The sequence below is a fragment of the Scyliorhinus torazame genome, chromosome 3, assembly GCF_047496885.1.
Source record: "Scyliorhinus torazame isolate Kashiwa2021f chromosome 3, sScyTor2.1, whole genome shotgun sequence".
Lineage (NCBI taxonomy): Eukaryota > Metazoa > Chordata > Chondrichthyes > Carcharhiniformes > Scyliorhinidae > Scyliorhinus > Scyliorhinus torazame.
This window is the reverse complement of record NC_092709.1, coordinates 245905482-246049660: the sequence shown is the minus strand read 5'-3', so window position 1 is coordinate 246049660 and position 144179 is coordinate 245905482. Positions and strand designations below refer to the sequence as shown.

General features: G+C 48.4%; 1 protein-coding gene across 2 annotated transcripts; it reads right to left on the bottom strand.

Moving 5' to 3' along the window:
- Window positions 1–34640: 34640 nt before the first annotated feature.
- On the bottom strand, window positions 34641–142871 carry LOC140409038 (embigin-like). 2 transcript variants are annotated; one of them, XM_072497075.1, is made up of 9 exons: window positions 142565–142871; window positions 133910–133987; window positions 115166–115355; window positions 104390–104478; window positions 89173–89303; window positions 83508–83781; window positions 73962–73989; window positions 73815–73887; window positions 34641–43298 (listed from the first exon to the last, which is right to left on the bottom strand). In XM_072497075.1, exons 1-9 carry the CDS (start codon window positions 142638–142640, stop codon window positions 43284–43286), a joined length of 954 nt encoding a protein of 317 aa, XP_072353176.1. In that variant the 5' UTR covers window positions 142641–142871; the 3' UTR covers window positions 34641–43283. The 2 variants fall into 2 exon arrangements, with proteins under 2 accessions (XP_072353176.1, XP_072353177.1); XM_072497076.1 differs by having other exon boundaries at window positions 73962–73986.
- Between the last annotated feature and the right edge of the window lie 1308 nt (window positions 142872–144179).

Genomic DNA, 144179 nt, shown 5'->3' with positions numbered 1-144179 from the left:
AATGGCATCACCATCCCTGAATTCTCCACTATCAACATCTTGGGGGTTACCATTGATCAGAAGCTGAGCTGGACCACCCATATTAATACTATGGCTGCAAGAGTAGTTCAGAGGCCAGGAATTCAATGGCGAATAACTCACTTCTTGACTCCCGAAAACCTGAACAGCATTTGCAAGACAAAGGTCAGGAATGTGATGCAATACTCTCCACTTGCCTGGATGAGTACAACTCCAACAACACTGAACAAGCTCGACACCAACCAGGACAAAGGAGCCCGCTTGATTGGTACGCCTTCCAAAACATTCACTCCCTGTACAACTGACGATTAGTAACGGTTGTGCATACCATCTACAAGATACACTGCAGGAACTCACCAAGGTTCCTTAGACGGTACCCTCCAAATCCATGACCATGATCATCTAGAAGGACAAGGGCAGAAGATACTTAGGAACACTGCCACCTGGGCATTCCCTTCCAAGCCACTCACCATGAATTCGAAAGATTTCGCTGTTCAATCGAAAACTGAGATGGAGTTCAAAAAGAGGCACTTATTTCAAATTTACTTCAAATCTTAGTTTTTAGAGGACTTCTGGTGATGGGGATATCTTGAGCAGATGCACGAAAGGTGGCTCTCCTCCTGAGAATTTGGATTTAAGCACTTTTAATCGAAAATAACCCGGCAGAATCGGGCAAAGTCAACCCCTCATCCTCTTCTACAGCAGCAGAACTAACGATGCCCAGCAGTAGCAGCTCCAAGGTCCAAAAAGGGTCCTGCAAAGGAAAAGAAGCATGGGAGACCTGGACCTCCCAAACCTACAATTCTACCACTGGCTGCCACAGCAGAGAGAGTGAGGGGATGGGTGAAGGAGCCGTAAGCAGAGTGGGTAAAGATGGAGGAGTGCTCCTGCACGGGGACGTTCCTCCTAGTTACAACAGCAGTTCCACCACCAACAACTAAGCACTCAAAAAGCCCAATGGTGGTAGCCCCGCTCCGGTCATGGTGCCAATTGAGAAACATTTCTGGCTGAAATGTCCACAATGATCCGCATCTGCAACAACCACAGGTTCCCGCCAGCAACAATGGACACCACCTTTAAAAGGTGAAGGCAAGATGGAAGGACATTGATGATTAACAACCTATACACAAATGACACTGGATTAGCAACACTGGATGAACTTACAGCGAGGTTTTCAACTGCCCAAAGGAATTGAGTTAAAACATAGAGCAACTTAAAATGATGATGTGCCCACGGACGCTGAAACACTCACTGGTCGAGGAACTGTTGGATGCGGGCGACATGGGGAAGGAACTGCCGGGATCTATATGGGCGACTGCTGAAGGAGGCAGGATTTCCCCGGAGACGAGAGGAAAATGTGAGGAAGAACTAGGGCTAGAAGTAGGGGGGGTACTCTGGATCAAAGCACTGAACAGGGTGAACTTCACCTCCGCATGCACAGGGCTGTGCCTAACACACCTAAAGGTGGTGCACAGAGCACACCTAACCAGAGCCCGAATGAATAGGTTCTTCCCAGAGGTGGAGGACAAATGTGAACAGTGCCAGGCAAGCTCAACCAACCACACCAACATATTTTGGGCCACCTCAAATAAAGGCACTGTTTGTCCCAGAAAACTAGCTTGATCAAGCCAGAACCGATGCAGACTCTTTACCAGCCCTGGAAATTAATAATCTCCCGCCAAAGAAACTTGCTCAACTGGCGATCAGCAGCACCACCCAAAGCTGCAGACTGTCTGTCCGACCTGCCGGAATTCCTCCAAACGGAGAAAGTAAAGTTCACCATCCGTGGGTCAGAAGAGGGCTTCCACAAAATGTGGAGGCCATTCACCAACTTGTTCCAACACCCCTGTTCGAAGCCAGCAGCCAATAGAGCGGGGTGGGGGGAGGCACAGGTGTGCCACACAGACATAAAGGAAAGGGGGGGAAAGGGGGGAGGAAGTGGGATGGGATGGGGAGGAGGTGGAGTGGGAGCAAAAAACCTGCGGGGCAAATCATAGAACAGGCGGCTGAGCCACGGAGGAGGGGCCCAAAAACAAGAGAGAGGGAGCAGAGTTAATAACAGTACTCTGCATGGCACTCGCCATGGCCAATACAAAGTGTCCAAACAGGGTGGAATGGCCAGATAAGGGGGAAGGAAACAGGTAGATAGCCAGAAAGTTCCAGGTCGCAATACATGTATATATACACCCATCTCAGTCTGTTCGGGGGGGGGGGGGGGGGGGGGGGGTCTCGATCCCGCTCACCCCCAGACGGGACCTTAGCTTTGTCAGTGATGATAGAATGATGTACTATAAAATATTAAAATCAATAAAAACATGGAAAAAAATCTTAGTTTCAGGGTGGAACAGTCAATTACTAGGGAATATAGGTTTGAGGTGCAAGGGGCAAAATTTAGAGGAGATGTGCGAGGGATGTTTTTTACACAGTGGGTAGTGGGTGCCTGGAACTCGCTGCCGGAGGAGGTGGTGGAAGCAGTTGCGACCGTGACGTTTAAGTGACGGCTTGACAAATGCATGAATAGAATTTGAATAGAGGGATGTGGCCCCAGAAGTGGAGAAGGAGAAGGTTTTAGGTTAGACAGGCAACCCAGTCGGCGAGGCTTGGAGGCTGATGGGCCTGTTCCGGTACTGTACCTTTCTTTGTTCTTCGATCTTTATCTGCTAATGTTACAGATTTTTAAGATAATAAATAAAGGTTTGCATTGATATCGCACCATTCATGACCAATGAATGCTTCAAAACGCTTTACAGCCAATGAAGTAAAAGTGTGGCCATCTTTGTAATACAGTCAGTATTTGAAAATTATTGCAATGTTTAAGTATGCATGTTACGGTAAACACCATGTTGTTCAGTCTTCCAATGCTTTGGTGTGAAAATGTATTTAGAATGACAACAGCAGTGTACAGCATCAGCTGTTCTTTCTCTGATTTAACGTTGTGTCGAGGCCTAGTATTATCATGACAAAAACTGTAGGTGCATGTGGCCACTTTCAATAGGTTTTCCAAGGACATCACATGAAATTGGAGTTGACAATGCATTCTGAAATGTAATATTGTGATCCACCCAGTAACTTATTTAAATTACAGTATTAATTACATAATCTAGTTGCAAAATCCTGCTCAGTGATCTGTGCTCCGACATGAATGAACTAAGAGGCTAAAAGAACTAACAGCAAATGGGATGCCCATGTCACAGCTGATTGTAACAACCAAAACGGCTGGAACTTTCTCAAAACCTAGGATCGTCCTGCTACTGAGACCAAAAGCAGTCCCTACTACCCTGTGGTAGTATCAGGTATTGCAGTACCCGAGAGGTTGTAGACCACTGGGTAAGCCTAGCAGCTTACCATTGGCTGTTTGGTATGTGGCTCCGCCCTGACAGGCGGGGTATAAGAACAGGTGCCATCCCAGCAGCCCTCATTCTGTACCGAAGCTGCTGGGGAACAGATCTAGTCTATTCAAGCCTTCAGTTATGATACAACCTCGTCTTTGAGTGGAGGGACGCAGTGTGAGACCTTGATCGCAGTGACCCCTTACGTTCAACTGAGAATGGTGCTACACATCGCAGAGCTACCAGCCCCAATCAAAGGACCAGCAGCTCGGCAGCAGCACCACCACAATAGAGGTAACTGCTGCTGAGGTTGCAGGGAGAGAACCATCAAAGTGCAATAAGTTTTGCCCTCCCCCCCCCCCCAGCCCCTCCTCCTCCCCCCCCCCCCCTCATCGCCCACAGCCCCCCACAGCCCCCCCCGTCCCAGCTGTCACTTGTTAGGAGAGCAGCACAATTTATTGGAAGCCCGTTCCGTCGCTGATAAAAAGCTGGCATGGAAGGGAAGTGATCAACTTAATTGACCGATCATTTTCTGTAGGTGGACAGCTGCTCCGTTAATGGCCCTGCAGTTGAAAATATCCCACACCGACAGGAAGGCCTTGTACCACCATTTTAGGAGTCCTTCCTGCCCCCAACCTCCCAGCCCTCTTCCAGAAAAACTCAGCTGTGGGTATTTGAACTTCAATTGTAGAGGGCAAGATGATGACACTTTTATTCATCATTTCCTGATTATCCTTCAAAGTAATTGAAAGCTTTGAAATCTATTAAATTTCCAGAATTGAGTGAAATCTAAAACTTACACCTGAAACAAAAAAGCTTTTTCTCATTTAAAAGTGTCAGTAGATCAATCTCACCCTCCTGAGTAACTCTAATTTTTCAATTCCCTGTCCATTACTGTTGCTGCACTGTCTAAAAGTAACAAGCTGCCACATCACAAACGAGGGCACTTTTTTTTGGCATCCTCTAGCATGTTTAACTCTTCAACAGTTTTGATACCGGTATCTTTCATCAATACTTGTAGCTACGACTGTGATGTATGTGAGGTTAGTGATTTTTTTTTGTTATATGTGGTACTTCCACCATGCTCTTAGGAGTTCCATGATTACACTCAGTAACAATGAAGGCCGATATTAGCCGAATTGGTTCTTGCGGTCCCACTGAAGTCAATGTAATTTTGAACAGCTCGTCACATTTTCTGGCCCCATTCTTATCGTGACAAGGCTGTAATATTGCTTCCATAGTTCCAAATCAGGGTGACGTCTGGCTGGAGGGGAAATTACAGGTGGTGGCATTTCCTACTGATCTAGTTCTTTTGGATGGTAGAGGTCAGAGCTTGGAATGTGCTGTGGAAGGAGCCTTTGTGAGGTTTTGCAGTGCATCATGTGGATGGTACACATTGCTGCCACTGTTCATCAGTGGTGGAGGGAGTGAATGTTTAAGGTGGTGGATGGGATGGCAATCATGGGACTCCCTTCCTATTAGACTCTGGGTACACCTGCACCACGTGAACTGCAGAAATTCAAGAAGGTTGCTCACCGCATTTTCAAGAACAATTAGGGATTGGGCAACAAATGCGGCCTAGCTAGCGACATCCACATCTTGTGAAATAATAATGAAAACACAGAAGCAATTGCCATAAGAAAGTCACCATCAAAGGCCTCAAAGATCCCACCCTTCTCAGCCAGCAGCTCACTGCCCACCCTTCAGGGATGGTGCAGGAGGGAGGGTTTCAGATTTCTGGATAATTGGGGCTCATTCTGGGGCCAGTAGGACCTCTACAAACGGGATGGTCTACACCTGGTCCAGAGGGGTACCAATATCCTGGGGGGGGAAATTTGCTAATGCTCTTCGGGAGGGTTTAAATTAGTTGAGCAGGGGCTTGGGAACCTGAATTGTAGCTCCAGTGTACAGGAGGTTGAGAGTAGTGAGGTCATGAGTAAGGTTTCAAAGTTGCAGGAGTGTACCGGCAGGCAGGAAGGTGGTTTAAAGTGTGTCTTCTTCAATGCCAGGAGCATCCGGAATAAGGTGGATGAACTTGCGGCATGGGTTGGCACCTGGGACATCGATGTTGTGGCCATTTCGGAGACATGGATAGAGCAGGGACAGGAATGGTTGTTGCAGGTGCCGGGGTTTAGACATTTCAGTCAGCTCAGGGAAGGTGGTAAAAGAGGGGGAGGGGCGGCATTGTTAGTCAAGGACAGTATTACGGTGGCAGAAAGGACGTTTGATGAGGACTCGTCGATTGAGGTAGTATGGGCTGAGGTTAGAAACAGGAAAGGAGAGATCACCCTGTTAGGGGTTTTCTATAGGCCTCCGAAAAGTTCCAGAGATGTAGAGGAAAGGATTGCAAAGATGATTCTGGATAGGAGCGAAAGCAGCAGGGTAATTGTTATGGGGGACTTTAACTTTCCAAATATTGACTGGAAACGCGATAGTTCGAGTACTTTAGATGGGTCCGTTTTTGTCCAATGTGTGCAGGAGGGCTACCTGACACAGTATGTAGATAGGCCAACGAGAGGCGAGGCCATATTGGATTTGGTACTGGGTAATGAACCAAGACAGGTGTTAGATTTGGAGGTAGGTGAGCACTTTGGTGATAGTGACCACAATTCGATTACGTTTACGTTAGTGATGGAAAGGGGTAGGTATGTACCGGAGGGCAAGAGTTATATTTGGGGGAAAGGCAATTATGATGCGATGAGGCAAGACTTAGGATGCATCAGATGGAGAGGAAAACTGCAGGGGATGGGCACAATGGAAATGTGGAGCTTGTTCAAGGAACAGCTACTGCGTGCCTTTGATAAGTATGTACCTGTCAGGCAGGGAGGAAGTGGTCGAGCAAGGGAACCGTGGTTTACTAAGGCAGTCGAAACACTTGTCAAGAGGAAGAAGGAGGCTTATGTAAAGATGAGACGTGAAGGTTCAGTAAGGACGCTCGAGAGTTACAAGTTAGCTAGGAAGGACCTAAAGAGAGAGCTACGAAGAGCCAGGAGGGGACATGAGAAGTCTTTGGCAGGTAGGATCAAGGATAACCCTAAAGCTTTCTATAGATATGTCAGGAATAAAAGAATGACGAGGGTAAGAGTAGGGCCAGTCAAGGACAGTAGTGGGAAGTTGTGCTTGGAGTCCGAGGAGATAGGAGAGGTGCTGAATGAATATTTTTTGTCAGTATTCACACAGGAAAAAGACAATGTTGTCGAGGAGAATACTGAGATCCAGGCTACTAGACTAGAAGGGCTTGAGGTTCATAAGGAGGAGGTGTTAACAATTCTGGAAAGGGTGAAAATAGATAAGTCCCCTGGGCCGGATGGGATTTATCCTAGGATTCTCTGGGAAGCTAGGGAGGAGATTGCTGAGCCTATGGCTTTGATCTGAACACCTCTGAACACTATGGCTTTGATCAGTTGAGGCTCCTTCTTTAAACGTTTTTAAGAAAAAGATAGATACCTTTCTCAAGAATAAAGGGGTTCGGGGATATGGTGTACGGGCCGGAGAGTGGAGCTGAGTCCACAAAGATCAGCCATGATCTCATTAAATGGCGAAGCAGGCTCGAGGGGCAAGAATGCCTACTCCTGTTCCTAGTTCTTATGTTCTTATCTTTAAGTCATCTTTGTCAACAGGAATAGTGCCAGAAGACTGGAGGATAGCAAATATTGTCCCCTTGTTCAAGAAGGGGAGTAGAGACAACCCCGGTAACTATAACCGGTGAGCCTTACTTCTGTTGTGGGCAAAATCTTGGAAAGGTTTATAAGAGATAGGGTGTATAATCATCTGGAAAGGAATAATTTGATTAGACACAGTCAACACGGTTTCGTAAAGGGTAGGTCGTGCCTCACAAACCTTAGTGAGTTCTTTGAGAAGATGACCAAACAGTGGATGAGGGTAAAGCAGTTGATGTGGTGTGTATGGATTTCAGTAAAGCATTTGATAAGGTTCCCCACGGTAGGCAACTGCAGAAAATACGGAAGAATGGGATTCAGGGAGATTTAGCAGTTTGGATCAGAAATTGGCTAGCTGGAAGAAGACAAAGGGTGGTGGTTAATGGGAAGTGTTCAGACTGGAGTCCAGTTACTAGTGGTGTACCACAAGGATCTGTTTTGGGGCCACTGCTGTTTGTCATTTTTATAAATGACCTGGAGGAGGACGTAGAAGGATGGGTGAGTAAATTTGCAGACAACACTAAAGTCAGTGGAGTTGTGGACATTGTGGAAGGATGTTACAAGTTACAGAGGGACATCGATAAGCTGCAGCGCTGGGCTGAGAGGTGGCAAATGGAGTTTAATGCAGAAAAGTGTGAGGTGATTCATTTTGGACGGAATAACAGGAAAACAGAGTACTGGGCTAATGGTAAGATTCTTGGCAGTGTGGATGAGCAGAGGGATCTAGGTGTCCATGTACATAGATCCCTGAAAGTTGCCACTCAGGTTGAGAGGCTTGTTAAGAAGGCGTACGGTGTGTTAGCTTTTATTGGTAGAGGGATTGAGTTTCGGAGCCATGAGGTCATGTTGCAGCTGTACAAAACTCTGGTGCGGACGCATTTGGAGTATTGCGTGCAATTCTGGTCGCCGCATTATAGGAAGGATGTGGAAGCATTGGAAAGGGTGCAGAGGAGATTTACCAGAATGTTGCCTGGTATGGAGGGAAGATCTTATGAGGAAAGGCTGAGGGACTTGAGCCTGTTTCCGTTAGAGAGAAGAAGGTTAAGAGGCATACAAGATGATCAGAGAATTGGATAGGGTGGACAGTGAGAGCCTTTTTCCTTGGATGGTGATGTCTAGCACGAGGGGACATAGCTTTAAATTGAGGGGAGACAGATATAAGACAGATGTCAGAGGTAGGTTCTTTACTCAGAGAGTAGTAAGGGTGTGGAATGCCCTGCCTGCAACAGTAGTGGACTCGCCAACACTAAGGGTATTCAAATGGTCATTGGATAGACATATGGACGATAAGGGAATAGTGTAGACGGGCTTTAGAGTGGTTTCACAGGTCGACGCAACATCGAGGGCTGAAGGGCCTGTACTGCGCTGTAATGTTCTATGTTCTATGTTCTATGTTCAACCTCGAGCCACTAAGAGCTACTGTGTGCCCCTAGTGCCCGGTCTACCCTAAAGCTCACCATAACAGGCATTTGAAGCGATCTTTGGTTTCTCTACCACAAAACATTGTCGCTGGTTTGATTAAAATAACCAAAAGATACAGGATGAAATTGAATGTAAAATTAAAAGCAAAATACCCAAGAAGTATGCCAGTAATTATGCTGAATACCTTCATCTTATGAAGAGATTCTTTAATACTAGAAGAAGAATTTTCTGAAGCAGTTAAACTGGGTGAACTGGTTGCAGTTGGAGCTGTGAAACTCTAGGGCCAACGCTGCCACACGTGGCCCCATCTATTGATTCTTCTCCCAATAGCATTGAATGATGAGATCCAGTCTGAGGTGCCATGTTATTGTGAAAACAGCTGGATAATCTTATTTTGACAAACAAGGGCCCAAGCTGAACCCCTTCCTTTCTGCCATCAAATGTACGTTGCTGGATTATGTGTGTATATGGTAGGTAATGAAAGGATATTGGGGTAATTTAGAACATACAGTGCAGAAGGAGGCCATTTGGCTCATCGAGGCTGCACCAACCCACTTCCACCCTATCCCCGTAACCCAATAACCCCTCCGAACCTTTTTTGGTCACTAAGGGCAATATATCATGGCCAATCCATCTAACCTGCACATCTTTGGACTGTGGGAGGAAACCGGAGCACCCGGAGGAAACCCACACAGACGCGGGGAGAATGTGTAGACTCCACACAGAGAATGACCCAGCAGGGAATCGAACCTGGGACTCTGGCGCTGTGAAGCCACAGTGCTATCCACTTGTGCCACCGTGCTGCCCTGATGGAGGCTAGGAACAGACCAGCCATCAAAGTATAGCAACAACAGTGCCTTGCAGAGCCTTTAAGGTAGAAAATTATAAAGCGCCAAAGGCTGGGGTGACGCAAAGCTTGGTTAAAGAGGTGAGTTTTAAGGAGGACTGAAAAGGATGGGAGGTGAAGCTGTTTAATGAGGGAATTCCAGAGTCTGAAGGCTAAGTGGTTGAAGGCATGTCTCGCAGTGGTGAGGTAAAGCCAGGGAGGATGCATAAGATAAATATTGGAGGAGGGATAACTGCAGGAGCGGTTGCAGCACTGATGGAAATTACGGGAAGCACACGTGGTGAACAATTTTACAATTGGAAGCATTGGTGAAACTGGAGCCAATATTAGTTAGCATTGGGTTGATGAGTAAGGAAGGGAATACAGTCAGCAGAGATTTGACTGAGCAGAAGTTTAACAAGGATGGTTGTGATGGGAGGCCAGATATGAGAGCATTGCAACAGTGGGGTCTGGAGGCTAAGATAGGCACAAAACTATACTCACTGGTGAAAAGCAATAAACGCGTGTCACACTTTCCTTATTTTGGTCCACTCAACCAAGGACAGAAGTGCTAACTAAATGGATCTTGATGTGAGATAGGGTACAGGCAGTAAAATTTTGGATGAGAGGGCAGCAAGGTGGCGCAGTGATTAGCCAAGGTTCCAGGTTCGATCCCGGCTCTGGGTCACTGTCCGTGTGGAGTTTGCACATTCTCCCCGTGTTTGCATGGGTTTCACACCCACAACCCAAAGATGTGCAGGGTAGGTGGATTGGCCACACTAAATTGCACTTTAATTGGAAAAAATGAATTGGGTACTCTAAATTTTTAAAAAAACTTTGGTTAAGGGTTTGTAGGAGTAAATTTGTTTTGCACTTGATGTTTTTTTCGGGTCATGCTCAATTCTTCTGAACTGATTCAAGCTATGTATTTGTCCTGCAAAATCTGCATTAATCCTTTAAAAATGTTCCACTGCTCAACTACGATTGTGTTGTTGAATATCCTCAATCCATTTTGTTTTGCTGTTTCTTCGATTCTTGGGATTTTAGGCTTTGGATGTTACATATCTGATTCTGGTGGAATCCCAGTAGCTTTCTCTGCTGCACCATTGTAACATTGGTAGAAGTTCAATCGAGCTCTTTTTACACACCTAAATGGTGTTTCTTCCAGGTTACAACTGTGGAGCATCAGAAATCTCTGTAATTCCATGTGCTGATCATTTTATCAACTCTCTATGCTATCTGTGATCTCTGCTAGGTTTTCCATTTTCTGGACGTTTCCTGTGTTATTATCAAATTACAGGTCAAGTTGAGCATTCCTCATTGTGGCTTAGTTTGATGCATTGATTTACGAAGCAGTCATGTATTACAATTTTGATTCAAGCTTCTGTTTCCCAGTTATTAAATGATTGATTGGAGCTGCTCATTAAAATAGCTTCCCTGTTTTCACATAATCTTTTCATCACTTTAAGGAGTCAATCATTTTCCTGTTTATACCTGAAGTTTGTAACATTAACCTGTTGTTAAATTATATATCTGTGTATCAGGGTCTAACCAGAGTAGTTTGTTTTGTTGTTTTCCCCCACCCACTGAATCTAATTAATTTTGCTCCTAAACCTTCACATCCTGAGTTTCACCACCTCCTTTTCTTGGCAATGTGCCCTTTTCTGGCTGTCTGATGCCCTAGAATATTACATTAATTTCTATCCTCTGGGCTTAACCATGTTTAGAATGTTTCCACTGCATCACAGTTCTCTCAGTCTTCAGTTCTGACACCTTGGCCGCGAATCACCCGAAAACCCTTTATGTCCAGTTTCGGGTGCATTTAGCGGGATGTTTGTCAGTGGTTGCAGCGTCGTGAAACACCTCGCTATTCAACAGCACTTTGTTGTATCTTTTAGCTTTGGGGAGTTTCTTCTGCCAAGGCCTCACTCAGATGGATATCCCGCTGACGAACTTTCTTCTCACGGATCGGAGCGCCATTTTGTCTTGCTGCCCCAATCATTCCCCCCTTTCAGGCCCCCCAGTTTTTGACACCTTCCCCCCAACTTTGAGGAGGCCCCCGGGAATCTCCCCTCTACCTGGTAAGATTACCCAGGCCCAATCCCTGCCATTGCCAAACTGGTACCTGGGCACCCTGGCACTGGCAGCCCAGTGCCCTGGCAGTGCGCCTGCCAACTTGGCACTGCCACCTGGGTACCACTTCTAGGGTGCCTGGATGGCACTGTCAGGATGTGAGGTTGGAAGCACCAAGATGCCTGGGTGCCAGCAGGAGTTCCAGGGTGCCACCCTGCCTTGTCCCCAAACACCCGCGGATCTTTAATGGCATGGGAGACCCTCCAGGTGTCGTTATGCCTGGTCCATGCTTGAGTTGAGTGCTGTGAGAATCCGGCAAACATAAATTCAAATGAGCCAGTGAAGACGAAATCCAAATCGCGACATCTCACGAGATTCCATTGTATCTCGCGAGCCATTTCAAGCTCACAAAATTCGACGGCCTCGTCCCGACACCAAATTGGGCGCGATGAGGCCACTGAATTGCACCCCTTATTTCTGGCATTCATGGAAATATTTCCTGTCATGTTCTGGTCTCGAGTGCATGTGCGTTTTTCTGGGATACCGAGTCAATACTCCCCTGTTGACTTCTATTATGTGATCCAATTCCTCTGGGGATTCATCTTTTTCCCTGCCTGCCCACGCTCCCTCCGTAAATGTTCCTCAGAACCATCTTATTTGTTGCTATCTCAGTCTGCCTTTCCTGCACCTGAAGAAGTTCTGTATTATTTATGAAGGCAGCTTTGTTGTTTATGAACCAGACATTTATTTACATCTTCATTTAATTCTCTTGGTGGACCTATTCCCTTTCCCAATCATGAAAATATGCCAGATAACATTACTCTGTGTTCCCTCTCTTTGCGTTTCGATGCAATTCTCAGAAAAATCACGGAATGATATAGCACGGCAGGAGGCAATTTGGCCCATCACACCTGTGACAGCTCATTGAAAGGACAATCCAATTAGTTTCAACCCTCTGCTGTTTTCCCCATAGTCCTGAAAATGTTTCCACTTCAAACCTTTATCCAATTCCCATCTGAAAGTTGTTCTGAAATGTGCTTCCCCCATCCTATCAGGTAATGCATTCCAGATCACAACAACTTTTTGCATAAAAAATATTTCTGCATTTTGCATTGAGCACATCCCTCATATCTGGATCCACTGGTTACCAACCCATCTGCAACTGCAATTAATTTATTCTTAGTTATGCCATCAAATCCCTTCAAGGTTTTGAACATGCCTATCAAACCTCTCCTTAATTCTTGCTGCGCGTAGGTGAAAAATGCCAGTTTTCCCACATAACTGAAATCTCTCATGTCTGGTCTGGAAATTTGCTAATGCTCTTCGAGAGGGTTTAAACTAGTTCAGCAGGGGCTTGGGAACCTAAATTGTAGCTCCAGTAGACAGGAAGTTGAGAGTAGTGAGGTCATGAGTAAGGTTTCAAAGTTGCAGGAGTGTACCGGCAGGCAGGTAGGTGGTTTAAAGTGTGTCTTCTTCAATGCCAGGAGCATCCGGAATAAGGTGGTTGAACTTGCGGCATGGGTTGTTTCCTGGGACTTCGATGTTGTGGCCATTTCAGAGACATGGATAGAGCAGGGACAGGAATGGTTGTTGCAGGTGCCGGGGTTTAGATATTTCAGTAAGCTCAGGGAAGGTGGTAAAAGAGGGGGAGGGGTGGTATTATTAGTCAAGGACTGTATTACGGTGCAGAAAGGACGTTTGATGAGGACTCGTCTACTGAGGTAGTATGGGCTGAGGTTAGAAACAGGAAAGGCGAGGTCACCCTGTTAAGGGTTTTCTATAGGCCTCTGAAAAGATGCAGAGATGTAGAGGAAAGGATTGCAAAGATGATTCTGGATAGGAGCGAAAGCAACAGGGTAGTTGTTATGGGGGACTTTAACTTTCCAAATATTGACTGGAAACACTATAGTTCGAGTACTTTAGATGCGTCTGTTTTTGTCCAATGTGTGCAGGAGGGTTTCCTGACACAGTATGTAGATAGGCCAACGAGAGGCGAGGCCATATTGGATTTGGTACTGGGTAATGAACCAGGACAGGTGTTAGATTTGAATGCACTTTGGTGATAGTGACCACAGTTCGATTAAGTTTACTTTAGTGATGGAAAGGGATAGGTATATACCACAAGGCAATAGTTATATCTGGGGGAAAAGCAATTATGATGTGATCAGGCATGACTTAGGATGCATCGGATGGAGAGGAAAACTGCAGGGGATGGGCACAATGGAAATGTGGAGCTTGTTCAAGGAACAGCTACTGCGTGTCCTTGATAAGTATGTACCTGTCAGGCAGGGAGGAAGTGGTCGAGCAAGGGTACCGTGGTTTACTAAAGCAGTCGAAACACTTGTCAAGAGGAAGAAGGAGGCTTATGTAAAGATGAGACATGAAGCTTCAGTTAGGGCGCTCGAGAGTTACAAGTTAGCTAGGAAAGACCGAAAGAGAGAGCTAAGAAGAGCCAGGAGGGGACATGAGAAGTCTTTGGCAGGTAGGATCAAGGATAATCCTAAAGTTTTCTATTGATATGTCAAGAATAAATGAATGACTAGGGTAAGAGTAAGGCCAGTCAAGGACAGTAGTAGGAAGTTGTGCTTGGAGTCCGAGGAGATAGGAGAGGTGCTGAATGAATATCTTTCGTCAGTATTCACACAGGAAAAAGGACAATGTTGTTGAGGAGAATACTGAGATTCAGGCTACTAGACTAGAAGGGCTTGAGGTTCATAAGGAGGAGGTGTTAGCAATTCTGGAAAGTGTGAAAATAGATAAGTCCCCTGGGCCAAATGGGATTTTCCTAGGATTCTCTGGGAAGCTAGGGAGGAGATTGCTGAGCCTTTGGCTTTGATCTTTAAGTCATCTTTGTCTACAGGAATAGTGCCAGAAGACTGGAGGATAGCAAATGTTGCCCCCTTGTTCAAGAAGGGGAGTAGAGACAACCCCGGTAACTATAGACCAGTGAGCCTTACATCGGTTGTGGGCAAAATCTTGGAAAGGTTTCTAAGAGATAGGATGTATAACCATCAGGAAAGGAGTAATTTGATTAGAGATAGTCAACACGGGTAGGTCGTGCCTCACAAACCTTATTGAGTTCTTTGAGAAGGTGACCAAACAGGTGGTTGAGGGTAAAGCAGTTGATGTGGTGTGTATGGATTTCAGCAAATCGTTTGATAAGGTTCCCCACGGTGCGCTACTGCAGAAAATACGGAGGCATGGGATTCAGGGTGATTTAGCAGTTTGGATCAGAAATTGGTTAGCTGGAAGAAGACAAAGGGTGGTGGTTGATGGGAAATGTTCAGAATCGAGTCCAGTTCCTAGTAGTGTACCACAAGGATCTGTTTTGGGGCCACTGCTGTTTGTCATTTTTATAAATGACCTGGAGGAGGGCGTAGAAGGATGGGTGAGTAAATTTGCAGATGACACTAAAGTCGGTGGAGTTGTGGACAGTGCGGAAGGATGTTACAAGTTACAGAGGGACATAGATAAGCTGCAGCACTGGGCTGAGAGGTGGCAAATGGAGTTTAATGCAGAAAAGTGCGAGGTGATTCATTTTGGAAGGAATAACAGGAAGACAGAGTACTGGGCTAATTCTTGGCAGTGTGGATGAGCAGAGAGATCTCTGTGTCCATGTACATAGATCCCTGAAAGTTGCCACCCAGGTTGAGAAGGTTGTTAAGAAGGCGTACGGTGTGTTAGCTTTTATTTGTAGAGGGATTGAGTTTTGGAGCCATGAGGTCATGTTGCAGCTGTACAAAACTCTGGTGCGGCCACATTTGGAGTATTGCGTGCAATATTGGTCGGCGCATTATAGGAAGGGTGTAGAAGCATTGGAAAGGGTGCAGAGGAGATTTACCAGAATGTTGCCTGGTATGGAGGGAAGATCTTATGAGGAAAGGCTGAGGAACCTTAGAGAGAAGAAGGTTAAGAGGTGACTTAATTGAGGCATACAAGATGATCAGAGGATTGGGTAGGGTGGACAGTGAGAGCCTTTTTCCTCGGATGGTGATGTCTAGCACGAGGGATATAGTTTAAATTGAGGGGAAATAGATATAAGACAGATGTCAGAGGTAGGTTCTTTACTCAGAGAGTAGTAAGGGCGTGGAATGCCCTGCCTGCAACAGTAGTGGACTCGGCAACACTAACGGCATTCAAATGGTCATTGGAGAGACATATGGACGATAAGGGAATAGTGTAGATGGGCTTCAGAGTGGTTTCACAGGCCGGCGCAACATCGAGGGCCGAAGGGCCTGTACTGCGCTGTAATGTTCTGTGTTCTATGTTCTATGGTCTCATTCCATTAAATCTCCTCTGCATCCCCCTAAAGGTCTTTGTATCTTTCCTAAAGTGTAGCGCCCAGAATTGGCTACATGACTCCAGGTAGGGCTGAATCTATAGGATTAGCATAACTGCTTTGCTTTTGTACTCTGTGCTCCTATTTATAAAGCCAAGGACCCCAACAATGGGCGGTATTCTCCCCCCCTCGCCGGGTGGGGGAATTGGCGGGGCGCCGCGCGAGTCACGCCACGCCACCCTGACACATGCATGCGATTCTCCCACTGCCCCAAAACCAGCGCCGGAGGAATCGCGGCGGGCTGCTCGGAGAATCGCCGCAAGTACATGCCGACCGCTGATTCTCCGGCCCGGATTGGCCGTGCGGCCGGCGAGAAAAATGACAGTCTCGCCGGCGCCGTTCACCCCTGGTCGCTGCCGGCGGGAACGCTGAGGGGGGTTGCCTGTGAGGGGGGGGGAAGGGCTCCTTCACCGGGGGGGGGCCTCCGATGGGGTCTGGCCCGCGATCGGGGCCCAACGATCGGCGGGCCGGCCTCTCCCACCCCCCCCGGGCATACTTCCTGGCGCGGCCGGCCCCTGAACACCGACCACATGTTGGGTCGGGGCCGATGCGCGTAAGAAGTTCCCCGCGCATGCGCATGATGGCGCGGCCCAACTGCGCATGCGCAGGATTGAGCTGCCCCAACTGCGCATGCGCGAACACTTGGCCTCAATATCGGAGAATCTCGCCCAATGTATTCCAATTGTACTTCAAAAGCCAAGGCCATTGCTCATTATTTTTAAATCCTAAATCACATGGTCGCAGCAACACATCTGATGAGACTGATATGATTTGTCTAACCAAAGTGAGTAAAAACAAGTACACACTGAGTAATAGGGCAGCTATTTATAAACATTCTAGAAGTGGAATTGGACTTAGCTATGAGTGCAAATTTTTTTATTGCCATTTCAAGTGAGAGATGGGCCACGATGTGCCTGAATTATATGATTATTATTGGTTATTTTTTTGCAACATTTATTTACTTAATAGTTTTGAACTTAAAATGAGCTCTGTAGATGTGTTCTACTTATTCCTCAAGAGTAAAAGATTCTATGAAGTAATAGGATAAAGGACAGTAGCTAAAACTATGATTCAGGTTTCCTGTTTATTTCTTTTGGACATTTTACTTAAAGCTTCCTTAGATATCAAAGTGAGGATAGACATTCTTGAAGTTATGGAAGTTGGACTCAGCCATGAGTGTTACAAACCCCACATAGATCACGAGGTTTGGTCCTTCCGATTCCCCATTATCTTCACGGAATACGAACTTCCCCAGTAACAGGATGGGGCTTCCCCTTTAACAGGGAGAGCCCTCACAGTATAAAAACCCCGACCTGGGTGTGGGTCAAGGCGGGAGAACCTTCGGGGAGTGGAGAGTAATTGTGTATTGAGAATAAACCAGTATTTGCAGCATCCTACCTATCGTTCAATTTGTGTTCTACAGAGATACATGCAAAATAATCCAGAGTAAAAACAGTATAAAGGTCTGCAAATTGCAATATTTTAAAGGAAAGTCAGTTATTTTCTTTAGGAGGAAAGATGAGGAAGTCAGCTGTGAAAAGGGACAGTGCAGAGCTTCATAATCTGAATACATCCTTTAGCATAGCCACTGCTGATCTCCCATGTTCGTGTTGCTAAAGAGTTCAGAATCCGTTGGTACCAATCGTGCATCTGATCCACCAGCAGTAAAGCAAACATGAATGTTTATACATGCCACATTTGGAGGACAGCTGTGAGTTGAAAATATTGCCCTGTCTAATTATTAAAGAGAAAATGATGTCTGAAAATAAAATCAAAGTATTTTCACATTTCCCTGACATTAAAAGATAAGTTAAAACCAATTCAAACTTGCAATTATTCTGGCCATTTTGTCCATAACATGAGTATGAAATAATTGTTGCACTGTGGTGTGCTATATGGCATCATCATAGACTCCTGAAGCAAGATTTTTAAATAGTACTGAATGCAGCATGAACACATTGATTTGTGTCTATGCGGCATGCATTCATATCAACATTATTCATGTGTTCAATTGCGATTGACTTTAGTGAAAGTTCACAAACTAATCACTCTGAGTACGAAACGTTTTGCATTAATAATGACACTAAAATTTGCTTATAGACATTCCCTTTCCATAATGATCACGATCAGCTTCTCACAGGCACACATACTACTTCTAATAAAGTGATCTTGACAACTAACATCACTGTTAGATGTGCATGATTCATTTAGCAGTAGTATACTCCCAAACAATGAATAACTGCCACTGTCAGGGAAAAGTCAGGCCTGGTTGATAATAAAACAAAAATTGAGGTCAACTGCTGCTAACAGCCACCCAGACCCAATGCAAGGTTCGCTGTAAACTAATTCACACCCTCTGCACGGTTCTTCACAGCAATTCATCCAAAGCCCGATTCTGTGTTTGACTACTGCCCTCTTCTGGCATGGGCTCTCTACAACAACAACTTGTTTTAAAACTTCCCAAGATGCTTCACGACTGCATGGTGGCACATTGGTTAGCACTGCTGCATCACAGCACCAGGGACTCAGGTTTGATTCAGAGGTTGGGTGACTCTGTGGAGTTTGCGCGTTCTCCCCGTGTCTGAGTGGATTTCCTACGGGGGTTCCGGTTTCCTCCCACAGTCCAAAGCTGATCAAGTTAGGTGGATTGACCATGGTAAATTGTCCCATAGTGTCCAAAGGTTGGGTGAGGTTGTGGGAATGGGGCAGGGGTGTGGGCCTCGGTAGGATGCTCCTTCAGAGGGTCAGTGCAGACTTGATGGGCTGAATGGCCTCCTTCTGCACAGTAGGGATTCTACGAGTCACAACAGCACGATAAAACCAGATCAGTTCCTGAGATGAGAGGGCTGTCCTGTGATGAGAGGTTGAGTAAATTGGGTCTATATTTGCTGGAGTTAAGAAGAATGAAAAGTGATCTCATTGAAACATAGAAGATTTTGAAGGGGTTTGACAGGGTGAGTAAGGAGCGGTTGGTTCTCCTGTCTGGGGAGTCAGGAACATCAGATAAAGGGTGATAATTTAGCACCAAGATGATGAGAAATTCCTAAACTCAAAGGGTTCTGTATTTTTGGAATTGAGAGTCCATCCGAACACTATCTCCACATGCTGCGAGACGACTGAAAACTAACAGCATGTTACTGGCTGACCTCCAGTTCCGAGGCATGTGAATACATTGCACCTGTTTTACACAGGATTTACACCAATTACTACATTAATAGATATGCAAATTTATGGACCTGCAAAACCCTGAGGTAAATACCTCGAATGACCACCAGCTTTGTTCTGCTGGTGTCATAGAGATACATCTCATCCTGGGGTTGGGAAAATCACTGCCCAATAAAGCAGTGCTCCGGTTCTATTGAGGAATGCGATCGCAAATATTATCCCATCTTTCTCGGGGCGGCACGGAAGCACAGTGGTTAGCGCTGCTGCCTACAGCGCTGAGGACCCGGGTTTGATCCCGGCCCTGGATCACTGTCCGTGTGGAGATTGCACATTCTCCTTGTGTCTGCGTGGGTCTCACCCCCACAACCCAAATATGTGCAAGGTAGACAGATTGGCCACGCTAAATTGTCCTTAATTGGGAAAAAATAATTGGGGTGCTCTAAATTTATTTTTAAAATTATTCCACCTTCCCCTTTGAAATTTGTGTATTTCCAACACTTTAATTTATTTTGAACTTTCACACTGAGATGCCAGATTTGCATAATTCAATGCCTTGTGTTTGACTCATGCATGCATTCAGCAAAGCAAACATACACATAGTCAGAAGGAAAGGCCAGGGAAAAGGAAAAGGCAGATTTTATGTGTGTGGGTTGGATATGCAGGTGGATTGCACCTAGTTGTCCACTGTTACTTTAGTGGAAGATTGGTGGAAACCACAGAGAATGGGCGCAATTTTCCGGAAAGATTTCTAAGTATGGCAACGAGCGGGAAATTAAGCAAGCTTCCCGTCACTCAGTCAGCTGAGGCTGGCAATGCAATACAACATTAATTGGTTCACTTAGCGAGGCCCCATGGGCCTCACACCGCAAATGGAGGCTCACCAGTCGATTCACCGGGACGACGCTTGCCAGCCTCCTGCTAACAAGGTCGAGAAACACTTATACAGCACTTGCACAGCCAACTTCACTCAGCTCGTCGCCATGGTGCCGAGATGACCAACCTCAAGGTTTGGAGACACGGACCTGGGGAAGCTCCAAGAGGCAGTCGAGGCCAGGGGAGATCTCCTGTTCCCCCAAGGGTCCTGGAGGGTGAGACACATGGCAGCCAGTGCCACCTGGGAAGAAGTGGCAGCGGCCGTCAGCTCGGGAAGTGTGACCAGGAGGACAGGCCTCTAATGCCGCAAGAAGGTCAATGACATACACCGGGCCGCATGCGTGAGTTGATACCCGCTCTGAAACCTTCCCAACCCTACGCGACCAGCCCCCCAACCCTCCATTTGCCCGCCAACCCACCCTTCACCACCCCTCCCTTCACCCCAAACCTCCCTTCACCACCCCCTCTCCCTTCACACCACCCCTTCCAGACATTCCTTCACATCCTCCCCCCCCCCCCCCAATGTGAACCGCACATGTGGCTAACGATGTCCCCTCTGTCTCTGCAGAAGAAGCTGTTCCACAATCGTCAGGAGAGCACCCAGACTGGCAGAGGGGTGTCTGGCACAAAATCCTCATAACATTTGAGGAACAGGCCCTGGAGGTTATGGGGGTGGGCGAGGACAGAACGGTCACCAATGTGGAGGTCGGTGCACGCTGCAGAGTTGAGGATCCACCGTGCTCCTCGCAGAGGACCTGTCAAACGTGAGTTGTTATTGTCACACAGACTAACCCATCCCTCCCACTGACCATCTGTTCATTCTCCCACAGGTCCTCCAGCTAATGGCACCAGCCCATCTGGGATGGCCCCTCCCCTGCTCCCATGAGACCATCTCGGAGGAGAGCTCCGAGGATGCCACAATCGATACATCACAGCTGTCATCCCCACCCTCCACCAGTACAAAGACACATACCTCAGTGAGCAATGTTAGTGGACAAGCTTCTGGGGCAGAATCTGGTGAGCACCACACAGTCACTAATACACACCAGGTGGAGGCACTAATGCCCAGGCGAGACAGCAGTCGGAGGTCTGCTGGACCCCAGAACCCAGCTGCATCCCAGGCAGGTGCTGAGCCTATGGAACATGCTATCCTGGGCTCATGGAGACATTAGGGAATGACTGGGATATTCAGAGGGCAATGTCAGCGACACTCCAGCAGGTCCATAGTCGATTGGAGTCCCAGAGGCTACAGACGTGGCAGGTTTGCCAGCAGTGCGTGGCACCTACGCCAACACTGCTAGGATGGTGACTGGAGTGGGGGGCCTGGTGCATGACGTCAGCAGCATTAGTGAAGGTGAGCCAGGCATGGCGCGGTCGTTGACGGCCATGACTGAGGGCCTCAGCAGAATGTCTGACTCGCTGCGGGACGTGACCCAGTACCAGGCTGATTTTGATGAAGCACTGAGGGACATGTCCCTCTCTCAAATGGGAATGGCTAAGGCGTTGCTGAGTTTGTCACAGTCACAGGTGGGCATTGCCGAGGCACTGCAGAGAATGGTCCAGTCACTGGGAGCATCACCGAGAGTGTCGAACCAGGGTGCAGACAATGGGGAGCCGCCAGTGTTGGCAGAGCCACATGATGCAGGGGCAGCCGGGGCTCAAACCAGCTGCCCCTCCATCCCAAATTGAACCCCAGGGCCCCATGGGCACCGAGTGGGAGAAGAGGGTAGGGTGGCAACCTGGCCCCATCCTCTGGACCAGCAACAGTGGCCACAAGCTCCCCCATGTCCCACCCCGCTGATGAGGCCGCATCTCGCAACCAGCACCCGGAAAAGGGCGGAACAACTATGCATGTGCCGCCGGCCGGGGCCCTCCGGCACCAGAGCCTCCAGAGGACGCCCGCCAGGGGCATCAAAGGCCATGGGATGAGGTAAGCAGCTGGCTGACTCCATCTCTAATGTGCATCCTGGGGAGACTCCTAGATCTAGTTTTGGAGCTAGGAAGGCTAATCACATCGAAGATCACTGAGAGGACATTGGGGGGGGAAACGGGGGTAAGTAGGGGGTAAGGAGTGGAATATGCATTGGAGGGGAGGGGGTGGGTGTGGATAGTGGGGCAGCACTATCGGGCAGTAGTGTACAAATGTACGAGAAACATGAAAATACCGTCACCACAACCAGTATGATGACCTTGGCTCTTTGTTCCGTGATGCAGGCCGACCACCAATCCCATGCCCCATCCCCCCAGAAATGCCCCCAACCCGCCCCCCGCCCCCCCTGGCCCCCACCTGACACGCCCTGCCCACACACACCCAGCTGTGGACATGTGCCCGGGGCTGCGGCCCATCTCCTGGGTGATCCATCTGTGGCCCTGTCTCCCGCAGTGTGGCCATGCATCAAGGTATGATTGGAATGCCAGGCAATGAGTCCCATATGCTACATGGCATGCCCACCCACGGGGATCTACTTCGGATTGTGGTGGCACAGTAGCACAGTGGTTTACACTGTTGCTTCACAGCTCCAGGGACCTAGGTACGATTCCCAGCTTGGGTCACTGTCTGTGCGGAGTATGCACGTTCTCCCCATATCTGCGTGGGTTTCCTCCGGGTGTTCCGGTTTCCTCCCACAAGTCCCAAAAGACGTGCTTGTTCGGTGAATTGGACAATTATTTTCCCTCAGTGTACCCAAACACAGGCGCCGGAGTGTGGTAACTGGGGGATTTTTACAGTAACTTCATTGTAGTATTAATGTAAGCCTACTTGTGACATTAATAAAGGTTGTTATTATGAACTGCTACTTAACCAGGATTGCCATAGCCTTCAGCCACACAGCCAGAAGCCTCCGCGGTCAATGGGAGTTATGTATGAACGTTTGGCAAACAGGCATGGATGAGGGTTGACCTCAGAACGGGAACACACCATCCAGGGGTTGGCATGGCGGACCCGTGCACTGTCGACCCTCCCACCCCATCAGCAGAGCCCCCCCAGCCACAATATCCTGAGCCCCCATGGCAGCCCACCTGCAGCAGAGGCTAGACCCCCCCGATGCACCCCCAGCCACCGATCACAGGGGCAGCAGGTCCAGTGCCCCTGGGCACATTGCCTTTGAGCCAAAATTGCTACTCACCTCCTTGGCTCCCCGCAGCAGCCCATCCACCAGGTTCACGTTTGTCAAAAGGAGTCCTAATCGGCACCAGTGTGACCGCTTGCTGGGGAGAACCCTGGATTGCGGGAGGCCGTTGGATATGGGGTGGCACCCATTAATTGGATGGAAATAGGGCTTAAGTAGTGATAATTGGTGATCTCACCACCCTACGGTGGGAACGTGATTTCGCCTATGGGAGTGGGCATGTTGCATCGCAAACCAGCGCGGTTCTCGTTTTTGGCCTCTCCCGGTATTCACCGGCTTCGTTTCGCTCTCGCTCGAGTAAAACAAGGCCAGATATCTCTTTCTATAGAATTCCATCAATTTGAAGGTGATCATTCGGGAAAATCTCGACAGAAATTCCACTTTTCTGAAATTCTAATCATGCTCCAGGACCCTGAAATAACGGAAGTTGATCTGATGAAAATGTTGTGTTCAGATTTAGTTGCTGCCTCGGAGATTGAATAATAATAATAATCTCACATGTTGACTTCTGAGTTTGTAAATAAGAACCAAATTAGTTTCTTGAAGAGCGCATCATTTCGGATATCTTTCAGCTAGACATCCCTTTGCAGCTTTGTAATAGATTTTTCTCCTGAAAAAGAATTTCCTGCCGAGACACAGACAATAGCTCAGTCTGACACTTGATTAAAATCGTTTCCTTTACAATGTGACAAACTTCAGATAAAGTAAGACCTTTTTGTAATGGCACAAAGAAGACACAAAAATAGGGCCAGGTCTGGCTGGAGCCTTACATCTTTAAACATATTAGTTAGACTTCTTCCAAGACCCTTCAACTCAAAAAGCTTTTGCTGCATAATTTGAACTATGGAATGCTGGATGTTTGACTAATAATGACAAGCTGGTGGTGTAATGATGATATTACGAGACTTCTGGAGTAACCCAGAGCCCCAGGCTAAAGCTGTAGGGACCTGGGTGCAAATCCCAGGGTGGCGGCTAGTGGGATTTAAATTGAATTCATTGATAAAAAAGATTTGGGGCTGGATTCTCCACCGGTGGGATGCTCCGTTTTGCCGGCAGCCCGAGGGTTTCCCGACGGTGTGGGGCTGCCCCACAATGGGGAACCCCATTGACCAGCCGGCGTAATGGAGCAACCTGCCGGCGGGGTGAAACAGAAATGTGGCGTGGCGGGGCAGAGAATCCAGCTCCTGGAGTTGGTACTTGACAGGTGACCATGAAACTATCATTGATTGTTGGGAAAAACTATTTGGTTCATGAATACCCTTTAAGGAAGGAAATCTACTGTCTGGTCTGGTCTGGTCTACATGTGACTCCAGACCCATAGCAACATCATTGAGTCATAACTGTCCTCTGAATGGCCTAGCAAACCACTCAGTTGTAGCAATTAGCAATGGGGAGCAAATACTGCCTTTGCCAGTGACACCTACATACCACGAAAGAATTAAAGGATAAAGGACGACCAGGCTTCCGGGATCTTAGTGAGTGGTGAGACGAACAATTTACTTCTTTGACAAATGAGATTTAAGGATTGAGAAAGGAGGATGAATTATCTAGAGTAAAATTGGGTATAGATGGAAAGAAAGATTGGATTAAGGAAGGCAGGCAAGAATGACCAGAAATAGACTTGATACTTTAAAAATCTCTAACAACAATCTACTACTGACAGGGCATGTTAATATGATGAATGAAATGGTTGTCAAAGCATCCATGCTGAATTGAGAAATGATAGATGGGAGAAGAAAGCAGGGTGGACAATTTAAGGAGCACCGAAAATTCACACGTGATCATTGAGTCTTGCAAAACCCTGATCGCCAGCTGATTGCAATGACATGCTGAGGTAAGAAAAGGAGTGCAGGGCTTAAAGTATAATGCTAGTATGGAGGCGTGAAGAACTGGCAAGAACAGAGGGATCCCAGGAATACGGCGAAGTGAGGATTCTGATAGACAGGGGGCGCAATCTACCATCCACGTCGCGCCAGATGTGAAAACGAGCGGGGTGGTTAGATAGCAAGAGAGGCCAAAATTGGGAACCACATTGGGAACCGCTCATCGGTTTCCAATCTAACTGGCTCAATCCCGTTGGCGAAATCCGGATCCTGCCGTGGCAAAAAAGAATAATCACCAATTGAGACCAATCTCTATCCCATTAACGGGAAGGACCCCCTATCAAACGTCCTCTCATAATCTAACCACCTTCCCAGCGAGCGGTCATGCGGGCACCATTTAGTACACCTATTTAAAAACGTGAAGCTAGCGCAATGGCTGTTGTGGGATCCGAGGAGGTGAGTAGCCATCTTCAGAATTGGGCAGTCAGCCTGGGGACACCCGGGGCAGTTGCCCCAGTGCTCGGTCAGGGGGGAGTTGACCGCCATCGTTGGGGGGTTCACTCCTAGTTCGGGTGAACAAAATGGGACAAGGGGATGCAGCACCCGCGAGTCCACCATGCCACCCCCTGGATCATGTGTACCTATAATGGGGGCAGCTCCAGCTGCTGACCGCCTCACCGAACATGCCCGTGACAGAGCCCCGCCCGTGGTAAAATGGTGATTATCATTTAACTCCAACTGAACATAGCAGCTGCTGGCCACATAGCTGAAGGCAATTACAAATAGGGACTTGGCAATTTTCGCAATGCGAGCACTTCACAGCGCCCAAGTGGATTCCCGTGGGTGCACATGCCATGAAACAGATGGTTGCTACTTCCTAGCATCTCAATCAGGCCGTGAGGCCTGGACACTTGGCCAGAATGCCAGAGACATCAACATCACAGAGGCAGCAACCAACATTAGAACATCCGAGAGCTGTGCCTCAGCACTACAGTACATTCCTCGGAGAGTTGCTTTCTTTGTGGTGGTCTGCTGTGCCCTCCACAACCCGGCACAGCAGCGGAGCGACGTGTTGGAGATGAAGGAAGAAGAAGATGCAGCCAGCTCCGAGGAGGTGGAGGAGGATGAGGAGGAGCCGGACCAGGGGGGGCTGGAGAACGAGCCCGGGCAGAACTAGCAGGATCAGCTGGAGGGTGGAGGACAGGTGGTGGTGGTAAGGGTTCGGCTTGCCCAGAGAACCAGGGAGGCCCTCATCCTCGACTGCGTCTCATCCTTCCCCCTCCTCCCTTCCTACCATTCCCCCCCCCACCCCTGCACCTATGCCCCTCACCTTACAAATCCCCTCCCTCCCCCCGACCATCCACCCACCCATCCAACCATCCATTACACCCCCCCCCCAACCTTCCCCCGGCTTAATCACCATGTTCCACCCTCCCAGGGTCTTTGTTACATCACTCCAGGATGATGGGCCTGTGTCTGCACTGTCAGCAGATCAATAAATGAGGCAGAAGGGTAATGATAACCCACTGTGAGCTGAGTCCTCGTGCTCCTCAGTCTATGCCATAGTCTGACCCTATCTGTCTGCTGAGTGCGAGCTCAATCCATCACCTGCACATGGTATGTCGTTGGGGGAGGGGGGGGGGCGGAGAAATAGGTCAGGTCTGGTAGCTGAGACCCCGGGGGACTGGAGCCAGGGGAAGGTGAAGAGCTACTGGGGGAGGGGGATGCTGGCTGGCCTGTAGTGCGGAACAATGGGGCAGAAGTTTCACATGTCCTGGGTATAACGTTCTTTAATGGTGTACAATTGTGACCCCAACCATTTCTGGCTCACGATGGTGCCACCCCTTTCTCCTCAGTACCCTCTCAGTGATCCTCTATCTTCTTAGGCCTTCGTGCTCTACTGCTACATCTAGGTGTGTCCCTAGGATGCATATTAGGTGCTTACCATGTGCCGTGGCCTTTAATGTCCCTGGGGGGTCCACTGGAGGGTTAGGGGCTGAAGGGTCCTGTCTGACATGGCAGTGGCACATGCGTTGCGGTGCTAACCTGTTCCGAATGCTGATCATGAGACACACCGTTGTCATGGGAGGTGGACTCGGGAGAGCTGGTGACTGATGTGGGGAGGCTCCGGGTCAGCCTCCAGCACTCTCTCCTCCGAATTGGTGACCTTAGGCCCTGGGGGTCACCTCGGGATGGAGTAGCAACTGGAATGAGCTCCAGATGCCCCTGCATCATCTGGCTCTGTCAGCAATGGTGGCTCCCCAATATCTGCACCATGGTGTTGATGCCCTCCAAAATGCCCCTCTGTGAGCGGGCCATGCTCTCCAGCGCCTCACCAATGTCTACTGGCATCTGAGCTCCAGGAGAACCAAGGGGCAGAGGTGAGTGCAGTGACCATTACTAAGGAGAAGGTTCTGGGGAAACTGAAAGGTCTGAAGGTGGGTAAACCACCTGGACCGGATGGACTACACCCCAGGGTTCTAAAAGAGATAGCTCAGGAGATTGTGGAGGTATTGGTGATGATTTTCAGGAATCACTGGAGGCAGGAAGGGTCCCGGAGGACTGGAAAGTGGCTAATGTAACACCACTGTTTAAGAAGGGAGGGAGGCAGAAGACGGGAAATTATAGACCAGTTAGCCGGACTTCGGTCATTGGTAAGATATTAGAGTCCATTATTAAAGATGAGATCGCGGAGTACTTGGAAGTGCATGATAAAATAGGACTGAGTCAGCACGGCTTTGTCAAGGGAAGGTCATGTCTGACAAATCTGTTCGAGTTCTTTGAGGAAGTAACAAGGAAGTTAGACAAAGGAGAAACAGTGGACAAGATTTATTTAGATTTCCAGAAGGCCTTTGACAATGTGCCGCATAGGAGACTGTTAAATAAGTTAAGAGCCCATAGTTAAGTTAAGGGTAAGATCCTGGCATGGAGAGAGGATTGGCTGACTGGCAGAAGGCAGAGAGTGGGGATAAAGGGGTCTTTTTCAGGGTGGCAGCCAATGACTAGTTGTGTGCCTCAGGGGTCAGTGCTGGGACCACAACTTTTTACAATATACATTAATGATCTGGAAGAAGAAACTGAAGGCACTGTTGTTAAGTTTGCAGGTGATACACAGATCTGGAGAGGGACAGGTAGTATTGAGGAAGCAGGCAAGCTGCAAAAGGACTTGGACAGGCCAGGAGAGTGGGCAATGAAGTGGCAGATGAAATACAATGTGGAAAAGTGTGAGGTTATGCACATTGGAAGGAGAAATGGAGGCATAGACTATTTTCTAAATGTGAAATGCTTAGGAAATCAGAAGCACAAAGGGACTTGGGAGTCCTTGTTCACGATTCCCTTCAGATTAACAAATAGGCTCAGGCAGCAGTTAGGAAGGCAAATGCAATGTGAGCATTTATGTCGAGAGGGCTAGGATACAAGACCTGGGATGTACTTCTGAGGCTATATAAGGCTCTGGTCAGACTCCATGTGGAGTATTGTGAGCAGGTTTTGGCCCCATATCTAAGGAAGGATGCGCTGGCCTTGGAAAGGGTCCAGAGGAGTTTCACAAGACTGAACCCTGGAATAAAGAGCTTGTCATAGGAGGGACGGTCGAAGACTCTGGGTCTGTACTCATTGGAGTTTAGAAGGATGAGGGGGGATCTTATTGAATTGCGAGGCCTGGATAGAGTGGACGTGGAGAGGATGTTTCAATTTGGAGGAAAAACTAGAAGCAGAGGACACAATCTCAGATTAAATGGATGATACTTTAAAACAGAGATGAGGAGGAATTTCTTCAGCCAGAGGGTGGTGAATCTGTGGAACTCTTTGCCGCAGAAGGCTGTGGAGACCAAATCACTGAGTGTCTTTAAGATTGAGATAGATAGGTTTTTGATTAATAAGGGGATCAGGGGTTATGGGGAGAAAGCAGGAGAATGGGGATGGGAAAAATATCAGCCATGATTGAACGGCGGAGCAGACTCGATGGACCGAGTGGCCTAATTCTGCTCCTATGTCTTATGGTCTTATGGTCTAACTCCCTGTTGCCCTGCATGTTGTATATCTTCAGATAATTAACCAATTCCCCTGTGAAGGCCTTTGTTGAACCTGACTCCACCACACTCTGAGGCAATGCAGATCCTAGCCACTCATCGTGTAAAACATTTTTCCTCAGGTCATTGTTGCTTCTATAGCCAATCACCAAAAATTGTTGTCCTCAATCCTTCTGCCATTGGGAACTTTCTTCCGATCTACTATGTCCAGATCCCTCAGGATGTTGAAGATCTCTATCAAATCTTCTCTTAATCTTCTCTTCTCCAAGGTGAAAAATGTCAGCTTCTCCAATAAATCTATGGGCTGGATTCTCCACCTCGTGCCGCCATTAGCGGAGTTATCGATGAGGCGGAGAATCCAGCATCCGTTTCCAATGCTTCTGCTTCCCGCGGGTGTTGGGATCGAGATTCACGTGGGCATCAATTACCACTGGTCCTGACAAACATAACCCTAATGCAACGGGCCTTGTTGTGGGCCAAGAGGGCAACTTTTTAAGGGAGTTGCCCCCAAAATCCATCAGTGGGCCACCCTTACCCACATAATGCAAGACCTGCCGACCCCACCCCCACCAGACCCCCCCCCCCCACCAGAGATCCCCAAAATATATAGACCCCCGAAGAGATCCCCTAAATAAGGAGAGCTCCCACAGCGACCCCCTAAGTAAAGATACCCACCCCAGATTAAAGAGACCACCCCTCCCCCCCAGAAGAGACCCCTGTCAGGAAGCTGGAGAGCAGTCCAGACAGAGGCAGTGAAAACAATTACTGCTCTAACATCACCTGTCCAATAGACCTACTGACTCAAACACAGGAAGCAGCACCTGTCAATTCCTGGAAAGAGGGGCAACACAGTGGAGTTTGCATTTTCTCCTCGTGTTTGTGTGGGTTCTGCCCCTACAGCCCAAAGATGTGCACAGTAGGTGGATTGGCCATGTTAAATGGCTCCTTAATTGGAAATTTTTTTTAAAAGCGAAAGAATAATAATTCTTGGAAAGAGAACCTAGTCAACTGTGTTTAAACCCCCTCAGATCTTTGCTCTGTAAGACATTCACTCATTTCTCTTCATATTGATTTTACTAGGCTCTAATTGAAAGGTTACACTCACCTCCCTCCCCCAGCTGTTAGCATTGCTCCATTCATCTTCCTTTATGGTTGAGTAACTTTGAAGTGGTCAGCTGAGAAACTAACCATAATGTTTATAAACATCTAACTTTGACTGACAGTTCCTGGACCACTTCAAAGAGAATTAAGTGCTTTCCAATCATCTCCCTTCACGTGAGTGACTTTGAAGTGGTCACTAGGAACTGACAGCACTTAACTCTGTTAATAATAATAATAATCTTTATTGTCACAAAGTTTACATTAACACTGCAATGAAGTTGCTGTGAAAAGCCCCTAGTTGCATGTTCGGGGACACAGAGGGAGAATTTAGAATGTCCAAATTACCTAAAAGCACGTCTTTCAGGACTTTTGGCAGGAAACCGGAGCACCCGAAGGAAACCCATGCAGACACAGGGAGAACGTGCAGACTCCGCACAGACAGTGATCCAAGCCGGGGATCGAACTGGGACCCTGGAGCTGTGAAGCAACAGTGCTACCCACTGTGCTACCGTGCTGCCCACTGACTGGACTTAAGTTTGTCTGACTGGTTTGCTCTGCGGGGTGTTGGCATGGACTTGATGAGCCAAATGATCTCCTCTGTGCTGTAAGTAACTCTGACTCTCTGAATCAAAGGATCAATTTTTGGGGTGATTGGCAGCTTGCAACTAGTGAAGTATTGTAAGGATCAATACTTGACTCTCAGCCATTTAATATCTATAGCAATGAGATGCATACACGGGAACCCTCAAGTCAACCCTAACATCTGGGCTGCAACACATTGCAACCACCCCCTCCCCCATCTACAGATCCGTGGGAGGGTGGGTTTTGGAGGTTGGGCAGGGAGGTGCAAAGAGATTGCATGATTTTGGGGGTGGCCCCAATATGGACAGGAAACCCCCAAAAACAGGTACACCCTTCCTTCCTGTCCTTTCACTAACTTTGCACTCTCGCCCATCTTCCACTGCCCAGGATATTATACCAGTGCAGGCAGATTCAGGTCCTTAAATGGCCATTAATTGGGCATTGAGTGGGGATATAACACCCTGTCAGGATCAGGGTGGGCAGGAAGGAGGTGGGCTACCCACCTGTCATATTTTATGAAAACACACCTGGTGGAATAAGGAACAAAATCTTAATGAGATCTGAGTTAACTATACCAAATTCCTAAGGGACGATGTAGATGCTGAGAAAATGTTTCATCTGGCTGGGTAATCTAGAACATGAGGTCACAGTCTTAGAATAAGGAGACAGTCATTTACAATGATCTGAAGAGAAATGTCTTCACTTGAAGGTTTGTGAACCTTTGTAATTACACCCCAAAGACCTGTGGATTCTCAGATGTTGAGAAGATTCAAGTCAGGGGTTGTTAGACCTTTGGGCACAAAAGGAATTAAGGGAGATGGGATTGTTCAAGAAGGGGGACTTGAGGTGGACGATTAGCCATGATCACACTGCACAGTGGAGCAGGACTGAGGACCCAAATTGGCTACTTCTCCTATTTCTTATGCTCTTATATTCTTTTGCATACCCACATGCTGGATTATCAAACACTAATAGGTATACATTTACTGTCTATAAGTCACAAAGAGAACATTGGTTAGGCTCACTATTTGTTCCAATGACCTTGTAGTGTACCAATCCACTATAGTTACACGTTAATGTTGCTTTGAATAGAGGAGACATTCATCCTGTATGATAGAACTAAGAGCTATTCATTGTGACTGCCACTCATACTTCACTCATCCAATCATGAGGAGAAGCAATCACTGAAGTATAATTATTATTTAATGTTCCGTCACTTCTGTCAGGCAGTGCATAACAGCTCTTTGATTTCCCAAAAGGAACCATGTCAAGAAATCCCAAATTATTGTCAGCACCAGGCTTGGCAAAGCCTGCAGGCCTGTGCTTCCCGCTAACTGTACTTAATAACGCCAGATCCTTGATTTACATACATCTGTCTTCTCACTGAATTCAATTTTTTTCTGACTGAGGAGTTGTTTTTTGACATTGCAGCTAACAGAAGGTGGTAACTTGCATGTCTCTAAGGTATGTTTATCTCCATGGACACATTTTGGAATCTTCCTATGCCTCCTTCTATTCTCAGTATAGGACGGAGACTCGGAAATTAGAGCCTGGCTCCATCGTTATTAGAAGACTCCACTGTGGAATAGTTAAATGTTGTCTGCTCTCTCAGGATCAATTAAAAAAAATTCCTGGTGATCTTGTTTCACTGCGTGGACACTACAGTATGTTTTATAATGAGCTCTGTGACACTGGGCGAAACTGAAGTGGAATATTTTTCTCTCAGGAGATCTGAGCACAGCTAAAACAAACAAAAAGTTAACATTTGGGGAATTGAAATTACGCAAGTAGTGATGAAATTGGGTTGAGAAAAAACCTTGATTGGAACAAAACAATAAGTTCTAAATATTTTGGAAAATTAGTCAAAGGCTCGAGTTCATTTGGAAGTTGTAATACTTGAAGAACAGTAAAAGTCTGGAATTTAGACTTGTATTAAATAGGTTATTCTTTTCTTACAGGAATATTTAATCCCTTACCTTAGTTTTGTGAAGCTAAGTGCACTCTTTTCACTGCACTCAGGCACAATGAAAACTAATTTTGCAGACTTGTGTTCCAAGGACATCTGAAAGACATCTGCTGCAATATTGGGTTGGGCCCTTTCTCAGATGTTTACGGTAACCACTCAAAATGGACCATCGGTCATTTGCATATATTAATGCAGGGCCTAATACCTGCTTTAGGATTCTTCAAGGAAATGGGGATCTCCTAAGCGGAGTGGTGTCAGGCCTGCCCTGCTCCGATTTTTCTGACCCCCACCAAAATAACATTAATGAGACCACTGGCACAAGTTCAGGCCGATCCCAGGCCTACTGATTGGGGCTTGCAGTGCCCAATTTAGATCTCAAGACATGCCAGAGGAAATTTATACCCCATTGGGTGAAATCTAATGGCCCCGCCCAAACCGGGATGTGAAGCGGCCAGTGAATCTTGCGTGAGGCCTCTAATGGGGTCTCACCAGACGTCGCGATCCGGATCCCGCCCACAATGAGCAGGATACAAATCTGGCTAATCAGCACTTTGATATGCACTCTCCGGAGTTATCCAATGTGCGGGATCAAATCCCCGTCCCTTGGAGACCCCAAGGGACCGCCAATTAGTACTGGCCTCCACAAACGGGGACCAGACGTACTGGCACTTGAGGGAGGGGTCTTCCAGGTGATCAGGGTCCCTTGGGTGGCTGGGCCCTGGGTAGGGTGGTAACCTGGCACCCCTGATGCCACCCAGGAACCCTGGCACTGCTAGCCTTGCACTACCACATGGGCACTCTGGCAGTGCCACCTGGGTTGCACTCTGTCATTGCCAGAGTGCCCAACTGGCATTAAAAGGCTGGAAGGGGCACTGCCAAAGTGCCAGATTAGCAGTATCAAGGTGCCCAAGTGGCATTTTGCCCACACCTGGGATCAGACCCAGGAGTGCCCTACCTTTATTACGTGGGGTGGGGCGGGGGGGGGTGTTTGACAACACCTATATAGGAGAATTGGGGGGGTCCAGGGGTCACGAGATCCGGGCGCCTTATATAGTGGAGCTCCTCAGTGCAGGAAATGGGACTAAGTGCGAGACTCCAAAATGAAACAGAGCCTCGTTATATTGCGGAGTCTTTCTCGCTGTGAGCGTCAGGAAAAACCTAGATAAAAGCACACGACACAGGACTCTGGGCACGATTTAACTAAATGGGAACAAATTCCCATAGCGAGCATCTTTAGCCGCGAGTTTCCCGATACTCGCAGCGGCGAGAAACACAACTCTCGTAAATGGTACTCAAGTTCGATAGGGGGGCTCAACGGGGAACACGGCGTCGAGGCCGCACTTGGCCCTTTTTTCTGCACAGAGGAGCTTCGGTCGCCGGAACTCCTCAGTGTAGTGAGAGATCAGGATGGCGTTTTTAAATGGCATCCTGATCTCTGGAGCCCCCAACGTGACTCTGAACCCCCCCCCAAGCTTCAACGCACTATAGAGAGTCCCCAAGCCCACAGCACCACCCCCCAACACCCGCACAGGGTACCCCTGGCCCGATCACCACCACACAAGAAATGCTAGCATGGAACCTTGGCAGTGCCTGGCTGGTACCCATTTGGCACTGACAGGGTGCCAGACTGGCAATGCCAAGATGCACAGGTGGCTCCAGCAGTGCCAGAGTACTATCCTGCCAAAAGGCCGTGCACCTGGGAGCCTTCAATCCCCTGGGAGACCCCCACAAGTCCGTTCCGTCTGGTCTCCATTTGTGGAGACCAGTACTAAATGGCACTCACCCGAGGTCTCTGAAGCAAAGGGGATAGATCCCAACATCTCGGGTACCTCTGGAAACTGCATTTTAAAGTGAGACTAGCTGACTCACCTTAATATGCAGATCTGCCAAAAAGTGATCCTGCTCACAATGGACGGGATTTACCATCACAACGTCTTGCGAGATCACATTAGGAGTGGGGTCTCCCGGCTTCTATCAGCCCAGCTGTGCCTCGGCGAGCTGCTTTTCGGGCTCAGCGAGGCTGTTCAATCGCGTCCTCTGTTTAATTTCTGTTAAATTGTGCCCATTCCAAAATGTATTTCAAATGCAGCTTCTACAAAATGCACAGTCCTTCCATCCTTTTTACCTTTTGACTGAAACCGCAGATTTTTAAAAAAAGCAATTTGATGCCATCTTCTGGTCATAAATTGCACAACTGCCCAATCCAAGATGAACAAAAAATTCTGAAGGTTAATGCAAGAAATTCATCAGGCTAATGCACCTTACCTATAAGATTTAGCTTTAAAAAAACACAAAGACACAGACATACACTTTAGAAACATTGACCTCATTTATTGCTGTATTATATCAATGTACATTAAGTTAAACTGGTACGTCTCATTTACAACTTTTTCAACAACTGACGTAAAACAACAGCAGTCTAAGAGTAAACAACATCCCCACATAGGAGCCTGACAATGGAAAGAGGATACCTTTGAAAAGCAAGAGACATTAACTGGGCAGGGGTGGTAGGCGGGTCAGGGGGTGGAAGGTGGAAGGTAAGTGTGAGAGAGAGCCAAATATATAATTGATAGGAAAGTTTTTAAGCAGAGTGAAAAATTGCAACAACTGTTAATTATGCAAAATAAGACAGTTGTGTTATAATTGCAGGAAAACAACAAAAGGCAAATGATTAATACCACCTATTTCCAGAGGAATAATGGAAATAAAGAGGCTTCTGTTGTGACCATAACCTGTGACGACAAACTATCTTGACATGTATGTCTAACAATAGCTCCAAAAGTACATATTGATCAGTCACGACAGTGGGGCTAAAACTGGGAGCTGGCTTTCACACATTTAATTCTCAAATTCTCCAGCCTTTCAGTCAAGCGCTTTAAATAAATTGTTCTGAAGGGTAGCTTACAGGTCTAGAACAAAATAGCATGCAAAAGCATGTTACCGATAAGGCTTTAGCTTAGAGTATTATCTAACTTAAATTTACAACAGTAGGAGATGTTATAAAAATACCCCAAACTATTATCCACAGTGTATTTTTAAGTTCTTTCTATTAAACAGACAAAAGCCAGACAATAATATCGGCTCTTCAAATAACAGACCAAGAAAAACACAAAGGGAATAGGACAATCAGAATCTGCACATAAAGCAAACAACAGCAGCAGCATGAACGGTGTAAACATGGTAACTCAAATTCTTTAGGGATAAATTTGACTTTAGGCGATAGTGTAAAATGTGTGAGATCATCAGTTCAGTCGCCTGCTTTTGCATTGGTCCTATCTTTCATTTCCATTGACTGTGTGGAAGGTCGAATATCGCCCATTTTACACTTACACACAAAGTGAAAATTACCCCCATTCTCCACGCTATTGAGTCACTCCCAATATTATTATCTTTGTCTGTTTCCACTGGTGCCCTTATCCTATCTGTGTCCCACATACAGACTTTTCAACTAAAACCGCTGTTGAGCTGATTCTTCCTCTGCTTAACCCAGGTACATAATTCCTAGCAACATGTCAGCTCAATGCAAGACTTGTCTCTGCGCAGCAGTAACTTTGCCAAAATTGCTGCCTTTCTGGCAAAGATAGTGCAGCAAAGTGGGAAGTGCTCTGAAAAAATCTTGGGCCCCGGCCTTTTCAAAACCTTTGTGGGTCCATCTTGCTGCTAGGCAACCTGTTTCACCTGCTTATTTTAAGATGTTACTTCTTAAGCCCATGTTCAAATCATCCATATATCTTGAAATCAATACAATAGAAGGTAACAGACTGCTGTTCAGAATTAGCAAAATCTCTAATTCTAAGTACTTGTACTCTGGTCATCTTAATATATCATTAGTTAATAGCAGAATTGGTTTACTCAGATTTCAGTTTAATGCATTGTCACAAAAAGTTACTGGAGAAATATTCTATTCATCAAAATTCAATGAACGCCTGTGAATTCCATGGTCTATCACAGTAACTCTGCCAGGAGACCAACAAAACTCGGGAATAGTGTCACTGGTGGTTTTTCTATCTGAGTAATAGTAGGAGATCAGTAGGCTCCAATGGTATTTTCACACACACGTACATGGGCTGAATGGCCTTTCTGCACTTTTTTCATGTAAAGCTTAAAAGCAACTGTTCAAATATGTGCAAATTATTTGATCGGATGTGGGTGTCGCTGACAAGATGTTGCCCGTTCCTATTTGCCCTTGAACTGGTGGCTTGCTAGGCCATTTGAAAGGGCAGTTAAGAGTTAACTACATTGCTGTAGGTCTGGAGTCACATGTAGGTCAGACCAGGCAGATTTCCTTCCCTATAAGGGCATGCAGGAACCAGGTGGGTATTTCTTTTCCACAGCCAATGATGATAGTTTCACGGTCACCATTAGAGATGAGTTTAATCTTCCACATTTTACTAATTTAATTCAAATTCTACCAGCTGGGATGTGAACCCATGCCCCCACAACATTAGCCTAGATCCCTGGTTTACTTAGTCCAGTGCCATTACCACTACACCACCATCTTTGTGCCCCCACCTCCCCCACCACCCACCAATAATGCTAATACATTGTTAGTGCCATAAGAGTTTAAATTCAGTGAAGGCAGCTGAATCCTGGCCCTTACCAACCACCAACTTATTTATTGAAAGTGGATGAGTAAAGAATTAAAAGACGGATCCAAAAAAATTTACCTAATGATGGTGTTGAATCAACAACAGCCCTCTGTCTGTTCAATCACGTTGAAAATCAATTAAAATTCACAAAATACTCTTCAATTAAGTCACATAAGTAGACTCTGCAGTTACCTGTGATGCAAGATTTAGCCCAGTCCAGTATTTAGTCCAATTGATTTGACTGAATTTTGTTGCCATTGAAACATTATTATTTCAGGTAGGAAGCACAAGCAAAATAAAATATATCTGTTTTTCACACAGATAGAAGTTTGGTGCTTCATTTGATAATATTATGAACGCTACAATAATGTTAGGAATTGTTCCTGGCGGCCAGTAGTTTAGACAGCTTTAATTGCAGAATCATAAAATCCCTACAGAGCAGAAGGAGGCCATTCAGCCCATCAAGTCTGTACCAATCCCCGGCCTTATCCCCATAATCCCACCTAGGGGCTTTTTAGCATGGCCAATACACAGCAGCACATCTTTGGACTGTGGGGGGAAACCAGTGCACCCGACGGAAACCAACGCAGACACAGGGAGGAAAAGCACATCCAGTCACCCGAGGTCGGAATCCAACCCGGGTCCCTGTGAGGCAGCAGTGCTAACCACTGTGCCACGGTGACACCCATTAGTGAACCAGAGGTTTTTACGACAATTGACAATGGTTTCATTAGACTTTTAACTTCAGATATTTTATTGAGTTTGAATTCCACCAACCATGGGATTGGAATCTGGGTGCCCAGAGCATTATCCTGTGTCTCTGGATTATTAGTCCAACGACAATACCACTGTGCCACAGCTTCCCCAATGTTCACTCTGTTCTCATAACAGAGCTGTTTCTTCTTTGGTTTGTTAAATTAATGTCATTTCAATACTATCATTAAATTATCTCCAAAGTTGCATTAGTATGGGAAACGAGACAAAATTCAATCAGTGTTCTCAAAATTAACATAAGAACAAGAAGGATGAGTAGGCCATTCGGCCCCTTGAGCCTGCTCCACCATTTAACAAGATCTTGGCTGATCTGATAGTTGCCTCGAATCTGCACCCTGCCTACCCCCAATAACCTATGATCCACTCGCTTACCAATAATCTTTCCACCTCTGCCTTAAAAATATTCAAAGAATCTGCTTCCACCACCTTTTCAAGAAGAGTTGCAAAGACTCACAAAACTTTTGAGAGAAGATTTTTTGCCTCATTTTCATTTTAAATGGTCAGCCCTGTATTTTTAAGCAGTGCTTCCTAAGGGCGGGGATTATCTGCAACCCCAGCCGCATATTTTGTGGAGGCAGCCCACCATTGACCGGAGGTGGGATCTTCTGGTCTCTCCACTGTCAACAGGGCTTCCTGTTCTGCGCACCCCCGTTGCCGAGAAACCCGTGGCGTAGCTGTCGGCGGGACCAGTAGATTCTTCCGGCGAGAATGGCTGGAAAATTCCGGTTCTAGTTCTAGATTCTCCCACAGAGGAAACATCCTCTCCACATCCACCCTGTCAAGACCCCTCAGGATCTTATACATTTCAATCATCGCTTACTCTTCTAAACTACAGAGGATACAAGCCTAACCTGTCCAACCTTTCCTCATAAGACAACCCATTCTTGGTATTAGTCTGGTAAACCTTCTCTGAGTTGTTTGCAACACCTTAAAAAATGTGACCAATACTGTACACAGTACTCTAAATGTGGTCTCACTAGAGCTCTATGTAATTGAAGCATAGCCTTCCTACTTTTGTATTCAATTCCCCTCGCAATAAATGATAACATTCTGTTTTAGCTTTTGGTGACAGGCACTCTCAGCAGCTATTTTAAGAAACAATTTACTCTATTTTATAATCTGAAATCGCTACAATGCCTACCTGCCGCCTTCCAGCAGTTATTCCATCATCGTTTCTCACATACTGCACATTATTGGTGTAACATGCAAGAGCACAATTTACATAGAGAAATTTAATATGTTTGCACGACCTCTTTCCACAGCTTAGGTATTTTCTTATCCAAACAACAAGATGGAAAATCAAGGCTCTTATTAATTGTGATACTTAAGACCCTTACCTTGAATGCAAATTTTTTCAATAGAAATTATCTATGTACATATTCTTCAAAATGTAATTTATTTCCCATCTCGTAACTGGGAATAGTTTTGTTCAGTTTCCTTCAGATCAGTTTGAATGTTTATCAAACCAACCATAAAAGATTGCATGTTCAACACTCCATTGTTTGAAACAGATAAAAACATTCTCATAGTCTTTTAATTACTGGAGGGTGCACTAACCCTCGTATTTATTAGGAGGCACAGGACCTACTGGTTATTAGCGGGTTTGGCACAAGTTGTTTGATAGTACGACAGCCTAATAGTTATTACAGGCAAAATGATACCCCAGTAACAATCAGAGGTTATGGTATTAGTATTTATTAAATCATACGGTAGTCCAGTTGTTATCTGTGGAGTAAATGTTAAAGGATAAGATGCTTAGTAATTGTTAGAGCGTATGGTATTTAGTTTCACAGAATCATAGAATGGTTGCAACACAGGAGGCCATTCGGCCTAACATGTCCATGCCAGCTCTCTGCAAGAGCAACTCAGTTATGCCTACTCTCCGGCCTCATTGATGTAGTCCTGCCAATTGTTTTCCACAGATAATCACCTAATTCTCTTTTCAAATGATGGAATATGCCTCCAATACACTCTCAAGTATAATCCCTTTAACCGAGGAATAAATCAGGGAATCAATCTGCCTGGTTGTATTATGATTTTCTAAATGTCACACCATTACACCTGGGAAATCTTTAGGGGGCAACAGAAAGCTACTAAAAAAGCTATAAAGAAGAGTAAGATAGATTATGAGAGTAAACTTGCTGAGAATATAAAAACAGATAGTAAAAGTTTCTACAAATACATAAAACAAAAAAGAGTGGCTAAGGTAAATATTGGTCCTTTAGAGGATGAGAAGGGAGATTTAATAATGGGAGATGAGGAAATGGCTGAGGAACTGAACAGGTTTTTTGGGTCGGTCTTCACAGTGTAAGACACAAATAACATGCCAGTGACTGATGGAAATGAGGCTATGACAGGTGAGGACCTTGAGAGGATTGTTATCACCAAGGAGATCCCAGAGTGCTAAAAGAGATGGCTAGGGAAATTGCAAATGCACTAGTGATAATTTACCAAAATTCACTAGACTCTGGGGTGGTCCCGGCGGATTGGAAATTAGCAAACGTGACACCACTGTTTAAAAAAGGAGGTAGGCAGAAAGCGGGTAATTATAGGCCAGTGAGCTTAACTTCGGTAGTAGGGAAGATGCTGGAATCTATCATCAAGGAAGAAATAGCAAGGCATCTGGATGGAAATTGTCCCATTGGGCAGACGCAGCATGGGTTCATAAAGGGCAGGTCGTGCCGAACTAATTTAGCGGAATTTTTTGAGGACATTAACAGTGCGGTAGATAATGGGGAGCCAATGGATGTGGTATATCTGGATTTCCAGAAAGCCTTTGACAAGGTGCCACACAAAAGGTTGTTGCATAAGATAAAGATGCATGGCATTAAGGGGAAAGTAGTAGCATGGATAGAGGATTGGTTAATTAATGGAAAGCAAAGAGTGGGGATTAATGGGTGTTTCTCTGGTTGGCAATCAGTAGCTAGTGGTGTCCCTCAGGGATCAGTGTTGGGCCCACAACTGTTCACAATTTACATAGATGATTTGGAGTTGGGGACCAAGGGCAATGTGTCCAAGTTTGCAGACGACACTAAGATAAGTGGTAAAGCAAAACGTGCAGAGGATACTGGAAGTCTGCAGATGGATTTGGATAGGCTAAGTGAATGGGCTAGGGTCTGGCAGATGGAATACAATGTTGACAAATGTGAGGTTATCCATTTTGGTAGGAATAACAGCAAAAGGGATTATTATTTAAATGATTAAAATATTAAAACATGCTGCTGTGCAGAGAGACCTCGGCGTGCTAGTGCATGAGTCGCAAAATGTTGGTTTTCAGGTGCAACAGGTGATTAAGAAGGCAAATGGAATTTTGTCCTTCATTGTTAGAGGGATGGAGTTTAAGACTAGGGAGGTTCTGCTGCAATTGTATAAGGTGTTAGTGAGGCCACACCTGGAGTATTGTGTTCAGTTTTGGTCTCTTACTTGAGAAAGGACGTACTGGCTCTGGAGGGTGTGCAGAAGAGATTCACTAGGTTAATCCCAGAGCTGAAGGGGTTGGATTACGAGGAGAGGTTGAGTATACTGGGACTGTACTCGTTGGAATTTAGAAGGATGAGGGGGGATCTTATAGAAACATATAAGATTATGAAGGGAATAGATAGGATAGATGTGGGCCGGTTGTTTCCACTGGCGGGTGAAAGCAGAACTAGGGGGCATAGCCTCAAAATAAGGGGAAGTAGATTTAGGACTGAGTTTAGGAGGAACTTCTTCACCCAAAGGGTTGTGAATCTATGGAATTCCTTGCCAGTGAAGCAGAAGAGGCTCCTTCATTAAATGTTGTTAAGATAAAGATAGATAGTTTTTTGAAGAATAAAGGGATTAAGGGTTATGGTGTTCGGGCCGGAAAGTGGAGCTGAGTCCACAAAAGATCAGCCATGATCTCATTGAATGGTGGAGCAGGCCCGAGGAGTCAGATGGCCTACTCCTGTTCCTAGTTCTTATGTTCTTATTACCTCCATAATAATGGTTCTTGCATTTTCCCTGACAGATTTTAGGCTAACTGGCCTGTAGTTTCATTCTTCCTAGCTCCATGCTTTTTTGAACAGTAGTGTTAACTTGTGATTTTCCAATCGTCTGGGACCTTTCCAGAATCTAGGGAATTTTGGAAGATTCAAACGATCTCTGCAGCTATCAGGTCCCGGGAACTTGTCAACGTTTAGTTCTAATAGTTTTCCCAGTACCTTTTCCATGGCGATTATCTTAAGTTCCTTCCTTCCTTTTACCCCTTGATTTTCAAGTATCCTTGGTATGCTTTTTGTGTCTTCTACATTGAGGAGAGACAGAAAATACCTGTTCATTGCTTCCACCATTTCTGCCTTTCCCATTATTAATTCCCCATTATCACACTTTTAAGGGACCAATGCTCACTTTAATTACTCTTTTTGTTTTTAAATACTTGTACAAATTCTTAATGTCTATTTTTATATATCTAGATAGCTTTTGCACTCCTTACTATTGTTTAAATCATTCTTTGCTAATTTCTAAAATCTGTCCAATTTTCTGACCAGCCATTAATCTTCACAGTACCGTACACACTTCTGATCAATTCGATACTGTCATTAACTTTGTTGGTTAACCAGGGATGGTGCACCCTTCACAGAGTCTTTCTTTCTTAATGGAATACAGACTTAAATGTCTGCCACTGTTTCTCTACAGTCATACCTTTTAACCTATTTTGCCCCATTCACTTTAGACAATTCTGTCCTCACCCTCAAACTGAATGTGGAATTCTGTCGTCCATGATCGTTGTTGCCGAGAGGCTCTTTTACAAAGAAGTTATTAAATCATAGGGTAGCCCAGTTATTACCATGTCTAAAATAGCCTGCACCCCAGTTGGCATGAAAAGTTACTGCTCAAAGAAACTGTCCTGACTACAAGTGTCCTTTGGTTTTCAACCCTTGCACCAGTGGGAACAGTTTATCTGCTCTGTACACAACCCTCATAATTTTATCAAATCTCCTCTCAACCTACTTTTCACCAAGAAAAACAATGTTGAGATTCTCAAATCTATCCGCGTAACTGAAGTCCTCCATCCTTGGAACCATTTTCATACATGTTTTCTGCACCTTCTCTAATGTCTCCACCTTTTCCCTGAATTATGTGGAATATTTCATTTGAGGTTGAGCGAGAGTTTTATAAAAAGTTCATCATAACTTACTTGCTTTTGCACTTTATGCCTCTATTTCTAAAGCCCAGGATCCCATAAATGATATTTAGTAGATATTGGAAAGTACAATCACCTAATAGTTAATAAATGGTATGGTAGCTTACTAGTCATTAGAAGGTATTGTGCCAAGTAGTTATTAGACAGTACAATAGCCCAGTAGTTATTAGTGGACTTGATCGACCAGTTGTTATTAGAGGGCAAAGTAGCCTAGCTGTTATTGAAAGGTGCACTGCAGTGATACATTCGAGGATTAATAAAAAAACCTTGCTAATATGGATAATACAAAGTTAATCTTGAGCTGCAAATCTAATTCTAATACATATGAAGTGCAAACATTAGTTATTGATATTGCTCATTTCATCTAATAGTAATTCAAGTTTCTTCTGAGCAAAATAACAGTGCTCCAATCGGTGTTTGCTTAGCTTTGCAGTTCCTGCAAAAGAGAAAAAGAGAAAATGTATAAGTTGCTTCCAATTTTAAAAAAACTCTCTACGAGAATTGCAGATTACAGCAGACCTAAACTACATCCTTTATTTAAATACGTACAGAACATCAACAGATTAACCACAACTCAGAACTTTAGCTGGACACTTATAACAGCAAACCTGACTTGCTGATTTTATGGGCCTGCGCCATCCTATGCTGTGATTTTATTGTTTCAGCCAGTCAGTGCTGAGGTCATAAAAACTGCAATGTGAATAATGTGCTGTGAAGTGAGGGCAGGAAGAGTTCTGTGCATTGCAAACCTAGAATGGTACTAACCTGCCTCTCTGCTGCTGAGCATTTAGGAAAATGAGAAAATGAATGGTAGAAAATGACTGTTTGAAGAATGAAAGCCAAGAACAGCATCACCTGCATCATATCCAATAAGAGGTCCAAGTGAAATAGAAGCTTAGAAATTGGATTGTGATGCTCCCATTTTAAATACAGAAAACAGTTACTTAAAGGTACAAAAAGGCAGGTAGCCTGCGCTGCTCCACACTGAAACTGTGCTACCTGCGATATTAGTTAACTTTCTTCCTTGCGTGTCCAAGGCACGAACCTGAAACATGCATCAGGTGCCCGACTGGGCTCACATTAGGACACTGGGTGCCAATGGAAATGCAAACCACACAGCCAGTTTTCCTATCACCTGCAAATTTCTTAATCATGCCCCGACATTTCAGTCTAAATCATCGCTATCAATCACAATCAGCGAGGAACCCACTACTGAGCCCTACAGATCCAAAGGATATTTGTTTACGTGCCACGTTAAAGGTATTGCACAAGATAAGAGAGCTCACGGTGTTGGGGGTGATATATTAATATATGCATAGAGGATTGGCTAACTAACAGGAAACAGTCGGGATAAATGGGTCATTTTCAGGTTGACAAACTGTAACTAGTGGAGTACTGCTAGGTTCGGTGCAACTATTTAAGGTCCATATTAATTACTTGGATGAAGGGACAGACTGTATACAGACAAATTTGCTGATGTTACAAAGAAAGGTAGAGAAATAATATGTGAGAACGTAGCAAAGAGTCTGCAAAGGGTTATAGACAGGTTAAATGAATGGGAAAACCTTTGACAGATGGAGTCTAATGTGGAAAAATGTGAAGATGTCCACTTTGGCTGGAATAGAAAAGGAGAGTATTAGTCCAATAGATACTAGTCAAATTGGATACCAGGCAAATTGGATATTCAACGAGACCTTGGTGTCCGCTGAAAGTAAGCGTGCAGGTACAGCAAGCAGTAAGAAGGCAAATGGTATGTTGGCCTTCATAGCGAGAGGATTTCAGCATAGAAATAAGCGGCGGGATTCTCCAATCCCGCGGCAGTGTCCACGCCGCCGTAAACACTGTCGTGTTTTATGACGACGTGAACGGGCCGCTCCCACGATTAATTCTGGCCCCTACAGTTCCCGCACATTCGAGTTGCAGCTAGCTAGGAGGACAGAGCTCACAGCCTGTAACACAGACATTCACCATGTGCTGAGTGCATTGACTGGTTAGGACAAGGCAAAGGTCTTTAGTTAAAGCTAGTATTGTATTAACCCACAGTCTGAGTATGTTTAAACAGTTAATGATTCAATAAAATAGTGTTGCACTATTTCAAATGTTGGTGACCTGTATGTGATCCAGAACACGCAACACATTAATCATGCTGCCCGTCAAAAAGCATAAGAGAAAGACATCTTGGTTGCAAAGAGAAACACTTGGGTGGGTACAACAGTCTTTAATAATTTGGGGGTTTATTGTGTTATTCTGTTAAGCGGCACCCCAGACGTTCTCGCATGGTTACTCCACCTATGCTCTCATCATCTCTCCTTAATTATTCTTTTTGCTATTTCATCTTGACTCCATGATTGTGTTTGTGCACCGTGACTGAGCATAATATAATTAAGCTTGGGACTGATGGTCTGCAAGAACAAAGAACAAAGAACAAAGAAAAGTACAGCACTGGAACAGGCCTTTCGGCCCTCCAAGCCTGTGCCGACTATGCTGCCCGTCTAAACTAAAATCTTCTACACTTCCTGGGTCCGTATCCCTCTATTCCCATCCTATTCATGTATTTGTCAAGATGCCCCTTAAATGTCACTATCATCCCTGCTTCCACCACCTCCTCCGGCAGCGAGTTCCTGGCACCCACTACCCTCTGTGTAAAAAATTTGCCTCATACATCGCCCCTAAACTTTGCCCCTCGCACCTTAAACCTATGCGCCCCAGTAATTGATCCCTCTACCATGGGAAAAAGCCTCTGACTATCCACCCTGTCTATGCCCTCATAATTTTGTAGACTTCTATCAGGTCACCCCTCAACCTCCGTCATTCCAGTGAGAACAAACCAAGTTTATTCAACCGCTCCTCATAGCTAATGCCCTCCATACCAGGCAAAATCCTGGTAAATCTCTTCTCCACCCTCTCTAAAGCCTCCACATTCTTCTGGTAGTGTGCCGACCAGAATTGAACACGATACTCCAAGTGTGGCCTAACTAAGGTTCTAGTTAGCTGCAACATGACTTGCCAATTCTTATACTCAATGCCCCGGCCAATGAAGGCAAGCATGTCGTATGCCTTCTTGACTACCTTCTCCACCTGTGTTGCCCCTTTCAGTGACCAGTGGACCTGTACATCTAGATCTCTCTGACTTTCAATATTCTTGAGGGTTCTACCATTCACTGTATATACCCTACATGCATTAGACCTTCCAAAATGCATTACCTCACATTTGTCTGGATTAAACTCCATCTGCGATCTCTGCGCCCAAGTCTCCAAACAATCTAAATCCTGCTGTATCCTCTGACAGTCCTCATCGCTATCCGCAATTCCACCAACCTTTGTGTCATCTGCAAACTTACTAATCAGACCAGTTACATTTTCCTCCAAATTATTTATATATACTACGAACAGCAAAGGTCCCAGCACTGATCCCTGTGGAACACCACTAGTCACAGCCCTCCAATTAGAAAAGCACCCTTCCATTGCTACTCTTTGCCTTCTATGACCTAGCCAGTTATGTATCCATCTTGCCAGCTCACCCCTGATCCCATGTGACTTCACCTTTTGTACCAGTCTACCATGAGGGACCTTGTCAAAGGCCTTACTCAAGTCCATATAGACAACATCCACTGCCCTACCTGCATCAATCATCTTTGTGACCTCTTCAAAAAACTCTATCAAGTTAGTGAGACACGACCTCCCCTTCACAAAACCATGCTGCCTCTCACTAATACGTCCATTTGCTTCCAAATTGGAGTAGATCCTGTCTCGAAGAATTCTCTCCAGAAATTTCCCTACTACTGACATAAAGCTCACCGGCTTGTAGTTCCCTGGATTATCCTTGCTACCCTTCTTAAACAAAGGAACAACATTTGCTCATCTCCAGTCCTAAGGGACATCACCTGAAGACAGTGAGGATCCAAAGATTTCTGTCAAGGCCTCAGCAATTTCCTCTCTAGCCTCCTTCAGTATTCTGGGGTGGATCCCATCTGGCCCTGGGGACTTATCTACCTTAATATTTTTCAAGACGCCCAACACCTCGTCTTTTTGGATCTCAATGTGACCCAGGCTATTTACATGCCCTTCTCCAGACTCAACATCCACCAATTCCTTCTCTTTGGTGAATACTGATGCAAAGTATTCATTTAGTACCTCACCCATTTCCTCTGGCTCCACACATAGATTCCCTGCCTATCCTTCAATGGGCCAACCCTTTCCCTGGCTACCCTCTTGTTTTTTATCTACGTGTAGAAAGCCATGGGATTTTCCTTAACTCTATTTGCCAATGACTTTTCGTGACCCCTTCTAGCCCTGCTGACTTCTTAAGTTCCTTCCTACTTTCCTTATATTCCACACAGGCTTTGTCTGTTCCCAGCCTTCTAGCCCTGACAAATGCCTCCTTTTTCTTTTTGACGAGGCCTACAATATCTCTCGTTATCCAAGGTTCCCGAAATTTGCCATATTTATTCTTTTTCCTCATAAGAATTTCACTGAATTCCTTTCAACTGACATTTGAAAGCCTCCCACATGTCAGATGTTGATTTACCCTCAAACATCCCCTCCAAATCTAGGTTCTTCAATTCCCGCCTAATATTGTTATAATTAGCCTTCCCCCAATTTCGCACATTCACCCGAGGACCACTCTTATCCTTTTCCACCAGCACTTTAAAACTTACTGAATTGTGGCCACTGTTCCCAAAATGCTCCCCTACTAAAACTTCTACCACCTGGCCGGGCTCATTCCCCAATACCAGGTCCAGTACAGCCCCTTCCCTAGTTTGACTATCTACATATTGTTTTAAGAAGCCCTCCTGGATGCTCTGCCCCGTGTAAGCTCCGAGCAATAAGTGAGTCCCAGTCAATATTGGGGAAGTTGAAGTCTCCCATCACAACAACCCTGTTGTTTTTACTCGTTTCCAAAATCTGTCTACCTATCTGCTCCTCTGTCTCCTGCTGGCTGTTGGGAGGCCTGTAGTAAACCCCCAACATTGTGACTGCACCCTTTTTATTCCTGATCTCTACCCATATAGCCTCGCTGCCCTCTGAGGTGTCCTCCCGTAGTACAGCTTTGATATTCTCCCTAACCAGTAGCACAACTCCGCCACCCCTTTTACATCCCCCTCTATCCTGCCTGAAACATCTAAATGCTGGAACGTTTAGCTGCCAATCCTGTCCTTCCCTCAATCAGGTCTCTGTAATGGCAACAACATCATAGTTCCAAGTACTAATCCAAGCTCTAAGTTCATCTGCCTTACCCATAATATTTCTTGCATTAAAACATATGCACTTCAGGCCACCAGACCCGCTGTTTTCAGCAACATCTCGCTGTCTGCTCATCCTCAGAGCCATACTGGCCCTATTCCCTAGTTCTCCCTCAATGCTTTCACCTTCTGACCTAGTGCTCCGGTACCCACCCCCCTGCCATACTAGTTCCCCTACCCTTAGTAAGGTTTAGGACATTACAGAAGCGGGATGTGAAAGGCAGACACTTGAAGTAAATATGGTTAAGATTAATTTTCCATACGTAAATAAGCAATGGGTAGAGATTTGCATGGAGGGATAAGGATGGGAGTTGTTTTCAGTTGTTAAATTTCAACGGGAATGAAAATACTTTTACAGCTTGCAACGGTTTCATGAACAAATAAGGCAAGGTCATAAAATTTTATTTGACCCGAACGTGGCGACAATAGGGAGAACATGAAAGATTTTTATACTCTGTGAAATTAAATTTTCAAAGAGGTACTGTGGACAATGAAGTCATGGTGAAATAGCAAAAATAATAATTAAGGAGAGGTGTTAAGAGCGTAGATGGAGTGGCCAAGTGAGAAAATCTGGGGTGCCACTCTATGCTGGGGAAGGAGCTACAAAGTGACAAATTGAGACAGCTTTCTAGCCAAGCCAGAGCAATGTCTGTTTATTCAAAGCGGTTTTAAATCAGCTATCCAATTAAGACAGAAAAGTCTTGGCATTGAAAAAAGTGATCTGGTGTCTGGACTTTGAAGATCAACATCAGAGTGGAAGTGGGGAGTGTGATCGTATGCATAAAGCAATTTTGTGTATAATATTATACACGACCTCCGACCAGCAGGTGACAGTGTGGCAGTGGAGGTCTGCCATGCAGCTCTCTGCCTCGAGGGAGTTGGGAGTAAGTTGTGTTGGTGGATAGACGTATTTTGCAGTAGCTCTATAATATTTAGTTAGTGTTATTTATTTACTCCAGTTATCTTTACCACACAGTTGTTTCATAATGAATTATTTAAATAAGATGTTCTGTCGTGCATCATGCATATCGGCATGTCTACAGAACGTGACAGGGAGTGAGCTATCATGTGGTATGCCTCACTAAATTGACAGCAGCTTTGCCTCAGGGTTAATATTAGTGGAGTTTCTACAGTGAAACATAAGGGATTGTTACCTAAAGGGGTATTTACTTGCGAGTCTAACCAAGTAGAAAGCATTTTGGGCGGAATGCTTTGTAAAGCTATTATTCACTGTGCAAATGTAATCTTGTGTGTTTAAGTTTTATTTTCCTTTGTTAATAAATGTTGTAATTTAATGTTTAAAATCCCCAAACATAGAACATAGAACATAGAAAATACAGCACAGAACAGGCCCTTCAGCCCACGATGTTGTGCCGAACCTTTGTCCGAGATTAATCATAGATTATCATTGAATTTACAGTGCAGAAGGAGGCCATTCGGCCCTTTGAGTCTGCACCGGCTCTTGGAAAGAGCACCCTACCCAAACTCAACACCTTCACCCAACACCAAGGGCAATTTGGACATTAAGGGCAATTTATCATTGGCCAATTCACCTAACCCGCACATCTTTGGATTGTGGGAGGAAACCGGAGCACCCGGAGGAAACCCACGCAGACACGGGGAGGACGTGCAGACTCCGCACAGCCAGCGACCCAAGCCGGAATCGAACCTGGGACCCCGGAGCTGTGAAGCAATTGTGCTATCCACAATGCTACCGTGCTGCCCTTGAGAACAAATAAATCTACACTATATCATTTAACCGTAATCCATGTACCTATCCAATAGCTGCTTGAAGGTCCCTAATGTTTCCGACTCAACTACTTCCACAGGCAGTGCATTCCATGCCCCCACTACTCTCTGGGTAAAGAACCTACCTCTGATATCCCTCCTATATCTTCCACCTTTCACCTTAAATTTATGTCCCCTTGTAATGGTTTGTTCCACCCGGGGAAAAAGTCTCTGACTGTCTACTCTATCTATTCCCCTGATCATCTTATAAACCTCTATCAAGTCGCTCCTCATCCTTCTCCGTTCTAATGAGAAAAGGCCTAGCACCCTCAACCTTTCCTCGTAAGACCTACTCTCCATTCCAGGCAACATCCTGGTAAATCTTCTTTGCACCTTTTCCAAAGCTTCCACATCCTTCCTAAAATGAGGCGACCAGAACTGTACACAGTACTCAAAATGTGGCCTTACCAAAGTTTTGTACAGCTGCATCATCACCTCACGGCTCTTAAATTCAATCCCTCTGTTAATGAACGCGAGCACACCATAGGCCTTCTTCACAGCTCTATCCACTTGAGTGGCAACTTTCAAAGATGTATGAACATAGACCCCAAGATCTCTCTGCTCCTCCACATTGCCAAGAACTCTACCGTTAACCCTGTATTCCGCATTCATATTTGTCCTTCCAAAATGGACAACCTCACACTTTTCAGGGTTAAACTCCATCTGCCACTTCTCAGCCCAGCTCTGCATCCTATCTATGTCTCTTTGCAGCCGACAACAGCCCTCCTTACTATCCACAACTCCACCAATCTTCGTATCGTCTGCAAATTTACTGACCCACCCTTCAACTCCCTCATCCAAGTCATTAATGAAAATCACAAACAGCAGAGGACCCAGAACTGATCCCTGCGGTACGCCACTGTTAACTGGGATCCAGGCTGAATATTTGCCATCCACCACCACTCTCTGACTTCTATCGGTTAGCCAGTTCGTTATCCAACTGGCCAAATTTCCCACTATCCCATGCCTCCTTACTTTCTGCAGAAGCCTACCATGGGGAACTTTATCAAATGCCTTACTAAAATCGATGCACACTACATCCACTGCTTTACCTTCATCCACATGCTTGGTCACCTCCTCAAAGAATTCAATAAGATTTGTAAGGCAAGACCTATCCCTCACAAATCCGTGCTGACTATCCCTAATCAAGCAGTGTCTTTCCAGATGCTCAGAAATCCTATCCTTCAGTACCCTTTCCATTACTTTGCCTACCACCGAAGTAAGACTAACTGGCCTGTAATTCCCAGGGTTATCCCTAGTCCCTTTTTTGAACAGGGGCACGACATTCGCCACTCTCCAATCCCCTGGTACCACCCCTGTTGACAGTGAGGACGAAAAGATCATTGCCAACGGCTCTGCAATTTCATCTCTTGCTTCCCATAGAATCCTTGGATATATCCCGTCAGGCCCGGGGGACTTGTCTATCCTCAAGTTTTTCAAAATGCCCAACACATCTTCCTTCCTAACAAGTATTTCCTCGAGCTTACCAATCTGTTTCACACTGTCCTCTCCAACAATATCGCCCCTCTCATTTGTAAATACAGAAGAAAAGTACTCGTTCAAGACCTCTCCCATCTCTTCAGACTCAATACACAATCTCCCGCTACTGTCCTTGATCGGACCTACCCTCGCTCTAGTCATTCTCATATTTCTCACATATGTGTAAAAGGCCTTGGGGTTTTCCTTGATCCTACCCGCCAAAGATTGTTCATGCCCTCTCTTAGCTCTCCTAATCCCTTTCTTCAGTTCCCTCCTGGCTATCTTGTATCCTCCAATGCCCTGTCTGAACCTTGTTTCCTCAGCCTTACATAAGTCACCTTTTTCCTCTTAACAAGACATTCAACCTCTCTTGTCAACCATGGTTCCCTCACTCGACCATCTCTTCCCTGCCTGACAGGGACATACATATCAAGGACACGTAGCACCTGTTCCTTGAACAAGTTCCACATTTCACTTGTGTCCTTCCCTGCCAGCCTATGTTCCCAACTTATGCACTTCAATTCTTGTCTGACAACATCGTATTTACCCTTCCCCCAATTGTAAACCTTGCCCTGTTGCACGTACCTATCCCTTTCCATTACTAAAGTGAAAGTCACAGAATTGTGGTCACTATCTCCAAAATGCTCCCCCACTAACAAATCTATCACTTGCCCTGGCTCATTACCCAGTACTAAATCCAATATTGCCCCTCCTCTGGTCGGACAATCTACATACTGCGTTAGAAAAGCTTCCTGGACACACTGCACAAACACCACCCCATCCAAACTATTTGATCTAAAGAGTTTCCACTCAATATTTGGGAAGTTAAAGTCGCCCATGACTACTACCCAAAGTGTTACTTGAATTTGTTGCTAACCTGCTTGTGGTCAAAATACAATTTGTGATAGGGCATGTTTCTCATTGGGCACTGGTTTGTGTGGCAATTAACATCTCCGAGATCATACCAGTTGATGTGAACTCTTAATTTTTATGGTTTCTTTTCCCATTCATCCAAGTCAGTTGCTTTCCTGTAGATGGAATGAGTAGCTTTAATGGGGAGGAAAGGATATGAATGTGATGTTTGGCTGGGTGATTATGGCAAAGAGGTGTGCATAGGGTTGGGAGATGATTCCACATGGGTGTTGATGGAAAGCACAGATTCTTGCAAGTACACTTTTCAAGTCAAACATGCCTGAATGAGGACATTTTGGCCTTTGTGGTAAACCATTGTTGTACCTATATTAGAGGATGTACGGTAGAACCTGCATGACAGGTTCGCCTGTGGCCCCTGCCACCAGGAGGTGGGGTATAAATAAGCGTGTCCTCCTGCTTGCAGCCATTTCGCAGCTGCTGTGGGAGGCCATACATCTGATAGCAATAAAGCCTCAGTTTGGATTCAACTTTCGTCTTTAGTCAGATTGATCGTGCCTCAATTTATTGCTATCAGTTTTGAAGGATGGATCTCCGTATTAAACTGGATCGCCTGCAGCTGGATCCTCACTCAAGCGATGCCAGAAAGGACTTCCAGCACTGGCTATCTTGCTTCGAAGCGTATACCAACGCGGCGCCAACCCCTGTTCCGGAGGCTCAGAAGATTCAGATCTTATATTCCAGGCTGAGCGCCAAAGTCTTCCCACTAATCCAGGATGCGTCGAACTACGCCAAAGCCATGACTCGACTCAAGGACAACTACGAGCAGAAGACAACCACGCTCTTCACCAGGCAAGCGCTCGCCACTCGCTCTCAACTACCTGGTTTGTCCAGAGAAGAGTTCTGGAGGGCCCTAATCCCACTAGTCCCCGGGACGTTACAGCCAAGGAACACTCAGACCTCCTTATGCCTTTGTGACTGGAATTGGGTCAGATATCATACGCCAGCAGCTCCTAGAATGAGACACGCGCGACCTGGCAGAGACTAAAACGGCAGCACACTCCATGACGGTCGCTCTGCGCAACATCCAGTCCTACGCCCCGAACCGCGCGGCCCATCCCTCCTACGCTTTGTGGACCCAACAGACAGCCGCCCCAGTGGGACGTTGCCCACCCAATAATACTGCACTACGCGCCAGCCAGCGAACCCCGGGGGGCCCCGATGCTATTTTTGCGGCCAGCAAAAGCACCCTCACAAGCGCTGCCCGGCCCGCGCTGCCCTTTGTAAAGCCTGCGGAAGAAGGGCCACTTCGCAACGGTGTGCCAGGCCCGCTCAGTAGCTGCTATCGCCCTCCCCCCACCAGTCACGGACAATGGGCGCCGCCATCTCCTCCTCCCCCCCCAGACCACGTGCGATCAGTGGCCGCTGTTGTCTTCCCCTCCGCGCAACACGTGTGTTTCATGGGCACCACCATCTTGTCCCACCCCCACAACGTGCATTCCATGGGTGATGCCATTTTGTAACCCGCAAAATCTTCGAGCGCCGCCATCTTGTCTACCCCTCAGCACATGGGCACCACAAGTGTTCCAGGACCTGAACTCAACGGCCGCCCCATTACCCGACGACCAAGCAAGGCTCGCCTCCATGTCACTCGACCAGTCTCGCCCGCATAACCTGACCAACGCATCCACCAGCGTGAAAGTCGACGGCCATGTAACCTCTTGCCAGATGGACTCCGGGAGCACCGAAAGCTTTATACACCCGGATACGGTAAGGCGCTGCTCCCTCACGATACACCCCGCCAATCAAAAAATCTCCCTGGCCTCCGGTTCCCATTGCGTAGCGATCCGGGGGTACTGTATGGTCACGCTCACGGTCCATGGCTTCCGCCTTTACGTTCTTCCTAACCTCTGCGCTGCACTAATCCTCGGCCTGGATTTCCAGTGTAATCTCCAGAGCCTAACCCTGAAATTCGGCAGACCCTTACCACCCCTTACTGTGTGCGGCCTCGCGACCCTAAAGGTCAACCTACCTTCCCTCTTTGCCAATCTAACTCCAGATTGCAAACCCGTCGCCACCAGGAGCAGACAGTACAGCACCCAGGACAAGACCTGAATCAGGTCAGAAGTCCAGCGGCTGCTTCGGGAAGGCATCATCGAGGCCAGCAACAGCCCCTGGAGAGCTCAAGTGGTAGTAGTTAAAACTGGGGAGAAACACCGAATGGTCGCGGACTACAGCCAGACCATCAACCGGTACACGCAGCTCGACGCGTACCCCCTCCCATGTATATCTGACATGGTTAACCAGATTGCACAGTACCGGGTCTTCTCACCGGTAGACTTGAAATCCGCCTACCACCAGCTCCCCATCTGTAAATCGGACCAACCATATACCGCCTTCGAGGCAGACGGCCGCCTATACCACTTCCTTAGGGTCTCCTTCAGCGTCACTAACGGGGTCTCGGTCTTCCAAAGGGAGATGGACCGAATGGTCGACCGGTACGGTTTGCGAGCTACGTTTCCGTACCTAGACAATGTCACCATCTGCAGCCATGATCAGCAGGACCACGATGCCAACCTTGCTAAATTTCTCCGCACCGCTACTCTCCAAACCTCACTTACAACAAGGAGAAGTACGTGTTCAGCATGAACCGCTTAGCCATCCTCGGCTATGTGGTCCAGAACAGAGTTCTGGGGCCCGACCCGACCGCATGCGCCCCTCATGGAGCCCCCCCCCCACTGCCCCAAGGCCCTCAAACGATACCTGGGGTTATTTTCATATTACGCTCAGTGGGTTCCAAACTATGCGGACAAGGCCCGCCCATTCGTACGGTCCACCCACTTTCCCCTGACGGCCGAGGTCCAACAGGCCTTCGCCCAGATCAGAGCTGATATTGCCAAGGCTACAATGCACGCTGTAGATGAAACACTGCCCTTCCAAGTGGAGAGCGACGCATCAGAAGTCGCCCTTGCCACCACCCACAATCAGGCAGGCAGGCCCATGGCATTCTTTTCCCGCACACTTCATGCCTTTGAAATTCGGCACACATCCGTTGAAAAAGAGGCCCAAGCTATCGTTGAACCTTTGGAGGCATTACCTGGACGGCAGGAGATTCACTCTCCTCACTGACCAACAGTCGGTTGCCTTTATGCTCAACACACAGCGGGACAAGATCAAAAATGATAAAATCTTGCGGCGAAGAATCGAGCTCTCCACCTATAATTACGAGATTATGTATTGCCCTGGCAAACTCAACGAGCCCCCAGACACCCTATCCCGAGGTACATGTGCCAGCGCACAGGTAGACTGACTCTGGACCCTGCACGACAGCCTTTGTCACCCAGGAGTCACACGGTTGTACCACTTCATTAAGGCACAAATTTTGCCCTACTCCGTCGAGGAAGTGTGGACAATCACCAGGGACTGCCAAGTCTGTGCTGAGTGCAAGCCGCACTTCCACCGGCCGGACTGCGCACGACTGGTGAAGGCCTCCTGACCCTTTGAATGCCTCAGCGTGGACTTCAAAAGCCCCCTCCCCTCCACCGATCATCACACATATTTCCTCAGTGTGATCGACGAATACTCCCGGTTCCCCTTCGCCATCCCATGCCCCAACATGACGTCTGCCACCGTCATTAAAGCCCTCAATTCGATCTTCACTCTGTTCGGTTTCCCCGCCTACATCCACAGTGACAGGGGATCCCCATTCATGAGTGATGAGCTGCGTCAGTTCCTGCTCAGCAGGGGTATCACCTCCAGCAGAATGCCTACGTGGCATTCCCCGACGGCTGCCAGGATACTGTCTCCCTCAGGGACCTGGCACCAGAAGATTCCACCGCCACACCACCCCCGTCGCTCCCGGCGCCACACTCCCCTCTTCCGTCACTCACAACAGCACCCCCCACAGGACCGTCCATTCTCCCCCTGCCCACACCCACCGATGAAAAGGATTTCGGCACGCTGACAGAGTCACCTTCGACCAGGTCAGGACCAACATCGCCGTCACCACTTCGTCGCTCCCAAAGGACCATCAAGGCCCCGGACCGGCTGAACTTCTGACCAGTCCAACGGACGTCAAAGGACATTTGTTTTGCTTTGTAAATATTAAAATCATTATTGTATACAGTTATCCACCACCCCCGCCGGACTCGATTTTAACAGGGTGTGAATGTGGTAAACCACTGTTGTACCTATATTAGTGAATGTACGGTAGAACCTGCACTACAGGTTCGCCTGTGGCTCCTGCCTGCTGGCTCCGCCCAGGAGGCGGGGTATAAATGTGTGTGTCCTCCTGCTCGCAGCCATTTCGCCAGCTGCTGTGGGAGGTTCCACATCTGATAGCAATAAAACCTCAGTTTGGATTCAACTTTCGTCTTTTGTCAAATTGATCGTGCCTCAGCCTTCCTCTGGCAGCCAGGTATGCAGCTGCAGACACCAGTGGTACATCAGACTCCACCTCCCTCACTGTGGATTCTGAGTGCTCGTCACCTTCCTCTTGTGCCAACGCCAGTCCTTTTTGTAGCGCTATAAGACCATAAGACATAGAAGCAGAATTAGGCCACTCGGCCCATCAAGACTGCTCTGCCATTCAATCATGGCTGATATTTTTCTCATCCCCATTCTCCTGCCTTCTCCCCATACCCCCGATCATAAGAGCTATGTTGTGAAGGGTACAGCAGAACACAACCATCACTTGTTGGACCATACTGAAGGGCGCCTCCAGATTTAATAAGCCATTGGGTTGCTCTATTGTTTCCTTGGTGCCGACTCAGCTCCTGTTATTCCTCTCCGGTACCTTTGTGGTGGGGTTCCATATTGGGATCAGCAGCAAGGTTCTGAATGGATGCCCCTGGTCTTCCAGTCGTCAACCAGTGGTAGATGTTTGGTGATGGAGAGAACTGTGGTAGATGAGGCTGTCAAAGGATGAAAGAGTTATGGCAATTCCCCGATTAAAGTTGCAGACTTGCATGATGATCTTGCAAGACCAGATGCACATTATGGATGGAAACCCCTCTAATTAATGAAGACCTTCAGGGCTGATCTGATGATGCCCCAATTGCCACATCTGCTATCAAATAACCACTGGACTAGTAGAAATCCAGTGAGTGAAGCAAAAACATCCCTCTGGGTTTGAGTCACCTCATTCGTGGTAAAGTGGATTTTACTGATAGCCTTGGCAAACACGGCATTGGCGACCTGAGCGATTCAGTTGTGGGGAGCAGTTTGTGAAATCCTAGAAATATATTGAGCAGATCCCTAGCTGGTGCTGGATGTAAAAACATTGAGAGCTGTGGCGACCTTTGTATCCATGGGAAATGTGTGACCACTTGCTACTATTGGCGGACATCTGCTTCCAGATGGGTGTGGATATCTGTAGCTACCTGCTATGAGTACCGGAGGCATCTAAGGCACTGTACTCAGGTATGTGGAGGGGGCTGACCCTTGGCCTTAGGTCCCTGTCCTATCAGCCCCTTCGAGGTGCAGCCTTGTGTCCAACCCCTTTGATCTGTCAGCATGCGCTCAGTGACTTGAAGCCTTGGATTCTCTATGAGTGGCTGCTGTTACCCTTGTTGCCATAGCTGCTGGGTTGGATTAAGTTGCTGCTCCTCCTTGTTGTGTTATGTATTCTGGGATAACACAGGCTGCAACTCGATGCACCTTTGAGTAAAGATACTCCAGACTTTGAAGTAAGTTCAATGTGATTTATTGAACCATTAGCACAGTTCTCTCTGAGTTAGGCTCTCCTGCCAATCTTGCTATAGTAACTCAGTCTAACTAACCAGTCTACTCTAAGCCACATGGTGGGTGTGATGCTTCTGATCTGCCCCTGTCCTTCTCTCTAAGCGTCGCCTGTGGAAAGAGAAAGAGCATGTGTGCCTGTCCTTTTTTATGGGTTGTGGTAATGCCACCTCTGGGTGTTCTGACTGTCCATTGGTCATGTCCTATTCTATGTGTTCATTAGCTGTATGTCTGCACGTCATTACATCTCTGGTGCTCCCTCTAGTGTTTACTTAGTCATAGTGTATTTACATTAACCCCTTGTGTATTCAGAGCTTGATGGTAACTTCCATGTTGAGGGAAGTCCCACATGTAAGTGATTCCAATTCAGCTTGGTATACTCCAAGACACTTGTAAGTTACTGAGAAAAGTTGCTTTTTCCAAAGGAAGTAGTCAGGTTGAAAGAACTACTCTTGTCAGGGCTAACCTTTCACCATGGCTAACAACAGGCTTGCTGATTTCAGCCTTTACACTGTTGCTAGCAGGACAGTGTCATGCAACAATGAGCTTCCACTGTGTACCAGCCTCTTCCAATCTGATGAGATGCAGTAACAGCGTGAAGCTTGTGAACTAAAAGTGGAAGTCGGAATACAGGGCTGAAGAAAGCCTTAATTGGTTTTGCAATTGCTTTCATTGGTTCCGCAGCAGATCCAAGGGGAGTGCCGGGCATGCTAAGTGGATGAACATTAGATATTAAGACCCGTTTGTATTCATTCATATCCTCCTGCTGGTGCAAGGTTGGCAACCTCGATCCCGCCGCCAGCAGAGGGTGGGAGCATCGTCACTTGCTTTAGAACTCCAGAAAGAGAATGGGATGACATTGGGATCCCGACCTGATGTCAGTTTTGGGAAAGTTAACTCCCTGCCCGCACCAAGTATGGAAGATGTTTGTGAGGGCTAGTACACTTGATCCTCTGCCAAGCCATCAATAAAGAGTGTTAGTAGAGGAAACACTCTCAAATTCTCACTTATGACTCCAAGTTGCTCTTTGTGCACACCAGTGGCCTTGCTCGATGCGGCAGTCGTGTAGAGCAAGGCTAAGCGAAGGCCCATTAACTTCAGCTGGCATGATGTGGCAATGTCCCCCCTTTTAACAATGCACACAGATTGGGACTGGCAGAAGTGGCAATAGAGTCCTATAGGTCAGTAGGACAATAGCCGAGCAAGTATGTGACACGTCCAAGGCATGATGCTCACTAAGGCTCAGTGATCAGTACGTGTGAAGAGTCTGTGATCTCACATTATAATAAGCTGCATAGTCAGTTATGGAAAATCATAGTCAAAGAATAGGAGATATTGGAGAGGTTGGGAACCCTGCAACCAATTCTGTTGTAGATACTGACAGGGAAGGAGTAATCCTTGCCCAACTAAGTAACCAACAAACTTATGATGAAGGTAATCTAAACTCACGGGAGGTCAGCTTCTGAGCCCATTATACTCAAGGAGAATTGGAACATGTAATATAAAGACTATGGGCTGGATTCTCGAGCCTGCGATGCCCAAAGCACATTTCTCGAAGGGACAGAGAATCGGGCATCGGGGAAAATCGGGATTGGCACCCGCCCGATGCTCCGGCACTCTGCTGGCGGCGGGATCGAGGTTGCCAACCTTGCACCAGCAGGAGGTTATAAATGAATACAAACAGGTCTTAATGTCTAATGTTCATCCACTTAGCAGGCCCTTCCCTTCTCCTTCCCTCCGGGAATCTCCGGTCCCCTGGGCTGGGAATCACCTGGATGCAGAACACTTCTGATATTCACCAGTGTGGCCCTGACTTGGTGAATGTCATAGTGAGCCAAGGGGGTAACTCCTTAGGGAAGTTGTCCCCAAAGTCCATCTGAGGGCCACCCTCCCCCTCCAATTGCATGACCTGCCCACCCCTCCATCACCAGACCCCCCCTGACACCCCCCCCCCCCCCAAATCAGGACCCCTTTAATAGGCAGATCCCCACATAGAGAGACCTTTCTCCAGGACCCCGTGAATAATGAAACCCCCCACCCCTAGGGGTCTCCCTATTAATGGGGTCCCTGGGGACGTCTCCCTCGTTAGGGAGTCCTGGGTGCGGGGGGGGGGGGGAGGAGGGGTCACCCCAGTACTTGCGGAAAGGATGGGGACTCCCAGGCAATCCAGGACTGGGAGCTGCTTTGCGGTTCTGGGAGGGTGGGGGGGGTGGCGACAGGTTATGGGACCTCGCTGTCTGACCGCTATTTTGAGCGGGTGGTACGATAGCTGGGTTCCCTCGGGAATCCCTCGTATCCCTCTCCGTGCATAAATTTGCATGGCAAGGGATACGGAATTGCTTCCTGACTTGCGTTCCCAGGGGGAAAGAAAATCAGTTGCAATTTTCCTGCGGCTGGAGAACATGGGGCAGGATTCTCCGTTGGCTGATGCCGAAATCGGGAAACGCGATTGGGTGGAGAATAGGTTCCATGCCACAATCGCGGCAGGCGGCAATTTGATGCCAAATCGTAATTCTCCATCACGGTTTGCATATCATTAGCAGGCCTGACGCAGTATTCGCCGGGTCCTCCGCAATTCTCCGCCACCAATAGGCCGAGTTTCCAAAGGCTTAAGCTTTTAAAAATCTTGTAACCGGCGTCATGGCTGCTGAGGCAGAGAGAGTGGGTATGAAATGTGTCCAACATTGCCATAATTTGCTGACAGTTGTGCCGCTGGCCAGGGGGACTTCTGCCAGGGCCGAGAGGAGCAGTGTGGGGTTGGCCAGGAGGTGGGCTGTGGGGTTGGGATGGATGGGCATGGAACACCATTGCCGCAGCCGGAAAGGCAGCCAGGCAGCTGTGCATGCTGCTGACAGCCCACTCTGAACGAATGGGTTGAAGGGGGGTTCAGCGATGATACCTCTTAAAACTAAATAGTTAGCATGCCACTAGAGTAGTTTTACATAAGTACTTAAGGATTGAGATGAATTATAGGAAGAGTACCGAGTAATCATTATTAACCATTAAACATGTATTTTTAAGATATAGCAGTAATAAGTAATCAACAGTGAAACAATCCAGGATGCTGGTTCTGTTGTTCTGTTTCTCACAAACAATCAGCACAGGATGCTGAGATTGTACATAGCCATCAGGATGAGGATCCTGGCATCAATCATGGGTTGCTTTGGATTCTATTATTATTATATTATTATTGGGTGAAGTTTAAACATTGCTTGCGATTCTATTGGTTAAGTTTAAACATAGCAACTTCAGGGATTGGATCGCGACCAACTGGGAAAGGCTATTGATTATTGAAAGTTGTATATGAGCTGAGCTTGTGTCTTTGTTCTGTAGAAGGACCTTGGCATCTATCCAGGTCTTATCTCTCATGTACATGAATGCAAGCTTGTAGAATATTAAACCATATTCAGATTGTTGATGTCTCTGCTGCTCTTTGTACTGAGTTGAGCCACAGGAGAAAAGCCCACGTGGAAGCCGACTCAATACATAGGCCTTGAAACCGTTCCTACATTTTTTGGCACTGCGAGTGTTATCGTCCACAGGATTCTGACCAGAATGATATGCCTCCCCAGGTGAGTTCATTTTAATTTACCACCCAGTAGATAGAGGTTGTGTATCACACGGTCGGATCCATAAGTTGTGCGACTCGGACAAGGGGTGCAAGTTGCGAGCAGGTAGCGGCAGACACACGCAACACTGAGAACGTGCTAATATTGGGTGGACAAAGACGGACTTTTGTACCACGCCAAGGAGCAGTGTAGGATAAACCGCCGCGCCTTTTAAAAATCACCTCAACACTGAGGCAGAGCAGGAACAAGCAACCTCTATAAGAAAAGCACAAGAGGAGCGACTTAACAAACCACAGGGAAGGAGGGTGGCTAAGCCACTATATCCCTCCCTCCCTGAGGAGGAAGGAGAACAAGGGAAAATAGACGGGGGGAAGTTTCGCTGACGAAGCAGCCCAGTATAATGACAATCCACCCCAGTATAATTCGAAAATCCCATTCGCTCCCGTGGCACCAATTCGAACTACATTCAAAACCACTGCGGGTTGGAGAGGGGCCAATCCTTCTCCCTGGCGCTATGGGGCATCAGTTCAAAGTTAGCAGCAATCACAGAAAGGGTGATCATGATTAAGATTGAAGGAAAAGCCCTTTGATCTGGTTGTCTTACAATTTTATGGCCTGACAGAAGGTCACAGTGAGCCAGACACAGAGGTATTTTATGGTGACACCCTGAAGTGCTATGATTAAATTCAATCAACTGATGTGGTAATTGTAATGGGGGGCTGAAACACTAAAAAACATAGAAGTAACATCAGGAACACGTGTCAATAAATGTGGCATTGGATCAAGAAATAAAAGGGAAAAAAGGCTGAGAAAATGTATTCATAAAATGATCTGATGGTGACAAAGACCTTCTTTCAACAACCAAAAAGAAATCTGTACACTTGGAGCTCCAAGTGATGTGTATGGAATTCAAACAGATGATATGAGGGTGAGAAAACGATTTAGAGACAGTATAAAGAGCATGCATGCATATCTTGTTGCGGAGATAAATTCAGATAGTTATGTCCCTTTGGCAAAAAGTTAAGATGAAACTGAAAAAATTATAAAGAAGAAGCTGTGCGACCGGTTAGACCTTGATCTGTTTAAGGATGAGAACATGAAAGCGGCATTCATTCAAAGTCAAGAACAAGGATGAATATCTCAGGACAGAAGAAATAGAACAAGCAGAGGTCTCAGAACTAAATATAGAATGCAAATGGAAAAACATGAAAGAGGGTATACAACATGCTGCAAAGGAAAAATTACCAAACCAGAAAAGAAAGAGTCCAAAGAGTGGATGAGAAACGAGATTGTGGCTAAGATGACAGAAAAAGGAATGAAAAGAAACACACTGAGTATGATGAAATTGAAAAGTAAATGACAAATGCATGCGAAGGCTAAAGAAAAATGGTATAATTGATATGTGATGAAGTCCCAGAGCGGGAAAGAAATTACAAAATCAGAATTATGTACCAGATGATGAACTCTTTGACAGGTAGAATGAAAAGAAAAACAAATAATGGATCATAAAAACAAAGGGTGGTATTTTGTGTGCAATCTGGTGAGCACCACACCACAGATGATGCACATCAGGTGGAGGCAGGAACCTCCAGGCAAGACAGTAGTCGGAGGGCTGCTGGATCCCTGGACCCAGCTGGGTCCCAGCCTGATGCTGAGCCTCTGAAACAGAGTTACCCGGAGCTGAAGGAGACGATAGGGAGTGGTTAGGACATTCAGAGAGAGATGTCAGTGACACTCCAGCAGATCCATAGCCGAGTGGAGGAATCCCAGAGGCTATGGGCAGAGGAGATGGCGCCGGCAATGCGTGGCACCAAGGTCAACACTGCTATGGTGCTGACCGCAATGGAGAGGATGGTGCACGACGTCAGCACCATGAGTGAAAGTGTCCAAGGCATCACGTAGTCAGTGACAGCCATGGTTGAGGGTCTCGGCAGAATGTCTGCCTCACTGGGGGATGTCACCCAGTACCAGACGGACCTTGATGAGGTTCTGCGGGACATGTCCCGCTCTCAGATGGGAATACCGAGGTGCTGCTGAGCATGGCCCAGTTACTGAGGAGCATCGCCGTGGGCATCAACACGATGGTTCGGACCATGGGGAACCACCAGGGGTGGCGGAACCACATGATGCAGGACCAACTGGGCCTCTAAACAGCTGCCCCTCCGGCCCAAGGTGAATCCCAGAGCCCTATGGGCACCAAGTGGGAGGAGGGAGCGTTTAGTGCCAACCCGGACTCGTCCCATGGAAAGGCAAAGGTGGCCATCATCTCCCCCAAATTCCACCCTTTTGATAAGGTTTTGTTTTGAAGTTAGCACACAGGACCGGGCGACACATCTATGCATGTATCCCTGAAAATTGAGCCTGGGCCCTCCAGCCTCAGAGCCCCCAGAGGACTCCCGCCAAGGGCATCGAAGGCCAGGTGATGAGGTAAGCAGTTGGCTGACTTCACCTCTGAGTGCATCCTGGGGAGATACCTAGATTTAGCGGTAGAGTTGGGGGGAAAAACACATCGAGAATCACTGAGGGAACCGGGCGAGGGGGGTAGGGAGTGTGGTGGGTAGGTAGGGGGTGGGGACTTGTATTACACATTAAACACCCTTGTGCACAACCATTATGACGTCTCTGTCATTTTCTCCTGCAATGCGGGCTGACCTCCGATCTCCCCCTCCTTGTGGCACCCACCCATCCTCCGGCCATGGAGATGTCCCCAGAGCTGTGTCCCATCTCCTGGGTGTTCGGATGTTGGCTGCTGTGTGTGTGGTGTTGCCTCCTGAAGTGTTCAGGCAGAGTGCCCAGGCATCAAGGTGTGATTGGGATGCGAGGCAGTGAGTCCCACATGCTACATGGCCCGCCCACCTAAGGGATCCACTTGGGTTGTGTGACGTGCTCACTTAACCACGATTGCCAACTCCCTATTAGCAATGGCATTCAGCCGATTCCTCAGAGGCCTTGGCAATGGGCAGGTGTTTTGGTTGGTCGTTGGGGGAAACAGGCAGGGACAAGGATTGCCCCTGAATGGATACACATGATTCAGGGGTTGACATGGCGGTTCCTCGTGCGGTTGCCCCCAGCACTTCCGCCCCACCCTCCTATGGTGGCCACCCCTGCGGAAGGTCCCGCACCCCGAGCTGGAGATCCCCCAGCTCCACCAAGCAATGGGGCGGCAAGCCCAGAACACCTGGGCACTTTGTCTGTGACCAGAGATAGCTATTCCCCTCCTTGTCTCCCCACAGAAGCCCTTCCGTCAGGTTCATGTTTTTCAATAGGGGTACTAATCGGTGCCAATGTGAGCACTTGCTGGGGAGGTCTCTGAATGACAGGAAGACGTTGACTATGGGGTGGCTCTCGTTAGTTGAATGGAAATAGGGCTTAAGTGGTGATAATTGGTTTCTCGCCACGCCACGCCGAGATCGCAATTCCCCCTATGGGGGCGGGCCGGTTGCATCGCAAACTGTATGCTGTCTGGCACGTTTCTTGTTTTTGACCTCTCCTGCTATTCACTGGCCTCATTTCGTTTGAGCGAGAGCGTAACTGGAGGCTGGAGAATCATGCCCATGTCCAGGGTGGTGGAGGTTGAGATGGAGCAGTGCCTTTGAGGTGTCAGAGCATGCAGAGCTCAGGGAAGGGAATGGACACCCTGGCCTTCGCCACACTGTCCGCCAGGTGGGCTGTGTCATGATATTCAAACACACACATCATGATAGACACACCAACAGACAAATCAGAGCACACAACACCACAACCAATCACAGACAAGGACAGGGATTGTATAAAAGGACAAACACGACACCTGGTGGCCAGTATAGCTGGAGACCAGGACAAGGACAGACCTGTTACACTACACACTCAGGGAGACACCACGTGCAGAGTATCCAGAACGAATTGTATATGGAAGTTGAAATAAAATAGAGTTGTACCAAATACAACTGTGTTGGTACACCTGTGCATCAGAGCACCCAACACCACATGGTACAGGAGTGGATCAATACCTGCCGGCATACCTCAGTGTACAGAGACAACCAGCAGTACCCAGGCAAGATGTATTGGCTCCCGGTTCCGCAGCCGTTCCAGTGCCACGGCGATCTCCGCGAAAACTGGCGGCGATTCCGGCAAGTGTTTGAATTGTTCCTGGTGGCAGCTGAACTCAAAGACCTGGATGATAATGAAAAAATTGAATTTCTCCTCACCATCGCCGGTGCAAGAGCAAAAGAAATCTTCACAAGGTTCAGGTTCTTCAGGAGGCAACAAAGGTACGATTACCAGGCAGTCCTGGACAAATTCGTCAAGTACTGTGAGGAAAACGCACTCCAATCGGCAAGTAAAGGTAAGAAAAGCGGCAGTACTCACCTCGTGGCCGGGATCCCGGAGGCCGAATTCCTAGAGGCCGAAATCCCGGGCCTGAGAGAGAGTTGGGTGGAGGTCGGCGGCCATCTTGCTAAAGGCATCACGCTAGCACAGTTGCGCGAGCAGTGCGCAGAACCGGAAGTTTCGTTTGCGCATGCGCGAGACGCTGCGCATGCGCAGTCAAGAAAACGGCCATCGGAAAAGGAACAGCGATCTGCGCATGCGCAGTCGCTTCTTACGTGCTACATACCGAGCGTCAGGATGACAGAGGCCCCCGACCGCACCAATTTAAAGGGGAAACGTCCCAAATCCAATTTAAAAGGGAAACGTCCCAAATCAAAAAAACAAAAATCTGTTAAAGCTGTAAAACCTTCCCTCACCTGGAATGACAGCACATTGCCGCAAATTGACCCAGGAGATGAATTTGACCTCCGAAGAACCCTGCAACAAGCAGTTGCCTACGCACAAGCCGATGATTCCGACCTCGAATACTTCGATACCGATCTTTACATTTTTTCTGGACCTCGCGAGCCCAATGACAGCTCCATGGTCCTAGACGACTACGACTCGGACGAACCTTTCGTGTTGCACATTGGCGACCCTCACATTGAATCCGACGCAGATGCGGATTCATTTTTCGGATTTGAAGATCTTCAATCTAGCAGATATGACGTCCCAACTCATCAGTGCAGGATGATGCCGCAGCTTGAAATGAACAGACAGGGAGCAGTGCAAGCCTACAGAGAGCGACCTGCTGCCACACAGAGCATGGTCCACGTCCCGCTCAGCATTCCCGACTCTATGAAAGAAGACATGCAAGACTCCAGAGCGCAGTCCTTGCATGAACAAGAAGTGACTCCAGAGTCACAAGCCTCCACAGCGAGCTTGTGGACAGGCTCCAAGATAGAAGGAACGCAAGACTCCAGAGCACAGTCCTTGCGCGAACAAGAAGTGACTCCAGAGTCACAAGCCTCCACAGCAAGCTCGTGGAAAGACTCCACAATTGCAGAAACGCAGACTCCAGAGCGCAGTCCTTGCATGAACAAGAAGTGACTCCAGTGTCACAAGCCTCCACAGAGAGCTCGTGGACAGCCTCCACGATAGAAGAAACGCTTGACTCCGATGCGCAGTCCTTGCAGGAACAAGACCATGAGGGTCTAGCAACCTCTCCTGACCAACCAGCGGCAGACGATGCAAGTCTGCCATGCTCACGTGAACAGCAAGAAGGCTATAACAGCCTACCATGCTCCACTGCACAGCAGCATGACCATGACGGTCTCTCATGCTATAATGAAGGGCACAGCGCTGATGACTGTTCAAGCCCAACTGAAGACAAGCCAAAGGAATCTCCTCTTCCAAGCCCGAAGGAAAAAGGTTTATGCGCTGACCTTCAGGATCATTATAGCCGAACAGAGGTTAATAATGTTGCATGGTCACAGAAGGATGCTGAGGATTTGCTAAAGAAATTACTTGTATGTTTAACTTGCAAGGAGCAGACTGAGAATTGCCAGTGTTTTAGTATGGATTTAAAAAATGGACAAGACATTGATCCTCAGTTAATGGAAATAACACAACCTGAATCATACCTACAGCAGGGACAAATGTCTCCCACGTGCAGAGTATCCAGAACAAATTGTATATAGAAGTTGAAATAAAATAGAGTTGTACCAAATACAACTGTGTTGGTTCACCTGTGCATCAGAGCACCCAACACCACAGGCTGGAAGTTGGCAATGCCGCCCATGGCCTCGAAGTGGCTCTCGGATCTGGCTGAGACCTTGCAATTAGCAAAAATAAAATTCTCGATAAGAGGGTTCGAGGAGAGATTCCACGGCACACGGAAGAAGTTCACAAATCTCTTTGCAGACGTATTTGCAAACAGCAACTAACTGGGGGCACGGTGGTGGGTGTCAGTGGGGAGGGAAAAGATAAGGGATGGGGAAAGGGATAGGAAGGGACGATGGAGGGGGGCAGTGAGCATGGCCTGGATGAAAGGGAACTCTCATAGAACAGAGAAGGTATGGTGAGGAAGGTCACTCACAGGAGGGGGCATCGATCCCTTCCACATGGGCCAAACTGGGAAGGAGGACCATCCTAACCTTCCCTAAAACTCATGGGGGGGAACAGAACTTGTCCCTCCCCCACCGCAGCCCACCAAAACAAATGTAATTAATAATGATGTAAAGAGTTCTGGCAGTAATTGTAAATACAGATGTAAAGTTGTGTATAATTCTTATTACAAACGTTAAAAATCCCAATAAGAACACTTAAATTAAATTGTGTAATATACTAATGTAAATAATGTAGGGAATTTTAGTACTGGGACTCCTGTCACAGATGCGGTGGCAGCTTGTGATACTGATGTTGGTGTTGTTATTGCTTTTGTTATTATTATTGTTTCAATATTGTTTTGCAAAGTTTTGATGTTAAGAGAAAAAATGGCAATAAAAATATTTTCAAAAAAATATATATACCAAGGGATATGAGTTACTTCCATTATTTCTTAAGTTACCTAAGAAACCAAAAGCGATGGAAAGCAATCAATTTAGAACTATAAGCTTCATGATCATCTCACCCTCACAACACCTTCACCCCCACCATCATCCCCACACCATGCTCACCCCCATCCCAACACCACCCTCACCCCCCCATACTTCCCTCACCCTCACCTTCACATCACCCCTACCTGCCCTCATTCCCACCACCCCACTCCACCCCCTCCTTCCGCGCCCCCCACTCCCCGCCGGCCCACTGTCTAATCATGCATCTTTTCTTGTGTATTTCAGGACCTGCTGGTGATGGGGCGGGTCCATCTGGTGTCTTCCAACCCAAAAAAGTGCCATGGCCGGAGTCCCCCCCCCCCCTCCATGTAACGAGCAGCGACAGGGGCAGCAGCACACACAGCAGCCCTCGACAAGAGACCCAAGACACCCTGGAGCTTGGGTCCGGGATGAGACAGATATCCTGTCACAGCTGTCTCCAACATCCTCAACCATCCCACTCACCTCGGTTGGGCACTTTAGTGAAGAGGCTCCTGGGAAATCCTCCGGTGTGCACCACACACATGCTTTGGTACACAGGTGGAGGTAGGAACATCCAAGGGGGCAGACAGTCGGAGGGGGGGCCAATCCTAGGGTCCAGCTGCCGTCCATTCGGGTTTCAGGATTCTGGAATGAACAGTCCCATCGAGTGTGGCGATGCAGTCGCAGAGTCGGGGCTACATGAGGGGTTGTCTGCGAGCATCCAGTACCTGCAGGTTGCAGGTGCAGTTGGAAGAGTCCAACCATGTGCAGGAGCAGGAGGTGGTTCCGATCATGCGCGATATCCAGGCCAACACTGCACAGGTGGCGTCCGCGGTGGAGGAATTGGGGATGTAGATTATGGCTATGGATCAGCATGTCCAAGGCCTGGGGCATTCTGTGCATGTCTGGCTGAGCCCAGGACAGGGTTGCCACTTCACAGGCAGACATGTGCCAGAGCCCTTGAACATTTCAGTGCCACTCCTGAGCATGGCCCAGTCACAGCAGGCCATGGCTGGGAACGTTGGCAGCATTGCCCAGGTGCTGGCCGATGTGGCGGTGACGCAGAGGGTGGTGGCCCAGTCAAAGAAGGAGATGGCAGTCACTGGCTGATGTGACACAGGCCCAGAACGTGGTGGCAGAGGCACAGTGTCATGTGGCGCAGTCCCATTCAGTAATTGTCCACACCCTGTGCTCTGTGGCCACGAGCATGCAGACCCTGATTGAGATCAGAACGGGTCTCCAGGACTGGCAGTGCCAGTTGGCAGGGGAGCCTCAGGGGACAGTTCCGCTCGCACCCCCATCCCATGGAGTAGCCCAAGGGCCATCGGGCACCCCGAGGGAGGAACAGGTGATGGGGCCCGTGCCGGAGACTCCGGCAGGGGAGGTGAATCAACACTGCAGCACCTCCCCCCTTCCTGTCCCTGATGTATCTGGTGGGCAGCGGGCAGAAGAGGGCAGCACCACACCACCCGGGACACCTGAGCAGCAGCGAGGCCCTTCCAGGCGCAGATGCCCCGGAAGACGGCCGGCAACTGGGACCCAGGTTGCCGCAAGGGAATTACAGCAGGCTGCCTCCACTCCTGATGTACCATCGGGGGATCCATCTGGACATAGCATTAGGGCACGTAAGGCCAAAAGGTTAAACACCAGTTAAGTTTGCAAGGGTGCAGGGCACAGTTTAGTTATAGCTGCAAGGGCATGTATCTGTAAATATTTGTGCACAGTTAACACCTGTTAACATTACTACAACCAGCCCTGGTGCTTTGTCCAATGGGTGTGAAGGGTGGGCTGTCCAGTGATAGGTGCGGGTATGGACATTGTGGGTGGCCGGAGCTCCCCCCCCTCCCCTCCCCACCATCGACCGTCCCCACCACTATCACCCCAGGAATTCGATGGCACCATGTGATGGAATGACCATCTCGCATTCGAACATGTCAGGAATCGTCGGGTGTGCTAATATGAAGGTGTCGTGCACACTCCTGGGTATTGGGCGCAGACGTGCACAATGGTCTCATATCAGCTATTCGTTCATTGAGTCGAACCCCTTTTGGTTTATGCAGAGCGGCCTGTCAACTGCGTGTGCTCGTAGGGGGACATGCATCCCATGGATCATCCCCTGGACATCCTGGTGGGCTCGGTACACATTGAAATGGATGTATTATGCCGACCGGGCATACAGGGCCTCTGTGACAGGTCCCCACTCGGTGCCTTGTAGTACCACGTGGCATAAAGGTTCAAGGCGTCCATCACCTTGACGGCCACCAGGAGCGGGTGACCTCCCTCATTTCCTCGGGGTGTCAAGTGGACTATGATCTGGCAGATATGTCGCCCTGGCTCCTTGCTCAGTTGGAGTCTTTGACGGCAAGCCCGGCCCAGCTGGTCCTCGAATGACCGGCGTTGCCAGTACACATGAGGCCTCATGGGTCCCTCCTTTACACCTGCTCCTCCTTCTCCTCGGCCTGTTGGACGGCCGGCTCTAAATCCACACTGGCTGCCTCCTGTTACTCCGGGGTAGGCCCCACTGCTGCAGCATACTCTGCCTTGTGCAGCTCCAACTTGTGCAACTCCAGTGCATTCCCCAAGCCTGCGGCGACGAGGAGGAAGGACACCAATGCTGGTTGTATTCCAAAATCCATTCTCTGCAGGGGGTTAAAGGCGAACATGTTAGCATGGTGCGTACCCCCATGCCCAACCAGGTCCACCAGGGTGCACGGTGGCCTCGGTTAGCACTGCAGTCCCTGCTTCCGCATGTCCCCCCTCCCCTCCGCCATCCCCGCACCCCTTGCCCCATTGGTGCCCGGCACCCTGGGGGCCTCTGGCCCTGGCGCCCATTCCTGCTGCCAAGGGTACAATCAGCTGGCACTGCCCTTGCCAGCGGTACGCTTTGCGGCCCCCAAAATGGTGCACCCCTGTAGGGTCGACTGTGGGTGTTGTCCTTGGGCAGGTCGCGTGATGCCTCGCCGGCATGTGGCGGCTAGTTCCGGAGGGATGGAGAGTGGGGGCTGGGTGCGGAATGGAGAGAAGGGGGCTGGGGTGCGGAGGTGAGGGACTCATAAGGTCAGTGTCACTCTGCAGTACCATGTGCCAAACTGGTGGTAGATGGGGTCCGCCACAAGGTGGCTGCCCTGCAGGCCGCAGCAATGGCATTCCATGCCTGGACACTGCTCCAATTCCATGGGGTGTCACCCCGGCCCCATGGCCACCCCCCCAGCCCTGAGAGGACCTTACCCCTAACCAGCCCAGCCAGTGTCAGGACCGACAAACCCATGGTCATGCCTCTCTGTGTCCTACCTCCAATCTCTCCCTCATCAGCCATGGAGCCTGTTCCCCAATTTTTAAAAGCGTAAGTGATGCTCGATCAATAACTCCAGAAGCGCGATTGGAGACAATTGAAGGCTTTATTACACTAGATGTTTCCACCAGCAGTGCGGGTACAGAAGGCAGCTGCTGGGGAGACACGGGCTCTTATACTCCACCTTACTGGGCGTAACCAGCAGGCAGTCTTAACCAATGAAAACAGTACCTCCTACACCAATGGTCTTACAGCATTACAGGGTACCGTAATACCTCTAATACCGACTACCACAATAAGTGAATCTCATCTTCGGCAATTCCCCCTAGTGGAGGCGGAGGATCGCGGAGGCGCCGGAGAATACCGGGTCAGGCCCACAAATGATATGCAAATAGCGTGTATTGTACGTGCAGAGTGGAACGCACTGATGCCTCTGTCGCGGTACCAGAGAATTGCGATATGGCGTGCACCCAGTGCCGGCACGACTTTTGCGTCAAAACCCATTCTCTGCCCAATTGCCTTTCCCGATTTCGGCGGAGAATCCCGCCCCAATATTTTGGCCAGCGGATCAAAGCTGAAAGGCTACAGAAATCTCTTCAAGAGGGCAAAGTGGAGAATAGCAGAAAGACCTCGGCCAGAACCTTCCGGCCCCTCCATTCAGCAGGACATTAAGTTCCGGCCAAAGTAAATCGCAATTTAAATGGCCCACTGCATCTGCCAGGGGAGGCACGGTGGACATCACAGAGCGGTTATAGACCAATGACAATGGGCGCATGAGGATGGTGTAAGAGAGATGAGGGTGACTTTCCGTGCCAACAGATCCCTGGTAGGAGTGACGACAAACAGCAGCAGCAAGAGCCCAAGACCAGCCTTCCTGGCCTGGGAAAATTCCACTTAAGTCAGCTAGAGTAGGAAATCGACTGGAAAAAAATACGTTGCAATAAAAGGGAAAAATTGTTATGCAAAGATTGAGGCTGGGATTCTCCAATCCCGCGCCGGGTTGGCGAATCCCCGGGGGGGGACACGAGAATCGCGCTCTGTCGCCGGCTTCCCGAGTCTCCCCTGCTGATTTTCGGGCACCCGCGGAATTCCCGCCTTGTTGAAAGCAGCACCCCCGGCGATTCTCCGGGCCCGCCGAGTTCGGCCCAGTCCCGCCGGCCTGGGTTACTCAGATCCCACACGGCGGGACCTGGAAGGTGTGTCTGCGGGGGCCACCCTGGAGGAGGGGGCGGGGGGGATCTGACCCTTGGGGGGGGCCCCACAGTGGCCTGGCCCGCGATCGGGTCCTACCGATCGGCAGGCGGGGTGGTTCCGTGGGGGCCTATGTTCCTCCGCGCTGGGCCCCTGTAGGGCTCCGCCATATTGCCCGGGGGCAGGTGCGGAGAAGGGAACCTCCACGCATGTGAGGAATCATGCCGGCAGTTCCGCGCATGCGCGAACCCGCGCCGGCTGTCCCCCGCCGGCTGGAGCTGCGGGGACCACTCCGGCGCCAACCTAGCCCCCTAGGAAGCGGAGCATTCCCCATTATCGGGGACTGTTGATGCCGGAGTGGTTGCCGCCGCTTTCCATGCCGGCGTGGGGACGTAGTCCCATTATTGGAGAATACCGCCCTCAGTTAGAGCACAGTGAATGATGCCGCAAGATTCCAAAACAAGTTTTTTTGCTTCATCGACTATAGTGCTATTCTAAGTATGCGTGTGGATTTGAAGTTAGCCCTCTGCTCGGGTTCAAGTCTTCTAATCCATCCCCATCATTGCTTAATAAGAGAATGCATTTTTATGAGGAAACGCAGTAGTCATTGCATTTATTCTTCACAGCAAGAATTCCTCATACAAAAAAATTCTCTTGTCTCCCCTCCTTCAACTCTTGAACAAAATGATCCAGTTTAATATTGAGGTGAATTTTGCCAGAGTTTTGACCAGTGTTAGGACGGGCTTCACTGAATTTAGTTCTAATTTCATTATCTTGAGTCTCAAGAACTGCAAAGCTATGTAGGCCTAAAAATTCCAGGTGACTGTCTCAGTCTCCCACCATAGGCTTGGCAGGAGACAGAGAGAGTGCTCCCAGAATTCTAGAGGCACAATCTTCAATAAACCATTTGCTTACTTGCACTGAAGCAGGTTCAATCTTTCTGTGCCGGGCTCCATTTTCAGCGGAATCGATCAATTCTTCCGCAGCCCTACAGAAATATTGATAATCAGGTAAGAATAGAAAAGGTTTCAAACAGAATTACTGCAAAAAGAAAATACTTACAGTTTCTCTGGAAATATTTCTCCTTCTGCTTCAATTGACAATTGTCAGAATGTTTACATGGAAAGAGAAAAATAAAATTGAGTTACGTAAAGTAAATCTTGGAATAATAATCCAATAATTCAATATATAATAAGACTACATTCAATAAGAAGGTTGAAACAAAGATTGCTGGACTCCCTAATTAAATTAGACCAAAGCGTATTCTGAATGGCATTGTTGTCACTGGAGGCTAGAAAAATGATTCTTGCAATTGCTCTCTTTTGAAGAGTAATACATAAAAATCTGAGATGGAGATCAAGGGCGAAATTCTCCCCCAACGGCGCGATGTCCGCCAACTGGCGCCAAAAACGGCGCCAATCAGACGGGCATCGCGCCGGCCCAAAGGTGCGGAATGCTCCGCATCTTTGGGGGCCGAGCCCCAACATTGAGGGGCTAGGCCGACGCCGGAGGGATTTCCGCCCCGCCAGCTGGCGGAAATGGCGTTTGTTGCCCCGCCAGCTGGCGGAAATGGCGTTTGTTGCCCCGCCAGCTGGCGCGGAAATGGCGTTTGTTGCCCCGCCAGCTGGCGCAGAAATGCGGCGCATGCGCGGGAGCGTCAGCGGCCGCCGACAGTTTCCCGCGCATGTGCAGTGGGGAGAGTCTCTTCCGCCTCCGCCATGGTGGAGACTGTGGTGGAGGCGGAAGGGAAAGAGTGCCCCCACGGCACAGTCCCGCCCGCGGATCGGTGGGCCCCGATCGCGGGCCAGGCCACCGTGGGGGCACCCCCGGGGTCAGATCGTCCCGCGCCCCCCCCAGGACCCCGGAGCCCGCCCATGCCGCCTGGTCCCGCCGGTAAATACCAGCTTTGATTTACGCCGGCGGGACAGGCAATTTCTGGGCGGGACTTCGGCCCATCCGGGCTGGAGAATTGAGCGGGGGGTCCCGCCAACCAGCGCGGCCCGATTCCCGCCCAATCTCTGGTACCGGAGACTTCTGCGGGGGCGGGGGCGGGATTCACGGCGGCCAACGGCCATTCTCTGACCCGGCGGGGGGTCGGAGAATGACGCCCCACATTCCTGCCTCTGCCTCCATCTCAACCCACCTATTGCTGAAACCCTCATCCATCCCTTTGTCGCCTCATGACTTGACTATTGGGAATCTAGGGATTCAGAATTTGTAGCTGACAGGGAGCTTGGAAGTACTGCAAACTGATAGACTTCACAAGCACATAGAAAAGCTGGTAGATCGAGCAGACAAGTGCGGGTGAAATTTAAAGCAAAGAAGTGTGAATTGCTGCATTTTATATCTGCATGGTTTATCGTCCACTGAAGATGACCACTTGTTGAGAAAGCGGCCAAGTCAGCATAAGGGAATCTGGGCTTAATAAATAGAGGCATAGATTTCAAAAGCAAGGAAGTTCTGATGAACCTTAATAAAACATTGGTTTGGCCTCAACTGGAGCATTGTGTCCAGTTCTGCATACCTTCAGAAAGATGTGAAGGCACTGGAGGGGGTGCAGGAAACATTTGAGAAAACGGTCTTAGAGATTTAAGTAGAATAGATAAATTGGAAAATCTGGAGCTCTTTTCCTTAGAGAGGATACATTTTTTAAAAAATAATTTTTATTAAAGGTTTTCATAAAATATCAATAACAAAATGAGAAAGAAAAAAGAACCCAACAGGGTTAAGTACAAAATACAATCTAAAAAAAAGCAACCCCCCAAACTCCTCCCCCCCCCATGCCTAAATAATAAATTAACATTAACACCCCGACTTAACACAACAGGTGTATACACCCCCTCAGACCGTCCAGTGTAAATAACATAAACAAAAATAAAGTAAACCGCGCCCCCCGCCACCGAGCTGCTGCTGCCATTGACCAATGTCTATCGTTCTGCCAGAAAGTCTAAGAACGGTTGCCACCGCCTAAAGAACCCTTGTACCGACCCTCTCAAGGCGAATTTCACCCTCTCCAATTTAATGAACCCTGCCATATCGCTGATCCAGGATTCCACGCTTGGGGGCCTCGCATCGTTCCACTGAAGGAGAATCCTTCGCCGGGCTACCAGGGACACAAAGGCCAGAATTCCGGCCTCTTTCGCCTCCTGCATTCCCGGCTCCTCTGCCACCCCAAATATTGCGAGCTCACAGCCCGGTCTGAACCTGGATCCTACCACCCTCGACACCGTCCTCGCTACGCCCTTCCAAAATTCCTCCCGCGCTGGGCATGCCCAGAACTTATGGGTGTGATTTGCTGGTCTCCCTGAGCACCGAACACACCTGTCCTCACCCCAAAGAACCGGCTCATCCTTGTCCCGGTCATGTGTGCCCTGTGCAGCAACTTAAACTGTATGAGGCTGAGCCTCGCACACGAAGAGGAAGAATTCACCCTCCCTAGGGCATCTGCCCACGTCCCCGCTTCGATCTCCTCTCCCAACTCCTCCTCCCACTTACCTTTCAACTCCATCACCGAGGCCTCCTCCTCCTCCTGCATCACCTGGTAAGTTTCCGAGATCTTCCCCACTCCCACCCACCCCCCGAGAGCACCCTGTCCTGTACTGTGTGTGGCAGTAGCCGCGGGAATTCCATCACCTGCCGTCTGGCAAACGCCCTTACCTGTAAGTACCTGAAGGTGTTCCCCGGGGGGAGCCCGTACTTCTCCTCCAGCTCACCCAAGCTCGCAAACTTCCCGTCGACAAACAGGTCCCCCAACTTTCATATCCCTGCCCTGTGCCACCCCGAAAACCCTCCACCAGTTCTTCCTGGGGCGAACCGGTGGTTCCCCCGTAATGGGGTCCACGGCGAGGCCCCGACTTCCCCCCTATGCCGCCTCCACTGCCCTCAAATTTTGAGGGCCGCCACCACCACCGGTCTCGTGGTATACCTCCTTGGAGGGAGCGGCAGTGGCGCCGTTGCCAGCGCCCCCAGACTCGTACCCACACAGGACGCCATCTCCAGCCTCTTCCATGCAGCCCCCTCCCCCTCCATCACCCACTTGCGCACCATTGTCGCATTGGCGGCCCAGTAGTACCCACAGAGGTTGGGCAGCGCCAGCCCCCCCTATCTCAACTCCGCTCCAGGAACACCCTTCTCACCCTCGGAGTCCCTCGCGCCCACACAAACTCCATTATACTCCTGTTACCCCGCCTGAAAAAAGCCTTCGGGATAAACAGGGGGAGGCACTGGAACAGGAACAAAAACCTTGGGAGCACCGTCCTTTTGATTGACTGCACCCTACCCGCCAGGGACAGCGGCAACGCGTCCCACCTCTTGAACTCCTCCTCCATTTGCTCCACCAGCCTTGTAAAGTTAAGCCTATGCAGGGCCCCCCAGCTCCTGGGCACCTGGACCCCCAAATATCTGAAGCTCCTCTCGCCCTTTTTAGTGGGAGCTTGCCAATCCCTCTCTCCTGGTCCCCTAGCTGAACTACGAACAGCTCGCTCTTCCCAATATTGAGCTTGTACCCCGAAAAGTCCCCGAATTCCCAAAGGATCCTCATTACCTCTGGCATTCCTCCTACCGGATCCGCCACATACAGCAGCAGGTCGTCCACATAAAGCGACACCCTATGCTCCTCCCCACCCCGCACCAACCCCCTCCAGTTCCTCGACTCTCTCAGTGCCATAGCCAGGGGTTCAATCGCCAGTCCGAAGAGCAGGGGGGTCAGGGGACACCCCTGTCTCGTGTCTCGGTGCAACCGAAAGTACTCGGACCTCCTCCTATTTGTGGCCACACTCGCCATCGGGACCTCTTACAACAGCCTAACCCACCTGACAAACCCCTCCCCAAACCCGAACCTCTTCAGCACCTCCTACAGGTACCCCCACTCTACCCTATCGAAGGCTTTCTCAGCGTCCATCGCCACCACTATCTCCGCCTCCCCCTCCCTCGCCGGCATCATGATAACGTTCAAAAGCCTCCGCACATTCGCGTTCAACTGTCTCCCCTTCACAAACCCCATCTGGTCTTCATGGATGATCTGTGGCATACAATCCTCAATCCTCGTGGCTAAGACCTTCACCAGCACCTTGGCATCTACATTTAGCAAGGAAATCGGTCGGTAAGACCCACATTGCAGGGGATCCTTGTCCCGCTTCAGGATCAAGGAGATCAGTGCCCGGGACATCATCGGGGGTAAAGCCCACCCCTCCCTTGCCTCATTAAAGGTCCTAACTAACAGCAGGCCCAACAGGTCCATATATATTTTTTATAGAACTTGACCGGGAAACCGTCCGGCCCCGGTGCCTTCCCCGCCTGCATGCTTCCTATCCCTTTGATCAGCTCCTCCAGCCCAATCAGGGCCACCTGTCCCGCCACCAGTCCCTCTTCCACCTTTGGAAACCTCAATTGGTCCAGGAAACGGCCCATCCCTCCATCCTCCCGTGGGGGCTCGGATCGGTACAATTCCTCGTAGAAGTCCCTGAAGACCCCATTGATGCCAACCCCACTCCGCACCACGCTCCCTCCCCTGTCGTTAACTCCCTCGATCTCCCTAGCTGCGTCCCGCTTCCGAAGCTGATGTGCCAGCATCCGGCTTGCCTTTTCCCCATACTCGTAGACCGCCCCCTGGGCCTTCCTCCCCTCACCACCGCCTTCAGTCTCCCATACCACCCCCACTCAGACCTCCCCGTTGTCGTTGGTCTCCAAGTACCTCTCTATACTTCCTCGGACCCGCTCGCTCACCTCCTCGTCCGCCAACAGCCTCACCTCCAAGCGCCACAGCGGGCGCTGGTCTCTCTCCTCCCCCATCTCCAAGTCCACCCAATGCGGGGCGTGGTCCGAAATGGCTATTGCCGAATACTCGGTATCCTCTACTCTCGCTATCAGCGCCCTACTCAAAATGAAAAAGTCGATTCGAGAATAAGCCTTATGGACATGTGAGAAGAATGAAAATTCCCTAGCCCCCGGCCTTGCAAATCTCCAAGGGTCCACCCCTCCCATTTGGTCCATAAATCCCCTCAACACTCTAGCCACCGCCGGCTTCCTACCCGTCCTAGACCTGGAGCGATCCAGTGCCGGATCCAACACCGTGTTAAAGCCTCCCCCCATTATCAGGCCCCCCACTTCCAAGTCTAGGATCCGACCCAACATACGCCGCATAAAACCCGCATCGTCCCAGTTCGGAGCATACACATTGACCAGTACCACCCTCTCTCCCTGCAACTTACCACTTACCATTATGTACCTACCGCCATTATCTGCCACAATGCTCGACGCCTCGAATGACACCTTCTTTCCCACCAAGATGGCCACCCCTCGATTTTTGGCATCTAGCCCCGAATGAAACACCTGACCTACCCACGCTTTCCTCAGTCTTACCTGGTCTGCCACCTTCAGGTTTGTCTCCTGGAGCATAACCACATCCGCCTTGAGCCCCTTCAGGTGCGCGAACACGCGGGCCCGCTTAACCGGCCCATTCAGTCCCCTTACATTCCAGGTTATCAGCCGGATCAGGGGGCTACCCGCCCCCCCTTCCCCGCCGACTAGCCATGACCCCTCCTCGGCCAACCACGCGCCCGCACCCCACACCCGGCCCGTTCCCCACAGCGGCATACTCCCGTCTCGACCCCCCCAACTCGCTCCAGCTCCTCCTTGACCTTAGCAGCAGCAACTCGATTCCCCCCCCCCCCCACCCCCACCCACCCCAACCCCCCCCCCCCCCCCCGGCTAGGACCCATCCTAACTGGTTTACTCCCCCCATTGCGCTTCCGCAAGTCAGCTGACTCCTGCTGACCCCGGCCACTCCCGCCTCCCCTTCGACTCCTCCCATTGTGTGGCACTCCCTCCTCTCCTGCTCCCCATCCACAGGCTCTCCCCCTCCCCCCTCCGTTCTAAGCGCGGGAAACAATCCTCGCTTCCCCGCCCTGGCCCCGTCCCCCCCAGTTTTCGGCGCGGGAAAAAAGCCCGCGCTCTCCACCTACCAGGCCCCGCCACCAACCAAAACAGTGCCCAACCCGCCCCATTCACCCTCCCCAACCCGAAAGAGAAAAACACAGAGAAAAAGAAACCCAAAACAATGCAAAGACCCCCCCACCGAACCAAAAATAGGCATAACATATCCACCGCAGTCCCCAATCGCCCATCCCAACCCTCAGTCTGTGTCCAGCTTCTCGGTCTGAACAAAGGCCCACGCCTCCTCCGGAGATTCAAAATAATGGTGCCGGTCCTTGTAGGTAACCCACAGTCGCGCCGGCTGCAACATGCCAAACTTCACCCCCTTCCTGTGCAGCACCGCCTTTGCTCGATTATACCCGGCCCTCCTCTTCGCCATCTCCACACTACAGTCCTGGTATCCGAACCGCCGCGTTCTCCCACCTGCTGCTCCTCTCCTTCTTGGCCCACCTGAGCACACACTCCCGATTGACGAACCGATGGAACCGCACCAGCACCGCCCGCGGAAGCTCGTTAGCCTTGGGCCTCCTCACCAACACTCTATGGGCCCCTTTCAGCTCCAGGGGCCCCTGGAAGGACCCCGCTCCCATCAGCGAATTGAACATGGTGACTACATAGGCCCTCACGTCCGGCCCCTCCAGCCCCTCCGCCGGAGGAGGCCCAGAATCTGCAGATTCTTCCGCCTCGACTGATTCGCCATCTCCTCGAACCGCTCCTGCCATTTCTTGTGGAGCGCCTCGTGCGCCTCCACCTTTACCGCCAGGCCTAAGACCTCGTTCTCATTGTCAGAGATCTTGTGTCGAGCCTCTCGGATTGCCACCCCCTGGGCCGTCTGTGTCTCCAGCAGCTTATCAATAGAAGCCTTCATCGACTCTAGCAGGTCCGTTTTAATCTCTCTGAGGCAGCGCTGGATACCCTCCTGTTGCTCCTCCACCCACTGCCTCCACGCTGCCTGGTCTCCGCCTGCTGCCATTTTGTCCTTCTTCCCTCCCTTCTTCCGGTCCACCACCACCTTTTTTGTTGCCCCGCTCCTAGTTAAAGCCATATACTGATGGGGAGCTATTATTAACTCCTTCCCACACCGGGAAACGTCGGAAAAGTGCCCTTGGGGGCCCTGAAAAGAGCCCAAAAGTCCGTTTTTGCGGGAGCCGCGAATGTGCGACTTAGCGCCACATAGTCGCAACCGGAAGTCTCGAGATGGAATCCTTTTGGCAGTGTTCGCTTCACCAATCTGCCCCCAAAAGTCTGTGGAAACTCCTGAAAAAGGTCTGAGAATCCGTTCCAGGCGGGAGCTGCCGAATGCGCGACCAACTCCTCCATGGCCACCACCGGAAGCCTCGACCCCGCTTCTTCAGTGGCCTTGGTAAATATTTTGTTGTTCCCTCTGCTGCTAGAATTCCCCTTTAATAAAGGCCCTCAAGTCAGCTTGCAGCTTTAAGCTTGCCCTTCCCCCGCCTGCCTGCTGGAAGAGGCTCTGTTTATCCTGCAGTTACAGCCAAATCTTTTACTGTTTCTGCCGGGTCTGGTAACCAAGAGACATACCATTCCTGGGGGACACTGTCGGGGGAATGTTGCAGTCTTCTTCCCACACCGGGAAAGGTCAAACAAATGCCGTGGGGGCCCTGTAAAGAGCCCAAAGTCCGTTCCAAGCGGGAGATACCGAACATGCGACCTAGCTCTGCATAGCCGCACCCGGAAGTCCAGAGAGGATACATTGATAGGAAATTTGATAAAGGGTTTCAATATCATGAAGGGTCGAGTAAGAGGAGCTGGAGAGAAAATGTTCCCATTGGTAGAACGGTTGCCAAAAAGAGGACAATGATTTAAGGTGAATGGCAAAAGAACTTAAGGTGACATGAGGAAATGCTTTTTTATGTAGCAAGTTGTTGGAGGTCTTGTATGCACTGCCTGAGAGTGTGTTGGAAGCAAATTCCATTGTGGGTTTCAAAAGGAAATTGGATAATTACCTGAAGAGAAAACAATTACAGCGTTACAGGGAATCCACCCCCATAAAACACTTTTTGACCAAGCTTTGGAATGCTCTTCCAAAACCATGGATAAGGATTTTAGTGACTTTGGGGTGAGGTCAAGGGGGAAGAAACACTTGGCGGAATCTTGAGCCACCCTCGCCGCCCACGGATCAGCGGCGAGGGTGGAAATTCTCACGGGAATCAGGAAATACAATTGTCGCCGGAGAGATCACATTTCCCGATTTTCCCCATCCCTCACCAGTGACGTCACAAGAACCACATTTTCATAAATTTTAATACATTTCCATGTAATTAGCAGCCAACACCCCCTCCACCACCAAATGATGCTCTGTCGCTAAACATTCATACCTCGTCGACGTGATGTCACTTTGGCGAGGTTTACAACAGGTTTGGCCAGACATAGGTCAGTTGAGGGGACCCCACTGGGGCTGCAGCGAAAAGAATAGTCACCAGGGGGAAGTGGGAGCCAGGTTGGCGCTGCCAACCCGTGCCAAGGGAAAGTGCCAGGAGTAGACCCGAGTGGGAGCCCCATTGGCGGAGGAGGGTGGGATGCATATATGTGTGGCGGGTGAGAGTGGACATTGAAGGGCAGGTTGAGGATGATGAATGTCGGCGGTGATGGGGGTGGGGGGGAGCGATTTTGCCAGCGATGAATGTCCAGGGGAGTTCTGCCGGTGCTGAATGTTGGGGGGGGTTTACCAGTGATGAATTTCAAGGGCAATGAATGTCGGAATGGGGGAGAGCCCCTGAGACCTCCCTGATGTGGACCAGGGGTCCTTAGGCTGAAGCATTGATCAGGGTGCCCTTTAAAGAGGCCCCGCCCTGCCAGAGTGACATCCATTCACTTTATTTCGGGAAAGGTTCCGTGAGGGAACTGGACTGTGCAATCGGAGAGTTACACATGAGTTTTCTGTCGGAATCAAATTCTGCCCAATGCTTTGTGGAAATTAATAGACAGCTTTGTTGATGTACTGTTCTTGACAAGGAGGGAAGAATTTTGCAAACTATGTCAAATAAAGAATCCTAAATTACATCAGATGAAGACATAAATGTTTAAATCCAGCCCCATGTCTACCAATTAATATTTAGATACACTGACCTGCTTTGCAAGGCAAATGCCATGGGTAATGAGAGGTATAATTTCTGCAGCACTAGAGAGATAGGTTTCTGTGTTATTCTCAACGGCTGTGAGTTGGACCCGTGAATTCACAATATATTATAGTGGCAAACAAACAAGGCTTCATGCTAAAAACTCACATTATTACCCTGTAGCATCCCTGATGGGTTATTGGAAACATGCATCTGATCCAATCTATTCTTGTGGGGGCATATGGAGAAGTGGTGATAAAGATTCAGTGCCAAGCGCCAACTGGCTCATATGACTAAAGTTTTCAAGATTCAGTAAAGAATTACAGCAACATTATCTGTCTTGGGTTAAGTGAGACAATCCCTTTTTCTTCATTCATCAGCTTCATCCCTTTAAGAATAGGTGCTATTTTTGCACAATTTTTTGCTCAGCCAAATAAAGTTAATCAGTTTTCCACATCAATGTTTTTATTGAGTCACGCTAACAAAATAGTCACAAAACAATATTGCAGATTTTAATTGAAAAATACAGCTTCAAAAATTGATTCTGTTTCAATTTCAAATAAAGGTTAAAATGCAAAAATTGCTGAACTCTTACCGGCAAGATCGTCCTTCTGTTTCATCCTTCTCTCGCAGGCAAGGATGAAGATAACTAATACAAGCACCTCAGCAACAATACAGACAAATGGTATGATAGCAGCGAGTAGGCTGTTAACCTTCAGGTGAATCCGGAGACTACTGAACCCTACTTCATAGACGGCATCACAGTGGTAGTAAGTGGTGTTATCCATTATCAGACTTTTTATTAAAAGTGATGATTTGTTGCCATTACTATGGATGTAAAATTGGTCTCCTGTTTCATTACACAGGGCCTAGATGAATATAAAAAAAGAAAAGAAAACCATTTTAGCACTTACATATTAGGTAGAAATTTAAGTGAAGATGTTCATCCTTGGTACTCTTGGAATACCACAATAGTGCCACAGTCCCAATGCCATAAACACCAATACAATAATTTCCTGTTCATAGAAAGTTGTATGTTCAAACAAATTCAGCATTCACAGCACTGTGGTGGTCTTTTATCAGACTGCACTGAGGAAGATTAGAGTATTGGGGAGAGAGAGGGGCGAATAACATTCTTGTTATGATTGGCAGTTGCTGATCACTTCAATAATGCTATGGACGGTCTGCAGGTACAAATGGCTTTGAAATGGCCAGAAGTTGTCAATCATAATAAGACTGTTTATAAGCATGACAGTTAGGTTCAATGGAGGGCACTTTGGATGCATTCAATTTTGAAGGGAAAGATTTAAAAAAACTTCCGGTTGTTGTGTTAAAACTATTAAGCTGTCAATCAAAGACTAGTTAATGGCACTGCACTGTGAAATTTAATGAATGCTTAGTATTTCCAAGGATTTGGGGGGATTTCAAGCCCTTCAAGTGTTGTAGGTTTTTTAGGAAGGTTCTGACACTTTAAAAAGCAGCAGTTTCAAACATATAGGACTGAGGGAGCAGGTGTGAAGAAAAGGAAAGTGTTCCTTGCTTGATTCTTGACTGAACTGTCTGGGCTGCTCATCAGTTGTCAGGCAGAGTAGTACAGAGTGAGAAGGTAACTTCAGTGTTTAAACAGGTCAGACCAGGATGAAGGTCTTAAACAGAAGGCTTCCTGAGATCACCATGACAAGAGTGATCTTCAGGTTGCCCAGGGCTGGAAGGGGCAGCCTAGGCACAGGGCACCCATCCCAGGGGAGGGTCCCGGTTTCAACCCCTTACCCACAGTTCGAGCCCACTCAACCCTCGGGACTCTTGGGGGACACTCCATCTGCAGCCCGGCATCAACAGAGGGACACATGAGCGATGGACTAACCTCCTTGACTCCCTTCGGGTCCATCACACCAGTACTGAGCTTGGAATACATCAAGGCCCGCCCAATGGAGTTCCCACCGTGGGGGATATTGGGTGATATTCGGATTTCTAGCCCATTAATTGCATTCAAATCAATGCAAATCAGCTTTTTGACCATCAGGGGGCAGGAAGCCTGCTCCAGCTGGCAGGCAGGAGGGGATACTGTAGACAGGTCTGCCGCCCGGCACCACTCCCTCTTTTCGCCCAACTAGGGATGCTCTGCCTGTCCGGGATTCCCAAACTTAGTGGTGGGGAACGGAAAATCCCACCCTGTATCTTTCATTTAGGATAAAATGAAGGGTGTCATGTGACCTATTCTGAAGTCTGCCTGACAGTAAAACTAGGAGATTTAATTGTCAGAGACTACAAAGGCCCAGGTTGTTTTACAGGGGAGAAAGTGCAAAGTGTTTATGCTCAGAGACAATAGCAACAGCCTGTGTGCTAAATATGAACAGACTTGAGTCTTTAAAGTCCCAGAAAAGTGTTGAGAAGGAGAAACAGCTGTGCCTAAGCTGTCCACCCATTTATTTCCAGGATAAAATAAAATTGGGGTCTTAAGGATAGCTATTCAACACCTCTACCTGGATACAAGGCCCATGTGACTCAGGTTGCCAGACTTTATTATCAGGTTACAGGCATTCCTAAGATATCCCAAAGTATCACTGGCAAGTTAGTCCGCTAAGGTCTGGGAGGGAAAGAGCAGCTACAGGCCTATAGACGTTGTGGTTCAATACACTGGAAAGCCAGTAGAAGCTCATGCTTGGATTAAAACGATCAAATTCACGAGGTGTTCAAAAGAAGGTGGAAGATATGCTTAACTTGTGCTAAAGGAAGGATCTCCAGCAATACTCTCACCATGAAGGACAGTTCTAGGGTTAGAGGTTACTAGTCTGGGAAAAGAAAAAATAACAGAAGTAAACCCTCAGGAGCTAAGAATCTTTCTGGACCAGTTTTGGGAGAATTGAATGTCTGCTTAACAGTGTAACGTCTACCTGTGAAATGCGTTTTTTCTGTTGGACTAAAATTTTGAAGTAGGTATTCCATTCTTTGGTTGAACGTATAAATTCCCTGCCAAGTCAGTGATTAGTCAATAGTATTCTTATTCTTTTATTACAGCAAATGTCTTAAAATGTGAAACTTGTTGAGCCATTCTTTTCGCTATGAACTGTGAGTTTCATTTTTTTATAGAAAAGTTATCGGTATCGAAGGAGATCTTTACGATAATTAGGCCATACAGAAGGGCCATGATGTGGAGATGCCGGGCATTGGACTGGGGTGGGCACACTAAGAATTCTTACAACACCAGGTTAAGGTCCAACAGGTTTGTTTCGAATCACTAGCTTTCGGAGCGTAGCTCAGGAGCTGTGCTCCGAAAGCTAGCGATTCGAAATAAACCTGTTGGACTTTAACCTGGTGTTGTAAGACGTTTTACCATACAGAAAAGCAGCAGATCATTTCAGAGTGAGGTAGGGTGGGGGTAGTTCTTGCCCTTTTGTCAGTCACCCCAGACCCAGGTAAGGGTTCCATGTTCCATGCTTAAGACTATGAGTCATGGGCTGAGTGGAATGAATGCATTTTCAGTGGTGATGGCAGAAGAGTTAGAGCCTCAAGAAACAGCAAGGAGAAAACACCTCATGTACTCATTTTTCTCATCCTTTTGCTCAATGAAATGGAAAGTGGGAGGCGGGTTTCCTCCGAACAACTGAGGAGGAAAGCGCAAGACTGTGAGGCATGGCAAAATAAGTGGAGGACTTGCCCCGAAGAAGAAAATTACTACACCATGACAGGAGAAGGCAAACAATAAACTGCAACACCATTTTCACCTTTGTTTGCAAAGGGTATCAAGGGATATAGAGCAAATGTTATCAATAGCTTCAGGGGTCATATATATATATTTATTCAGGCTCGAATATCAACAACTCCTAACTGCTGATTTTAAAATATTTACCTATTTCGTTCTAATGAGGAGATAAAAAATACATTTGTATGGAAGCAATTATAAATACCAAAATGTTGCAGAAGAAGAAATAAATCTTGTTTCCCACAAATGAGAGAGACGACTGAATGACAAAAATTGATTCAAAGGCTCCACTCCTTCAAATCTACTTTTAAAAGAAACTGCTCCCAAAACAATATAAAACCTTATTGAACAGAAATAAGCTGCTCAAAACTTTTTTTTTGTACAACAGAAATATATATTTTAAACTTATTGTATAAAATAAAATAGCTGTGTTTTACTAATGTAATGTGCACATTCCACAAACTGATCATGGAATTTGCCAATACAATCTCAAATCAGGCAGTCTTATTTGATCATTTTGAAATCCAAGGAGTTTTCTCCAGAGTTTTAAATGCATAGGCATATTCTCTGCTGGCTGCCGCTGATAGAAGGTTTCCGCATCCGGCGGAGAATCAAACGTTGGCCTGAAAATGGGATCAGCGGCTGGTCTCCCGTTGGCAGTGGCCACGAGGTACATGCCCTGTGCCAGTGGCATGTACCTCGGATTTTAATATATATGATTAATGGTCTTGAAGTCCGATGCTCCACTCTTCTGCAATATTCCAGCCCTTTCAGCCGAGAGTCATGCGGGTGTGAATTGGTGCAAGTATTTATGAGTGGGACACAGGCACCATGGCCATGGGAGCAGAAGGGAAGAAAACTCCCAATCTTTTGGGTTTGCTGGTGGGTGTATGTCCAGAGAAGTGGGGAATGACTTTGTGCAAGAGTGTAGACTCTGGGTGTCCCCCTCAGGAGCAAGTGCCCAGGCTGAGACCCCCATTGCTGCTATACAATCATTTAAACCCAACACCTAGCTACAGATTACATGCTCCTGTAAGTTGCAGCTGACTGTTGACTGTCTTGCATGTGCTCTGGTCATGTGGGAATCCACCCGCTTCCCTGCTGGAAACGCTCATACCCCAGCAGTATCATCAAAGGGATGGGGATGGGCCATGCTCAAATCGCCAGTCCACCAAATGTTGGCACTCCTTAGTGCACTCCTCAGATGTGAGACCCCACAGCAGTGAAGGGCAGCACAGTAGCACAGTGGGTAGCACTGTTACTTCACAGCGACAGAGTCCGAAGTTTGATTCCCAGCTTGGGTCACTGTCTGTGCAGAGACTGGATGTTCTCCCCATGTCTGATTGGGTTTCCTCCAGGTGCTCCGGTTTCCTCCCATAATTCCCGAAAGACGTGCTTGTTAGGTGAATTGGACATTCTGAATTCTCCCTCTGTGTACCCGAACAGCCACCAGAGTATTGTAACTAGGGGATTTTCACAGTAACTTCATTCCAGTGTTAATGTAAGCCTACTTGTCACAAAAAAGATAATTCTTCTTTAAATTAAGGAAGCAGGGGATTAGCACAGCTCACCCCAAACAAATGACACATGCACCATAGCCGCTGGAACCCTCCCTGACACAGAGCCCTTCTCTGAGTGAATGCCTCACTAGTGAAACTACCAGCTAGCCTATCCCTGAGGATCTCGAGATGCCTCCAAGGTCGGCCTGTCAACGGCGACCCGATCGCATTCATACCGCATTCGGCCAGGAAACCTGACCAGCTCCTGTAACATCCTGTGTGTAAAACCCAGTCTCTAAGTAGCACTGCATTTAAGGTCCCAGCAAACGCACATATTCCTCACTCACGCCCATCTGTTGGACCTGCCCGCACACCAGGCTCTTAACATGGAGACAAATAGCTGCACAATATGACTGCTTCCACTGCACAAATATTTGCCACCCTCCTGGCGAGATAGCAAAAGGCCCACCAGTGAGGAGACCCACAGTAAACCCCAATGTGAGAAACAGGACAGGGGCTACAGGGCTTATTGCTGACACAGGTTGCAGCAGCCACCGCTACCCCTGTTGGCAGGGCTTGGTGGTGAGGATAAAGGCTCCTCGCATTTCAGGCCTGGTGCCAGTCACTGATGGGACAGAGGTGTTGTGCAGACTGCATCATCTCAAAGATGCTTGATGGGGGGGAGGGTGACATGTTGAGGTTGGCACAGCATTACAACTCAGGGTGACCATGTAGCCTAGTGGCATTGGATGATCAAGGGAATCCTCACCTTGCTGACATTCTCTATCACTCCCTCCTCCCCCGCAAAGACAGGCATTTCATTCACTGATTAAGGTTAGGGTGAGGGTTTGGATTAGGGCAACGTGCTGGCCCATTTGCATCACCTGAATTTCTCCTGGCCAGCGCTCCTAGCGGGAGCATGCAGTTCCCGCGATTATACTCCAGCGGCAGCACTTGGACTCCAGAACGGAGAATCCAGCCGATAATCTTCCTAACCCATATATCAGATCATTTGGTCTATTTTGTTTCAATAATAAATCAGTTTAGTTGTTCCTTACCACCTTGCTGCCCTTGACCTCCTTTGACCAAATCCAGTATAGGGGAATATATTGGCCACTTTTGCAGGTCAGATTAACATGATCCCCATCTGAACGAATCTCTTTTTCATTTTTGGTCCAAATAGGAGGAACTGAGGAAAAGCAGACAAAATAGTGTGCAAATTACTTTAGGTCCCGGACTCTAGCAAAGCATACATTTACATGATTATGTAGATATTACATCAATTAAATGCATACCTCTGTAACTGAACATTTGCCTTGAGGTTATACCTTTGTTGCTCATGCACTATTGCCTCAGGATAGCTGACTTAAAAATTACCCATAAAAATAACTTTTTGACTCGAATAATATGAATCCTGCGAATCAGTGATCTGAGATACTAGTCCAAGCATTTTTTTTTCCCCCAGATTTTCTTTGGCACCTACAGAATGAACTCTTGACAGAATACTGTACTCGCTATTTCACAACAAGTCCTGAAGGTGTCACCTTTGAGTTCTGTGTACTTTCTGTTCCATATTTGAACTGAAACAGCAGTGAGTGCGGAGTATGCCAGTTAAAACATTAGGCATATCTGATCTGATTGATTTGTTTAAGCTTACTTTGTTTGTTAAAATAGATATACCTGTATCCAAGGAAATTAATCGTAACAGAGTCTAGTCTCTATTTGTCCAGCTGGGCAGCTTTGCTATTTCAGTTCTCTTCAAAACGCCTAGAAACCTATACCGAATACACCAACTATTCTCCAATATTATGTTCTTTATTCTGTAACAGAAAATCTATTAATGAATGCCTTACAGTATGTAGAAGGATATATTGCTTTATAATGATGAGTAATGTAGGATGTAATGCACGATTCATTATACAATAATGAATAAATATTTTCAACTGAAATACTTTTCACTAATCGGCATAAAAGGGACCTCCTTGAGGAAAGTTTTGGTGGAAACATTGTGCTGCATTTACCTTTTTTTTTACAGAATTTACAGTGTAGAAGGAGGCCATTCAGTCCATCGAGTCTGCACCGACACTTGGAAAGAGCATCCTACTTAAGCCCACATCTCCACCCTATCCCCGTAACCCAGTTATTTTGTTATGCTCTTGTCATAGCATAAGCTGCTTCCTTGATATGCACTCTGACAAAGGAAGGTTCAGACTTCGAGATAGCTTTAACACGTTTATTAAACTATCGACAATTCCCTTACATTGGATTCAACGCTACTGTTAATTCTTCTATAGCTACTCAGACTGACAAATCAGCCTGCTACAATCCATGTGGTGGGAGTGATGTTCAATCAACCCTGTGTCTGTACTCACTGAGAGTCTCCACTGGAAAAAGACTGAGCATGTGTGATGTGTCTTTTTATATGGGTTGGTGTAATGCCCCCCTGTGGTAGTGTCACCTCTGTGTGTATCGTGAATGCCCATTGGTCGTGTCCTATCTTACTGATCTATTGGTTGACTGTCTGTGTGTCATGGCTCTGGTGCTCCCTCTAGTGTCTAGCTAGGTGTAGTGTATGTACATTAACCTTTGTGTACTTACAGTGATGTATGGCACCACATCCCCCTTTTTTCGTGTTACATATTTTCTGTACAGTGTTAAAGAAAATTGAACAAACTACGTAGATGAGTGATATTCTGTACAAGTTAAGATAACCGTGATCATTATTCAATAAGTCCAAATCATATGCATGAGTCCAAAGTTCATTAATTATTATGGTCGAGTGGCTTTCTTGTTTGGTTGGTGAGTTGGTGATGTTGATGGTGGCATTGCATTGTAAACGCCATCAGTGTCCCTGTGCTGAAGGAACCCAGAAGTGGTCAAATCACTTTGTTGTCGGATTTGGACTCTTCTTTTTTTTCTTTTGATGCTTGTGGAGTTAATTCTTGATGGCATCTGTCCTGAAAGCCAGGTTGCCTGTTGGTAGTGCAGCAAACGTGAATTGGTAAGATGCAACATCCTGTCATGGCATGTCATTGTACTGAGCTGAGCAGTAACAGTGTCCCTCATTTGCAGAGTTGTACCATGTCGTACCAGTCGTTGTTCCAGTGGCGTTGTGTTTGTCGTGCTTGTTGTCGACGTTGTTGCCTTTGGTACGATTCATGCTACTGTCTTTGATGTTGTTGTTGTGGTTGGTTTCGTTGCCGTGTTGGTTGCACTCAAGGACCACAGTTACTCGTGTTAGTGTGCTTTGTGGCATCTGCTGTTTCCTTGAGCGTGCCGTCACTGAGTTTGCAGCGCTCCCCGTCAGGAGTCATGTCCGGCTTACTTGAATCAGCTTTGGCTTCTCGATGCTCCCCCTCTGGAGCCTGGGCTGTTTCACCTGAGTCAGTTTTGGCTTCTTGATGCTCCCCGTCTGGAGCCCTTTCTGGTTCACTTGAATCAACTTTGGTTTCTAGATGCTCCACTTCCGGAGTCATTTCAGGTTCACTTGCATCTTCTGAAGTTTCGTGATGCTCCCCGTCCGGAGTCAAAACAGTCAAAAATGCATTTGCTTGTGGAGAGGCTCGAGCGAATGAGGTTTGAAGTAACATGGTGTCACCGGAGTCACCAGTAGTCTCACTGTGCTTGTCGAGTGCCTCTGTACACACTAGCTGAGGTCTGTCATGTTGGACATCTGGGGCGAAATTCTCCCCCAATGGCGCGATGTCCGCCGACTGGCGCCCAAAACGGCGCCAATCAGATGGGCATCGCGCCGCCCCAAAGGTGCGAAATGCTCCGCATCTTTGGGGGGCGAGTCCCAACATTGAGGGGCTAGGCCGACGCCGGAGGGATTTCCGCCCCGCCAGCTGGCGGAAACGGCCTTTGTTGCCCCGCCAGCTGGCGCGGAAATGGCATTCGGGGCGGCGCATGCGCGGGAGTGTCAGCGGCCGCTGACAGTTTCCCACGCATGCGCAGTGGGGAGAGTCTCTACTGCCTCCGCCATGGTGGAGACCGTTGCGGAGGCGGAAGGGAAAGAGTGCCCCCACGGCACAGGCCCGCCCGCGGATCGGTGGGTCCCGATCGCGGGCCAGGCCACCGTGGGGGCACCCCCCGGGGTCAGATCACCCCGCGCCCCCCCCAGGACCCAGAGCCCGCCCGCGCCGCCTTGTCCCGCCGGTAAATACCTACTTTAATTTACGCCGGCGGGACAGGCAATTTCTCGGCGGGACTTCGGCCCATCCGGGCCGGAGAATCCAGCGGGGGGGGGCCCGCCAACCGGCGCGGCCCGATTCCCGCCTCCGCCCAATCTCCGGTACCGGAGACTTCGGCAACCGGCGGTGGCGGGATTCACGGCGGCCAACGGCCATTCTCCGACCCGCTGGGGGGTCGGAGAATGACGCCCCCGGTATGGGACGTGGGATGCCGCCGTCACTTGTCTCACATACAGTAGGTAGAGCCTCAGTGTCTTCTTGTCGTTCCCGTGAGCTGGGTAGACCGTCAGAGTCTTCTTCTGGTGGCTCAAATAATCTGGGTGGACTGTCATAGTCTGCTTGCTGTACACTTGAACGTGGTAGACTGTCAGAGTCTTTGTCTTGTTCACTGGAGCGTGGTAGACTGTCATAGTCTGCTTGCTGTACACTTGAGCATGGTAGACTGTCATAGTCTTTCTGTTGTTCACTTGAGCATGGCAGACTTGCATTGTCTGCTGCTGGTTGCTCAGATGAGGTTGCTAGACCCTCATGGTCTTGTTCATGCAAGGACTGTGCTTTGGAGTCTTACATTGCTTCTATCGTGGAGGCTGTCCACGTGCTTGCTGTGGAGGCTTGTGTCACTCCCTCTGTGGAGTCTTAAAGCATTCCCTGTGTGGAATTGTGCATCGGTCTCGCTGTGGAGACTGTCATCACTTCTTGTTCATGCAAAGACTGCGCTCTGGAGTCTTGCATTGCTTCTATCGTGGAGTCTGTCCATGAGCTCGCTGTGGAGGCTGTGTCACTCGAGTCACTTCTCGTTCATGCAAGGACTGCACTGTGGAGTCTTGCGTTGCTTCTATTGTGGAGTCTGTCCACGAGCTCATTGTGGAGGCTTGGACCCTTCATGGTACATGGACCACTCTCTGTGTGGAGTCGGGGACCCTTCGCGGTGGGTGGACCACTCTCTGTGTGGCAGCAGGCCGCTCTCTGTTGTCTTGTACCGCTCTCTGTCTCTTGGTGTCAGGCCGCAGCATCATCCTGCACTCACGAGTCGGGATGTTGTATATGCTGGGCTGAAGATTCCCGAATCCGAAAAACTCGTCGTCGGGGTCATCAATGTGCAACACGTCTAATTGCGGTTCGGATTTGGTACTGGGGTAGCCTCCCAAGGTGAAAGCTTCATCTGAGTCGTTGTCTTCCAAGACCATGGGCGTCATTCTCCGACCCCCCGCCGGGTCGGAGAATGGCCGTTGGCCGCCGTGAATCCCGCCCCCGCCGAAGTCTCCGTAGGGAGAAAAGTTGGCGGGGCGTTAATGGCGCCACTGCCGTGGAGAATGTCACGGGTCTGCGCAAGGCAGCCGATTTTCGGCCTGCCGATATTCTCCCTACCGGATGGGCCGAAGTCCCGTCGACGTGATGACCGTTCACGTCGACGTGAATCAAACCTCCTTTTCATCGGCGTGACCCGGTGCTCCAGGCTCACGCCGACCAGCGAGGAGGTGAGTGACGGCCTGGGGGGTTGGCTCTGGGCAGGAAATGGCGTGGCCGCAGACTGATTGCGTGAGGAGAGGTGTGTCTCGGCTTGTGTGTGTGTGTGCGCGGGGGGGGGGGGGGGGGGCGTGGTTAGAGTAGGCTGGGCTCCGGGGGAGTGCCGGGAGGGGGGTCCGTGCCGGGGTGGAGGTTGGGGGTTGGGGGGGGTCCGTGCTGGGGTGGAGGTTGGGGGTTGGGGGGGGTCCGTGCTGGGGTGGAGGTTGGGGAGGGGGTCCGTGCCGGGGTGGAGGTTGGGGGTGGGTCCGTGCCGGGGTGGAGGTTGGGGGGGGTCCGTGCTGGGGTGGAGGTTGGGGGGGGCTCCGTGCCGGAGTGGAGGTTGGGGGGGGCTCCGTGCCGGGATGGAGGTTGGGGGGGGGTCCGTGCTGGGGTGGAGGTTGGGGGTTGGGGGGGGTCCGTGCTGGGGTGGAGGTTGGGGGGGGGTTCGTGCCGGGATGGAGGTTGGGGGGGGTCCGTGCTGGGGTGGAGGCTGGGGGGGGGTCCGTGCTGGGGTGGAGGTTGGGGGTTGGGGGGGGTCCGTGCTGGGGTGGAGGTTGGGGGGGGTCCGTGCTGGGGTGGAGGTTGGGGGGTGGGGGGGTCCGTGCTGGGGTGGAGGTTGGGGAGGGGGTCCGTGCCGGGGTGGAGGTTGGGGGGGGGTCCGTGCTGGGGTGGAGGTTGGGGGGGGGTCCGTGCTGGGGTGGAGGTTGGGGAGGGGGTCCGTGCCGGGGTGGAGGTTGAGGGGGGGTTCCGTGCTGGGGTGGAGGTTGGGGGTTGGGGGGGGTCCGTGCTGTGGTGGAGGTTGGGGAGGGGGTCCGTGCCGGGGTGGAGGTTGGGGGGGGGTCCGTGCTGGGGTGGAGGTTGGGGGGGGGGGTCCGTGCTGGGGTGGAGGTTGGGGGTTGGGGAGGGGGTCCGTGCTGGGGTGGATGATGGGAGGGCAAATGAGTTGGTCCACCTGGCCAGGTGCCAGCCTCCAACAGTTGGACCCATGCGGTCCATGCCACCTGGCTGGGGGGAGGAGGGGATATGGGCAATGATGACATGTCGTCGTTCCCCTCCCCCCCCACCAGGCCGTCATGTTTTCAGACCATCCAGCGATGTTGGCCGCCGTGGTGGCAGCCGCTCATGTCTATGTTGCCCTGGATGAGGAGGAGGAGGAGGAGGAGCGTGCCAGAGAGGCGGCGCAGGCTGCCGCAGAGGGGCAGGCGGCAGCCGCCCAGGCTGGAGGGACACCTGACCGACAGGACGAGGAGGGGGAGGAGGACGTCGCGGCCCCACGGCAACGGAGGCACCCGAGGGCGCCCCGTGTGTACCGGCCCTGGCAGTCATACCAGGACCTCACGGACCGGGAATGCAGGAGGAGACTCCGGATGAGCCGGGAAACCGTGGCACACATCTGCCACCTGCTGGCACACCTGTCACCGCGTGGCACTGGCGGGGGACACCCTCTCCCCGTGTCCGTCAAGGTTACGGTGGCCCTGAACTTTTATGCAACGGGGTCATTCCAGGCACCGAGTGGCCACGCAATGAGGCGGAGAACCGCTACAATGATGCCCATGTAGCGACAAGGGGAGTGATCGAGAGGTGCTTTGGCGTGCTGAAGATGCGTTTCAGGTGCCTGGACCTCTCTGGGGGCGCCCTCCAGTATCGGTCAGATAGGGTCGGCCGCATCATTGTGGTGTGCTGCGTCCTGCACAACATAGCCCAGCAGAGGGGCGATGTGCCGCAGGCAGAGGAGGGCGGAGTGGAGGAGCCTCAGGAAGAGGCCCAGTCCTCCCCAGATGAGGGGGATGGGGGCAATGGTCAGGGCAGACGGGGTAGACACAGGCGGGTGGCTGTCCACCGTTACCGGCTGGCCCAGCGGGCACGGGACAGACTGATAGACGCCCGCTTCACTGACGAGATGGGCGTGGGAATCGGGTAGTATGGCCACAGACCGCACACCATGACAACAGCCGACCACCCACACCCCCCACCCATCCACCCACCCAGCACCCTCACCCCCCTCCCCAACCCCACCCCCCCCCCCCAATTGCCGATCCACCGGCGGCACAACGGGCCGGGCTCACCCAGTTGCGGGTGGACGCGTGTCTATCGCAGGCCATGGAGGATGATGACAACACGCCTCCGATGAGCTCCTGGCTCTACATCGTTGGACTATGTCTGACCCATGGCCACAGTACCACCATCCACCCGGACCATCCCTGCATGCGGCTGTGACACTGCAGCGCACGGTCCCGTCCTCTGCTCGGGGGATGTTGATGGCGGCCCAGGGGGAAGGGGGCAGACTCACCTGGGGCTGAGGTAAGACCACCCCTCACACACACACTTGCGCTCAACGTACATGACACGCCCACACACTTTGGACAGAGCACAAAGGCAGCTTCGGTAGGTGTAACATTGACTTTAATAACCAAAGGAGTTCATGCACGTGTCCTAGCCCCTAAAACTCTGTGCCCTGCACCCGTGCCAACTTACTCAGTGTCTAATTGTTTGGCCTTACGGGCCCTTTGACTACGTCTACGTGGTTCCCCAGACGGTACAGCAGAACTGGAGGTGGACTCCTGTGATTCCTGCCCTCTGACACTGGATCCCTTTGGCGGCCGTTTCCTGGGGCGTCCTGGCCTAGATGGGCCATGCTGCGGCCCAGGCGACTGGGATGGCGAGCTGCCAGCCTGTCCTGCCCGTTGCCCACCCAATGCACCTGGGACGGAAGGGGGGGGAGTCCGAGGTGTCGCGGTGTACCGGGACCTCCCCTACAGAGGGAGCCGGGACGGACCACACCACCTTCTCCTCCCTCGGGGTGCCCGATGGCCCCCAGGCCTCTACATGGGTGGGGGATGCGAACGGACTGGCCATCCGACGCGCCCCCGACATCAGGCGCTGCCAGTCCTGGAGGCCCGTGCTGGTATCGACAGGGGTCTGCAGGTTTGCAGCCATGGAGCCCAGGGGGTTGTCAAACCCTGTCTGTGACAGTGCGACGCCGGCTCGCACATGGCCACTGGCACCGATGCCCTCAGCGATGGCCTGCTGAGACTGGGCCATGGCCTGCAGAGACTGGGCTATGGCCTGCTGAGACTGGGCCATGGCCTGCTGAGACTGGGCTATGGCGTTGAGCGCCTCTGCCATCTGGCGCTGGCACTGGCTCATGGCCTCCTGTGAGAGGGCAGCCATTTCCTGGGCCACAGACGCCGCCTGCACGGAAGGCCCCAGGCCTCGCAAACCGTTCCCCATGTCTGACACCGTCGCACCCATTGCCTCCACCGCGGACGCCACCCGTGCGGTGTCAGCCTGGGTGGCACGCATGACCGGGACCACTCCCAGCTCCTGGACGCGGGTGGACTCCTCCACCTGCGACCGCAGCCGCCGCAAGCCACCCGTCACCCTATTCGCTCGTCTCCGTGTCGGTCGTTGCATCGGATCTATGTGTGGGTGTGGTAACTGCAGGAACCTGGGATCCATCTGGGCGGCAGATGTTCGCTTGGCCTGGGCTGCCCTCCGACCGCCCGGTCCCTCTGCTGCTCCTACCTCCACCTGCTGTACCGGGACGGCTGTGTTGTGCGCACCAGTGAGTGTACCAGACGCCTCATCACTTAAGTGCCCAACCGTGGTGAGTGTTTCTGCGATGGTGGAGGGTGTTGGTGACAGCAGTGGCGTTGTGTCGTGCTCTTCGTCCCACTCTGAGTCCATGGCACTTTGCGGTGGGGGTTCGTCTCCACCCATCCACTCTGAGTCACTGTCCGGTATTTCGTCTTCCCGGGTAGGGGTGTCCTGGGTAGTGCTGTCCCGGGTAGTGCTGTCCCGGGTAGTGCTGTCCCGGGTAGTGCTGTCCTGGGTAGTGGTGTCCCGGTTAGGGGTGTCCTGGGTAGTGGTGTCCTGGGTAGTGGTGTCCTGGCTCGGATGTGACGGGGGCCTGTGGCTGCCCCCCTCATCGCTGGGTGGTCGCTCCCGCACGTGACGGGGGTGTCGTCTCCCTGTTGCTCCAGGTCTCTCAGTCTCCCGTGGTGTGCGAGGGGCATCCTGCGGGCGTCGCATGCTGGAGGGTCCGGGTCTCTCCGTCTCCCGTGGTGTGCGAGGGGCATCCTGCGGGCGTCGCATGCTGGAGGGTCCGGGTCTCTCCGTCTCCCGTGGTCTCCGAGGGGCATCCTGCGGGCGTCGCATGCTGGAGGGTCCGGGTCTCTCCGTCTCCCGTGGTCTCCGAGGGGCATCCTGCGGGCGTCGCATGCTGGAGGGTCCGGGTCTCTCCGTCTCCCGTGGTGTGCGAGGGGCATCCTGCGGGCGTCGCATGCTGGAGGGTCCGGGTCTCTCCGTCTCCCGTGGTCTCCGAGGGGCATCCTGCGGGCGTCGCATGCTGGAGGGTCCGGGTCTCTCCGTCTCCCGTGGTCTCCGAGGGGCATCCTGCGGGCGTCGCATGCTGGAGGGTCCGGGTCTCTCTGTCTCCCATGGTGTGCGAGGGGCATCCTGCGGGCGTCGCATGCTGGAGGGTCCGGGTCTCTCTGTCTCCCATGGTGTGCGAGGGGCATCCTGCGGGCGTCGCATGCTGGAGGGTGCGGGTCTCTCCGTCTCCCGTGGTCTCCGAGAGGCATCCTGCGGGCGTCGCATGCTGGAGGGTCCGGGTCTCTCCGTCTTCCGTGGTCTCCGAGGGGCATCCTGCGGGCGTCGCATGCTGGAGGGTCCGGGTCTCTCCGTCTCCCGTGGTGTGCGAGGGGCATCCTGCGGGCGTCGCATGCTGGAGGGTGTGGGTCTCTCCGTCTCCCATGGTGTGCGAGGGGCATCCTGCGGGCGGTGTGCATCTGCGGGGATGGGTGCCTGGACGTTTGGTCCTGCGATACACAATGAAGCATGCATGGTTAGACATCAGGCAGTGATCAGGTGATACGGGGGAGGGGGATATAGGGGAGGGGGGATATGGGGACGGGCTGTTGGTGGCTCACTTGCTCGTGGGGCCCCGACCTCTGCATCAGCAACCTCCCGGTCCTCAGGTCCGCCAGCCAGTTCCAGGGCCCTTTCCTCGTGTACGGTCAGTGGCCTCTCATCAGTGGGCCCTCCTCCAGTCCTCACATGCTCCCTATTGTTGTGTGCGCGCTTCTCCTGTGGGGGGGGGGGGGGGTGGGTGTGGTGGCCGGGGTAAAAGGCAACAGTGTTAGGCAGGTATATGAATGCACGCCATCGGTTGCGCGTGCATTGCAGAGGTTAAGGTTAGGGCTGGATTCACTTGGGGATATGGGGGATATGGGGAAGGGGGATATGGGGGAGGGGGGATATGGGGGAGGGGGGATATGGGGGAGGGGGGATATGGGGGAGGGGGGATATGGGGGATATGGGGGAGGGGGGTTATGGGGGAGGGGGGATATGGGGGAGGGGGGATATGGGGGAGGGGGGATATGGGGGAGGGGGGATATGGGGGAGGGGGGGATATGGGGGAGGGGGGATATGGGGGATATGGGGAGGGGGGATATGGGGAGGGGGGATATGGGGGAGGGGGGATATGGGGAGGGGGGGATATGGGGGATATGGGGGAGGCTCACCCTGCCTGCTCTGACGAGGTCGTTCACCTTCTTGTGGCACTGGGTGCCTGTCCGTGGTGTTAGGGCCACAGCGGTGACGGCCTCTGCCACTTCCCTCCACAGACGCCGGCTGTGGCGTGGGGCAACTCTGCGGCCGTGCCCGGGATACAGGGCGTCCCTCCTCTGCTCCACCGCGTCCAGGAGCGCCTCCACATCGCGTGACTCGAACCTGGGGGCTGAGCGACGGCTAGCCATCCAGTCGGGTGTTGCGGTCGGGTGTTCCGGTCGGGTGGGGGGGAGCAGTGCGGCCTTATGAGCCGTCACGCCGTGCAGCGCGTATGACGCTGCACGGCGTGAACCATTGCGCAAGCGCGGATCCCGTCACGTCGCTGCTAGCCCATTTCGGGCCGGAGACTATCGGCCCATTTTTATGACGTGACGCAAGTGGGATTTGCGCCGTTTTTTGCGCTGATCGGCGGACTTTCCGCCGATAACGGAGAATTTCGCCCCATATCATCACATTTTGTGTCGGAGCTGGCATTGGGCTTGCGATGTCTAAAGAAGAATTCAAGGTCTGAGTCATAGTCTTCAAGGACTGTATCATCTCTTTGGGCAGTGCTAACTGCTTGTTGCAGGGTTCTGCGGCGGTTACTTTCAACTGCTGGTCGAATTTCAGACATTGTGCTGTCGTTCCATGTGAAAGAATCTGGTTTTGATGCTTTAAATTTTTTTGCCGTGTTTTGGGACATTTCCCCTTTAAGTGGGCGTGGACCGGGGCCTCTGATGTCATGATGCTTGTGACGTAGAGCGTAGGAAGCAATTGCGCATGCACAGGTCGCTGTTCCTTTACTTGGGGCCATTTTCGCAATTGCGCATGTGCGGCTTCTCACACATGCGCAAATGGACCTTCTCATTTTGTGCTCTTTTCGCGCAACTGCGCATGTGCAGCACCTTTTCCAAGCTGGCTGCAATTCAAAAATGCCATTCGTTGTTGCAAGCCTACCTCGCGGTGAGTTTTGGCACCTCTTTTACCTTTGTTCCTTGTATATTCCTCGCAGAATTCTTGGAATTTGTCCAGGACTGGCTGGAAATCCCTCTTTTTTTGCCCCTTCGAGTATTTGAAGGTCTGGAAGATTTCAGCTGCTTCTGGACCCGCGATGGTAAGTAGAAGCTTTATTTTCTCTGCTTCCGCCATCTAGGTCGCACACTACCAGGTAGATCTCGAATCTCTGCCGGAACCAACGCCAGTTTTCACTGAGATTGCCTTGGTACTGGAGCTGCTGTGGAATTGGAATTCCGAACATTATCTTGCCTGGCTGCTGTTGCTGGTTGTCACTGTTCGCTGAGTTGAAACGATATGGATTTAACAGTCCACTCCTGGAACCATGTTTTGTTATGCTCTTGTCGTAGCTGCTTCCTTGATGTGCACTCTGACAAAGGGAGGTTCAGACTTGGAGATAGCTTTAACACGTTTATTAAACTATCAACAATTCTCCTACTTGGATTCGACGCTCCTGTTAATCCTTCTATAGCTACTCAGACTGATGAACCAGTCTGCTACAATCCATGTGGTGGGAGTGATGTTCAATCAACCCTGTGTCTACTCACTGAGAGTCTCCACTGGAAAAAGACTGAGCATGTGCGATGTGTCCTTTTATATGAGTTGGTGTAATGCCCCCTGTGTTAGTGTCACCTCTGTGTGTATCGTGAATGCCCATTGGTCATGTCCTATCTTACTGATCTATTGGTTGGCTGTCTGTGTGCCATGTCTCTGGTGCTCCCTCTAGTGTCTAACTAGGTGTAGTGTATGTACATTAACCCTTTGTGTACTTACAGTGATGTATATCACCACACCAGTAACTCCAGCCAACCTTTTTCGGACACCAAGGGCAATTTATCATGGCCAATCCACCTAACCTGCACATCTTTGGACTATGGGAGGAAACCGGAGGAAACCCACGCAGACAAGGGGAGAATGTGCAGACTCTGCACAGACAGTGACCCAAGCTGGGAATTGAGCCTGGGATCTTGGAGCTGTGAAGCAACTGTGCTAACCGCTATGCTACCGTGCTACCTTGAATAAAGGCAAAATACTGTGATGCTGGGAATCTGAAAAAATAACAGAAAATCCTGGATAAACTCAGCAGGTCATGCAGCATCTGCAGAGAGATAAACAGAATTAATGTTTCGGGAGACCCAAAATGCTAACTGTGTTTTGTGCTCTACAGCTGTTGCCAGGCCTGTTGAGTTTATCCAGCATTTTCTGGTTTAGTGCTGCATTTAATTTGGGCTTTCTCTTTAAGATTACAGATGGAATTTTAAAGCCCCTCCCACCGGTCCTTTCATTTTCAATGGAGATTTTAACATCTCGCTGCATTTTCCAGCATTGTCCCCACCGCGGCAGGGCCAGAAAATTCTGCCCTGCCTGTGAAAAGTGTACAGTATGTGTGAGGAGGTATTCTGACGAGGTATGTCTTAGACTCAGTTAGTGGAAAGCTGCTGTTGGTGAAGAGGTTTGTAGATGAACTGTTGCTTATAAATTCTCAGCTTCGTCGCTTCTCGCCTCTTGGCTAAGATCAAGTGTAGATTCTGCTCTGCCTTTTGGCTCAGACCTGGTACGTCTCTCTTGTGGGGACCATGAATTGGATTCAATTTGAATTTGAATTGGTTTTTGGAGCAGGCAAGGAGCTGGATTAGGTGTACGTCCCTGTCCACATTCTGAACCCTGGCTTTGTAACTCAGGAAATGTAATAATAAATAAATAAATTCCCAGCTTCTCAAAGCTAGAAGAAGTCAGCGGTAAGCAAGTCCCTTACTTTTTTAATCTAACTTCTGGGATTGATCAATTGTTGTTTCTTGCGGTTTAATGATTGTAATATTTGAACCAGTCCACTAGAGTGTGACACACACTTTTCATATGCAAATATAACATTCAACAGATCTTCTGGGCCCCAGCTGGTGGGTTTGCAGGTGCAGAGGACCATAAAGTTCCCTGCATGGACGTCCCACCCAGTCCTGACTTGTTTACAGTTTTATGGAGGGTGGTCAAGGCCTAGGGCCGCGTGCCCACCCACCCTGACTGAGATCCTTATGTGACCCAGTATGTTGTAATATGCCTTTCCCTTTCAGGGATAGCACCATGACATCAAAGACATGATGGGCGTCATTCTCCGACCCCCCGCCGGGTTGGAGAATCGCCGGGGGCTGCCGTGAATCCCGCCCCCGCCGGTTGCCGAAGTCTCCGGCACCGGATATTCGGCGGGGGCGGGTATCAGGCCGCGCCGGTTGGCGGGCCCCCCCGCTGGATTCTCCGGCCCGGATGGGCCGAAGTCCCGCCGATAAATTGCCTGTCCCGCCGGCGTGGATTAAACCACCTTTTGAACGGCGGGACAAGGCGGCATGGGCGGGCTCCGGGGTCCTGGGGGGGGGTGCGGGGCGATCTGGCCCCAGGGGGTGCCCCCACGGTGGCCTGGCCCGCGATCAGGGCCCAACGATCCGCGGGCGGGCCTGTGCCGTGGGGGCACTCTTTCCCTTCCGCCTCCGCCACGGTCTCCACCATGGCGGAGGCGGAAGAGACTCCCTCCACTGCGCATGCGTGGGAAACTGTCAGCGGCCGCTGACGCTCCCGCGCATGCGCCGCCCGGGGATGTCATTTCCGCGCCAGCTGGCGGGGCAACAAAGTCCGTTTCCGCCAGCTGGCGGGGCGGAAATTCCTCCGGCGCCGGCCTAGCCCCTCAAAGTTGGGGCTCGGCCCCCAAAGATGCGGAGCATTCCGCACCTTTGGGGCGGCGCGATGCCCGTCTGATTGGTGCCGTTTTAGGCGCCAGTCGGTGGACATCGCGCCGTTTCGGGAGAATTTCGCCCAAGAAGTGTGTCATGTAATCCAGTTTTAATTTCACCTTTGCTTTCGAACAGAGCACCCACAGCTCTGCAGCTCAGATCTCCTCAAATTTTACATCCATGTCTACCTATTCACATGTGCCTAGACTTAATAAATGATTCCACAATATGTTTACCTCAATGATTGATTGTGCTTTTTAAGTCATTATAAAAACATGACAAAGGAATAGTCATTTAAGGGCTGCTTCTCACATCAACCTAAATTTTGAGGCCAGGGTGGCTGTGGGCTGTATTCTTGGCATGTTACCCTGTATGAGTCTCGGGCCAGGGGGTAGACATTGCCATTAAGGTCCCCTTCTGAAATCAGGCACCCCAGTCTTAGCCCTGGGCACCCTAAGGTCTCTGTCCTCATCTGTCCTTCATACCATGAACCTCACCTGGGGATCTTGCTGGGCCCTTGAGGAATGTGGGGTCCCTAGTGAGGGGGGTGGCAAGGGTGGACATGCGGTTGGGAGCCCTTCAAAGGAGTGTTGTTTAGTTTGGGCCTGAGCATAAAGTCTCTTCTTTTTCAATTGGCACCAACACTGACAGAATGGAAAGTCATTGAGAAAATCTCAGAGCAGCTGGCATTATAATGTTAGAATGATGCCAACCTTGAACTGCGGATGTTATGAATATGCCGTCATCTCTGACGCCCAAGTGCAATACTTAACCATCGTAATCCTGGAATGTGACCAGTGTATGCTTGATGGAATACCCCATGAATATATATTTGTGATGCAACGTGTTACAAACAAGCTAAAAGTTTAATTGCTATGCATCTCCACTACCAAAATGATTTTGCATTAGCTTAGATTGTCCAATCTGCAAAATCTGAACCACGGAGTCCCTGGTAACTGAGTCCTCAAGCTGAGGTAACTCAGTTTTATTGTCCTTAACCTTATTTACTGATTTCAACTCCAAATTCTATGGGCCTAAAAGATTGCCAAAGGCTTGTTTTTTACACAGTTGCCCCAATGGTGCATACTTATTAAATGAGACCGCTAAGATCTGTTAGTGTTTGCCTCTTGTGTTGGATGCAAGCATGGGCTTAAAATTTATGCATGACCCTTAAGATGCAATGTACACATGTATAAGGCCGAGAAAGCCATAATGTTGGACACCCAGTCAAAGCTCAAAGAGTGAGTATTTACAATTATTGGGAACCTTTCTGATACCTTAGGTATTAAACTCACTTTGCACTTCAAACCTGCCTTCCGATTTTGGGTTTGTGTCAAAGACACAAGAATAGTTCCCAGCATCACTGCCATTCTGAAAATCAAACCTGCAATCACAAACCATGAAAGTTATTTTTTTTAAAAAAAATATGTTTTATTGAAATTTTATCGATCAAAATTTTTTCCCCTTACAGAACATAACAGTAAAGAAAGTTTAACAATAAACAAATGGCTAATCAACATGGTAATCTAATCATTTAACATAAAGTAAAACTCCCCCCCCCCCCCCTCCCCCTGGGTTGCTGCTGCTGGTCATCTGTCTTCCCTCTAACGTTCCTCTAGGTAGTCGAGGAATGGCTGCCACCGCCTGGTGAACCCTTGAGCCGATCCTCTCAGGGCAAACTTTATCCGCTCCAGTTTTATGAACCCCGCCATATCGTTTACCCAGGCCTCCAGTCCGGGGGGTTTCGCCTCCTTCCACATGAGTAGAATCCTACGCCGGGCTACTAGGGATGCAAAGGCCACAACGTCGGCCTCTTTCGCCTCCTGCATTCCCGGCTCATCCGCAACTCCAAATAGAGCTAGCCCCCAGCCTGGTTTGACTCGGGCCTTCACCACCTTAGAAATCACTCCCGTCACTCCCTTCCAATATCCCTCCAGTGCCGGGCACGACCAAAACATATGTGTGTAGTTTGCCGGGCTTCCGCCGCACCTCCCACACTTGTCCTCCGCTCCAAAGAACCTGCTCAGTCTTGCTCACGTTATGTGTGCTCTATGTAGCACCTTGAATTGAATCAGGCTAAGCCTGGCGCATGAGGAAGAGGAATTTACCCTGCTTAGGGCATCAGCCCACATACCCTCCTCTATCTCCTCCCCTAGCTCTTCTTCCCACTTTCCTTTTAGTTCGCCCACCAACTCCTCCCCCTCTTCCCTCATCTCTCGGTATATCTCTGACACCTTGCCCTCTCCGACCCACCCCCCCGAAAGCACTCTGTCCTGAAATGAAAGTTATTAATGTTAAAGCCCAAATCATTTATTTAATGTTATGCACAGGCCATTTGTGCCATTTTGTAATATCTTATTTGATAAGTACGTAAGGGAGAAATGAATAGAAGTGCATGTTGAGAGGGTAAGATGAATTAAATAGAATAGGAGACATATGTGTAGCACAAACTCTGGCACAGCCACATGGTCTGATTCTGAATTGTAAGTGCTATACCATTTGATATTAATATTTCTATAAATAATGGCATTTCTCACCAAATGATATGCAATAGAGATGTAATGTGTTTTATTCATATAGACATTTATACCTAAAAGCATCTCACCAATGACATAACCACACCTTTTTTTTGCACCTATTGAATGAAGTTCATTATTAACACCTTGAATTCTCAATTGTACATTAATTATCCTTTATTTCACTGCATTAAGCATGGAATCTGCAGCCTAAAGACATAGGGTGGAATTCTCCCATTTTGAGACTACGTGCGACGGCGGTGATGGCCAGAATGGTGAGATCCTGCACCAGATTCTGCTCTTGCCACCTCATTCATTATGCACAGGCAATTTCCTCTCCAGGTCATGTGGCAGGCTAGCAGCTGATTTATCTATCCACCGTCAGCTGGTTGGTTTGAAGGTTCTGGCACAATATTTAAATCCAGTCCAGCAAACTCCTGTCACTTTCTCCAGTCCACCCATCTTCACTAAACCATGCAAGGTGTCAGAAACCCAGAAGGAAAAGGCTGGCAGCTCCATGAAGAAGTCCATCCCACTGCATCCTCCTCCCATCCATCCCTACCCTGGTTCACTTCACACTCCACCCCCAGTTGAACTTCGGATCTTTGTTGCGGTGGTTACGTGAATCGCACAGCACAGTGCTGTCAAGATAAACACTGGAGTGTGACACCGGCGGGGAAGGGGACCTCTGTACTCTCGACCCCCAGGTGCAATACTGATCCAACGTGGAGACACAGGAGGATCCATGGATCAGCAGCTCAGTACTATCTATGAATCCCAGCTCAGCATGGAGAATCCCAGGGCAGCACAGTAGCACAGTTGGTAGCACTGTTGCTTCACAGCTCCAGGGACCCAGGTTCGATACCCGGCTTGGGTCACTGTCTGTGCGGAATCTGCACGTTCTTCTTGTGTCTGCGTGGGTTTCCTCCAGGTGCTCCGGTTTCCTCCCATAAGTCCCAAAAGTCATGCGATTAGGTGAATTGGATATTCTGAATTCTCCCTCTGTGAACCCGAACAGGCGCCGGAATGTGACGACTAGGGGCTTTACACAGTAACTTCATTGCAGTATTAATGTAAGTCTACTTGTGACAATAAAGTTTTCAACAAAAAGAAAGATGGAGGCAGGAACCGGTCTCCCCAGCTGAGTAGTAAACAGTGCAACAGGAGCAGCGCAGCACTATGACAAAAACGTTTTTGCCGTCAGGCGACCTGATAGAGGTATACAAAATTATGAGGGGCATAGACAGAGTGGATAGTCAGAGGCTTTTCCCCAGGGTAGAGGGGTCAATTACTAGGGGGCATAGGTTTAAGGTGAGAGGGGCAAGGTTTAGAGTAGATGTACGAGGCAAGTTTTTTACGCAGAGGGTAGTGGGTGCCTGGAACTCACTACCGGAGGAGGTAGTGGAAGCAGGGACGATAGGGACATTTAAGGGGCATCTTGACAAATATATGAATAGGATGGGAATAGAAGGATACGGACCCAGGAAGTGTAGAAGATTGTAGTTTAGTCGGGCAGTATGGTCGGCACGGGCTTGGAGGGCCGAAGGGCCTGTTCCTGTGCTGTACATTTCTTTGTTCTTTGTTGTTGTTGTCACCCTGAAGTCTCTTGCAAACTAAGGACTTCCTTGGGCACGCTCTTTCACAATTGGGTTTTAGACTGATGTAATTCAATGCTGATGTGACACTCGTTTGGAAGGCCTGACGGTTGCCAATGGCCGGATGTTTTAATGAGCATTCATGAGATGCAAATGGGATTCGCACCATCAGCCGATCTGCCATTAACCTACATAGAAGGGAGAAGAATCCATAAGTCTCCTATAGGTGTATAAATGGTAAAAGAGCAGTGAGAGCAGAGTAGGGGCCAAAAGGGGATTTACACATGGAGGCAGGCGGCAAGGCTGAAGTATTAAATGAATACTTTGCATCTGTTTAAAGACGATGATGATGATGGTGATTGAGGTCCAAGTCATGTTGAAAGAGTTCAGGCATTTGAAGGGTTTAAAATTGAGAAGGATAGGCTGTCTGTACTTAACAGTTGATAAGATACCAGGTCCAGATGATTTGAAACCAAGGATGCTGAAGGTAGTGGGTGTGGAAATTATAGACGCAGTGGCTATAATTTTCCAATTTTCCTTAGAATCAGAGGTGGTGCCAGAGGACTGGGGAATTGCAAATATTACACCCTTGTTCATAAAAGGTGGTAAGGACATGCCCAACAACTACAACCAGCCAGTTCAACCTCGGTGGTGGGGACGTTTTTAGAAGTTTTTTAGAAGTTTTAGAAACAATAATTCAGGACAAAATTAATACAGTAATCACTTGGGCAAATGTTAGTTAATTAAGGAAAGCCAGAATAGATTTGTTATCGGAAAATCATATTTAATTAACTTGTTTTAGGATGAGATGACAGATCGGGTTTCTGATATATTTGAGTGACCTGGACCTTGGTGTATAGGGCACAGTTTCAAACTTTGGAGATGATACAAAACATTGAAGTTTGGTGAACTTTGAGGAGCATACTGGAAAACTTCAAAAGGACATGGGCAGGTTCAAGAAATGGCGGAAAAGTGGCAGATGACATTTAACGGCAACGAGTGCAACGTAATTCATTTTTGTAGGAAGAATGCAGAAAGGCAATATGAAATAGAACATAGAACATAGAACGATACAGCGCAGTACAGGCCCTTCGGCCCACGATGTTGCACCGACATGGGAAGTCAAAAAACAAAAGCCATCTCACCTACACTATGCCATTAGCATCCATATGCGTATCCAATAAACTTTTAAATGCCCTCAATGTTGGCGAGTTCACTACTGTTGCAGTTAGGGCATTCCACGGCCTCACCACTCTTTGCGTAAAGAACCTACCTCTGACCTCTGTCCTATATCTATTACCCCTCAGTTTAAGGCTATGTCCCCTCGTGCTAGCCATTTCCACCCGCGGGAGAAGGCTCTCACTGTCCACCCTATCCAACCCCCTGATCATTTTGTATGCATCTATTAAGTCTCCTCTTAACCTTCTTCTCTCTAACGAAAACAACCTCAAGTCCCTCAGCCTTTCCTCATAAGATTTTCCCTCCATACCAGGCAACATGCTGGTAAATCTCCTCTGCACCCGCTCCAAAGCTTCCACGTCCTTCCTATAATGAGGTGACCAGAACTGTACGCAATACTCCAAATGCGGCCGTACCAGAGGTTTGTACAGCTGCAACATGACCTCTTGACTCTGGAACTCAATCCCTCTACCAATAAAGGCCAACACCCCATAGTCCTTCTTCTCAACCCTATCAACCTGGGTGGCAACTTTCAGGGATCTATGTACATGGACACCGAGATCCCTCTGCTCATCCACACTTCCAATAACTTTACTATGAGCCAAATATTCCGCATTCCTGTTATTCCTTCCAAAGTGAATCACCTCACACTTCTCTACATTAAACTCCATTTGCCACCTCTCAGCCCAGCTCTGCAGCTTATCTATGTCCCTCTGTAACCTGCAACATCCTTCCGCACTGTCGACAACACCACCGACTTTAGTGTCGTCTGCAAATTTACTCACCCACCCTTCTGCGCCCTCCTCTAGGTCATTTATAAAAATGACAAACAGCAACGGCCCCAGAACAGATCCTTGTGGTACGCCACTTGTAACTGAACTCCATTCTGAACATTTCCCATCAACCACCACCCTCTGTCTTCTTTCAGCTAGCCAATTTCTGATCCACATCTCTAAATCACCCTCAATCCCCAGCCTCCGTATTTTCTGCAATAGCCTACCGTGGGGAACCTTATCAAACGCTTTACTGAAATCCATATACACCACATCAACTGCTCTACCCTCATCTACCTGTTCAGTCACCTTCTCAAAGAACTCGATAAGGTTTGTGAGGCATGACCTACCCTTCACAAAGCCATGCTGACTATCCCTAATCATATTATTCCTATCTAGATGATTATAAATCTTGTCTCTTATGATCCCCGCCAAGACTTTACCCACAACAGACGTGAGGCTCACTGGTCTATAGTTGCCGGGGTTGTCTCTACTCCCCTTCTTGAACAAAGGGACCACATTTGCTATCCTCCAGTCCTCTGGCACTATTCCTGTAGCCAATGATGACATAAAAATCAAAGCCAAAGGCTCAGCAATCTCTTCCCTGGCTTCCCAGAGAATCCTAGGATAAATCCCATCAGGCCCCGGGGACTTATCTATTTTCAGCCTGTCCAGAATTGCCAACACCTCTTCCCTACGTACCTCAATGCCATCTATTCTAATAGCCTGGGTCTCAGCATTCTCATCCACACAATCTCTTTTTCCTGAGTGAACACTGACGAAAAGTATTCATTTAGTATCTCGCCTATCTCTTCAGACTCCACACACAACTTCCCATCCCTGTCCTTGACTGGCCCTACTCTTACCCTAGTCATTCGTTTATTTCTTTTGGGTTTTCCTTGATCCTACCTGGCAAATACTTCTCATGTCCCCTCCTTGCTCGTCTTAGCTCTCTCTTTAGATCCTTCCTCGCTACCTTGTAACTATCAAGCGCCCCAACTGAAACTTCACACCTCATCTTCACATAGGCCTCCTCCTTCCTCTTAACAAGAGACTCCACTTCTTTGGTAAACCACGGTTCCCTCGCTCGACGCCTTCCTCCCTGCCTGACCGGTACGTACTTATCAAGAACACGCAGTAGCTATTCCTTGAACAAGCTCCACATATCCAGTGTGCCCAACTCTTGCAGCCTACTTCTCCAACCTATCCCCCCAAGTCATGTCTAATGGCATCATAATTGCCCTTCCCCCAGCTATAACTCTTGCCCTGCGGGGTATACTTATCCCTTTCCATCACTAACGTAAACGTCACCAAATTGTGGTCACTGTCCCCAAAGTGCTCACCTACCTTCAAATCTAACACCTGGCCTGGTTCATTACCCAAAACCAAATCCAATGTGGCCTCTCCTCTTGTTGGCCTGTCAACATATTGTGTCAGGAAGCCCTCCTGCACACATTGTACAAAAAAACGACCCATCTAATGTACTCGAACTATATCTTTTCCAGTCAATATTTGGAAAGTTAAAGTCTCCCATAATAACTACCCTGTTACTTTCACTCTTATCCAGAATCATCTTCGCCATCCTTTCCTCTACATCCCTAGAACTATTTGGAGGCCTATAGAAAACTCCCAACAGGGTGACCTCTCCTTTCCTGTTTCTAACCTCAGCCCATACTACCTCGGAAGAAGAGTCCCCATCTAGCATCCTCTCCGCCACCGTAATACTGTTTTTGACTAGCAGCGCCACGCCTCCCCCTCTTTTGCCTCCTTCTCTGAGATTACTAAAACACCTAAATCCCGGAACCTGCAACAACCATTCCTGTCCCAGGTACCAACCCATGCTGCCAGTTCCCCTACCTTATTTCGTATACTCCTGGCATTGAAGGAGACACACTTCAAACCACCTACCTGAACACTGGCCCCCTCCTGCGAAGTCAAATCTGTGCTCCTTACCTCTATACTCTCAATCTCTCGTACCCTAAAACTACAATCCAGGTTCCCATGCCCCTGCTGCATTAGTTTAAATCCCCCCAAAGAGCACCATTAAATCTCCCCCCCAGGATATTTGTGCCCCTCAGGTTCAGATGTAGACCATCCTGTCTGTAGAGGTCCCACCTTCCCCAAAAAGAGCCCCAGTTATCCAGAAATCTGAATCCCTCCCGCCTGCACCATCCCTGTAGCCACGTGTTTAATTGCTCTCTCTCCCTATTCCTCATCTCATTATCACGTGGCACGGGCAACAACCCAGAGATAACAACTCTGCTTATTCTCGTTCTGAGCTTCCATCCTAGCTCCCTGAAAGCCTGCCTGACATCCTTGTCCCCTTTCCTACCTATGTCGTTAGTGCCAATGTGGACCACGACTTGGGGCTGCCCCCCCTCCCCCTTAAGGACCCGGAAAACACGATCCGAGACAGATAAAAGCTGCAATTCCTAAGCATTGGAAGAACAGAGGGATCTGGGTGGATATGTTCATAAATTATTGTCGGTGGCAGGACAGATTGAGAAAATGGTTAATAAACTATATGGCATCTTGGGTTTTATTAATAATGGCATAGTGTACCATGGCAAGGAAATTGTATTAAAACTATTTAAAACACTGGTTCAGTCTCAACTGGAGTATTGCATTCAATTCTTGGCACCATATTTTAGGAAGGTTGTGAAGGTATTTGACAATGGTGGAGATCAGATTCTCAAGAATGGTTCCAGGGATGTGGAATTTAGGTAGAAAGCTTGGAGAAGTTGGAACTGTTCTCCTTTGAGCATTCAAAATCCCAAGGCTCTTGTTGTGTTCCCTATTTTGCTTCACGTGGATGGCTTGGATGCATAGTGTTGAATAAAGAAACAAAGCTTTGTTAACGATAAAACTACAAATGTATTACACTATTAAGATTTGTTTACGTTCAACATTAAACTATGCTATCTCTAACTGCAGAGCTCTCAAGTACACAACTGCTCTCTCTCTCATGTCTAACCTTGTCTCTTCTTTCTTCTTCTACCATCTATCGCTGACCCACAAGGCTTAGCCCCATCCCTTATATACTTATGGTACTAGCTCCCTCTAGTGGCTGTCTGTATACACTTCAGTAACTCTTGCATTGCCTTCATTCATGATAATACCACAGATCTGCACATATCAGATAGGGGGAAAGTGTTCCCACTGGTGGAAGGATCAAGAACCAGAGGTCACAGATTTGGGGTAATTGGTATTAGAAGCAACGGCAGCACGAGGAAAAAATGATTTACAGTAGTGAGTGGTTAGGATCTGGATTGCACTGTCTGAGAGTGTGCTGGAGGCAGAGTCAAATGAGGCTTTCAAAAGGGAAAGCCCTTTCTCTTTCTGTAGAGAAAGAGAAAAAAAATCAGGGCTGTGGGGTAAAGCCAGGGGAATGGCACCAGTTGAATTTTTCCTTCAAAGTGCCAGCACAGACATGACAGGCTGAATGGCCTCCTTTGCTGTAACCATTCTCTGATTCTATGATTTTACAAGTGAGTCTGGAATCTACAAAATTGCAACCTGCACAATTGCAATCATATATTCGCTGGTGGCCCAATCATTACAATACTACAAAGCATTCAATGTTCAACAAGGAAATCTATTTTTAGTGTCTTTTTAAAGACACTAAAGTCAGTCAGTTATTCAAGAATAAAGAGAGTATCAATCTTAGCTACAAGAGTGAAGAAAGAATAAATATAACAATGGGGAAAAAGTACTTGCGATAGTTGTCTCTTCTGGACCAACTAAGGAAAGAGATTTCAGGTGAATGGATTGAACCATTGACAGAGGAAAGCATGAATGTAAAGAGGACATAAAAATAATAATTTTGCCACTTTGTGAGAAGCTAAAGCAGCTTTCACGCCATGTGGCATTTTTCAGGTTATCAAATCCTGTAACTAAATTTGAATTTGATTGTTCTGATGCAATGCTGCCATGAACCTTCACAGTAGCTTTCTGCTTACTGTTCCATATTTGCTTGCGTATTAAACAAGTTTTCTCAGTTTATTTCACAAGAATTTATAATCTGTTGCAGTCTTTTGTCTGCTGTTAATGGCTTGGGGAGTTTTCAGTGTTCCTAACTTAAATAGAAAATTGAAGGCGATTCCTACCCATAATTTTGTGTATTTTGTTTATGACACCAACCTGTGAAGCCATTCATTGAGATTAAATAGAATAGAATTTCATGGCAAGGTTAATCCAGAATATTATTTTGAAGCATATTGTGAGAGTAAAGGTGAGGCGATACAACTTAAAGCCAGTAAAAGTTAAATTGAGAACTGGGGCGGGATTCTCCGCAATCGGCGCGATGTCCGCCGACCGGTGCCAAAAACGGCGCAAATCAGTCCGGCATCGCACCTCCCCAAAGGTGCGGAATTCTCCGCATCTTGAGGTGAGAGCCCTCACCTTGAGGGACTAGGCCCGAGCCGGACTAATTTCCGCCCCGCCAGCTGGCGCGGAAATGACTTCGCCAGGCGATGCATGCGCGGGAGCGTCAGCGGCCGCTCACAGCATCCCCGCGCATGCGCAGTGGGGGGGGGGTCTCTTCCGCCTCCGCCATAGTGAAGACCATGGCGAAGGCGGAAGGAAAAGAGTGCCCCCACGGCACAGGCCCGCCCGCGGATCAGTGGGCCCCGATTGCAGGTCAGGCTACCGTGGGGGCACCCCCCGGGGCCAGATCGCCCCACGCACCCCCCAGGACCCCGGAGCCCGCCCGCACCGCCTTGTCCCGCCGTTCGAAAGGTGGTTCAATCCACACCGGCTGCCGTGGGTTGACAGCGGCGGGACTTCGGCCCATCGCGGACTGGAGAATCACCGGGGGTGGGCCCGCCGACCGGCACGGCACGATTCCCGCCCCCGCCGAATCTCCAGTGGCGGAGAATACGGGACACGGCGGGGGCGGGATTCACGCCGGCCCCCGGCGATTCTCCGACCCGGTGGGGGGTCGGAGAATCGCGCCCCTTATCTCAGGAAGTTATTCAAACGGAGAACAAGCATAGTTGTGGAATTTGCTCCTGGGTTGAACAGTGAAGACTTGGAATCTGGAATCATTTAATGAACAAAACAAAGCAGTGGGTGTGTAGAGGGCGTGTAGAGGGCTGTGCAACAGTTAAGGTAGGATGTTTCTGCATGGATGAATTACGATGGACTGAGTGGTTTTCAACATCCATAATTATCTTATGTTATTGCAACACTTTATACCCAAATAGTACAGCTGAAACAGGATCCCTATGTTACCAGGAACTGATTCTCACATCAACAAATGAGAGAGAAAAGTTTACAATATTTTTTTCATACGCATTTAGTCTTTTGTAGTTTCATCCACAGACAGACAACAAAGAGAAAAAGAATTCCTTGAGATGGAGTACAAGTGACAAAGTGGCATTCAGCAAGTGGTAATGATCAATATTTAGCAAGCAATTCCTGATTAAAACATATTTTTTTATTTGTTCTTGGGATGTGGGCGTCACTGGCTGTACCAGCATTTATTGCCCATCTCTGAGGGTATTTAAGAGTCACCACATTGCTATGTGATCTAGGCCAGACCAGGTAAGGACGACAGATTTATAATAATAATGGCTTATTGTCACAAGTAGGCTTCAATGAAGTTACTGTGAAAAGCCCCTAGTCGCCACATTCCGGCACCTGTTCGGGGAGGCCGGTACGGGAATTGAACCTGCGCTGTTGCCTTGTTCTGCATTACAAGCCAGCTATTTAGCCCACTGTGCTAAGCCAGCCCCTAACATATCCTTCCCTAAAGGACATTAGAGAACCATACGACATACGATAACGGTATCACAAATTGAATTAAAGTTTCAGTCTTCCATGAAGTCGGGCCGTGAGTCTAGGTAGGGTGCTCTTTCCAAGGGTCGGTGCAGACTCGATAGGCCGAATGGCCTCCTTCTGCACTGTAGAGATTTTATGATTCTGAGGTTCCAAACCTCAGGAGGCAAAAGAGAATTTTCATCTTGGTTAAAATATTTGCTTGTTTTTCCTACAGCTTGTCCACTTACTCATATTTTTGAGACAGAGAGCCTGCAATCTCGTCAAAATCAACCTCCCTTTTTTCAATCCTGTTGCCATCTTTTTCCCAAGTACCAGTTATCGGAGGTGTTTGTGCAACAGGAAGAGTCAAATTGCAGGACAGCACGATCTTTGTAACCTTGGTTATGTTCACTGTTTTTGGCGTCAGTCTAGATGATCCTGAAATAATGTTGAACAAGGCAATAAAAAAAATTACTTTTGAGTGTTGAGTCACAACTCACAAAACAAAATAATTCAATAACAGTTTATTCTCAGGATCCTCCTGAATTTGACCAAAAAGCTTACCATTCTATATTCGAGTGCTCTGAACTGAAAAACTGAAATAGCTGCATATTAGATAGAGTGGAAGCAAAGTATCATTCCTCTGGAAAGTAACAGCAATGGGTTCGCCCTCAAAAAAAACTGCAATTTTATTATTTTATTTTGCTCCATTTTAATAGAAGTTATAAGAACTGTGTCTCAAATACAGAATCTGAGAACTGGTGATGCCTAAGAAACTGACAGTTTTTAAAACTGCCCTGCATGAATTTTTATTATTGTTCGATAATAAAAAAAATTACTGGCGTGTTGGTTTACGTGCTTAATTGACATCGTGGCATGCCAACAACGTTTTGGCTTTGCACGACTGTCTTTTCGCATGCTCCAAGTGGTCCGAGTAACCCAACTCAGCCTAAACCACCCAATTCGAACCGCCTGACCCAAAAGCTGGCAAGATCCAAAATCCAGCATGGATTTGATAATACCACTACATTAAATCCACTCATCCGGGTTTCCTCCGGGTGCTCCGGTTTCCTCCCACAGTCCAAAGATGTGCGGGTTAGGTGGATTGGCCATGATAAATTGCCCTTAGTGTTCAAAATTGCCCTTAGTGTTGGGTGGGGTTACTGGGTTATGGGGATAGGGTGGCGGTGTTGACCTTGGGTAGGGTGCTCTTTCCAAGAGCCGGTGCAGACCCGATGGGCCGAATGGCCTCCTTCTGCACTGTAAATTCTATGATAATCTATGATAATCTATAATATGTGAGTCTTAGTCTCAGTACATCCTAATCAACTTAGGACAGAATTTACTGTCTGCCCAGAGGTTAGTTCTGAGGTTAAAGGGTGGCATTTAATTGGGCAGGAAGGTGCGGGGTGGAGATCCCATCATCTTGCCTTCCAACGTCTGCCCCAATTAATTCCTGTTTTTCTTTATTCGTTCATGGGATGTGGGCATCGCAGGCTGTACCAGCATGCATTGCCCCATCCATAATTGCCCTTAAACGGCAATTATCAGTCAGCCACATTGCTGTGGGTCTGGAGTCACAGATCGGCCAGACCAGGTAAGGGTAGTAGATTTCCTTCCCGAAATGACATTAGTTAACCGGATGGGTTTTTACGACTATCGACAATGGTTTTCATGGTCATCATTAGACATTTAATTCCAAATTTTCTTTTATTGAATTCAAATTTCATCACATGCAGTGGCAGGATTTGAACCTGGGAATCTTCAGAGTTGAAGAAGAAAAAAAAAATGTAATCTTCAGACCAGGAAAAGGCTCTGGTTCCTTCTATGTGGACCATCATGACATCCGCTGGTGGATTGGGGCATGGGTCACTGAACCTGAATGATTGATTCTCTTGAGATTTGGACTTTCAGCATTGTTGCATGTTTCAAACATAAGCCACACTCCACTCCACTTCGAGCAACAGACCTGTGAAGTTAGCATTTTGGGGTTTTCATTTCTTTTCATGAAATCTGAAAAACAAAAATTGCTGGAAAAACTCAGCAGGTCAGGCAGCATCCATGGAGAAAGAAACAGTTAATGTTTCAGGTCAATGACTTTTCACTGGAAGATATAATTAAATAACTCTTTTCTTCTTTAGGATAGTGAATAGGCAATTCTAGGCAAAATGTTTACTCAGTTCAAATACACCAAACACACATTTGAATCTAACGCTAAGCTTAAAAATTGTGGATTGTATGTTTTCCTTTTTGAGGTCCTTAGAAAGAATGATCTAGTTTAAGAGAAAACACAATAAGACTGTTAGTCAGAGAGGACGGTAGGTTATTTATTGTAAATTAAAGATAAGAAAGATTTTGATAGTGAGGTAATGGCCAGAGAAGATGTGAGAAGGACTGCTAATGGATTGGTTATCAAATAGAATCATGTCCATGAGGAAGTTGTTCAAAATGTTTTCCCAGTATAGCAAGACATAGAAAAGTAAGAATCTTACAGAAAGCTTTAGTAACAAAGAAAGAGAAGTGCAAGTTCCATTTTCGATTGAAGGAGTAAGCTAAGAACATCAATGCATAAAGAAGGCATAAAGGCATGGCCATCAAGATTAAGTAACAGATGGTGTTCTTTGTATTTTAAGACAGCAATGTCTTTAACAAACCGAAGTGGTGGGGGTGATATTGTTGTAGAAGAGAATAAGGCATATATCTTCTGGCTATTCACGGCGGCGGAATCTTCTGGTCCCACCGACGGTGCACCACCGCCACGGGCTTCCCAGCGGCATGGGTGGACCCAATGGGAAATCCCATTGACAGTGGCGGGACCAGAAGATTTTGTTGCTGGCCAACAGCAGGCCGCCCGGAAATACACCATGGGTAGGCCAGAGAATCTCGCCCATCAACTGGACAATTAGATGTAAAGCTTCAAATGGTGGGATCATAGCTGAGAAACATCATCATGTCATGAAAGATTCCTGCCATTCAAATGCTTCATGCTGACAAAGGATTCCTTGCAAGTAGGCTGCTCGGCATCTTCAGTGTTCTGGCTAGCAACTTTATACAGAGGTACCTGACTGGTTATAACTAACATGTTAGTCATTAAGTTAACCAACTTGATTATATCACCACTGTACATGATAAAGTATGTGCATTTATTGCAAGATAAAATATTATCCATTCTGATTTCAAGGTAAGCTAGTTGGCACCCTGTAGGTCTGTCACCACAATATGGATAGTAGTCTAATTGGTTACCTCATAGAAATGTTAATGTTTTGCTGTTCAGGAAATGAAATATCAATCCCTGACTATGATAGTTGAGCTGGTGTTTTTTTTCAGGTTTTTCTAACTAAAACACATACGTCCATCTGAATTGGTTCCCGAAAGCAGCTGCTCTTTTTTCTGGTTTGTTGTGATTTTCTGCTCAACAAGTAAAGGTATCCTGTTGTCAGAGGGGATGGTCTCTGATGGCCATGGGATATTCAGCATCTTTGCTTCATTATCTGCTATCTCAGTGATGGGATCCATAGTTTGTGGTTTATGCTCTCCATAGTTTCCAGAATTACCTATATGGATTAAGAGTGACAAATATCAGCTATCTCTTGTAAACTGTGAGTTCCTTAATGGATAATAATTGCTGGTAAATAATCGCTGAATGTTTGTTTATTTAGCAGAGAGCCCACTTAACAGCAGTATTAAGAAAGCAACTGAATGATTTTCAGACAAACATATTGAACACAATGGTAAAAGCAAGATATTGTGAATGCCAGAGATCGTAACATATTCAGCAGTTCTACCTATCACATCATGACATATTTTTAAGACCGATACGAATGAGGTGATGTGAGTGTAACTAGTGGTGCTTGAGATCTGCCAAAGTGACTATGTATTACACTTTACATATGGTTGTGTATACAGCCTTCTGAAAACTGACTGCATTACTTCAGGGCTTTATCCTTGATGGATTGCACACCACAAGGTTAAATCATTATCCGCTCCACAGGTGAATCATTATGTGCTCCGCAGAGGCAGCATGGTATCACTGTGGCTTCACAGCGCCATAGTCTCAGGTTCGATTCCCTGCTGGGTCACTATCTGTGCAGAGTCTGCACGTTCTCCCCGTGTCTGTGTGGGTTTCCTCTGGGTGCTCCGGTTTCCCCCACAGTCCAAAGACATGCAGGTTAGGTGGATTGGCCATGCTAAATTGCCCTTAGTGTTCAAAAAGGTTAGAAGGGGTTATTGGGTTACAGGGATAGGGTAGAAGTGAGGGCTTAAGTGGGTCGGTGCAGACTCGATGGGCCGGATGGCTTCCTTCTCCACTGTTTGTTCTATGTTTCTATGATATTTGGGATTTGGGTTCTCTTCTCTCTATTCACAGAATGCTTGGATTGATTACCAAAGAATATTTTGTCCTTAAGGTTTATCTTCAAGATTTTTTTTGATAGCTCCCTGGTTTGAACTTTTTAGATTTCTACCTAATAACAGAGGGTTCACATGATTTGAAATTAAAGAACTAAGATGAATAAATTACTTTCCACTGTTTAAAAACTGGAATAACAAAATCTGTAACTACAGGTACCCTGAGACAGGGTTCAAAATACAGCGGGACGTTGGGAAAATTTGCCCTCGAAATGTTTCAAGTAGCCTGCGGTAAAGCAAACACGGGGTGAAAAATTCAAGAAAGGTTTCCCATGTACAAGATTACTTTACATTATGGATCCTCCATGGTCAAGGGCTGAACAATTGAGGAGGAGCTGCAGTCTTGTTTAGTGTGGGAAACCACTACACCATTTGATTGGAGGAGCGGTGAGCGTGGAAGAGACATAATATGTGATGAGTTGCTCCCTTCAATCACAGATTCTGTCTCTCTCTTGCCCGCTGATCAAACCTCTCCAATCACAGGTTCCCTCTTCCTCCAGAGAATCCAGTCCAAAGATGTGCAGGTTAGGTGGATTGGCCATGATAAATTGCCCTTAGTGTCCAAAATTGCCCTTAGTGTTGGGTGGGGTTACTGGGTTATGGGGATAGGGTGGAGGTGTTGACTTTGGGTAGGGTGCTTTTTCCAAGAGCCGGTGCAGACTCGATGGGCCGAATGGCCTCCTTCTGCACTGTAAATTCTATGATCTATGATCTATGATCTATCATTGGAGGAAAAGCGAGGATAGTTGGGAGCGAACCTGTGATTGGAGGAGTTGGAGTAGAGGTATGGAAGGGACAGAACTAAAGGGAAAAAAAACTTTTCTCCAAGTAGATGAGATTGAGAAATAAGCGGAAACAATTCTTTTCAGAGCTGAATCTTACAACTTGGAAGTCAAAAGATAGTTCACACTTCCCCCCCTCCCTTTGGGCTTAATTTTTACAAACCTTTTAAAATTGTGTTTTTTGAATTGAGGGGACTGAATTTGGCAGCCATCAGGGAGGATGCACCAAAGTGAATCTTTAAAAAAATTAATTCGAAATTGCTCCCTCCCCACCCCTACCCCAGTTAGAACATCCCCTAATCAATAGAAAAGAAAGAGAAAAGAAGAGAATTAACAAATGACTGTGAAGTTAGAGATGGCAGGTTTGAAGGCACCCCACCAGCTTCAAGTCTTGGGTAACATAGATGAAAATTGGTATGCTTTTAAACAGCAATTCAGGCTCTATGTTGTAGCCCTTGGCCTACAGGCAGTGCCTGACGAGAGGCGCATTGCTTTGCTGCTCATGGTAGCAGGTCATCCAGCACTAAAAATATACAATACCTTCGTCTTTGACAGCGAATACGAAGCAAAAGCTTTGATGCAGTAATGTAGTACTTTGTTCGGCATTGGTCTCCGAAGAAAAATTAAACATTTGAACATTATATATTTCGTATGTGTACCCAAAAAGCAGCATTCTTTTGTTACCGACTTGCGGCTGAAGGCGCAGTCATGCAATTTTAGTACTCTAAACTCGTCGATGATCTGCAACCAGATTGCGCACGGCGTATCAAATGACAAAGTATGTGAGAGGTTATGGAGAGAAGATGACTTGAAATTAGAAAAGTCTATCAAGAGCTGCCATGCGATGGGCAGCATGGTGGCACAATGGTTAGCACTGCTGCCTCATGGCGCCGAGGTCCCAGGTTCGATCCCGGCTCTGTCCGTGTGAAGTTTGCACATTCTCCCCGTGTTTGCGTGGGTTTCGCCCCCACAACCCAAAGATGTGCAGAGTAGGTGGATTGGCCGTGCTGAATTGCCCTGAACTGGAAAAAATGAATTGGGTACTCTAAATTTATTTTTAAAAAAGATCTGCCATGCAAATGAGCAAGCTGCACAGCAGATTAGTACACTCAACCTGCAACATTTTGGTGGCAATTGGGCAGAAGGTGCCACGCCATGTGGGTAGCATGGTAGCACAGTGGTTAGCACAGTTGCTTCACAGCGCCAGGGTCCCAGGTTCGATTCCCGAATTGGGTCACTGTCTGTGCGGAGTCTGCATGTTCTTCCCGGTCTGCGTGGGTTTCCTCCGCGCGCTCTGGTTTCCTCCCACAGTCCAAAGATGTGCCGTTTAGGTGGATTGGCCATGCTAAATTGCCCTTAGTGTCTAAAAAGATTAGGTGGGTTATTGGGTTAGGGTGAAGGTTATTGGGCTTAAGTGAGGTGCTCTTTCCAAGATCCATCCAGTACAGACTAGATGGACTGAATGGCCTCCTTCTGCATTGTAAATTCTGTGAAATACGCCATAAGCATTGTGACGCAGTCGAAAAGGAAACGTGGTCTTAGTGCGGGCCGCAATTTTGTGCCAGCAAGCGACATTTGCACGACAATGTCCCGCACTTGGAAAGATTTGTTACAAGTTTTGCAGAAGGGTCACTTCGCCAGGTGATGTCCCTCACGTCCAACAGTTGACCAATCAGGACCAATTAGTGTGGATAATGAGATATGCATCGACGACCCGGCTGCTGTGAACATGATTTCAACGGAGGACACAAAGAGTTCGATCTGCCAAAGCGGCAAATTTTTCCTCACCATTTTCAGCCACAGTGATGCGGATGCGAAGACCATCGAGGATAGATGGACGATTCCGCTGATGGTTATTGGAACGCTAACCAAATGCAAGCTTGGCACAGGAGCGAGGGAAAATCTGATCACTTTGTCAGCGTTGAAACGACTGAAAATCAAACTGAAAATGGTCCGCAGAACAGTGAATATAGAACAGTGACAAAGACTATAATGGTCATCAAATCACAACATTCAGAGCATGTGAGCTCACAGTAACTGTCAAGAACAGAACGTGCATGATCATATTTTCCGTAGTGGAGACAGAGCTCGAATCTATCAAAGGAGTGGAAACGTGTCAAGAGCTTAGGTTCATTAAGAGGGTGCACACTGCAGAAAGCCCGGCAACCCGCCAACATGCATCTATAGAATCCATTCTAAAGGACTTTCTGGAGGTATCTCAAGGCTTTGGCACTCAGCCTTTTACGTACCGCATCCAGTTGAAGGAGAATGCAAAGCCAGTCGTGCATGCGCTAGAAGTGTACCTGCTCCGCTGAAGGATAAACTGAAGGCCGAGTTACGCAGAATGACGACTCTAGGAGTCATCAGGCGCATAGAGGAACCCACCGACTGGGTTAACTCTACGGTGTGTGTTAAAAGAGGAACGGTGACCTGAGGATATGCATGGACCCCAAAGACCTGAACTCTAACATCAAAAGGGAGCACTACCCAATTCCGAAGAGGGAAGAAATAGCGTGCAAGATGGCTGGAGCGATGTGTTTCAGCAAGTTGAACGTGTCGCAAGGCTTCTGGCAGCTCCAGCTGGACAAAGCAAGTACAAGGCTGTGCACGTTTAACACACCCTTCGGGTGCTACTGTTTCCTGAGAACGCCGTTCAGCATAATTTCAGCGTCTGAAATTTTCCATTGATCCATGGAGCACATAGTTGAAGGGTTATCAGGCATCCACGTTTATGTCCATGATATCATAATTCGGGGACGGGGGGGGGGGGGGGTTTCCACACACGAGGAGCATGACAGAAGACTCTCAGAGTCATACAATGGGTAAGAAAAAATGGCCTCAAGCGCAATAAAACAAAATGTCAAATGAGTTGATACCATCAACATTTTAGGGGACAGGCTCTCGTCACAAGGTGTGCAGCCGTATAACGAAAAGATAAAGGCCATTCTGACGATGCCATGTCCCACAGACAATGAAAGCATCTTACGCACACTTAGGATGATCAACTTTGTTGGCAAGTTTAATCCCAACCTGGCCCCTGACACTTCCCAACTATGAGTCTCAATAAAAAAGGACATAGTGTTTCAAATGTCACCCAAACATGACCAGAAGTGGCAAGCCAATTGCGTATCTCGCTGACGACAGTGCCAGACAGACAAAAAGTTTGACCGATGCGACTCAGGATGGCCTAGGAGCCATAAATATTAATACTGCCAAAGGAAGGAGGATGTGGTGATATGCATGTACACATCTATGTATATAGTTGTCTGTCAGTGCAGATCGTTATCGGTATGACCTCCGACCAGCAGGTGGCGTTAGAGATCTATCACATGACTCGAGATACCCGCAAGTTGGTAGTAAGTCATACAAGAAGATAGTTGCACTTAGAGTAGCTCCAGAAGAACTCACTGAATTCATTTAGTAGCCATTGTCTGTATTATAATTCATTCGTTATCTTTCTACGTGTTTGTTAATAAATTATCTCTATTGTTAAACCACTAGATGTGCTGTGTGCATCATTACAACAGTCATATCACAGAACACAACAGGCACAAACATGGGAAATGATAAACTGACTATGACAGGAAGGTTTAAAGAGTACAAATCTAAGAGTAAATCAGCAGATAAGGCTTATTTACAAAATTTTAAAAACCTACAAAACTAAAGGCTCAGTATCTGAATGTGTGTAGCATTCAAAACAAAACAGATAAACTGATAGCTCAAATGGAAAGAACTAAGTACAATCTGACAGCCATTACTGAGACATGGCTGAGGAAGATGTAGATTGGAACCGGAATACCAAAGTTTCCTGACGTTTAAGAAGGACAGCAATCTGGGAAAAGGTGGAGTGGTGGCTCTTTTAATTAATGATGGTATTAGCACAATCCTGAGAGATGACCTAAGTTCAGGAAATCGGGATATAGAAGTAGATTGGGTGGAGATGCAAAATGATAAAATCAAGAAGCCAATTGTGTTGATGGTGTACATGCTCCCTAACAGTACCCACATGTTAGGGCGGAATATAAAGGAACCCACATGTTAGGATGAAGGAAGAAAGAATGGGAACTTTTCAGAAACGTATGGTGATCGTTAGTGGGGTTTTAATCTCCACATAGACTGGAAAAATCAGATGGGCAAAGGTAGCCTAGATGAGGAGTTCATAGAATGTTTCTTGGAACAATACATTCTGGAGCCAACAAGAGAGCAGGCTACACTGAACCTGGTCTTGTGCAACAAGATAAGCTTAATTAATGACCTCATAGTGAAAGCACCCCTAGGTAGCAGAGTTTATAATATCATTGAATTTTACATTCAGATTGAGGGAAATAGAAGTTGGTCCAAGACGAGTATTTTAAACTTAAAGGAGGGCAATTAAGAGGACATGAAAGCAGAGCTAGCTAAAATGAACTGGCAAATGAGGTTAAGGGATAGATAATAGAGATGCAGTGCCAGATATTTAAAGCGATACTTCAGAATACACTCAATGAAGATACATTCCATTAAGAAAGAAAAACATCAAGAACCCACCATCTGTGGTTAATTAAAAGAGTTAAAAATAATGTTGTCAGAAAATACAGATAGTTTAAGTAATTCACATATGTACTGTGCGTGTTAGGAATATGGGGCGTCATTCTCCGACCCCCCGCCGGGTTGGAGAATCGCGGGGGCTCCCGTGAATCCCGCCCCCGCCGGTTGCCGAAGTCATTTGCCGGGCCGGAGAATCCAGCGGGGGGGCCCGCCAACTGGCGCGGCCCGATTCCCGCCCCCGCCGAATATCCGGTACCGGAGACTTCGGCAACCGGCGGGGGCGGGATTCACGGCAGCCCCCGGCGATTCTCCAACCTGGCGGGGGGTCGGAGAATGACGCCCCAGCACTCCACACTGAAAAGCATAAGCACTTGAGTTTCAGTTTGGAACCAGGTAACACAGAGGCTAAGGGATTCCATAAAAATTGCGAGAATAGGCAGGACAATGCACAGGGACAGAAAGCCAATCCCAGGTTAAAGAACTACAGAATGGCACAGGAAAGTCCTAGGAAGACTGTGAAGTTAAAGGAGGTTAGAATAAGGATGTGAGAGAGGCCCGTAGTTAAAGAAAAGGCTGCAACGTGCAAACCTGGAAATGTCTGCCCAAAATGAAGCCATACATCCATGGTGATTCAAAGTTTGGTGACACCTCAATGCAGTCTGTGAAGCAGTGATGCTCTGTTGGCGTGGATGTGTACTACAGAAAATAGCAAATGTAACTCCCTTATTTAAAAAATGAGGGAAACTGAACGCTGGGAACTACAGGCCAGTTAGCTTAATATCTCTCATTGGGAAAACATGAGAAGCTATAATTAAAGACGTTATAGCAGACCAGTTTGATAAATTCAAGATAATCAGGCAGATTCAACATTGTTATGTGAGAGGGAAATCACGTTTAACCAATTTAATGGAGTTCTTTGAAGAAGTGACAGGTTCTGTAGATTAAGGGGAACTGGTGAATGTACTGTATTTAGATTTCCAAAAGGAATTTGGTCATTTGCCACAGCAAAGTTTATTGCAGAAAAACAAAACTCATGGTGTAGGGAGTAACATAGTGGCATGGAAAGAAGATTGGCTAGATAACAGGAAACAGAGATTAGGCCTCAATGGGTCATTTTCTGTTGGCAAGATGTAATGAGTGGTATCCCACAGGGATCAGTGCTGGGGCCTGAATGTTTTACAGCAGGCAGTATGGTGGCACAGTGGTTAGCACTGTTTCTTCACAGCGCCAGGGACCCGGGTTAAATTCCAGCCTCGGGTGACTGTGTGGAGTTTGCACATTCTCCCCGTGTCTGCATGGGTTTCTTCCGGGTGCTCTGGTTTCCTCCCACAGTCCAAAGATGTGCAGGTAAGATGGATTGGCCATGCTAAATTATCCTTTAGTATCCAAAAGGTTAGGTGGGGTTATGGGGATAGGGTGGGGGAGTGGGCCTCAGCAGGGTACTCTTTCCAAGGGTCGATACAGCCTCGATGGGCCAAATGGCCTCCTTCTGCACTGTAGAGATTCTATGATTTTAATTTACATGAATGATTTAGATGAAGGAACAGATTGTATGGTTGCTAAAGTTGCTAATGATACAGTTGAGGACATAAGGGAGCTCCATGGGGATATACATAGGTTGAATGAGGGGGCAAAATATTTTGGCAGGACAAATAAAAAAGATACATATTATCTAAATGGTGAGAGTTTGCAGAGATCTGAGATGCAGAGTGTTCTGGATGTCCCAGAATTTAAATCTTAAAAGGTACAGCAGGAAATTAGGAAAGCTAATATAATGTTATTGTTTATTGCAAGGGGAATTAACTACAATAGTAGCAAGGTTATGCTTCAGTTAGATTGGGCATTGTTGAGACCGCATTCTGGAGTACTGTGTAAAGTATTGTTCTCCTTACTAAAGGAAGGATTTAGCTACATTGGAGGCAGTTCAGAAAAGGTTTGCTCGACTAATACCTGGAATGGGAGGGTTGTTTTATGAGGATATGCTGAACAGGCTAGGCTTGTACTCGCTGAAATTTAGAAGAGTAAGAGGTGACTTGAGTGAAACATTTGTAGGTCTTGACAGATTGGATGTGGAAAGGATGCTTCTGCTTGTGGGAGAATCTAGAACTAGGGGCCACTGCTTAAAAATAATCTCCAAAATCAGTTGCATTCTTGGACACACTCGTCTCCATCAAGGACGGTCAGCTCAGCACTTCACTTTACCGCAAACCCACGGATAACCTCATGATGCTCCACTTCTCCAGCTTCCACCCTAAACACATTAAAGAAGCCATCCCCTATGGACAAGCGCTCCGTATACACAGGATCTGCTCAGACGAGGAGCGTAACAGACATCTACAGACGTTGAAAGATGCCCTTGTACGAACGGGATATGGCACTCGACTCATCGATCGACAGTTCCAACGCGCCACAGCGAAAAACCGGACCGACCTCCTCAGAAGTCAAACATGGGACACAACCGACAGCATACCCTTCGTCGTCCAGTACTTCCCCGGAGCGGAGAAACTACGTCATCTTCTTCACAGCCTTCAACACGTCATTGATGACGATGAACATCTTGCCAAGGTCATCCCCACACCCCCACTACTTGCCTTCAAACAACCGCGCAACCTCAAACGAACCATTGTTTGCAGCAAACTACCCAGTCTTCAGAACAGTGACCACGACACCACACAACCCTGTCATGGTAATCTCTGCAAGACGTGCCAGATCATCGACATGGATACCACTATTACATGTGAGAACACCACCCACCAGGTACGCGGTACATACTCGTGCGACTCGGCCAACGTTGTCTACCTCATACGCTGCAGGAAAGGATGTCCCGAAGCATGGTACATTGGCGAGACCATGCAGACGCTGCGACAACGAATGAACGGACATCGCGCAACAATCACCAGGCAGGAATGTTCCCTTCCAGTCGGGGAACACTTCAGCAGTCAAGGGCATTCAGCCTCTGATCTCCGGGTAAGCGTTCTCCAAGGTGGCCTTCAGGACCCGCGACAACGCAGAATCGCCGAGCAGAAACTTATAGCCAAGTTCCGCACACATGAGTGCAGCCTCAACCGGGACCTGGGATTCATGTCACATTACATTCATCCCCCACCATCTGGCCTGCGAAATCCTACCAACTGTCCTGGCTTGAGACAATTCACACCTCTTTAACCTGGGGTTACCCCATCTCTGGATCTGTAAAGATTTAATCACCTGCTAATGCTCGCATTCCTAGCATTGTTTGGCATCTTTGAATTTGTCTATATATGTGTTTCTGGAACAGACCTCTTCATTCACCTGAGGAAGGAGCAGCACTCCGAAAGCTAGTGGCATCGAAACAAACCTGTTGGACTTTAACCTGGTGTTGTAAGACTTCGTACTGTGCTCACCCCAGTCCAACGCCGGCATCTCCACATTAAAAATAATGGGTCACCCATTTAAGACAGAGATGAGGAGAAATTATTTTCTTTTAGAGGGTTGTGAGCCTTTGGAACTCTTCCAAAAAAGGTCCAACAGGTTTGTTTCGAATCACTAGCTTTTGGAGCACTGCTCCTTTCTCAGGTGAAGGAAGAGGTGGGTTCCAGAAACATATACATAGACAATGTCAAAGATGGAATACGATACTTTGAATGCAAGTCTTTGGAGGTAATTAAGTCTACAAGTCCAGACAGAGCAACTGGAAAGAGGGATAATCACAGGTTAAAGAGGTGTGAATTGTCTCAAGCCACGACAGTTGGTAGGATTTCGCAAGCCCAGGCCAGATGGTGGGGGGGTGAATGTAATCCGACATGAATCCAAGATCCCGGTTGAGGCCGTACTCATGTGTGCGGAACTTGGCTATAAGTTTCTGCTCGGCAATTCTGCGTTGTCACGCGTCCTGCAGGCCTCCTTGGAGAATGCTTACGCGAAGATCAGAGGCTGAATGCCCTTGACTGCTGAAGTGTTCCCTGACTGTAAGGGAACATTCCTGCCTGGCGATTGTCGCGTGATATCACTGTTGTCGCAGTGTCTGCATGGTCTCGCCAATGTACCACGCTTTGGGACATCATTTCTTGCAGCGTATGAGGTAGACAGCATTGGCCGTGTCGCTCGAGTATGTACCACATACCTGGTGGGTGGTGTTCTCACGTGTAATGGTGGTACCCATGTCGATGATCTGGCACCTCTTGCAGAGATTGCCATGGCAGGGTTGTGTGGTGTCATGGTCGCTGTTCTGAAGGCTGGGTAGTTTGCTGCAAACAATGGTTTGTTTTAGGTTGCGCAGTTGTTTGAAGGTAAGTAGTGGGGGTGTGGAGATGACCTTGGCAAGATGTTTGTCTTCATCGATGACATGTTGAAGGCTGCAAAGAAGATGTTGTAGTTTCTTCGCTCCGCGGAAGTACTGGCTGACGAAGGGTATTCTGTCGGTTGTGTCCCGTGTTTGTCTTCCAAGGATGTCGGTGCGGTTTTTTGCTGTGGAGCGTTGGAACTGTCAATCGATGAATCGAGCGCCATATCCCGTTCGGACGAGGGCATCTTTCAGCGCTTGGAGATTCTGTTACGCTCCTCCTCGTCCGAGCAGATTCTGTGTACACGGAGGGCTTGTCCATAGGGGATAGCTTCTTTAATGTGTTTAGGGTGGAAGCTGGAGAAATGGAGCATCGTGAGGTTATCTGTGGGCTTGCGGTAAAGTGAAGTGCTGAGGTGATCGTCCTTGATGGAGATGAGTGTGTCCAACAATACAACCGATTTTGGAGAGTAGTGCATGATGAGTCTTATGGTGGGTTGGAACTTATTAATGTCATTGTTATATTTTGGTGAAGTAACATGGAGGATAGGTTAGGGTAGTACAGTTAATGTTGATACTTCATGTGCCTGTGAAAAAGGTCAATGCTCCTACCTTGACCTGTCTTCAGCTTTGACACAGTTGATATCCCCCTCCAACACTTCTCCACTGCTATCCAGGTGGATAGGACTGCATTTGCTTGGTTCCATTTTTATCTATCTAATTATAGTCACAGAATCGCAATCAATAGCTTCTCTTCTCACTGATGCATCCCAATAATCTACCCTTGGTTCATTCCTATTTCCCATCGCCATGCTCCCTCTTGGTGACACTCCTGAAAACACAGCATCGGTTTGCACTGTGTGTGCTGAAGACATCAAACCTCCAACAGAAGCCTAATTCTGACAGAGGAGCCCTCCCTTCCTCCTCTTAAGGCCCAGTGACCTCCAGACTTCTCTCCCTACTCACCCAACCTGCATCCTGAGACCCTGATCGTCCCCCTCATGACCATGAGGTCTCCTTTCCCCTCCTTGCCCTGGGACCCCTTCCATTTACCTGAGTGTCCAGTTCTTGGGGCCACTACAATACTGTTGCTGGAGAAACTGGAGAGCTGCCAGCCAATCAGATTGGCTGGTAACTCTCCAAGGCGGGATTTCCTTCCAAGTGAAGGAGAGAAGTCCCGCCTAATGCCAATGAATGATCTTTAGAGTGTCAAATGGCAGCGAAGCTGTTGGGAGTCGGCGGGGATATATTGCACGCTGCCCCGTGGATGGCAGGAAGTGAGCATCTGCTATCTGAAAAATTGAGGCCCGTAAATTTGGAAATTATGTTTTTTTTTTACATTGAGAGTACCCAATTATGTTTTGCCAATTAAGGGGCAATTTAACATGGCCAATCCACCTAACCTGCACATTTGTGGAATGTGGTGGTGAAATCCACGTAGACAAGGGGAAAATGTGCAAACTCCACACAGACAGTGACCCAGGACCAGCGCCGTAGGCAGCAATGCTAACCACTGCACCACCATGCCGGGCTGTTTTGAAACTATATTGATCCATATAAAACACTTGTGTGGCCAAAGTTGGAGCATTGTGGCCAATGCTGGGCACCACACTTTAGCACGGACATGAAAACTTTGGAAAGGATACTGATTCCAGAAATGAGGGATCACAGTTACATGGATAGACTGGAGAAGCTGGGTTTGTTCTCCTCAGAGCAGAGTCGGTTAATAGGAGAATTTATAGAAGTGTTTAATATCATGAAGGATATAGAGAAAAGAAAAATCTGTTTGCATTGGCTGAAGGGCCATTAGCCAGAAGGTACAGGTTAAGGCCCAAAAGAACCAGAAATGACATGAGGAAAGAAACATTATTAAACAACATAGTTCGGATATGAAATTTGTTGCAATATCAGCTGTTGGATACAGATTCAATAGTAGTTTTGAAAAGGGAATCAGATAAATACTTGATGAAGAAATTGCACAAATATGGGGTGGGATTCGCCGTTCTTGAGACTAAGTGTTAATGCCGGGGCAGGATTTGTGGACTTCCACGACAGCAAAACTGGCGCTGAACCTGGACTGATTCAGCTCCTGTTAAGGGCAGCACGGTAGCATTGTGGATAGCACAATTGCTTCACAGCTCCAGGGTCCCAGGTTCGATTCCGGCTTGGGTCACTGTCTGTGCGGAGTCTGCACGTCCTCCCCGTGTCTGCGTGGGTTTCCTCCGGGTGCTCCGGTTTCCTCCCACAATCCAAAGATGTGTGGGTTAGGTGAATTGGCCAATGATAAATTGCCCTTAATGTCCAAATTGCCCTTGGTGTTGGGTGGAGGTGTTGAATTTGGGTGGGGTGCTCTTTCCGGGGGCCGGTGCAGACTCGGGGGGGCCGAATGGCCTCCTTCTGCACTGTAAATTCAATGATAATCTATGATTAATCTTGGACAAAGGTTCGGCACAACATCGTGGGCCGAAGGGCCTGTTCTGTGCTGTATGTTCTATGTTAAGGGGCTAGCACTGGCGCCGCATGGTACACAATCGATTCCAATGAGAAACAATGTCAGATTCACCAGATTCATGATTGACACTCAGGAGGCTGACACGCTGCAGCCACATAAACACACTTCACTCTCCACAACACCAACCCAGCCACCAAGTGGCAGCAAGGACAGCGAGATACACGGACGCCAAACTCGAGACCCTCCTGGATGCCATGGAGGAGAGGTGGGCCAACCTATACCCCGGCCTGGGAAGGAGGCTGCCATCCGCTGTTGTGCCTGGGCGCAGGTGGCAGAGGCAGGAAGCGCCACCAGCAACACCAATCGGACCAGCCTGCAGTGCTGTAAAAAGCTGCAAGACCTCTTCATGGAGGCCAGGGTGAGTAGGCAGCACTGTGCCCCTGATACCAACCCTCGTCCCACATACACGTTACCCCATGCCCCCCAACCTGGAGGGTGGCCGAACCCCATCCCTGCAACACATGCCGGCACCCATAACGGCCACCATGGCCGCACGCCCTGGCCATCAAAGCCACCAGATATCCATCCCTCGGGCTGTGTGCGTTGGACTGTCTAACACTGTGCATTCTCTGTTTCAGCCCACCCCCCCCAGGAGCCCAGCCATAACCGCAGGGAGTGGGAAAAGTCTCCAGGGGGACCATCTGACCTGCGGCCCCTCACCACGACAGAGCAGCGGGCCCTGGATGTGGTCAGCGGGCCGAGGAAAGGGAAGTCGCCGGGGTGAAGATCGGCCTCGGGCAAGAAAGTGAGACCCCACTGAGTTGCCGTTCCCCGTGACACGTGTGTCATCCCCCCCCCACCCAACACCACCTTTACCCGCACACCGCCCTCATCCCCACACCACCCTCACACCACCCCCACACCACCCTCACCCCCCCACCACACCACCTTCACACCACCCCCACCACCTCCAGGCCTGTGGTCTAATCATGCATCTTTTCTTGTGTATTGCAGGAGCTGCTGGTGATGGGGCAGGCCCTTCTGGTGTCACCAAACCCCAGCCACATCCACAGCCAGAACCCCACCGCGTGCTGAACAGCGATGATGACACCGACACAAACGGGATCCATGTCCCTGAGACCCAGGACACCCCGGAACTTGAGTCCGATGTTGACACCGATTTCATGTCAACATGTCTCCAACACCCTCCACCATCCCAGGGACACTCACCTCGGTTGGGCATTTTAGTGAAGAGGCTCCTGGGACACTCTCTGGTGCGCACCACACAGCTGCTCTGGGACATCAGGTGGAGGTAGGAACCTGGAGGGGGCGGCCGGCCGGAGGGCAGGCAGCCCAATTACAGGGACTAACTGCTGTCCAGATAGGTTTAGGGCTTCTGGAACGGGTAGTCCCATCGATTGTGGAGATGCAGTCGCAGAGCCAGGGACTACATGAGGGGTTGTCGGCGACTATCCAGCACTTGCAGGCACAGATGGAGGAGTCCAACCACGTGCAGAAGCAGGAGGTGGTGCCGACCATGCGTGCCATCCAGGCCAACACCGCTCGGGTGGCGTCCGCATGGAGGCATTGGGGGTGCGGGTTTTGGCTATGGATCAGCATGTCCAAGGCCTGGGGCAATCTGTAGGTTGAGGGAGGTTTCTCTGTGTGGCCTGGAAAGGGGTCCCTGTGTGGAAGGGGACGGAGGATGGGGAGGGGAGGAGGGTAGCGGGCAAAAGAGCTGGCAGCCTGGATAAATAGTCCAGAGGGGTGGGGGGAGAGGACACCTGTGAGGGGCAGACTTTGGGCTGACCTCGGTTCGGAAAAAGGGCTCCATGAAGGTAGTGCCAGCCCTTTCCTGCCCAAGACCCAAGCAAACTAACCAACCATCTTCTCAACAGTTGCCAACCTCCTTCCGCCAGCTGAAAGGCTGCAGCTGGGTGGTAAGCGGTGCTAATGTGGCCAATAATTGGTGATTAAATGGTGCATGGGCAGACGGGCTGCCCAAGACTTCGCTCACTGCCTGTTAAAGTGTGGCCAGATTTGGGGGAGGCAGTGGGCAGCAGGAAACACATCCACTGAACTTTATGGGCCCCCGTCCCCACCTGCAAAACCGCCTGCAAGGGACCATAAAATTCTGCCCCATGAACCACCAGTTGTACAAAAGAGACTTAGTGGTAAACTTTATCAGTCATATGGAATTCCTCATCTTCATGTTTAAAGTCTGATTTTTTTTTCTTCTTTTGTATACTATGTTGCCATCTTTAGCAACACTTCTGATGCCTGGATTAAAATACTCACGAATATGATTTAAAAAAAATATGTAACATCACATCCTTACCTAAAATATTCTAAGACATGTTTGAATTTTCACTTCGTATCTTATTTAACGCTGCAAAATATTATAGGATCCCAGAACATTTCAGCAAAAATATATTCCTCATGAGATTTGGAAAATTGATAGTCAGCTGAAGGATCTACAAAATGCAAATACGTCCTGAAGCAAAGCAAATTGCACAACAAATATTATTAGATATCAATGAAAGAAATGTCACATTGGAATTACCTGATAGATGAATAGTCTCCAGATGTTTTCCATTGCCCATGGGTATGTTGGGTTCTGAAGTTGCATATTGAGGCTGACCTGGAAATTTAAAATGTACGGGCCTTAGTAAAGCCACTCCACTGCCACTCTGAAACAGTTGTTAAAACAAAATGGACTCACACAGTTACTTTGAACTATCTTTTAATTTATTTGTTAGATGTAATTCATATTCATAGATATTTTCATTAGAATTCCCTCTTCGGCATCTCCGTTCAAGAACAAAAGCTGAAGTTTCTCCAGTTCTTCCTCAAACTCAAGACCTCAGGTAGTTGGCAAATGTTATACACCACTTTTCTTTGTGTCCAAGTGTGATAGCTGGCACTTCCGAGTTTCAGTTGGATTTGCCGTGGGCTCCCTGCCCCCATGCAACCAGGGTCACTAGGCTCATTGCTGGGTAGAGGTAGCAGGAGATCATGGCAGCTTCAAAAGGAAGTCCCATTGACAGTGCGGGAACAGAGAATTCCACCGGCAGGAGATTCTGCGCAGCCTCCCATTGCCACAAAACACGTGACTGGGAGGCCGGAGAATTCCACCCCATGTGTCCTTCTCCACTACTCCAGTTTTACGTAAATTAGAGAGGGAGAGTTTAGAATATAATCTTATTGTGAACACCCCAGCTGACTCAACAAGTCAGATCCCAGGAGGGAGCCTGCCAGTTCCTCATTTTTATTTTTTGTTTAGAAAGGTGGAGGGTGGCAGCTGAACAGTCGCAACGTCTGCTGAAGAACATTCAACAAAAGAATAAAATATCTGTTAAACAAGAAAAAATGAACTACATTACAATTCTCCTTCACTCACACCTATACATTTGCAGATAGAAACAGAATTGTAATGATATCACAAGTTACAAAACCTATCTTATACCATAATGTTCACAGTAAGCAGACAATCCATGTAAACCAATCGGTGACGTGTGGTCAGACACACCACACTCTAAAGCCAAGTGACAGGTGCCACCCCAAACAAATGCTAATGCTAATGATCTCTCATCACCGCCACCCAGACGCTTGTCATACTGTGAGTCAATTGGTCTCATTGAAACCTGCCTTTCTCCCAAGAATCGTCAAGCTCAATACTCAAAGCACGCACCTTGGAATCTTCTCCCAAAGGACACTTTCTCTCGGTCGTCTTCAACAGGAATCCATTCCAGTGGTTTGATCTTTCCTTCCGATATTCCTTTCCCCTGGATCGCCACATGCATGCAAGCTGTGCTTCTATGCACTCTCTCTCAGATGCTCAGCCATACCAACCAAACAACACTGCTTCACCGGCCCGTAGTAAAGTTACAGACCTTCGACTGTTTCCTTACATCTTTTGGTTTCTCAAGAGCCTATTTTGCTTTAAGTCTGCTTCCTGTAACTTTCTCTCTTTAATTTGGAGCTTTCTCTTCTGCTCCTTACTTTAACTTCTTTGTTTGTTTTTGGTTCCTGTCCTCGTTCCTTGACTTAGCTTTTATTTTGGGACTTTTTCTTGACCTGCTTTTGGGCTTCTTCTTTAGTTTAGGGACCTCTACCTGTCCCTTTCCTGCACTGCTTGTTCTGGCAGCTTCTCCCAACTAACTCCAACCTGTTCTTGTATTTCTGTGGGCCCTTTGTTGTGAAGCAATGTTGTGCCTTTTCCTTTTACTCTATCTTTTCCTATGGCTCTGTTCCAATGATGGCAATCGGTGAGTTTGCCCTGCTTTCTTTTGAGATCTATGTTCTAATGCTCAGAGTCGCAGGTATGAAATGATACCACTACAAGGTTCAACCGGCTATCAATCAAAGAGTCAAACACCAGTTAGTTAGTTCAAGGTCAAGGATACTTTATTTTCACACAATTAGTCATGCAACATAAACATTACTAGTTAACTACACCTATCAACTAAGACAACCTGTACTTAACTTCAGACACCCGGCTTAGGTCAGAGAAACAGTAGCCGCTATTTGATTCTATCGAGTTCGAAGGAGTAACTGCTGGTCAGCTAGGCTCATCTGTCTGGTAGCGAGCGTTGAACTTGGACTTGCTTCTTGTGTTGCTTCAATTGGAGATGGTTGTGACCGTTTACAAGAGAGGACGAACATATGGCAAACTCTTCTTCTTATACTTGGGGGTTTTCGCACTCTTTTGGGCGGTCCTTCAGTTTGGACCTCACTAATTGGGTGATCCCTGATCATTCCGTTCGATTCCTAGCCAATAAGTGGGCAGGGATCTGGATGGCTGGGCGTGTCCCAAGCGGTCACTGACCCCGTTGTTTACACGTCCCCTGTACAGGGAGTGCCGCCAAAATGTCTGGGACTGTACCGGTCGCTCGAGTACCAGTCCTTTGTTCTGGTGGAGATGGGCTATCAAATGCTATTCAGCCCATCAAAATGCTAATTGTTCGGAGTTTCGATACCGTCTGGACTTCTTGGTTGCAAATATACATTTTCAGGCTCTGAGCCTGCCTGAGTCTTGGCTTTTCCATTTTACCCACTAGGCTTTGCGAGTTTCTCTGTCCCTAGTTGCAAGTGGCCATCCCAGATGGCTACAGCAACAACATATTTTCTCTAAGAGTCATGAAACCTCCTTAGAATGCAAGGATCTTTTACTGTGAAACCAAAACTCAGGTTCCCCCTTCCTTAACTCACAAATACAGAAATATAAGTTAAACTGAAAATGAAAACTTAAAAGCTGGAGCTTATTCCTAACACACACAAATACAACCTATCTCTATTTCCTAACAATATAAATTCCAGCAATCAGAGCACATTGTAAACTTTATGTCATCTAAAACTCTGCTGACCGGGGCTGACTTACACTGCCCCCCAATCAAACAGTTCCTTGATTTTAAAATTCTCATCTTCTTTTTCAAAGCGCTCTGTGGTCTTACCCCTTCCTCCCACTTTGATCTCTTCCCACGGTCATGTGAGAGTCCCTTTAAGAAAAGTGTGTTTCAGCAAATGGCTGCAGTGATGTCATTGTGTGGATGGAGCTGGAATGTGATTCTGTCCTTTACTTTTGTTTTGAGCTGGGAGCTGCAGTGTATCTTAGTTTCGTTTCAGTTGAAGAGCCGCATTCAAACCAAGCAGATGTGTGTATTGATCTCTCTCTCTGCAATCTAAAGAATGTCTCCAGATCACTTGATGATTTCAAAGTAATACCTGTTTCTGTAAGGAATGCAAACTACTGTCTTTGTTAAAAAGGGTTTTTTGACTTATGGATGTTAGGAAAGTTACTAAGGGTTACCTGTGGAGTACGGTATCTTTTTGGGGGGGTTATCAGGGTTGGTAGTTGATAAGATGTTTACTGGGTGTTTATAAAATGTTAACTGGATTCATAGAATAAACATTGTTTTTGTTTTAAAATACTTTTAGTTCTCTGTTGCATCACACCTGCAAAGTGGGCCCTTGTGCTCCCCATAACCAAAATCTATTCAAAGTTGTGGGCCAGGTGAACTCCATGATATACTTTGGTGTTCTCTAAACCCTGGCCCATAATACCACCTTCTGAGATAGCTGCACTCCTCAAATTCTGTCTCTTGCACATTCCCAATCATGATTGCTTTCAATTGCCACAAACCCGAGCTCTGGAATACCCTCCCTCCACCTCTATATCTCTCTACCACACTTTTCTTCTTTAAATATACTTCTTAAATCCTGCCTCTTTGACCAAACTTTTGGTCATCTGACCTAATATCTGCTGACATGGCTCAATGTCATACTCTGTTTTAAAATGCTCCTGTGAAGCATCATGAGACGTTTCATGACATTAAAGATGTTATGTAAATATAACTTGTTGTTGGCAACAATTTGCCAGAAGTGTAGTAAATCACATTAACACAAGTAAATGGGATTTTGCCATATTTCTGGCTAAGCAATGCTGCTGAAGCAAGAGCAACTCCATAGAAGTTACTGGACACAGAACGAGACAAAGTCACTGGGGTAGAACTTGACTTTGTTGTAATCATGTAAAATGGGTCATAGTTTGGCAGCATAATTTACATCTCTCTCAGTTTTCATTTCCATTGTGGAACACAAATGAATGCAAAGCACATAGAAGACAGAGGAGCCAAAGGAAGGATTTAAAGTTGGAATCTTTGACAACAGATTGTCAACTTTCACAACTACCCTAGCTGAGTGTCAGCCTGACGCACTGGGTTTGATGTGGATGTCAATCTAGCCGCATAAATTATTTGGATAGTCAAGCCAATGGGTGAGAAATAGGCTGAAGTCAACATCAATATGTCCAATCAGTACAGACCAGCAATTAAGAATGTCAACAATTTAGTCAACTCAATAGAATATAAAGGTGCCAGAAAATTGTATGAGAGCCCAAGAGGCCAATGTAAAAAGTGGAATTTGAAATAAAGATACAAATTAAAAAAATATTAGAGTACAAAACACAACAAATGGCTCCATCACAATCAATCGTTTTAATTATTTTGAGATACAATATTGTAGTTCAACTTGTATTTACAGAACAGACACCAGTACGTTACAGGTACTGACTGAGTTAACTCGTTCCTGGTTGACTGAGTTAACTTGTTCCTGGCTGACTGAGTTAACTCGTTCCTGGCTGATTCTTGTCAGTGATTTCAATGACCACATCCGTTCCTCAACTCAGACAGCACTTGTAGGCTGCTGGGAAAATAATAAATTAGCCATAAATTTATCCTTTAAAAAATAATGCCCTAGGGGCACTAGGGGCTTTTCACAGTAACTTCATTTGAAGCCTACTTGTGGCAATAAGTGATTTTCATTTCATTTCATTTCCCTTAGCTCCTCCAGACTGGCGAACCCTTCCTCCAAATACGAATCCCTCACCTTGACAAGCCTCACTTCCCTCCACCTCCTGTATACACTATCCATCCCCCCCGGCTCAAACCCATGATCCTTGCACAGCGGCGTTAGCACCGGCATCCCTTCCACCCTAAAATGCTTCCTCAGCTGATTCCATATCTTCACCATGGACTGCAACACAGGGCTCCCTGAATACCTACTCGGAGTCATTTGTAATGCTGCCGTCACCATAGCCCTCAAACTAGACCCCATACAAGATTCCTCCTCCATCCGAACCCACTCTATCCCTTCTCCTTCCCACCACCGCCGCACCTTGTCCACATTCGCCACCCAATAATAATGAAGCAAGTTTGGCAACGCCAACCCCCCCTGCTGCCTCTGCCACTGTAGCAGGATCCTCCCCACCCTCGGCACCTTCCCCGCCCATACAAAGTCAGAGATGATTGTGTCCACTTTCCGAAAAAAGGCCTTTGGTATAAAGATCAGGAGAGCCTGAAAGATAGACAAGAACCTCAGCAGAATATTTATTTTCACCACTTGGACCCTCCTCGCCAACGTTAAGTGCAGGGTATCCCACCTCTTAAGATTCGCCTTGGCCTCCTCCACCAGCTTCGTTAAGTTCCAGTTATGGAGCCCCGTCCATTCCCTCGCTACCTGAATCCCCAAGTACCTAAACCTATCCCTCGCTACTGTAAATGGCATCCCCCCTAAATTAGCCCGCTGTGACAGCTCATTCACTGGGAATACCTCACTTTTCCCTACATTCAGCTTGTAGAGAACACTCCAAACCTCCCCAACAAGCCCATAATCCTTCACATACTCTCCAACGGATCCGAAACATATAGCAAGAGGTCATCGGCATAGAGCGACACCCGATGCTCCCTCTGTCCCCTCATTATCCCCTGCCACTCTGACGATCCCCTGAGAGCCATCGCCAATGATTCTATGGCCAGCGCAAACAGCAGCAGCAACAGCGGGCACCCCTGCCTCGTACTCCTGTGTAAGTCAAAGCTTCGTGAGCTCATATCATTCATCCTCGCCCTCGCTCTTGGCACCACATACAGCAACCGCACCCATGCCACAAATCTCGGCCCAAACCCAAACCTTCCCAAAATTTCGAACAAGTATTGCCACTCCACCCGATCAAATGCTTTCTCACGTCCATGGACACCACCACCTCCGGTACCCATGCTCTCGACGGATTCATCACCACATTCAACAGCCATCTTATATTACTCGCAAGCTGGCTGCCCTTCACGAAGCCTGTTTGATTTTATGCAACCACCCCCGGGACACAATCCTCCATCCTCCCCGCCAACAACTTAGCCAATATTTTCACATCCGTGTTCAATAGTGATATGGGTCTATACGACCCACCTGCCACTGGATCCTTCCCTTTTTTTGGGTATTAGTGTGATTTCTGCCTGCTTCATCGCCTCCGACAACTCACCCTTCTCCAGTGCTTCATTAAACGCCCCCAACAGATGTGGTGCCAGGTCCGCTGCAAATTCCTTATAAAATTCTGCCGAGTACCCATCCGGCCCAGGGGCCTTCCCCGACTTCATACCCCTGATACTATCCAGCACCTCCCTCAGCCCCAGGGGCTCCTCCAACGCCTGCCTCTTTGCTTCCTCCACCTGGGGACATTCTAACTCGTCCAGAAACTACCCTATGTCCCCCTCCTCTCCTCCTGGGTCTGCCTCTGGTAATACTCTCGAAATGCCTCATTTATCTTCCCTGGCTCTGACACCACATCCCCAGCCCCAGTTCGGATTTTCAATATTTCCCTGGACGCAGTCTGCCTCCGCAGCTGGTGCGCCAGCATGTGGCTCGCCTTCTCCCCACACTCGTATTGCACCCCTCTTGCCCTACGCAGTTGCCCTACCGCCCTCCCCATTGTCAGCCTGTCAAATTGCCCCTGAAACTTTTTCCTCCTCGCCAATCCCTCCACGATGGGCACCCTCGAATATTCCTTCTCCACCTCCACTATCTCACTCACTAGACGGTCATGTTCCGCCCTCCTTTCCTTATTTACATGAACCGTAAATAAGATAATTTCTCCCTGGACCACTGCCTTCAGTCCTTCCCAAAAAATGCCCGCAGACACCTCCCCATTCTGATTGAACTCCACTTAATCCCTAATCGCCAATCGCACCTTATCACAAAAACCTCCATCTGCCAACACGGAGTCAATCCTCCACCCTGGCCTCTGCTCTCGTCCCGTACTCAACCAAATATCCAGCCAGTGGGGTGCATGGTCCGAGATAACTATCCCCGCATACTCTGCCTCCTCCACGCCAACCAAAATCTCCCGACTCACTACAAAGTAATCAATCCTCGAATACACCTTCTCGACGTGTGAAAAGGAATACTCTCTTCTCCCTGGGTTCTGAAAGCGCCATGGATCCACCATACCCATCCTCTCCATAAACCCTCCCAGCTCCCTTGCCATTCGTACCCTACCCATCGACCTGGGGCTCGATCTATCCACTCTCGGCTCCAGGACACAGTTAAAATCTCCTCCCATGATCAACTGTACATGGCCAAATCTGGGATTGTTGTCAGCAACCCCCTCATAAAACCCACATCATCCCATTTGGGGCATACACATTTACCAACACTACCGGTGCCCCGTCCAATACCCCACTCACAATCACATATCTCCCACCTGGATCCCTCACCTCCTTCGCACTCATGAATCCAATTTTTTTGCTCATTAAAATCGCCGCACCCCTCGATTTTAAATCAAACCCCGAGTGAAAAAGCTGCCAACCCACCCCTTCCTTAGCCTCACCTGGTCTTCACAGGGAGGTGTGTCTCCTGTAAAAAGCCAAACCCGCTTTCAAGCTCCTGAGGTGCGCGAACACCTGCAACCTTTTAACCGGCCCATTCAGTCCCCGGACGTTCCACGTTACCAACCTTACCGGAGGCTTGCGCCTCCAATCCCCTCTACCGTCCGTCATCTTCCCCACTTAACTCCTGCCCCTTTAATTCCACTCTGTTCCTCGCCCATCCCAGATGGCCCCTTTCTTTGCCCTTGGCTATGTCATCTCTCACCTCCTGCAGGTGTTTTGAGTCTTGAAGGTGGATTTCGAATACGGTGCTAAAAGCTGGCCCAAGATTGCACTCTGCAGCAGTATGCGACCCCCCCCCCCCCCCACCCCACGCCTGCTCTCACCACCAAACATTACAGAATTGGTATAAAACACAATGAGCCATTTTAGCATAACGATTATCTCCACACACACTGCTGTTGGATTGTATAGTTTGCATGAACACCAGGACGTCATTCCTCAATTAAACCATATAAGTCCGAATTATTTATCGACACTTTTACGTTATAACGACATAAATCATCTGCGAACCACACATAAATTAAACTGTCAGGTATGTTCCAATTACCCAACTAGGATATGTATGTATAAGCATATTGTCATGAGCACTGGTTGTGTGTGAGGTACAGATGTTTCCCGCCTCTTGGTGAGTCTAACAGTTTAAATACATTCCCGCAGCTCCTTCCGTGTTCTGTGTGTGCCTGTGCAGCAGGCTTGAGACCACAATGAGGGATGGCGAGGTGCTTTCAGGGGACACAAGGCCATGTCCAGCACCAGTGAAGCGCAGCCACACAACTCGCACTAAAGCAATTTCGACACATGAACCCATCGCAATCCACGATTCCCCTCAGCGCAAGAGGACCTGCTCCGCCTCACCGCCCCCCCCCCCCCCCCCCGGCCCGGTGACTGCTCCAGTGACTCCGCTTTCATTGTTAACCATCCAATGACCCCCGTTCAAAATGGACAAGGACACCCACCTCCCACAGGCCCGACTGAATTTAAAGCGCTTCTGGAGCCTTTACCTGATTCGACCTGACCCCGAAAGGAGACGATCAGGAAGATGACGGAGAGAGTGTGTTTCAAGGATGGCTCAGTCATCCCGGTGCCTTTTCCTCTGGGGATTTCCTCAGCCCGCTGCCCTGTATTTATGGTACCTCCTCCTCTATTCCTCAGACCTCTCCGTGTCTGTGTCTCTCAATGGTCTCCTCTCTCCGGCTTCTCATTCTCCTCCAGATCCTCCTGAAGGTTAAAACGTGCGCATGAAACGGTCCACAGTCCTCAAGAGGGAACCCTTCTCTCAAACAATAACACTGACGTGACTGACACGGAAGTTAGCGGGAGAAAGTGCTTGTTCCCAGATTGATGACAAACCAATGCTGCATTTTCGCTAATTGTATGAACGCATCTTTTTCAATAAGTGTCCCATCCAATCGGGTTCTTACTGCCAGATGCTTCGTCTAAATAAATACGTATTTTGTGTATTAAAAAATACCCAATTATTAATAGCAATGCAACAGGATCTGCTCTTTCCGGGAGCCGGTGCAGACTCGATGGGCCGAATGGCCTCCTTCTGCACTGTAAATTCTATGATAATCTATGATAATCCTTTAAATCTTGCAATTCGCTTTCACAGTCATCCGGACAGAACAGCATATGATATCAGATCGTACCTTAGAGAATCTGAACTCGCACTTCCCTGGGAAAGGAGTACGCCATGGTTACTCCATCACTTAATAAACTGGCGAATTAGCTGCACCTCGCATCCATTTACATAGAACATAGAAAAATACAGCACAGAACAGGCCCTTCGGCCCACGATGTTGTGCCGAACTTTTGTCCGAGATTAAAACAAATTAATCTACACCCCATCATTCTACCGTAATCCATGTACCGATCCAACAGCCGCTTGAAGGTCCCTATTGTTTCCGACTCAACCACTTCCACAGGCAGTGAATTCCATGCCCCCACTACTCTCTTGGTAAAGAACTTACCTCTGACATCCCCCCTATATCTTCCAGCATTCACCTTAAATTTATGTCCCCTTGTAATGGTTTGTTCCACACGGGGGAAAAGTCTCTGACTGTCTACTCTATCTATTCCCCTGATCATCTTATAAACCTCTATCAAGTACGGGGAGCTTTACTCCTGAAATTCCTGCAAAAATGTTAATCAAATTCATAGCCTTGCAGGGGGCTAACAGGGACCCAGAGTGAACCCCGCAGCTTTTGCTGCAGATACGGGCCCCTGCTCTTCCGAGTCAGAGGCCACGCACGCGCATGGCGGCAGCTTCCAGTGGCCGCGCTGTGCTCCATTGCAGACTCGGACTGCAGAGCCAGACCGAAGAAAGAGACCTCCTGATCGGCCACGCGCCCAACCCTCAAACCCCGCATATTAAATCCCCGGCCGCCTATATGGCCCCCCCTGGTCTCCGATCCGCCCATCCCCAACCAGGGCGACCGCAGACTGAGTCCGCAGCCGCCACGTGAGCACCATCCCGACCGGCAATAGCAGGTTAGTTCTGTCCCGTCATGAACTCGGCCGGTCAAGAGCGGAGGATTGCTGAGCGGGCCTCTGGCAATGGCCCCCTGGAGGTGCGGCGTACTCCCCGGGGACGCCGATTTTCGGTGCCTGGAGAAT

Bases quoted from the DNA above. Each gene is read 5' to 3' on its own strand.
- LOC140409038 (XM_072497075.1), bottom strand. From the start codon at position 142,640: ATGACTGAGCCATCCTTGAAACACACTCTCTCCGTCATCTTCCTGATC. The intron at 133,988-142,564 runs GTAAAGGCTCCA...TTAAATTTCCAG, and splicing joins TCGGGGTCAGGTCGAATCAG to GTCAGCCTCAATATGCAACT. The intron at 73,888-73,961 runs GTAAGTATTTTC...ATATTTCTGTAG, and splicing joins GAAATATTTCCAGAGAAACT to GGCTGCGGAAGAATTGATCG.